The sequence below is a fragment of the Aythya fuligula genome, chromosome 3, assembly GCF_009819795.1.
Source record: "Aythya fuligula isolate bAytFul2 chromosome 3, bAytFul2.pri, whole genome shotgun sequence".
In the NCBI taxonomy this organism is placed as follows: domain Eukaryota; kingdom Metazoa; phylum Chordata; class Aves; order Anseriformes; family Anatidae; genus Aythya; species Aythya fuligula.
Genome location: NC_045561.1, coordinates 60,679,411 through 60,822,345, shown reverse-complemented (window position 1 = coordinate 60,822,345; position 142,935 = coordinate 60,679,411). Strand labels below are relative to the sequence as shown.

Below are 142,935 nucleotides of genomic sequence, written 5' to 3'. Positions count from 1 at the left end.
AATACTCACCAGCTTGCTCCCTCCTTGCAGCCTCTGCAAAAGTGAGCCCATGATTCACCCACGCTGGCCAAGCATGGGAATAGGCAGCCCAGGGAAGTGGTGGAGTGCACGTCCCTATTTAAATGATGTGTGGATGTGGAACTAAAGGACAAGGTTCAGTGATGAAACTCTGTAGGTCAGGTTGATGGTTGGACCTGATGATCTTGAAGGTCTTTCCCAACCTAGGTGATTCTATGATTCTGTGATTCGTGTACTTGCAGCGTGGTGCCCTGTCTTCTGCTGCGTGACCCCAGACATCCCGGGTTGTCCAAGGAAGCAAATTCTGGAGGGCAAAGCGCCGGAAAGGCACAAAGGAGACAGGGAAGTGTAGGGGTTGTCTCACCCACCATAAGGTCAGCTGCAGGGTTAGTGGTACCCGAGCTTCATCATCTGCAGGGCTGAGTGCTGTGTTCCTCCCCATCCAACATGGAGAGAGAGCTGCCCAATGCGCCACTGCCAAAGAAACTTGGGGGACCTGCACTTAAATTTGGACAGAGCAACTTCTCAGTGCTGGCTGGGGGATTTAGACACAAGCACGAGTAATTATGCAAGGGACAGGAGTCATGAGACCTCTGGTGAAAGAAGGAAAAGGAAGGATAGTCTGAGAACATAACGCCCAGATCCCAATAAGAGGATTGGATTGTGTTAATGTAGTTATGTGAATAGTGTGAAAGATGATTCAGGCATTTCCATGAGCCCCATCCACGTAACCACACGCTGGATAGAGCTGACAGATCTGTGTGTGGCTCTGTTGTGCTTTAGGGCATTGTCCCACCCCTGATGCTGTGCTGGGGAGGAAGGTGACATCCCCCCCGGGGGACGCCTAGCTTGTCATGCAGCAGCACCTATATTTTCCCAACCAAAGCCAGCACCAGCCACTTTGCCAGGAATGGGAGAGCCACACCCCATCTCCAGAAGAAGAGGGGATTGCAACAAGCATCCCTGAAAAAATGTGCAGCTCATAATGGCTGCAGGCCACAGCAGGCCATTTGCTATCCTTCAATTAGCGATCTTCCACATGAGTCACCAGCGAGCACGGCAGCAAGGGACCTGCAATCTGCAAGGGCCATATCTAAGTATTCATTGACAGGACTGGTAGCACCACTTTTTTTTTTTTTTTTTTGCCAGCCCTTTATCAGTTCCAAATCACATGTTTCAAGCTTCGTGCTCGCCTACAGCTCATTGCTTGTTTGTTGGGTTTGGGGGTTCGGTTTGGTTGAGTTTGGGGAGGATATTTTACTTTCTGTTTAACCAGTTCAGCTGTTTCCAAGTGTGATCTTTGTTTAAAAATAAATAAATAAATAAATAATCAGATGGTTTTCTTCCTACAATTGTTCCCTGTGGCAGAGTACTGATATTTATCACGTGGATGGTCCTCAGGTTGTGAATTTGTTGTGAAAGACCATGCCAAATGATCTCCTGGTGGTAATGAGATCACAAACAAGCCGCTGTATGGGGTCACAGTAGGTGAGTAGGTGACGATGGCCCTTCCTTACCATGGCTACTCCCAACCGCACCAGCAGCATGGGAGCAGCCATCTGATTGCAACTCTGAAAGCCCAGCAGCGAGGCTGTCCCAAAAAAAATGAATGAGGGAAGGCTGAGGAGTCTGAGATGAGTGCTGGAGCAGGAGAGAAGGGCTCAGTGACTTGGGTCTTCATGCAGAAGCTGGGGACACACGAGTGTCTGCAAACCAGAGAGTGCACCCTGAAGGCATGATGTGATCCACTCCTTCCCTGCAAGGGTGAAGTCTACTTGGATTGAAAGAATGACCCGTGAGCCTGTCGTTGCTATCTGCCTCTGTCATCAGCTTTCTTTTAGTTCAGAGAGACGAGCCCTGCCAGCTCCTACAAACTAATTTAGAAGAGGCTCTAACTAATTTCGGGAGGTTAATACGTTCCATATGCTCCAGGCAGATACGTGAGAATGATAGGCATGTGGCTGCTTTTCGGACCTGGGAGATTGTTGTGCCAGAAAGCCACCATCAATCAATCAATTAGCATTGATTAATTAGAGGGGAGATGAAGGACAGGAGAGATACTGTAATCCTGTTTTCTGAACAATGGATCTGAGCACGTGTTAGGTCCGAGCATTCCTGAGCCAGGAGGTGTTTGGAGCAGGGTCAGAGACTGCCTGTGGTGGGAACAGCATCTGAGGGGAAGAGGAGGTGTGTCTTGGAGGAAGAAAAAGGGATGAGGCTTTCTGCAGTGAGATCAGGCAAATATAAAGAGGGAACGGGTGGTAGAAGAGGGGAAAGGAGCTAGAGAGCTAAAGATAGGGAAGGGGAGAGAGTAAAGCAAGGGGGAGATAGATGGGGGTAGAGGTGGGGGGCAAGCCTGTCCAGTTCTCACTTTTCCCCATCACTGACTGGAACAGGACTAGCTTTTCCTGCCTCCCAGTCCCAGTCCCACCTGCACCGTGTCATACTGGTGGGCCCCTACCACAGCCAGGCTGCAATGGGGAGAAAGCAGATAGCAGTTCACAAATCCCCCCTTGGGGTACCTGCTGGTCCCCACACCTGCACAAGGGTGTGATGGGATCAGCTTGGACAGGTCTTTGCAGCACCAGAGGGCACCAGATAGCAAGGAGCAGGTGTCAACTGGGCCCTTGGGGCTACAGGGCTGAGGGGGACGAGCTGGAAAAGCAGACATGAAGCGCAATGTGCCACAGGTGGCAACGTCAAGAAGCATACCTATTTTTTGCATTTGTTCTTTTGAACCAACTTGGAATAACTCTCAAGGTGCGTGGCTCCTGGAATTTCTCTCTCTGCCCTGTTAAACCAAGGAAATGAGGCTACAACATAAATTTAACTCGACCTCCTCTGAACTGGGCATGCCTATAACGCATGTACCCCAAACATGGCTTTGCAGAAAGTGTAAAACACTTTGAAGAAAAGGAAACCACCAGAGCTACTTCTCTTTGCAAGCATGGTGAAACTTGTGCTGCTGATCTGTATGGTCAGGACTCATTTACAGCCCCAGAAGCAATCAGACACCTGGGAAAACCTTTCAGCCTTTGCACTGTCTCTTGCAGCCCCCTCAGCCCTATGCAAAAGACACCATCTGCACTCTGGGGGTGTCTGTCACTGAAAACATCGGCCTCAGTCATTTTCCTTTCTTCTGTTAACAAGCAGGGTGGCCAGAGGGCCCAGAGGCACTCCAGGTGACACACATCCAATACCATCGCTTCAGCTCTGGAAAAATCAGGCTTCCTTTTTTTCCCTCTGCGTCCTTGTACTTCTGAAATTAGATCTCCTTAGATGTAGGGTAATTAATATGAGTCCTCTCCTCAGAAAAGGCACTTTAGTCAGTCTGCAGACCTAACTCTCCAGCTGCATGGCAGAGACAAGCATTACATCTTTCATACACAGCCTGCTCCAAACTGAGACTCGGGACTCTAATGGACTCTTGAAGAGAAGCAGCTGTGGACGAAGCAGGCTCCCAGCCTGCAAAACAGTCAGGGGAAGAGAAAATACCCTACCTGGCATGATGATTTATGGATGCGTTCAGAGCAAGACTTTCAGCTGTTCCCCAGCTACACAGCTATCTTCTCTATCTCCTCTACAAACCGTATCTTCTAAATCCCCCAGTTAGCCTCTCTCCCCCTAAGCTCTTTAGTCAGGTCAATTCATTTTTAGCCTTGGGTTTTGTCACAGTGACTGCTCAGAGCAAGGGAGGCCTCCTTTGCAGAGGTCACCTCGGTGTCTTTCAGCCAAATTATCTGCTGTGGCTCTGACAGCTCCTCATTTAAACTCAGTTTCCTATTGCTCTGCTTGAGCTTCACAGCAAGCGGGGCCACCAAGAGTGAGAGGATGTGGTTTACCAATCACATCAGCGATTAGAAACACCTTGTTTTGGAAGGAAAACTAAGAAAAACATGAGGATGCTGCTGAATAGCAATAAGCACTCAGAAAACCTTGATGTGTCATCTTAATCATCTTCCTATTCATGAAAGCACTTGAAACCTCTTGCAAGGTTATGATAAGGAGTCACTCACCAGCGTTACCAGAAGACAAAGCGTTCTGTTTTCTCAGAGCAGCAAGTTACAACACGCGAGCGAACGCTGTGTGCCGAACACTTTTCACCTCCCCGTTCCCATCCAGAACTGTATTTACCCCTGATAAACGATGAACTATGTCCTGCAGCTGCACTACATATTTCAGCCTCACAAGGGCAGGAGGAAGGTCACCGCGATTCTAGAGCGCTGTCTATCGAGACAAGGGGACTTGGGCTGGATCGTGTGCTCTGTGTTTTGTGCTGCCCAGCTTTCTGCTGTTTCCCCTGTCCCTCGTTTCCCTGGGGACATATCAACAGTTTACGGGCACTGCTCTGCTGCTAGGCTTGGCCAGCTCATGCGCTTCTCCCTTCTTCTGCCGAACACTGTCTTGTTCCTTTAAACCCTGCTTAACCTTGCTTTGGTTCCTGTTTCTGTGCAGGGCCCGCACGTCAACAGAGAAGTGAAAGCAGCTATTTCTGCTTCTTTTCACAGCGCTGAGCAGTGTCTCTGAATGGCTAAAAATGAGTAAGGGCCAGAGACATCGCTGAGAGGCTGAGTGGACTTCCAGATCCACTCAGTTCCAGCTCAAAACGAAGGGGACCCTCGTAGGGACACTCTGGTGCAAAGCTTCAAGCGTTCCTCTGGTAATGGGAGGTTGCTTCACTGTTAACAACACATGGGCAGGCCCCAAGGGAGCTGAGCACCCAGGTGGGCCTCACCTCGATGAACACAAGCTGTCTAATAAGTTCAGGTCGTCATCGAGGCCTCCTCTGCACACAAAGCATGAAGACAGAAAAAGAAAAGCTCATCACACCCATTTTGTGCTTATTCTGGGCTGGAACTAACTGTTCCTGGAAGGTGCCTCTTTGTCTCCACAGGGAGTGGAGACCAGCTGAGGCTAGATGGCGAGCTATCAGATGGCTGGGGTTAGGCGAAAGGAATCTAAACCATCCTGAATGGCTGTGTTTATCTGGGTCTTCTGCCAGTCCACGCATCTGTATTTAGGATCTCCTGGTACTGTTACTTGCAAGGCATCCAGAGGGGGGTTAGGTGGTGCCTCCAGTGACCTGATGTCTCTGTTGCTTTCTGGATGGTTTTGTTCTCTGGGACTTGAGTCCCTTCAACCAGGAACGTAATTCTAAGACCAAAGAGGATGGAGAAGAAAGAGAAGAGGTTGCATCTCCCCTGTTCTTAATGGTGTCTGTAGAACTAAGGCCCAAAAGTGCCTTAAACAAGTGAAAAGTGTATCTGGTGACTCCTGATTTCCTATGGATTTGTGTTTATGACATATTTCTGATGCCTAATAGTGTACAAATGCCAATTAGAGCTTCTCCCACACTTGGGGAGGTCATGATGTTCCACTCCCACATAAATTGTCTGATGTCAACCACGGGTTCTGCTTGAGCTTTTCTGCCAGAGGAGGCATGTGCAGGGTATGTCTCTTCTAGAGAGCCAGCTATTTTTCTGACTGGAATTGGCCTTTGAGTTCAAAGATCTGGGCAGGATGGCAGAAATATCTAGCTAGACTTCCAACAAGTACAGCAAGCCTCTCAAAAACACAAAAAGGGCCCGTTTGCCCATTCATACTGTGAAAAGTAAACAAAGAATGCAAATACTATTTCCCCCGCACAACTTCCAGAGAAAAGATTTCTTCACCTCTGCCTTTTTTCCCCGTTACCTCACACCTTCGAAGGCATGGGCTTGGCATGTGGTAGGAAGAGAACAGTTGTTTTTGTTATTTAGATGCAAGGGAACTTAAAGTATGCTAGTTACTGCTGAGTTGGGTGGAGAGGGCTTCCGGATGGAAAATAGTGCCTCCCTTTCCAAAGGGGAAAAAAAAAAAGGTAGGTACTTAGAAAGGTAAAGGGCAATTCAGTCCTTTGTGTGCTCATATCATAAAACTGAATAAGAAATAATTACCATAAGTGAGGCAACCAGTTCCTACACCCTCTGCAACCTGGATGACATCCTTCTGTGTCATCGAAATAAAAGTTACCTGCACAAAACACATTACTGACTACCTTATCTCAGTCACCTGATCTCGCGCACACAAAAGGAGAAGACCAAAGTCTTCTAAATCATGTCTCTATGCAAAGAAATGAATTACAAAGGTTTGAACTTCATTTCTTTCTCCCAAACTATTGGCACTAGGACAGGCATGTGATTTTATCCCTAAACAGGGTGTTCCTTAGGCTCTTTGCCAATTTAATTGGCTTATTCATATCCTTCCCTTCCAGATTACCTCAGGGTGATTTACATGTTGGAGGCCTATAAACACTGATGATTCAGTGCATGAAAACCGAAAACATTGTTCAGTGCCTGACAGGGTCCTCACCGCCTTTTGCCCCCAAATTAATTGTTCTTATTGGGACAACCTAACTAATAATCAACCTCTGACATCATCCTAATGTTATACAGAATAGTTTCTAAAAAACAATGGGACTATTGTCGTGTTTGTTGTTGTTGTTTTTTGTTTGTTTGTTTGTTTGTTTTTTTACTGGTGTTTCTAGGTACTCTGCAGGAGCAAACAACAGTCGAGGTTGTCAAATGAGGTGCTCCCAGCCCAGCTTCTTCAGTCTACTGGACATTTTGAAGATGGCCTTCTTTTGATTTTCCATGAATAACAGTTCGGATTGAGCTCTAAAGAGACGCAATCGCAAAGGTAATTTCATTTTCTCTCCCTACAGAACATAACTTTCCTTCCAGCAGTTCAACAGACACTTAATATGGTGTTATTTAGATTGAGCAGGTGGACATCTGTCAATTTGAAAACAAATTTCCTTCACATGTTGAACCTGAACTCTACATTTAGGAAATTTTTTGCAGGCCAGTTCATGCCAACTTTACCTTCAACGAATAACAAAACAAGCAGAGGTTTATATTCTTGCACAAAGAAAAGGCTGAGAGAGGTTTGTTTTGCCTTTGTGCTGATTAAAGTCTTGCACTGCCATGTACCTTCTTCTTCCTGCAACATGAACAACTTTGATAAAATGCAGCAGAAAACTTTACAGGACGCATCTCTCTACGTTTTTGGTAGCAATTTACTATTGTTTCAGTACTCTCACAAGAAACAGTTGCTCAGTCTCCCTTCAGGGGGAGATTACTACAGTCCATATTCTAACAACCCCATTCTCTTCTCATGCTGCATAGCCCTGCAGTGTCTTTCATAGGAAAGCTCTCTGCTTCTGATCTAACCCTACTACCAGATACATGGATACTGATGCAAATCCACCACCCCTCCTGTACATTTCCATTTTGGCACCTAAAAAACTCTCTGTGCTTAACACTCAGCTCCCTGGGACCATCAACCCTCTCTTTTTAATCCATTTCCCAGTAAGATTTACATGTCTTTAAACCCACAGCTCGCCTCATAAGGCAGTCTCACTGTTCAGATACCTGTTTTCCCAACGTCTCTGGTATATCATCTGCTAATAAAGTTTGTATTCTTTAATAACAGAGTTTATGCACTTAAATACCTGCCGGAGGACGAACACATCTGCACCATGCCAGCTGAAGTATTTCAAAGTCCAGCACTTTTAAATCAGCTCAAATGCCTTAAAACTAGTTTCCCTGTTTGCACTGACAGTTGTGGTTACAGGTGTTACGCACTTAAAAGCTCTGCCTAGATATTAAAACTTGCACACAGCTTCATTCATATTTGCAATCACTGACTGTGTTTATCTATGAAGAATCTGCAATACATTTGTCATGCCCACACTGCCTTTATATAACATGTTCATGCAGAAGTTCCAAGCAACATCACAGAATCATTACCGTCCACATATGTAAATGCAAGCGAACCAGTCCACGAGGCATTTAATATATAAAACACAGGGAGAACGAGCATGTAATGAAATGGTGGGAAGAACGAGGGGTGAACTCCCTGGAATTAAAGCATACATGTGTATAATTTTTGTAAATGCAGGAATGCTTCACTCCTACTGAATGCTTTTAAAATATTTATACCACATACAAGCCAGTAAATAAGATTCAGATCTCATAAGAAGTCCATTATAGGACCTGATCATCTAGAGTGTTTGAGAGATTGCCCAACAGAGAGAACTAAGCCCAACCTGCACCAGATTCACTGCAGGAAACTGGCGAGCTGGCAGCCCTGAGAATTCCACCTCTTTGATCCACAATGAGCAAGGATAATAAGGGTGTATGTACTCACCCTCCTCTACTTTTCACTTTCTTCAAGGAAAAGAGTTCTGCTGATTCAGGGCTCCGGCCATGGCCTGAGAGAATTTTGTTCTTACACTCCCCACACATCAAACCTCTACTTTTTAAAAAGTTCTCAAGATTTTCTGGCTCTTTACTTAATTCAAGCAATTATGGTAACAGGCATTTCTTTGTTGCCTGTCACCGAAGTATTTTAAGCGCTTTGAGCCCTGTCTCATTTTATACTTCTTTCTGAAGGAGTCAGTTCTGGCCTTCAGCTCTTTGTTTTCTTTCAAAACCTTATTGAACGAGCTGTGCTCCTCTGCGTTCACTTCAAGGACAGATTGTTTTCTTTTGTCAGGATAACTCCTATTCTGAAATGTCTCAAACTTACGATCGAATGCAAAAACAAAGTTCTCCCTTCCATTTATTCCCGCTAAGAGCATCCCGATGATGGCTGTGCCTTTCAGATAACCACTAGAAACTACATGCTGCGGGTAACAATGTAGGAAAGAACGCTGAATACTCGCTCAGGATAACTCAGGCAGGAAAAGTCATTAATGCACTTTACTTGGGTATGCCCAGGTTATGTTTTATGTTACGACAGGGCTGGAAGCTGCAGTAGGTTTGCCCCACTTATCCGCATTGGTGCTTTCCCCCAAACCATGAGGGTGAGCATGTGTCATGCCAGTGCAGGTTTTGCACAGAAAGCCGGCTTCCACCGAAGTCAACAGGAAAACAAAACAGCCTAGGAGTCAGAGCTTCCCTTTCTTTACTCTTATTTAAATGTCAACCAGCGTTTTATGTGGTTGTTTATTAAATAATAATAACACAATAATGCCCAGAGGCTCCAATTAGGACCGGGAAGTCGCTGCAGCCGGATTGTGCAAATACTAGGGAAGGGATAGAGGGCTGGGAATTGGACGCCTCCCCAGCAGCTCCTCTCGGCAGGCGGGGAGAGCTTCTCCCAGGGCTCCCCGGCACCGGAGCAGCTAATCCTGTTGTGTGCGTGGGAGTTTTATGCTACTTCAGTTTTTGGGGTTGTCTTTTTTTTTTTTTTTTTTAACGTCAAGATATAGAATAACCAGGAAGGCATGCCAACAAGGTTTTCTTCAAAGTGGCCGAGCCCACAAAGGGAAAAAAAAGAGTGCATGGAGATGTATATGCTAATTCTGATTAATTAAAACCAGAAAGCTGGAGTGAAGCTGGGCAGTCTTTATTAGCTAATGTTAAAACAAAGGGGTGATTCGCCTTCCTTTCAGACGAATGCCATCATGGCAAAGTTCAGCTCGCTGCAGTGACTTACTCCTCCTCGCTTTACACCAGTGCAAGCACGGGATCCGGTCAGGCCCCGTCAGGAAGGACTCGGAAACTGATAACAAAACAAAAGGACAAACACGAGGCACAAGGGGAGGACAATCCGAGGAGTGGGATAAGAGCGAGCATGTTGCTCTTGGCAGAAAGCAACTGGCAAAAATTAATCGTGTACTCAGCCTCTCGCTCGGTTCTTTTTGTTTTGTTATGAAACAGGCTTTGTTTTTCTTATAGAGGAATGGGATGTATTTCAGCAGAGCAATCTGAGCTGGGTAGGCTTTATGGCAGAAGTTTGTTTTATAGGGAGATTTGACTTTAGACAAAGCGGATTTGGTTCACCAGATGAGTGCAGTTGTTCCAGGCTGGAGTGAAAAGGGCGGCATGAATGAGAGCCGTCAGAGGAAAGCATGAGGAGGTAAGGAAGGAAGTGATCAGAGGAAAGCTGAGGTGGACCAGAAGCACAGACACAAACCCTGAATTAAAGCCGTGGCAGAACAATGCAGGACCACAAAGGCAAGGCCTGAAGCTGAAGAGAACATCACGGCCCAAGAAGGGGCACGAGGGTGGCGAGGTGCTGCTGCATGGCAACGAGAAACAGGGAGGAGGGTAGTGAAAGCTTTATCTGCTGTGATGGGGAAAAGAAGGACCCTGAACAGAGAGCAAAGAATTTAGGGTTGTGGAAATAGTGGAAGAAGAGCACAGCCCTAAAGCAGCTTTCACATGGGGAAGAAAAGGGAACAAGGAGCTGGGAGGATGTCACTTTTCTCTGCGGTGGTGGAGAAAGGACAAGGAAGGGATTTGCCAGCACAAGGGAACAAGTTTCTTGTTGTGAAACAAGAAGAAACTTTTGTGAACAGAAAATGTACATTCAGTGAGGGGTAATGCATGGGACTGGCAGGGCAGGTAGAGGTATGGAAGTTCAGGGGTGGATAGATGAGCAGAGGAGAAGAAGGTTAAGCATTAGATGTGGCTAGATGGTACAGCATGCATATCACCTGTAAAACCAGGGAGGATGCAGGGAGGATGAAGCTGTAGAGGAAGAGGAGGTTTTTGAGAACAAAATGTAGCCAGATACTAAGTGACAAAAAAAAAATTAAAAAAATAAAATAATGGTGAAGACTGAAAGATACTGAAAGAGAAGTTGAACACTTAGTAAATGATCTGGGAAAACAAGAGTTTGAATTGAAGACCTTGGTTTTTCATTGTTCTTTGTAGAAAACTTGAGTTTAAAAAAGTAAAATTTTCAGCTGGCTTCCACGCAAAATTTCCAAAGAAGCAACAAGTTTGCAACTACAAGTATGAGCCCATTTCTTCAATGTGCACACCAAAGTAGAGGACTAGGTGTCGTGAGTGAACAGGATGGAAGGTGTCTATACTGATGAAGGAGCCGTGTGGTTTCTTCCACCTGAGGAACATCCAAGCATCTGCCTACCAGCCTCAAGGTTAAACACACTTCTGAAAAATGAGAGTATCCCCAGAGTTTACAGCTTGGTTGATGCTCTAAGAGGTCCCACTCCTGTGCCTAGTCCAAGTAATTAGTAGGAAATGGTTAATAAGTCTCAGTTGAGACTGTATCTTACGCTAGTTTGTTCACTAACATATTTGCGTGGAAAAAAAGCCCGATCTTCACATCTCGGCCTTAAACAGCTGCATAAGGTCATGGAGGATCTGGGCTCCGCCCCACCCCAACAATTGAGACATTGACAACTCTAACCGTGTTTAACTTCAACAGCCCATAGTTCACACGTTCGGTATTACTCATCTGATTAACATTTGGCCTGTAATTTGTTTCAACATTCCAGTTCAACGTATTTTTAGTTGACTTGATTCTACTCTCCAGTTAATACGCAATCCCATACTGCTCCCTTACCAGTATAATCATTGATGAGCAATTGTCTTACAAAGATGTAATCAAGTCTTCTGGAAAATGCTTTGTAGGAAAAAAAATGTGGTTTTCATTTCTGCTGAACACCGTGGCAGCTGCTTTTGTTTGTTTGTTTGAAGATCAGGAGGAAAGCAGAATTCAGTTCGGTGCAGTATTTCTCCAAAAATGCAGTCAGGGAACCTTTTACATGAACTTTCAAAACACGAACTCTTTAGGAGGAGACGAAGGAGGGAAGATAAGAGATAGAGGTAATGCAAGCATTGATTTTTAATTATTATTTTGTTTAACTATTGACAGTGGAGTGTGAGGGTGTGCAGGACACGGGGATGTAATGCATTTGTTCTTCAGGTTGCAGTAACATTTCCAGCACCTCACAACACTGCCCTCCCGATACCACCTTACCCCGGTATTCAATGGTATGATTCACAGCAGATGGAAAATTGTTCCACCTCTTGCCAGTGGTGACACTTTCCTGAAACTGTAGAGGTAATTGCAGTAGTCAGAGCTGCAAAATTTTACTCACTGCTTCCTAATTATTCTATATCCAGGTCTGCTAGCACAAGTCACACTTATACACCAGTGAGTTCAGTAATTTTCTTTTTATAGCCTCAATGTATTGTCCTGAATATAGGTGAACTGACTCAAATGGGTTATTACTGTTTCCCCTCCTTGCAAGTAAAAAGTTCTGTTTCACTGTGACTTCATGGTTGCCACCTTGCATCACAAAACGACTGTGAGGGCTGCCTGGGTCGTTGAAAGCAACCACACCACAGAAACCCTTTTCTTAAAGCATGAACCCTCATCTAGAGATTTGAGTTTGATTTTACTTTCACCCATACCACTGTTACTGGAAGAGTGCTCTGGAATCTCATTCCTCTCTGACAACTAAAAGTCTTTTTCTTATTTCCAGTTTGGGTGAAATAACTGCCAGTTCCAATGTATTCCTTATCACTAAAACACATCTTAAAATTTACCAAAATATAGCTCCTTACACTTTTAGAGAAAAAAAAAAAAAAAAAAAAAAAAGATGTTAACAGTTATTTGGGCTAAACATGTCCTAATCTTTTAATTTCTCGCAATAACCACATTTTCTACTCCTATTTTCCCAAGCAGCCCACTCACCTTTTTCTGGTGAAGTTCTGGTTTTAATTAATCTTTCCTGAATACGTATGAGTGGAATTATACACAGTATTTCAGCTGAAATGTGTTTTCAATGCCTCTCATGCTGGCAAAGATACTTTCTGCTAGAAATACCTTAATACCCCAGATCTGAGAAACGCATTGTCCTATTGAAGGTTGTTCCATTTTGCAAGTTCAGGCCGTAATTTTTGGTACATTTTACCAGCGTAAGTCAGCGCTGAAATATGCACAGGTGACCTTCACTGACCTCTGGCTTTCATTCCTTTTCCTTTTTATCCTTTTCTCTTGCCAGCACTGTGCAACTGTGTAGCAAAGCAGATTGAGAAAATCATTTAATTTTTCTTTCAGCTGATTTTTTGCCTTGCATTTTCTGCACTAATTCCCAATTTTCTTAACTAATCTTTTTTATTATTTTTTTTTTTTTCATTCAGCGCTACATAAACACTCCACTGAAATCCTGACAGATAAGTTTTTCTGCATTTTACCTACACAATCTGCAAACATGGTGAGTGCTTGATACATCAGTAAAAAACCTTCAATATGTATGACCAAATTGGAGCGGAATGATAGAGACTGCTCAAGATGACTTTTCCTCACCCAGGGTGAGATGGAACAAGGCCTCGAAAAGAGCTCAGCCAACTGAAGGTCACTTGCTCGTGAGCACAACCTGTTAATGAGAAACGGGACACTGTGAAGTGGGAGGAATACAGTTAGACAGCACAAAAGAAAAGGACAGTGATGTGGACCCCGCATCAAATGAATAAAATGTCTCAAGGAAAAGGAAGAAGCAGAGTCAAGGTGAAGTTAAAGAGAATGAGAGGAAGACAGGGAAAAAAAAAGCAACCCCAAAACAATGGGGGAGTGGAACAATTGCAGGAGGAAGGGGAAGATAATACTCAGTAATACTCAGACAACTGAATTTTCACCACAGTGCCGAAGCAATATAGTGGAAGGGCTACTCCATTCCGAACTGCATGAAGGTCAAAATGTTGTCCTGCATTTGGACTTGTCCTTTCAGCAGGTGTCATGCTTGAAGTGCGGATCCAATAAAATTTAGTACAAGCACTGGCTGTAAATAAGCTCTTCCATTCCCAGTATTAATAAAATTTGTGGATGTTATTTAAAAACATGCCCATAACAGGGTTTAATTTTAAAGACACCCTACGTGGCACATAATGGGACACTGCAAATTGGTTATATAATAAGTAAGTAGAAGAAAGAACAATATAAACAGTGGTTTGCAGCCTTGACCCTATGGTGTTTCCTGCCACAATGAAAGTAAAAACACATGTTCTCTGACAACCATCAAACACTTTGTCACTGCTGTTGGACATTTTGCTGCCTTAGGGCCTGTCTACATGCAAAGCTACATTGGTTTAGCTGGGTTTAATTTGCTGCAAAGGGACGTGTGAATTCTTATTTTGACTTAAATCAGAATTATTTCAGTTTAGCTCAACAAATTAGAGGTCAGATAAAGCCCGAGTAGCTCTGTTGATTAGGACAATCATGGTTCTAATCAATTGCTTACAATTACAGTGCTGCCTGTGCTGGCAAAAGCTTGCTTTCTAGTAGCTTATCTTGATGAAGTTTTGCCCGATTCCTCAGACTCTTAATTGACTTAAATTGTGGCTGAATGGTCCTTAGGATCTGGCGTCACATGAGTTAGCAGAAACCAATCTTCTCTGCTGGGGAAGGCAGAATATCTACAGAGATATCTATACAGAGATAAAACAGCACCAATTCTAAGTGGGAAAGTGGTGGTTATTCTAAAATTGGGGTCAACTTTTTTGGTATTGCACCCAAATGCAGACAATCAGCAAACAGATGATGGCAGAAGTTGCTGTGTCAGCCTTGTGTGGGCTCAAAGCGCTCTTGGCCTCATTGACACAGCGGGAGACACGCAAGGTTTGCTTAATTCAGAGTTTGTAGGGAGAACTTCGCCTCAGCCTTCCTGGGAGAAACGCTTTGGTGAGAATACTTAAGACTGTTGCATGAACACAGGGAAACTTATCTGCTTAGGGAAATGTAAATGGGAATTAAGAACTAAATGAATGGAAAACCAGACATCATTATTCCTAAGAAGAGCATCCGCGGAAGGAGTTATACCGGTAGAGTAACAGGAGGGCAATTACAACATAACAACAGCCCTGCCTCTCCTCAGCCTCGCTATGGAGCGCCTCAGCTGTAGGAAAGCTCCTCAGCACCCTCCTTCCTGGGGAAATACTTCAAGCATTCCCTCCGCAGGGGCAAGGACAGCAGTCGAGGAACCATTTTTGCTATTTTTTTGCTATTTTTTTTTTTTCTATTTTTTTTTGCTAACTGTTTTTAGGCCAGGGCAAGCCGGGTAAACCTAAGGAGAGCGTCCCCTAATTGTCCCCATGCTGTTATGAACTCCTCCGTCACAGAGAACGCAAGCCATTAATTAGTATTTCTATTTTTATTGGATTTTTTGCTGCGGGAAGGCTCTGCCAGGTCACCCCAGCGCTGAAAACCTGGGTTACACCGGGCATCACCACACGGCCAGGTGCCACCACAGGCACGGCGCCGCGTGTGAGCGGTGATCAGGGGCTCATTGAGCTCGGGCTGCCCGCCCCAGGCCGCTGGGGGGCTGCTGCCCGCGCCCTGCCCTCATTTCGGGGCTCAGCCGGGGTTCGGGCTCCCCGGGGGCGCCGCCATCTCAGGGCCGGCACCGCCATCCCCCGCCGAGGGGGGATTTAAACCGGCACCCCGGAAACCCCGCGCGGGGCACGCCGGGATTGGTAGTCCTCACAGCAGCACCTCCTCCATTGCGTCAAACGGCGGAGAGGGGCGGGCGCGGACTACACCTCCCACCTCCCCCCCCTCCCCCCCCGGCGGCGCGTGCGCGGTGCGGCGGGCTTGCCGTTTGAATCCGCGGCGTTGTTATTGACGCCATCTTGCCGGCTGCGGGAGGCAGGCGGGCAGCGCAGCGCAGCGCCGCCGCCATCGCCCCTCATCGGCGGCCCCGGCCCGGCTGAGGGGGCCCGGCCCCGCACCCGGACACCCCCCCGGCACCCCGCTGCCCGCCGCGGCCGCTATCGGAGCCGGGGGAGCCCGCCCGGCCGAGCCGCAGCCCGAGGAGCCGCGGGGGGGGCCCGGGGAGAGGCCGAGCGGGAGGCGGCGGAGGGCGCTGAGGCGGCGGCCGCCCCCCCCCCGTCCCCGTCCCCTCACCGCCACCCCCACCGCCACCCCCTCCCCGGCGCCATGGCGTGCGGCGCCACGTTGAAAAGGACTCTGGATTTCGACCCGCTGCTCAGCCCGGCGTCGCCGAAGCGGAGGCGATGTGCGCCATTGTCAGCCCCGGCCTCGGCCGCCGCCTCCTCGGCCTCCTCCTCCTCCTTCGCCGCCGCCTCCTCCCCGCAGAAATACCTGCGCATGGAGCCCTCGCCCTTCGGGGAGGTGTCGTCGCGGCTCACCACAGGTGAGGGGCTCGGGGGAAACCCCCCCCTTCCTTCCTTCACGAGTTTAGACCTGTCTTTATTTTTTTAAGGGGAAAATGGGGAGGTTGGGGTGGGCGCGGCGCCCCCCCTCCGGCCATTTTGTGTCGCAGCCGGGGGTTGGGTTGGGTTTGGGGCTGGGTTTGGGGTTTGGGGGTTGGGGGGAGCCCTGCTCGGCTTGGCACGGCGGCGGCGGGGAGAGACACAATAGAAATGGCCGTTTGCAGCAGCGCAGGGGGAGGAGGGACGGCGAGGAAGGAAAGGAGGGGGGCGGCGCGGGCGGCTGGGGAAAGGGGAAAGGGGATTGGGATGTGTGGGGGGGGCGCTGGGGAAAGGGGGACCCGAAAAGGGGAAAGGGGGGGGGGAGGGGTATGGGGTTAGGGGGTGGGGGGAGACTTGAGCCGGTGCCGAGGCAAAGGAGGGGGGGGGGGGGCTCGGCAGGGAGGGTTGTGCTTCATTTATTTATTTATCTTCCTATTTATTTATTTATTTATTATAATTACGGCTCGTTTTATCTTACTATTATTTTTTTTATTTTTTCTCCTGGCCGGCAGAGCCGCAGGGGCGAGGACTGCGGAAATGCCTTGGGGGGGGGGCTGGGGGAGGGGGCGGCGGGGCCGGGGCTGCCGTGGGGGGAGGTTTGGGGGTTGTGGGGGGGCTGTGCCCGTTCCCTGGGGGATCCCGATGGGTCTGGGATCCCCCCCACACATCGTGTCCCCCACCCCCGGGGCCGTTGTGGCCGTTCCCGGGGGCCCGAGGCGAGGTGCGGCACCTCCTCCCCGTGCCCAGACGGGGGGAGGGAGGGAGGGAGGGGAGGAAAAGAGGGAGGGAGGGAGGGCGGCCTGTCATCAATCACCCGCAAAACGCCAGTGGGAAAAGGCAAAAGGCAGATAAAACAAAGGGGGGATTCCGCTCCCAGCCCCGCCATCCCGGGGGAGCCGTCCTGCGGCATCCTTCGAGTTCCCTGCGAAAAGCGAGCGATGGGAGCCATCGGGTGCTGGTGTGAGAGTTGCCTTTAGGGCAGAGAAAATGGGATCGAGCAGGCTGCTTGGCTTTCCCAGATGCTGGGCGAGAGCGAAACCCTTCCCCGAGCTTAACGTGCGAGAGGGATGATGATGATGATTCAACTGGTGGCCTTGAAAGCTTCGGGTCGGCTTGTGTAATTGTGTCAATTAAAAATCAACCGAGTTCGTTTTACCAATGAGTAGGAAGAGAAGAAAGGACTGGATCTTGGCTGGGCACGCAGGGCTGATTGGCCCTTCCTCTGGTTAGGCTAGTGGGTGGCTTCCAGTAACGCACTTGAGAACGTTTCTGCTTGCAGCCATGAGTGGTTGCAGCGATGAGGTGTGGGTCTGTGTCCTTTGTGTGCAGGAAAAAGCCCTCTGTAATTGGTACAATGGAATTCCTTCTGCTCTCGCATTCATTACGCCCTTCTGTACAGAAGTTTTGCCCCAGATAGCTGCCAGTGTTGACCAGGCAGTAAGTCTGAATGCGTTTTCAGACTGTCATCTCCTCCGTGTGCCTTGTTTCTGAAAGCTGTACAGGAGAACGCTGCTTTTTCTTTATGGGTTCACAAAAATGAAAAAAAAAATGCTCTGAGGGAAGTGTATAGAGGGCATACAAAGTACTTACACTTGGCATCAGCGCGTTGATATTTTTTGAACCTCTAGGAAAAGATCTTGAATGAGTCAGCGGTCTGGGATGAGAGCTGTGATGGATTGCACTCCCCGGTACAGTGAGGCATTATACGTGCTTTGAGATAGACCTTTCACATCAGAAACCGTTGGATTCTTTCTAGAAGATAAGCGTCGCTTCATTGCGATGATTTATTTTGGCTTGTTTCTTCGGGATTTGGAAAGCTCAGGCGATGAATATTTAATATAAATATTGTCTGGCCAGTGCATGTGCGTTGCTGAAAGGAGACAAATCAATAAAATTTCCAGCAGAGATTATACCTACAGCAGTATTTGGGGTAATGCCTCCGCTCTTAATGATTGAAGCCCTTAAAAACGAAATCGTTACTGCGCTTGAGCAGATACAGGCCTCTCTTGAAAAAATCGGAGGTGGAGGTTGTAATCCATGCGAAAAGGTGGTTCTGCACCGGCGAGGATGGTTTATGGAAGGCAGCATGGAAAGTAATGAGAAGTGAAGGGCACTGAAGCAAAATGTCTCACAGGGCACCGATTGCTCCTGAGCGAGGCTGGATGTGTGTGCAGGTTGGGCGCATTTACGTGGCTTTTGTGTAAAAGCTCCCTCTGGTTTCTGTGACAAGGGAAAAAAAAAAAAAAAAAAACCTTTATACAGTGCTAGTGCAAATGTCACCGTAAAGGAGGTAGCTTGCTTTTGCCTTTCGGTTGAATTCAGGGCTGTAATGACATTGGGTGTATTTAATGTCAGCCATCAGCGGACAAAATAAAGCTTATCATTTGAAAGGGGCCGCAAAGATTCTGCGGGATTGGTCCAATCTAATTTTGTAAACGTCCATCTGACCTAATAATTTGTGGTCTTCTTGATAGGCAGTTGGAAGACATAGATGGTTTGTTCCAGGGCTCTGCCTGGGGTTGAGGCAAAGCCTGCTTTAGAAATATGTATGGCTTCCCATTGACTGTAAAATGAATTTATGTGGCCACTTCTGATGCAAATGTCTCCATTTGGGTCGGATAAATCTTGCCCTCTGTCTGAAAAGAATTCCAGGCTGATTTTCAAAGTGTTCCGGGCTGAGTCACTGTTTTGTTCGGTTTTATATTGAGAAATTCAGCAACAATAGCCAGAATTCAGTTGACTTCACTTAGGGTTTTCTCGGGGTGCAGCTGTAATGCTAAGATCACCGACACTTAGCAGGTATCTGTCTGAATTTTATGCAAGGAAAATCACTTCGGTATGAAAACAGAGGTGTGGACATAAGGCCAGATGCCAGTACTTCATTTTAAGTTAATGTTGAAGTGTTTTTTTCACCCTAATACCGTGCCGTGGTACTGTTTAACTTGTCAGCACCAGAACTGCTTAGCACACGGTTAATCATTTCAGGAGCGAATTATCTGGAAGCAGAATAGGGATTGATCGGGGGGGGGGTGCTGAGAGCCACGAGCGGTGCGGGCAGTCAGATGAGAAAACAGCTGTCTTTGTGGAGTGCTCGCAGACAAATAAACGACAAGGCTGCCTGAGACAGGGAAGGCTTATTCAAGATGAAATTCATCTCTCACAAGAGTGCTTTAATATTTTGTGGTTATTTGAACAGCTGTTAGGTCACTTCCAGTTTCTCAACGAAGCTGGCAGCCAAGCTGTAATTGTGGCTTCGCCATCCATGTTTTCTGTGGGGTTGACCTTACGCCTACAGGAGCATGCTCCGTGAGGACGTCTGCTAATTTTTGGATGGCACTGTTAGCATCTGGAGTTATCTCCTGCAAAGTACGCTCGCCATGGGGAGGGCCTGATCCCGAAGCAGTGTGTCCTCTGAGGAGTTTCCTCCTGGTCGGATCCCACAGATGAGTTTGACTTTGGTGTAAATCCTGGCTGTGGGTTTACCCTGAAGAAAGATTGCAGTCTGGGCAAGAAAACTTTATAAACATATGAATAAAATATTTAATTTGAAATAAGATCCATATCAATACATGAAGAAATGACATTCGAGGCCTTTCTTGAATTGAAAGGCACAGGAAGCCTGCATGCCTGGGTATTTCTGAGACAGAAGCTGCAGTGGGAAACGCAGTCCAGATAAAACCATGCGGCCAAGGGTGAGAGGGGATAATGTTGGCAGGAGCTGAAATCCCCTTGTCCGTGGTACACAGTAGCTGAGAAGGCAAACCCAGCCCAGCAGCTTTCTTGCCTACTGCTATTTCAAAATCTGAGGTGAAGTTGCAGCCAGAACCTTGTAGAGTCCAGAAGAATGCTGCATTTAAAAACAAGTTTGTGAAATCTCTTAAAAATCCCCAAGCAAGCTCTTGCATCTGCGCGTGCGACGCTCCTCTCCATCTGAAACATCCGTCTGCTTGAACGTTTCCCCAGTAACTCCCCAGGGTTGCAAACCCAAAACTGCACGGCTGGGGTTACGGAGAGAAGTCTTCACCTCGGGTCACCGGCCGAAAGCCAGGCGGAGGTCATGTCAGGAAGGTGGCAGGGGATAGGAATGGGGGAATTGGTGCTTCATGGCAGCCCCCTGGCAAACCTCTGGTGGGAGATGGCACAGAGAGGGAGGTGGAAGAGCCCGCCCTCTGGGAGAGGACCCAAGATTTACAAACAGAAAATAGAGAAACATCTTCCATACAAGGCCTTTGACAGAAGAATCAGAAAAAGTGGCCTAATTAGCACTAATTTTCAAAGGTAGGCAAGAAGATAGATGACTTTGACCTTTTGGAGTAGGAAGAGCAGTTGGCCTGCCCCATGGGCTGTCCTCCCGTGACCTTTCTGTCGCCCTCTTGAGCAAACTCAGAGGGACTTCTCTCTGAAACTTGTGCTTGGGTAGCGGCCACGTCCAGGTTTGCATTTTAAATGGACAAACGTAGCAGCCTCGCAACGAGGAGTGTAGGTCCTGCCGCATCGCTTTCTGCCTCATTTCTGTTTTGTTAACATCTATTGGCATGTGTATTTATTGCTAAGTTGCCATGGCAAGGTGCCAGGCTTCTCATTGTGCTCCAGTTTTTGCAGAAACCATCAGGATTTTAAAAACAAAACATTCCCACCCCTTTAAAAAAAAAAAAAAAAAGGCAGGGGGAAGGATCCTAATGGCTGCATCTGGTCTTGATCATTTAATTTATATGAGAAATTTCTGTATAGATGCCTGTGGTGTCTATAAATGTTAAGTACCCTTGGACTTAGATGTTGTAAAATGTCGAAGCAGTTTTTTCATTCCAGTGGCAAGTCTGATAAACGCAACGTGACATTTTCTGGTGCACGAAGAGGAAGACCTAATTGCTGTATCTAATACATTTTGCGTTGCTTGATTTATTTTTCGCTGCTCAAGCCCTCGATTGGGAGAGCTGGGATTTCCTGAAATAGCGTGCTGGCAGGATAAGCTCACGGCTGCCGTGGCAGAACCAGAACCTTCATCGGGCTGGGAAGGAGAGTAATTGGATCTCGCAGGACCCGGCACGAGCTGCTTCTGGAGCTGGAAATGCCGGCTGTGAAGTGTCAGCACGGACCCGTTACAGGGTTTTCTGTCTTGGAGCGTGTTCCTCTGAGACGAACGTGATTTCCAAAAGTATTCGTTCGATTACCGGAGCCTACCGCACCATGCCTAATTAAGAAACGTAGCTGGAGTGATGGATGGCTGTGACCAGAGCGAGAAGAGGAGTAGAATAGCTGGATCATTTTAATTTCTCCGCCGTGTCTGCGGACACTCTGTATGAGATAAAACAGTGAGGAACGCTGTGAACCCACCGCTCTGCGGCAGCGCTGTCCTTAGGGGCAGCGAGCTGCTTCAGATCGATTTGGTGTGTCAGGAATGCGGTGGGGAGATCACAATGAGGAACGTGGTAGCTGCAACGAAATGCTGAGTAAGGGAGAGGAGGCTGAAGTAGGGCACTGGTTATACTTCAGGACCCAACACCCTTAAGATGCGCGCTGCTGCCGTGGGGGTAGCGCTCGATGGATTCGCTTGGAAGAAAGCTCAGGCACGGTTCAGGTCCGAACGCGTACGTTGAACGGGGACACTGCAAGCGGAAACCCGAGCTGCAGGTCCCATTTCAGGGCAGGAAAACTGCTGCTCTGATTGCAGCCCACTGAGTCACCTCCCTCCCTGTGCTGCCAACGTTTCCCTCAGCTAAACGAGAGAAGCTGGGAGCTGCGATGCGAGACTGCCGGTTTGAAAAGCAAGCCAAGAAGAAAAATCCTTCAGGGGAAACAATCAGCACCTTTGTAGTTGATAAGAGGTTATTAAAATGGAGAAAATAATTGTTTGCCTTGTTACCTTTTCAGATTGAACTGCTGCTTCCCTTGTACATAATTTCTGGGTAATTACAGGTCAGGATGAAGTAATTAGATGACAGAACTTGGGGGAAAAAATAATTTCTCATCTTTTTGTCATGAATTAGAGGAAGTGAGAAGTAGACATCACTCCCAGGAAGTAAATATTTGGCTTGGTAATGCATCAGTGTGACAGATCATATTTCAGTTGTCAAACGTGAATTCTGAATTGCCCCTTCAGCTTTTCACCTCTCGTCGTTGCGTGCGAAAGCAACTGCAATGTGTAATTCTGTTTCCCTGAATCATAGCTGGGATTTGGAAAGGAGGCTTGGGCAAGTGCCATCCGTCACCCGAACGCGAGATTCCATGAAGAAAGATTTCACATGATGCTCCTAGCAGGCAGCACTCCGGATGAGAGAGAGTATCTCTGCATTTCATTGTGTTCCAGGTGTTTGTGGCCAAATCCCCGTGCTGTGCACAGTCACGGTGACCACAGCAGTCTTATCCTTTGTCCTGGCATTGAACCCGGCCTTCTAGATGAGGGTGAGAAGGGAGGGCACAGCATGGTCTTGCCTAACTGCTGGCTTCCACAGTCCTCTTGAATTGGGAGCGTCACTTAGGAGTGCTGCTTCATTTCAGCGTGGACTTGCCTTGCTGCTGCCCTGCCTTCAGCAGGCCCGGCTTTCACTTTCAGCCCCTCTGCCTGGGGTTTCCTGGAGCTCTCTTTGTGCTTCCGGAGCTACCCCTAGCCTGTGGGAAACACCGAGCATGGGAGAGATGGTGAAGTTAAAATGAAACCGAAGGTGGGCCACCATGCTGTAGGTCTGATTCTGTTAAGTACATTCCATTTGTTACCTCATACATAACATTGCTGCCTCAAACACAATGAACTTGTGTCCAACTTGAACTTCAGCACCAATAAGATGGATGCAAGCGTTGTTTAAAACACCTACCCAATTCCAATACACATGATTCAAGTTCTCAATTCTGTTTTACAGTCTTGGAGAAGCTCTAGAGAAGTCTTAGAGAACCTTAAGCTTAGGTTTTCTCTAATTAGTGCACTTTCAGGTTCTAGATTTCTACGTATAAAGAAACTTGTTAATTAAAATGCATGCCATTGTTGAAAAAGACAGTTTGGGCCTCCATATTTAAGGAGCAAACCTGTCGGGTCTTTGACACCAGTTAAATGAGTGCTTTAATTTAGTTGTCAGTGCAGAGAGAATAGCTAGAGCTAACTGGAAGTGAAGAAACTGGATGTGAAAAGGCAGGAAGGTTTTCTGGAATCCAAAGTAGGTTGGAGAATGAGATCTGCTAATTTTTAAACTTTAACTGGGCCAGAGTTTTAAAGGGCTTGACACTCAGATGTCTGCTTTGTAGGTACTGTTCAGAAGTTACTTGCTTCTCGCTGCCTTAGGATTTCCTGGCTGCTTTCGTGTGCTGATGCTCTATAAAAACTGCTCTAAAGAAAATGTTTATTCCTCAGACATATTTGTCTGGATTTTTCTAAGCAAAGCTGTAAATGCTGGAAGTGGCTTGATGCATTTCAACAGCTACTTTTACTTTGCTAGGTTCAGTTAAAATAAATACATTTTAAGGTCAGAATCATGCTTTACACTTTATGTAGTGCTTGTGTAAATGCACTCTGGCAAATCCAGAATGCTTCATTCACTTTCATAAACATAAATGCAAATTAAGAATGTGAATAAATGTGTGTTGCCTGCATTACCTCTGTGAATTTGGACATACTCTTAAGTCTTCTATGCTTTTCTAAAAATAATGCATTAGCCCATTAGTTGCATCCTTCAGTAGTTACTTCAAATGTTTGTTCTTTTTACAAACAAGTGTAATCTAGGCCAGTTTTAATCCAATGGTTTAGCGACTTCAATTTGTTAAGATTTTCGTTTAAGATCAGTTGTGAATGTTTGCAGGTTTACACCTCACAGTGAAGTCCTTTAGCTTGAAGTCATGGATTTTATGCCTCTGTATGCTAGTAAGGAATGTGCCAATGTGGTCCTGGGTGCTGCAAGAATGTATTACTAGTATTGAAGTATTACTAGTCCAGATTGAGCGGCTTGACGGTGTGTTAAAGGAGCCTCTTGGTCTCCATGTCACAAATGGTGGAAATGGGGAAGCCTGAGGCATTCTCAGTCGCTTTCCTGTGCCCTACGCACTGACCAGCAGGGCTTTAAATCCCCCGTTAGACCAAATAGAGGAGTGCTGGTAACCCAGGGAGCTCAACTGTGTGCTCACGTGTGCAGCCAGGACTTCAACTTCCAGCCTTTTTTTCCTGCTGGCTGTTTGCAGTGCAGACAGTGCATTGTCATTTCTTCTTAGTGCTCTTCTCCCTCCCGTATTTGTTTAGTTTTAGCCCTTTCCCTGAAGTTAACAGCTGTGCAAGCCATCAAAGCAGCTTTTTATTGAAGGGGGGAGAGCCGTCCCACTGTGCCTGTCAGTAGCTTTTCTTAAGGCTTTTGGTTGTCAGAGCAAGATTAGAAGAAAGTGAGTTTAAAAAAAAATAAAAAAAGTATTGCCAAATTAGAAGTAGGTGAAAGCAGTCAATCAGTCTAATATCATTGAGATTTCTGTGCACACTATTCAAAAGAATTTTGAATAGAATCGTGTGTCCTTGGTGCACAGCCCTTCATTTCCTGGCCCAGTTGAAACTTTTCCCAAAATCAGCACATATTTTTTTTATTTTTTTTTTCCCCTGCTTGTATATCTTGCTTTTGATCCTTCTTTTCTGCCTTTTTAACGTTTTCTCTGAATTATTTTCTCTTGAATTTGTAGAGGTTTTTAGGGCTTGAAAAAAACCTAGCTGATGATTGTTGCTTTAACTCTTGTGATCTTGCTAAACAGACTCTGGTCAATGGAGTTTTCTTAACAAATTTGGAGGTCAATTTGGTTTGAAAATACATCTGTGTAAATATAATATTAAGAAGAGTTAGATTTCTATCTTTACACCCCAAATTCGGCTTACATTTTTGCAGTTCATACAGAATTTGGAAAGCCTGCCTGAGACCACACAGTCGTAGTGAAGGCAGCACGTGGCGCGTTGCGTTGGTCTGTTGGTGTAGATGCAGCGTGCGGCCTTGCGGTGTGGACATGCTTTAGGACAGATGTTATCTCAGGAGCTAACTCACTTCCCGCTCACAACTAAGCAATATCTCCTTGGCTAGAGCAGCACAGGATTACGAGGAAAAGTATTGTTTGGTGGCCATAATGCTGTTGAGTAAAACGTTGCAGCGCCTCCTCCAAATGTCTGATGCGGTGTGTATGCACGGGACAAACCCTACATGGGATTCTGCCTCGTTTTGGAAGCCGAACTTTGTCGTGGTTTAACCTGATTTATCAATTTCTGTACCACAGTGGAGGTGTGTATATATAAATCCGTCCTACAAGAAGTATAAATCCTCCAGCCAGCCTTGAGTACATTTCTTCCCCCCTTCCTCGCTTTCCTTCACTTCCTGATTGTATTTCTTTATTATGCCTTCTGCAGCTGCTGCTGCTTTCAGCAGAGTTACTGTTCTCCCTGTAGGAGGCTGGAAATTGGGCAGGCTCTGTAGGCACAGGACTGACAAGGCAGAAGTTGCAGGGCTCTTCACCAACGAACAAAATCCAAACAAGCTTCTGTGCTGAGAAGGCGCTGATGTTCCCGGTGACTGCAGAAGGTTTCCTCTCTAATAAACTGGGAGCTCCTGGATTGATTTATGGAACTGGAGACCCACCACAATCGTTAAACCTCGGATCTAGGAGTTGGCAAACATTTGCTTCTGCTTGTGCTAGCGCAGGCTTCTGCCACCAGCTGAAAAAGCTGTGTGCTGAAGTTAACCTGCTTCGGCTGGTTGCTTACTGGGAAATGTGCAAACGTGGAACCTCAAGGACAGTCTGTTCTCAAACGCTGAAATTTGGTAGAGAAATTTCAACAGTATTGGTGAAATGAACAGAGGCAGGAAGGAACCAAGTGGAGTCCTTTGTAGCACTGACACAACGATGCTGATTCGTGTGGCTGTGAGCTTTGGAAAGCTGTCTGCCAGAGGCCTGGATGCTCAGTCCCGTGGAAGCAGATTGCTTAGGGAAATGATTTTTCAAAATGTATTTGAGTGGTTAAGAGCTGTCACAAGGAAGAAGTCTCTTTCTGTGAAGGTCCCCTGGAAGGTGAGGGGGGGTAGAAGGCATTTTAGAAATATTTGATGTAGCCAGGGGATATCCGTTCAGGGCACTGATGTTCCCGGGAGCTTTTTGTCACGTGGAATTGGAGAGAGAAAGCACGCAGGGCTGATGGTTTTATTGCAAGGGTTGTTTTTACCTTGACATTTCTCATTTCGACAGAAATGAGGTTACTGAAAGCACCTGCTGCATTTTTCACAGTGTGATCAAATGCTGACCTACAAATGGCCATGCTTCATTTAAAAGAGGCTATTGATCCATCCACAGGGTTTATTTGAGTAGATCTGGGGCTATGAAGAAACATTGAGGAATATATTCCTATTTTGCCCGTTGGTTTCCAGTTCTTGGAGGTTTTAAGCAGTAGTTGCTTTAGATATACTTTGTCTAAATGGTTTCCCTCTCTCCTTTGCTGCCTATGTGGCAGTAACTGCACAGAGAGGAGTGGGATTTCTTGGAGATGTGTTACTCTGGAGTCTTCTGTTCCCCGTAGCTCTGTGAGTGATACCTGTGGTGTGTGGAGGAGAAAGGTGATTGCAGATGAAACGTTTGGAGGGCAGGTGATGAATGCCAGTGGAAGATCCACAGCTTGCTTTTTACCCACGTGTGCCGTACGGTTGATGGTTCCTAAATCTCAAAGTTCTGCTGTTAATTTTTGTTAGCAGTACTCTGGCACAGATGTTTGCCCCTAACTAACAACACACTTTGCTAGTGTTTTCCTTGTGAAAACAGTCTGGAGTTACCTTCCTTTCGGTTAAGTTCCATTATTTGGCTTGCGTCTTAGGTAAAATGGTGTCGTTTTTTCGGACATGTTTTTAAGAGTCTAGCTCTTATCATCTGTTGGTCATCTACAGTATTGGGCGTTTGAGTGGAAATAAACTGAAGTAAAATCCTGAAGTGTAATTATTTTAGCCTTGTAATTCTTTTATTGTTTTTCTTCTAGAACAAATTCTGTACAACATAAAACAGGAGTATAAACGCATGCAGAAGAGGAGACACTTAGAAAATAGCTTCCAGCAGACAGATCCTTGTTGTTCTACTGATGCACAGCCACATGCATTTCTCCTTACTGGACCAGCTTTGCCAGGTACCCAGAAAATTCTGTGTAATTTTCTATATGTTTTCGGATTCTGAGTCAATAATTTTCCCTGGTTGTCTCATGTTCTGTGGCACCTTCTCATCGCTTCTTGTTTCTTTTTTGGGCAATACTCGCATTGATCTGGAAGATTGTACCCTCTTATTTTAGCAGTCAGTGGGATGCAAAGCTTTTAAGGTTTTCAAGAGACCATCCTGCTTACCCTGCAGCTGATCTTATAATAGGCTTTTGTGGAGCAGCTGTCTTTGCAAAAATATGCCACAATTTTAATACAAAGCAGGAGCTTGAATGTAAGGGGCGGTGGCCATTTGTGTAGCATTGTGGAACAACACTCCTGGTGTTTCGATACCAATGCCTATTATCAATCAGAGAGGTCTTCCTTGTGAGTGTTCAGTCAAATTTTACTTTAGTGTGTGCAAATGACACAAACTTTTCTCCAAATGTTTTGTAAAGTTTCTTTAATATAAAAGATGTGATGAAAACTGATTATAATGGTGGTTCTGAACTGCTTACAAGTGGTAAATTGGTATACCCAAATATTTTCTTAGGTACTTCATCTGCAGCATCATCACCATTGAAAAAAGAACAGCCTCTGTTTACTCTCAGACAAGTTGGAATGATCTGTGAACGTTTGCTGAAAGAGCGTGAAGAGAAAATCCGTGAAGAGTATGAAGAAATTTTGACCACAAAACTTGCAGGTATTTCATAGTTGAAAATAATGTGCTAGGATGGGTTCAAAAGTGTCTTTTTTTTCTCATTTTTGTGATACGCTGTGTTTTTTTCTGACCTAATCTGATTAAGGAATGAGATTGTATATGGGACAGACAAAAAAAAGTGTAGTCTCTCTGATAGGATTTTCTCTTCTATGCTTCCTTGGATAGAAACTGACTCCTGGGTATTACCAATCAATGGAAACAGAGGTTTTATTTTGGATAGAATTTTCTCTTGCTATTGTGTTTGAATTGATCATTTCCTCTTCATGTTTTTTTGCCAGAAAGACTTTCTATTTTACTGACTTAAGAGCTCTTTGTGAAGGACTTTTTTTTTTTCCCTGCTTGGGAACTGACTTCCTTTTTCTGGAATTTGGCAAGAGACAGTACCTAAGATTTCCCTTTCTCTTCCCAGTTACTCACATTTTGCTGCTGTCAGTGGAGTAGTTTGGTTGCTGCTCGAGCATCAGTAGTTGAGATGCATTTCTGATCCTGTGTTGAATTCTTGTACTTCCTACCACTCAGCTGATATTTTTGGTGCCTGATGCCAGCTTACCTTTTGTTAAGGATCATGTTCATGTCAGCACTGAAAAAAGGACCTTGCTTTAGTTGTCATTTTCCTCTACTTCTGAGCATTTTTGGTAATGTCTGAGCACCTAAATTCTGGTGCATTCAGAGGTAGGTGCCTTCACAATATGATTTGGTGTCTAATTTAATACTTAGTGGTTAGTGTGAATACAGCAAGTATCTTCTGAGTGCACTCTTTGGCAGCAAACCTGCTTTAAAAAACCCACCCACCACCATTGCGCATCCCACCTGAAAACACCTCAGGATTAAAGATTGCAAATCTATCCAGGCATGGGAGCAAAACCTTCTGTGGGTATGGCCACGCAGAAGGTCACCAGGTTTGTGGGTTGCCCATGACAGTATTGTCTCTGCACCCGAGCCTGTGTAAAAACTGGCATAGTTCGAAGCCCCTCTTAAATCCACATCTCTTTAATACATAACTAGCCTTAAATACTTAATTTTCTTTGGGCCTAATGTTCCATTTCCACATTTTTCTTTTTAACCTGCTTCAGACTGGTGAACTAGGATTCTGTAGAGTTTTCTTCTAGTCCGTGTGTTAGGAATTGGATAGCTTCTTCTGTTCTCTTAAAACATCTTTCTGTTAACAGTGATCATCATGATCTTTTGAAGTCTCTTCCAACCCCTTCAGTTCTGTGATTCTGTGATTATAACCAGTTGAAGAGCAGATACGTTTGTAGATTTGCCCCAGACACTTTCTGACGCTTTCTGTATTTCTTTGCAGCAGGAACCCTTCTGGCAAGTTCCTTGCATGTGCTCTTTGTGTCAGAGTCACTTAGGAAGGAGGGGTGGCTTCTGCTGGGGGGCATGGGGCAGTTTACAGTGAGATGAGATGAGGTGTATTTGTTTTTACAGTCACTGCTGACAGAGGTCAAGTTGCTGCATCCCGTATATCAAGCTGTTAGTAAATTTTGAGCATTGTATAGGAATTTAAAGAGAGACTGCCAAAAGAATTTAGACTAATTCCTTCCTTAGGCAGCCAGTAACGTTTTTCTGCTGACAGGGTGATTATATGCTTTTCTAAACTTTGTGCAGTAAGGTGATCCTCGTTCTTACAGACTAGTGAAATCAATGGAAATGTAACTGGAAATTCAGTAAGGGATCTTAATTGAATAGCTTCTTTCAAGTGACTTAACCAAATGCTTGGATCTCAGGTATTTTCCTTGTTTCCTGTCTGAATCACAGTTTTCTTGTAAGTAGTTAGCCAGATACTGCCTTTTTTCCCTCTCTGCCCTGTTCTTTTTGAGCAGGGCCTTTCTTACAGTTAGCGTTTGATGAATGGAAAACTCAGATCGCTGTAACGCCCTGACTTCCCCTTCTGTCTCTGTTACTCAAAACCTCTGTGTTAGCATAAAGTTGGGTTTGCAAAATCCTTTGCAGGTTGGAAAGCCAGAGGAGGGAGTGCAAGGGGCTCTGTGAAACTTTAGCTTGAAAGCTGTTCTAGAATCTGCTTGTGAAAAATGGCTCTTCAGTACTGTGGTTCAAGTTCTAGAGTAGTTAGTCTAGCAATAACATTTGTATTAATTGTCTTTTTATGGCCATCTTTTGTCTTAAATTGTTAGAACGTGTGCTATGGGATTCCAGCTGCACAAGCATCTTTCCAGTTGTTCACTTTGGTTTTCAAACACTTCAGTTTAGTTCGCTCTTGCCTTTGGGTTGCTTAACTTCCTCAAGCTGAATGCCACAGGAACGGGGATTTTTAGTGACCGTGGACTCTTCACATTGCCAAAGCCATGCTTTGACAAAGATGATGCTACAGGAGTGGCAGTATGTCTTGACTTAAACCATTCAGGAAGAAAGGTTGCGAGATGGTTTCTGGCCTTTAATACATAACTTTTAGGAGAAGTTCTGGTTGCTGTTGTTTTTGGAAATGGTTTCTGGGCAACAACTCCTTCAATCTGCTCTTTGTGTTTTTCTGTTGTTTGGCCAAGATCCTCACATGGCTGCAGCAAAGCCATCAGTCAGAACTGCACTAAAGCAGAGCTTCTGCTTGTGGGCAGAGGGGAAGTGGCTGCCGTGACACTGGGCCCGCTCAGGCAAGGGTGAATGTGCTTAGCTCCCTGAGTCAGGTCCGTAATGGGGCTGCTGCTGCTGCACTACTTGCTGATTACTGACACGCTGTTTACTTCAAAGGTGAAGCTCATCCCTGCAAGAGGATGGGGACTTTAATGGGGCAAACCTGTGGGACTAGGAACCACTACCAATGTAACTGCATTTTTGGTTGAAGATTGCCTTCTTTGACCTTGCCCTTTTCTCAGAACACCCCACATTGCTGCACATGTATTTTTCCACAAGGGAGGAAGGGGAATGGAGAGGAGCGGCATCTGGTAGATATTACTCTCCTTGTTCAATTTCCTAATTCTGAAAGGTGATATCCTGCTGATGAGTGCAGTATTAAAGCTGAATAAAGTATTGCGAGTGTATGTATGCGTGTATAGAAATAACCTGTCTGGGAAAGAGCAGTGCTTAGTCCAAAGCTAAACGAATGTTTGATACCCGAATTTCATTTTGGATCACGCAGTAGCTGTTTTCATGAAGTCCACAGTCAGCTGTGTGTCTCCCAGCGTGGCTACTTCTGTGGCTGGGATTAGCCAAGTGCTAGTCACTTAGCAGCTCATCCTTTTAGTTTGCCTTTTGCTTTTCATTTTTGGGTAGTGACCATAAAGACTTTCTAACTTTGTAGCAAGTCCCTTTCCTGTACTACTTTGTTTCCATACCATTAAATTAATTTGGGTCTACATCTGGACAGGGCAGGAGCAGAGAGAAGTTATGTTTCCAACCCTAGCACTGACCGTAAGGCTGTGTGTAACTGCTCCACCCCTGTTAGTGTCTGTGAAATGGGCGTTCTCAGTTACTTCAAAATAAGATTCTGACACTTAGCATGTACTGGGTGTATCAAGGTCTTTGTGTCTGTGCAGCACAGTTATCCTTGGTAATATTAACTGTTTTTCTAAGGGAAATTCTATTAATTAAGGGGACGTGCTGCATTGTTGTTCGTGGGGGATGGAAAAGAAACGGCAGCTATGAACTGTGCAGAGTCGCTTAAAACTGCTGTTAGTGGATGTGTGTTTAATTGATCTGATTTGTACGGTGTAAAAAGTAGCCTTGACTATTTTTCAGCCTGGGTTAAACTTAGTAGACTCACACTTCCTATGCTTCATGCTTGCAGAACAATACGACGCGTTTGTGAAGTTCACGCATGATCAAATCATGCGACGATATGGAGAACAGCCTGCCAGTTGTGAGTATCTCTTCCTTCCGCTTCCTACAGCAGCATTGGGTTACCAAATGCTCAATGGTTTAACTGGCCTTTGTTCATTGTTGAGCTTCGACAAGGCCCCAGGGCAAAAATACTTCATGTTGGTAGTATGGAGGTTGAAAAGATGTGCGGTAAAATGCAGCTTTGGTTTTAAAACACGCAGAGCTGTCACCCGTTACATGCTGGTTTTTGATTTTGAGCAAGGTTTTGGTGTTGCTGTACCAGGTTTGTGATAGCCCTGCCTTTTGTTACCTTCACCACTAACTCTCGTTTTTTTCTTTTTTCAGACGTTTCATGAATCATACTTTCTGCATACGTGGGCTGCCCTATACACCCCGTTTTATTGTTGCAAGCTGTCCCAGTAATGACTTGCAGCAATGCCATATTTTTTCCCCCTGTGAACACAGGTTATTTCAAGCTTTTGTCAGTGGCAACCACTCTTATGCAGCAACTGGTTTTGGAGTGCTCCCTGATGTCAGTACCACCTGGATGTGGACCTTTGCTACCTGTAATAATACCAGTGGCCTCATTTGCTGTATCATTACAATTTGGCTTCTTATGTTAATAAGTTTGAAAAAGTAAAGGATTAAAGCTGGTGTTCTAGAAGTTGCCCTTCACTGGTTGTGTAAATAAAAATGTAGAATGACACTTCTGACTGAAGTTAGTGTGGTTTTCATAACTGTGCACTACAACAGAGCTGTAATCACAGTTAAATTAGAATGTAATCCCAGGACAATTTTAAGCAAATAGCCCACAGTACTGCCTGTGAAATAGTGAAGGAGGGCATTTCTGTATTCCATGACTTTTTTTGGGGGTTAAGAATGGGTTTATATGATTTCTCATTTTTGTAGTTTTTATTTATTCTATCAGTCTTTAACAAATGTTTATTGCTGCAATTTTTCAGTGTATCATTGTTTTACTGCCCTTGTAGTACTGGAATTTAGTTGGAAGAATAAAACATTTACTTCTAATCTGTTTGTTTTTAATATGCAGGTGGAACTTTTGCTGTGTATGAATAAACTTAAATCTGAGTGTTTAAATGAAAGCTGTATTTACTAGCAGTAGTGGGTGGGTCAGAATTTCAGGAAAGGAAGTGGATGGAAACCTCACATAATTCTTCAGAGGCCAAGAAACGCTTCTTAGATTGGCTGTGTTGTTTCAGTTAGGGCAGCGTGTTTGAGACACAACTGACACAATCCTGATTTAACTGCAGCTGACTCGAAGCAGCTGTGCTCGTCTTCCTTCAGCCTGAAGTGACACCAAAGGAAGTCTGGTCCTCAGATAGAGCAGGCGCTTGCACCACAAGCTGCAGCTCCCTAGGTGTTGGAGGAGCCGAAGGCGTGCAACCTCTGTGTGTTCTGGGCCTAGGAGTTTGTTGTTAGATACGCTCAGCTGTTCTCAAACTGCTGTGTAAGCGGTGGCTGCTGCCGCCTGTGTCATTCTGAGTCACAGCACGAGTGACTGAAACGTTACTGCATGGTAATTCCAGAGCTCTGTGCCACGGGTAGGAGTATTGCTCATCACCTGACTCGGATTATCTGCTTTGGGGACTTACAAGCAGTTTTAAAGCAATCCTTCCATTAAACTGCTCTCTAAATTAACTTACCTAATGTCAACTTCTGCTTAAGTGGAAGTCTGTGTGTACTGGATCTTCGTACCACTTCAAATGAGTGGGGAAGTTCTACTTGAAATGTCATGGAGCCTGGTAGATCTGTGCATTAATTGGCTCATGCTGTTGGTTATGATTTCAGAGGAGCCCAGCACGTTCTAGCTCTTAGTGAACTTCCATTCCGTTGGCAGTGATGGAGTCCAAAATTACGCATGTAGCTGTGCTCTCTGAGGATTTTCTGCACGCTTCCCTGAAGCCTGCCTGACCTTAATATTTGGATTCCTCTTAACCTGTATTTCAGACTGTCAGAGCTCTCTGCCAGACTGCTCTTGTGGCTCTTCCAGTACTGAGTACTGAACGATCACGGTTCTGCTAACCTCAAACCTAACTTCTGTCTGCCTCGGGGTTCTCAGCCCCACTCCTTCCTGCTCGTTTTGGGGCCTCCTCCTGGTGTTAACTTGCTGAGGGCAGGAAAGCCCTTGCTTCTGGGTGGACCACTACCCAGATTCCAGCCTCCTGATGCATCTCCTGTATCTCCAGTGCTCCAGGAGATCTTTGTTCTGGCTTGATAGGGAAGAGTATGTGCCTAACTGATAATTGGAGGTAGAATTAAAATACCAGCCATTGTGATTGCCTCTCTGTCTCGGCTTATCTTATCCTTCGGGATATTAAAAGTTATTATAAATAAGAAGTGATGTCATGCTAGCACCCAGTCATTCCTGTGCTGCTCCAAATTAACGCATAGCAAACAGGCTTCTGGCTGACTAATGCCACCATGGGTGCTCATGGCTCACAGCCGTGGTATGCCTAATTTGTGCCTGTTTTGAAAATGAGGTCGCATTCTTTGAAAAGTTTCTTTTTTTTTTTTTTTAACCTGCTGCTTGTTGTTTGATTTCAGACTGGCTCTTTCTCTAATCTCAGTGATTAATGTCTGATGCGATGGCTGTCGCGTGAAAGGCTTGTTCTAACAGGTAGCTTGTTCTTCAGTGGGGAAATGGTTGGCTGCTCCATTACTGTTGGGGGAAAAAAACAACATAGGAAATCTCAGGTTCTGTGAGGAAGTAGGGTGGTGCTTAAAAAAAGCAACACCTTCTTTGGAGAACCTTTTCAGAGGTGTTTTGGAGGGCTTAGGGTAAAGCAGAAGTGGGTAAGACTCAACAATTAGTGTATTCTTGGCACTGGGTTTTGTGGTTTCCAGAGCTTTTGTTGATGATTTTGCAATTTGTGTGTAACTGCAGTCCAAAAGCAAAGCAAATTGAGGACAATTGACTGCAACTTTACAGATGGAAACCAAAGATCTTGGTTAACCTGTTTTTAAGATAGTGACGCTTAAATTCTTTTCAAGCAGATCTTGGTTACTGTAAACTGAAAAAGCAGCACATACTGTGTGTGTGGATTTTTGTCTAGATAGGAAAGATACAGCCAGGAGGTTCTTCAGCATTTTTCAAGGATGAAAAGGAAGGAGATTGGTGCAATCTGGTGTGCTGATGCTTGAGATCTGCTCAAGCACTCCAGCACAGCAAGACCATTACCAGATTCTGGGTAGAGGCTGTGTTTTTGGAAGGATTCTCTCCAGTCCTCAGTTGGGAATTGGGAAGGATTTATCTGAGCGATTCTGCAGCGGGGAAGAAAAGCATTTAAATTGGAAAAAATATTAAGAGCTTATGCTCTTGTGACCTTTGCATGGATGTAATGCGATGAAAAATGTGAGGGTGAATGTTTGCCTTTAACACCAGGTTTTACTTGCTGTTGTAGTAGGCACCGTGGATCTTCTAGTTTCTCTTAAAAACTCTCACATTCTTGTTGTTTGAAACCAGTAGAGGTATCAGGAACAAAAAACTTGATATAGAAGAACAGAGAAAATAGGAAATGCTTCAAACAGCAGTTAAGTGACTTCCAGGTTTAACTTTGGGCCACGCTTTTGTTGACAGCTGAGGGTGCTGAAGAACACCGTACGGTTACTGGTTCAGAGGTGAGCGAGGTTTGCGCTTAGTTTCAGATCTGGTATCGCAGTGCCAGCTTTGGCCTCGCTTTTCACGAGCACTGCGCACAGGGAAGGGCTCCTGGGGTGGCTGCAGAATGTGCTACTATGCAGGCAACTGTAGAAACTAAATTTTTTAATTACATACATACAGTCGATTCCACTCTTCCTGTATGTATTTCAGCTAGGGTACGCGAGGGTGAATTTGGAATATTTACAGCAAACAGTAGTAAAATAAATTGAGAGAAGCCCTAGACCCCTAGCACCAGGGTTTTGTTCAGGGTGACAGTTTCACAGCTGTACCATCCCTCTCTTCCTGATGTTGGTGCAAGATTCAGCAATGTTAATTTCTGTGTAGGCAGCTGGGATCCTGACTGTGAAACCAGCCTCTGAACAGAGACAAACTGGATAAGGCTCACAAATTTGGTCTATTTTTTTAAATGTCCAACCCTCCTTGCGGAAGGAAATGAAATATTACTCCTTACATAATTTTAGTCATCTTTTTCCCTTTTATGCATCTTTCAGTGTATGAAGTGCCACGTACTGAAGGATCTGATCCCAAGCAACCATAAATAGCATGGGTGACTTCAAGGTTCTGAATTCCTCTTGTCATTACAGGGAAGAAATGGCCATGAACTATTAATTTTGCTATTTATTTTTGATGTCATGTTGCCAGCTCATTTAGTGGTTAAACATCACATACTGTGAAAGCTTGCTTCGCTTTGTTTCCAAATATCCCAATCCCTAAAAGCTCTGAGAGATTGTGTGGTTGGATTTTGAAGGATCAGGTCACATTAGGGGATGGGAGGCTGCAGGAGGTGGCTGAGGACAGGTGTGGGGGGTGTTTGGCTGCTCATCCTGCTGACCAGTGAGACATTTGGCTGTTCTGCTGCTCATGTTGGTATTTCAAGCCTATTTGCAAAATAAACAGGTCAGGTTCAGAGCAGAGGAAGCCTACGCCGCATTCTCCTCCTGAAATTAGTCTTTCCTCTCTGCTTCTTGGAAATGAAAAGACTGTGGAGCACATGTAGGTGCCCCTGGCTTGTCTCTGGAATGAAGCACAGTTGAGTTAGTTTACCCCCATGTCCTGGCGGAAGGGAGGAATGTCAGCACTGCTCCAGTGAGCTCTTAAAACTTACTGTTCAGAGTTCCTGTCCTTGCCTTTCCCAAGTTGTGTGTTTAAGCAGTAAAGGCTGATAAGCTCATCTTCCTCAACCTTTAATTTGCTTGACACCCTTTAGAGCATACACACAGCAGGAAGCATTTCTTTTGTCTCCGCAGTCAGAATGACTGGAAAATACACTCCTACTCTCCAAGGGTATTTAACACAAACTCCTGTGTAAATAGCTCGTGAAGTTCCAGCTTTTTGTAAGAGGACTTATCCTGCCCTTGTAGGGCTCTGTTTTACTTACGTGGTACAAACTTCAGAGCTCCAGGCTATCGTTATCAGCTGCTTTGGGTAGGAAGGCTGAAGTGCCACTGCAGCTAAGTGGGAGCATCTGGCTTCTGTTTGCGCTCAGCTGCCTCCAACCAAAGGAGAGTGACGGCACTCAGCTGAGGACGGCTGGGAGGTTTTCTTTGGTGGTAAACACAGTCTTTCACAATAAACCCAGTCATTCCCACCCAGCGCAAAGTCTAAACACTTCTGGAGCAGTGCAGCCGGTCGCGAGGTGATAAGACCGACCTGAGGCCTCCACCCCGTGGCTGCAGAGCACGAGCCACAGCCCGGGGCGGGGGGGGGGCAGATTATCAGCGTGGAGCAGAGGCACTGTGCTGCAGGGGAAGGCTGCTTCCATGGTTGGAAAACACATTTGCTGCCCAAACAGGGTGAAGGCAAAGCCTAATGCATAAGATGGGCAGGGCAGCTCTTGAAGGGCAAAGAAAAGTCTCCTTTCTTACTGGTAGTGCTGCCTCTACTGCTGTGCTCGTTGATGCGGTGTCACGGACTGGAGAGCTGTCACACAAGCAGTGCTTCCATGCTCTCAGCTCTTTCTTTTGCTTGTGTAGAATACAAATCATCAGCAAAGAGAAAAAGAGATGGTGTGTGGATTTTACTGCCTTCCTGTAAGGTGTGTGAGCGCCGTATTCTTATTTGGCCTTTGTTGACACAAATTCCCCACAGCTAAGCTCCTACTTACCCTCAGTACAACAAGGGAATGAGTCAAAGTTTGCATTTGCTCTTCTCAGAGAACATAACGCTGTATCGTCAGACGTATTGTCACTTTCTCTGCTTCAAGATCAAGTTTTTCAGGGTGCTAGGACTGGTTCTGCTTTGAAGGACACGCAGCAGATGCCAAGCACAGGAGCTTATTGTCTTCCTTAGCATACTGAAATCTGTACTTCAGGGAGGGGGAAGGCATTTTATACTGATGATTCAAATGCTATCAGATCGTGAGCAAGTTAATAATGCTGCTTCATCACTTCTGCAGCTGACACATCCCCTGTTCTCATTTTGGCTTGGCATCCTGAATTATATCAGCACAGCGTTAAGTATTGCACATCAAAGCTGATGAACACTGGCACACCACTACAGTATCTGGAACACGAGCAGCAATAGAGCAGCGCATTACGATATGGAGGCAGGGTGTTAAAAAACAACATTGTGACTGCAGTTCCTCCAGGCACTGGGAATGCAGCTCAGCGTTCAGTCAGCCTTGACTCGGACTCAGCTTGCTAAGTCAGTTAAGACTAGTTTAGTGGGAACACAGCCATCGCCCAGCGTTACAAAGAACAGCTTTATTAAGGTTCTGGTGGCACATTAACAGCCTCCCCATGTCAACCTCGCCACGTGATCGGTTTTCTGCTTGCTGGGCTTGATGAAACCCAGGAGTTCCAGTTCCGAAACCGCTCGAATAAAACGAGCGCTGGATGTGTCAGTCAAGGAAACTGAAGACACTTTTAACGACGATAACCAACAGGGACACCATCATCTCCCAGAGGGGAAGATTGTTAAGTTATGGTAAGCATTGATTACACAAAATGTGTTGCACACTAAAATTGTTGGAAAGAGCATGCCTGGCCTCCGGAAGCACAAATAATCTAAACAGTGTTTCTTTTTGCTACCTGAAAACAACGTGGCAACAAAGGAACATTCCTTTTCACTTGAAAAGAAGCTTTAAACCTATGAAAATACTAATTTTATGTCTCTCTGAAGAATTTCCACTTATGCTCATTGAAAGAAAATGGGGAGCAAGATCCTTGCAGAGAGATTTTTGGGGGGGTTCATAGAACAGCAGAGGTGCAGTGGCACAGCATCACCACATACACAAACTCATCCTCATACCGCTGTTCAACCCTGCGGCAGCACTACTGCTGTAGCCATGAGTTGTGGTCCCAGTGCCCGTCCTTCAGATCCTCTGAAGCGAGAATCAGGACCGAGCGAGAAGCAGGATGGATGTTTAGTGCAAGCCAGGAGCCTCAGCTCTGAGGCAGCAGAGCTCATGGTTTCTGCAGAGACTGCTTCATAAGCATTTCCTCTGCTAATGCTTTAATTGTCCCCATAAGAGTAAACTACCAACTCTTTCCATCTCCTCTCTAGGTCACAACTGTCCTGCCTCTTCCTCAGTAACGCTCTCCCCCTGCATAAGCAGATGTACCAACTCTCAGATGATTTAACTCAGAACAGCTGCTTCATCTTGTTTCAAGCTCCGTTGCTTCTATTTCAGATCCAAAACGCTCCTCTGGACAAAAGCTGCTCCCTTACCTCACCACTCCCAGCCCAACTATTTCACATGATCCAGTTCTGTGACTCTGCGCATAAAGACTGCTTGAGCCACTTAACTAATCCAGGAAAAATAAGACATCAGTGCACAAAAAGCTGCATTTTAAAAATCCTGGTTCACTAATCCCATAAGCATTTGAACGTCAAATAAATTTAAGACCGAAGTGAGAAAGGATACTGGATAACATCATCCACCTGGTCTGAGGAAGGTGCATCTGCATTTGGTCCCTCGACTGCTGTCACCACAGTTGAGAAAGCCTAGAAAGGGAGAAGCAGCACAGATTTAACACATTTCATGAACAGGCAGAGCTGCGTGTAAAATAACGAGCTCTGAGCTAATCACCGTCACTCAGGGGGAATGAGATCTCAGAACGGTAACTCTGACAATGTCAGTTTCACAGCAATCCAGAGAGCAAGCAAGGTCACACATTACCAGGGAAGGCACACAGAATGAAAGAAGGTGACTCCCTGAACTCACGACTACATACAAATACACTTCTGGTTCCTGACCCGTTCTCAGAAAAAAAAATTCAGAAAGCGAGAGTCTGTAAACCATCTGGAAAAATTAAGCTGGCTGCAGAGAGATCTATAAAACTGAGTGACATCAGGAGGCTGGATAGGGATCTGAGGTGCACTTTCTCTTCCAGTACACAAGCAAGGCAGCAGCAAATGAAGCACATTCAGAGAAGAGGGGTGTTCTGTGCACGGCATGTAGTGAAGCTCAACAATTCTTTCCCACAAGCTGCTGTGGTTCCTGAAAACTTGCACTGCTCAAGTAATCCAGTTAGACTTCATAAAATACAGAGAAAACATTCCAGATTAGGAAATAGTGGAACTAAAACATGGCTGTTGGGAAGTACTCAGAGAAATGTATCATCTTGATGCACATTCTCTTCTTATACTGCCCTTTGGCCATGGTATGAGACAGGGTATCGGGCTTGACGCTTTGCTCTTCCCTAGCATAAGCATTCTGCCCCAATGCCCCATGCTTCAGTGGTCTGTTCAGGCTTCCCTGTCTCCCTGAAAGCGTCATAAAATATTGAAAGGGGGAACAAGGTAGCTTTGCGAAGCGTAACGTCTGATCTGCAAATGTGAAACAGAAGAATTTCATCACGGAGTAACAATGCTGGAAATAAATGATTCACAGCAGGCGGGAGGGAGGACTCTGTGGGCTGGGGCTCTGGAGACACCGTGTTCTTGTGCAGGAGGGACTGGGGCCGGCAACGAGTTGGTTGTTGAGGGGCACACCAGAAAAGCAGGCACACAGCAAAGAGGTAAATCAGGAAAATACTGGGAGCAGCTGGAGGCACTGTTTGCATCCTTACGTACCTCCAACCAATCAACGAGATTGATTAATCTGCCGCACTCCAAATGGAGCTTGTAGACTATGCATATGTCAGGGGCTTTATTAGAAATGCTTCCTCCATCGCTTCTCAAAGCTTGACTCTGATGAAAGACAAAGGCAGTAACCCCAATCAGTTCTTAATCCTCAACAATCTATAAGGCTAGATTAAACACTGCACCAGGAAATTCACACGGTAAGTATTTTAACCAAATATTTACTGCTTGTGTGTTTAGTGCTAAGTTGGTGGTGCAAAGAAATAAATAGAACAAACAAACAAACAAAAAAACACACTATTAAAAAAAAAACAAAACCAAACCACAGCTCTCCTAGGTACTTCGCTCCTTGTGGTCCTTCTACCATCTTTTCTACTTACTCAAATGATTCTCTGCTTGAGCTTTTTCCTGTTTCTCTAGAGAGAAATATTCTGTTCTGTGGATTCAGGAAAAGAAACCTCTCATGATTAATCTCAGGCCTTACAAAGTAAGGCCCTCATCCCCCCTCAGAAAGGAAAGTCTTAGCAAAAATCTGTCACATGGGCTAAAAACCAGAATTGTTTCTTTCATCTCAGAGTTTTATCTTTGAAATGCAACAATCATTTCTCTGGCTTGAAACTCAACACCTACAAAGGCAGAAGTCTGATTTCTCATAAACTGTACTGTGTCAGGAAATCCAGGTCATCAGCACCAAACCATTTACTGTGTAAGTAAACCAAAAACCAAAAACCAAAAACCACTGGAGCTAGAAGAAAGTCTCCGCACGGCTGCAGAAAGTTATGATATTTCACCTCAGTTCATAATTTTATTCAGTTTTCAGTCTCACATACTCTTAAGAAGCCAGCTCCTCTAATAAAACAACTTTGGATCATTCCTTTCAGTTCCTAGAAATTTTTACTAAAATGCTCTTATATGGCAGTAAAAATACACCAGCAAACATGCCAGACTTGGGAAGTCTATAAAGCCCTAGCGCCTAGTCCTACCTTCATAAATAAAAGCTTTTCAAGATAGGAAAGAAGGTTGGGCAAAACACACAACTTTGATCAGGAATCTTTAGCTTATGTTTTATCTATCTCAGTTCCTGCAATTTGTGAGGCTCATGTTCAATAAAAAAAGACCTCTCAGATGATCAAGTCCAACCTCATTACTATGCTACCAACTAGCAGAGGCGAAGTTACACCTTCTGGGGGATCTAGTGGCTCACCACTACCCACGGGGGTTGCCCTACACTTCTGTCCTCTCTGCTACCGCTCCTAACCCCACGGCTTCCAACCACTCACCTTGGTGCTAACTCTGGTGCTGCTGGACACTTGGCATTGAATCCTAATCTTTCAGATTTTGTTTTTAATGCCAGCCTAAAGCTTGTCCGTTCACAACCTGAATCGGTTTAGGAGAGCATCCAGCAAGCACCAGAGCAACCTCAGTTGTCCCTGGAAGGAAACTAGACCAAGAGGCAGGATGCAGCAGGGCTCACTCCTTGAGATCAATGTTACCCCACGGTCAAGAACAAAATTTGCATGACCACCTAAACCCTGGGAAGACCCAAAAATGACATTTCCTTGAGCTGATACAACCCTAAGCAGTGACTTGCTGATATTCCAGGTTATAACTTGTTGTGTTTTCATGAGATCAGCGAAAACAGAATTGTACTTCTTTTTGTGTGCATTGTTTTTTCAGGATAAGTATGCTCTTCGGTTTGGATTTAGCTAAATAAATAACCAGACTAGACTCTTGTAAGAAATGCATCACATTATTAATCATTTGCTAGTACTCCACCGAAGCAGATCCTCTTCGGTCCTATTCTTGTGGTAGGAACAGCTCTAAAAAACCTTGCTCTGGTCACATCCCAGGAAAATACAAGCCATACAGAAGTCACAGGTACAAGCAAGAAAAAGATTTGACTCACACGGGTTAAAATGCTAAGCAAGGTACTCAGCCAATACTGCTGCTACTAGAAACTATGTCAAAACCTTCACAATTTACTCAAACATCAAAAACATGTTGAAGTACGTCACAGAACAAAGTGCAGGATGGCAGAGGACTTTAAGTCCTGTCAGCTCATCAAAGAGAATACTCATTCAACACGTTAGCACCTGGATTTTGCTAACTTTCCTGATCTTTACATTTTTTTCTACAGCATAAGTTAGTGATGTTCACATTAGGTTTCCTCAGTGGTAGTCCATTTGCTGCTAACTGCGATTTTCACAAATCAGACCAAGCAATTTTAGACAAAGTCCTGCACACAGCAAAACCCTCATTCAAACAGGGGCACGGTGCCAACAAACCCAACACAAACTGGGCTGTGGATTTCAAAGACCGATCTTTATTAAGCTTGGTTTCTGGTAATTAACTGTTGGCTCCGATTCAAGTACCACAGAAACACACAGATACAGCTATAACCAATGTCTTCTTCAAAACTGCAATCACACTTTTTAAGAGAAATGTCAAGGCACAAGGATAACTCCAAGTAGCATACATATTCCATATGCTACAAGCTATATTCTATATGCTACAATCAAGGATAAACCAGAGAAATGTATGTTCACTCCTGCTCCAAATCGTGTGCTTCTCCTTTCTTCCCTTTCACGGGTCATCCCAGGAATTTGATACATGAACGAACCAGGGAAGGGGCTGTTTTTCTTCTCTAGAAAAAGGTCAGGCTCGCTAACAGAATCAATGACAATCCTTTTCTTGGGCTCAGGAAAGACAGGATGTCAATACACAATGGATACTGAAATTAATGTAAAAAGAAAAGGACTCCTTTAAATATGCTTGTATTTAAGCTATTGTAAATTTCCTCACTATGCCTTCACCTCACAGCGAGCCTACACAGTGAGGCCTCAGCACCAGCACTGCAAAGAAAGTCTCTGGAAAAAGCCCCTGACACAATTTTTTTCCCTTGGACACAGTCCTCCCATTCATAATGGAGGACAAAATGACTTTTCTGCTACATCTATAGAAGATCACAACTAGAACAGGCTCTGGAAAACAGCTTTCCCATATAAAACTCTTTCCATAATCAGCCTCTTTATTTCAGCCAGCCAGATTCCCTAGCTCTTAGCAAAGTCCCCAGTTGCTTATCAACACGGCCGTGCTGGTTCTCTGCAAAACATCTGAGCACGTGCCAAGCTTCATGAAACAGCAAAACTAAGACTTGAACATCATCCTCGTGTACAGCCTTCCGAAACTACTCCAGCTCTGCAAACAGCTCACTGGTTTCTTACCTTCAGGTAGGAGTATGGGTTATTCAGAGCCGTGTGAAGTGCAACCCTGGGGGCAGCGTTCAAGTGCTCGCGAAGAACACTGGCTGTGTTGAAATACACTATCTCATGCAGCGTCTTGTGGTCTGCAGGAACAAGGTAATTTCTGAAAAAGCAACATGAGGTACGGGGCGAGGAAGGGAGATACAAGCTTTACCTTAAGGGAAAACAACAGAACTTCACTGCAGTCAGAGACTGCGATAATGTATTTCAACCAGTACTGACAAATCTCCCCCCCCAAAAAAGATGAACAGGACCAGAATCAATTTTTAAGCAGGGAAGTCAATAGTTAGCAACTCTGCATCTGAGGGATTTAACTTGGAATTCTAGGTGGGCCAGACAAACTAAAAAATAAGGGCATAAATGCTAACACCAGCTAGGTACTCTACTCCACAAGTCCTACTGATCCATCTTGAGGCCATCCCTATCTTCATATTTGAAGCTTTTTTTGGGCACTTCTGTTAGCTTCTCTTCCCCCACCCATGCCAACACAGGCTTTCAACCTGCCACCTCCCTTCACTAAGGCTGCACAGTTAACAAGTGCCTTCATCTCTTACCCCACACACCCCAAGCCTTGCAAATTTTCATCCACAAAGCTGCCTCCAATACCTTATTCGCTATGCCTTACTTGCCAAAAATGGCTAGGATATCACACTTGGCATCTAGAGTTTCATAAATAGAACAGACCAGCAAAGATTAGAGTAAAAACTCTTGACTTTATTTCATAACATACACCCAGCCCTCCCCTCAACTTCACTCTGCAGACAAAGTAAGTTTGTCAGTTTATGTGCCAATTACTTCTAACCTATGGAAAACAGGTTGTGTTTTTTTTTTCAGAGTGCTCAACCAAAGGAAGAATAAGAAAGGGGAAAGAAAATAGTGTACTTCATACCACAAGGACTAAGACATAATTTTGACAAGATTATTCCCATGTTAACTTGTTAGCAAACTTTCTGTTTTAACTTACGATGCAAATTAACACAGGAATATAAAATAGAGAAGCTCACCTTACAATGCTGTCTATATAGTCAACAACTTCAAAACGAAGCATTTCAAACTTTGTCAGTTTCTTAGACCGCCTTGATTCCTTCAACTCCAACAGAGTCTTTAAAAAAAAAAAAAAAAGTGGTGCATGAAACTACCTGGGAAGTAATTATTCTCCAGAGAACACAACGTGTATGTTGAACATGTAGAATTATTTTTTGCTGGCATGTCTTCACTAATGATGATCCCAACTGTGATCGTGCAGCTATTTTTATTGAAGCCAGTGTATTCAGTTCTCATACTTGTAGGAGTTAGGTTAAATCTTCAAGCCTCAAGCTTGAAGAAATGTGGGTTAGGCAGAGTGGAATTTACAAGTTCAACCCAAAAATACAAACTAATTTGCACTTTAAAATCCTAGTTGCTATTATTTTCTATTCATCAGGTAGGACTGACATACATGATTGTTACTATTCTTTCATTTTGAAGCAAAGTTAATATCCGTAACTGTTAGGCAGAGCTCCAGCTAGCAGGGAAGAGCTAACCATGGACAAATACACCTTAAAGATTCAGTGAAGGAACTAGTCAGTAAAGCCTATGTAGGCCTGACCTTCTGAAGATGATAAAGGTCTGTCTTCTTCTGGAGCTCCTTTTGTGACGATACGGACTCATCTCGTTCTTGGCAAGCTTCTGCTACTAGAACAAAAGGGAGATTTCATCTACAGATCACAGGTAAAGCTCTGACCAGCAGTAACAATCATGATCCATAAAAGCTTTCTGGTGACCTACATAGAATGAGCTGATATTTTACTGCTTTCTGAAGAGGTGTCAACATCATTAAAAATCATCACCGTAACTCCCTTAGTAGGAACCGAAAAGATCTAACAGAAAACGGCAACAAAATTATCTTTTGTAGTTGGTGTTTCAAAACACATCAGTGAATAGGGCAGGACTGCAGACTGGTGCCAAGTTTCAGCGTTACAGAATCTTGATTTGATCAGTATCTTGCAGGGCTGATCCATTTCTCCAGTTCTGGAGAAAGAAAGCTGACTAGCTAGAACTAGTAACTTCAATTTTTATTGAAAGTTATGAAAATGCTCAGGCCCATGGTATCAAGTAACTCTCCCCTAAAAGCTCAGAAACAGTACTAAGAACTGAAGAGATCGTTAAAATGTACGTTTAAAAACAACCTCATCTTTTTCTCAAACACTCAACGTCAACAGTACCCATATACAAGCACACACTGCACAAGTCCTGGAAGACCTTTTCCTAACACATTCACTAATACATTTGCCAATTCATTCTTTCTTCTTCTGAAAAATAAAAATAAAAATAAAAATAAAAATAAAAATAAAAATAAAAATAAAAATAAAAATAAAAATAAAAATAAAAATAAAATGATGCTATCAGAGTAACGTCAAAACAGAAAGGCTTTTAAAAGACCTCCAGGTGAATGAGCAGCAGAGACTTACTATCTAGCTCACTGGAATTTTATCTACTGTTTGCATTTAGTTAAAGATTTCAAAACAGAGAACTTCCTCTCTTCACTGCTATAACTTGAGGTATTTTAAAAATCAAATCCTTCTGCTCAAAATAGATTGAACATATTTTCTTTCCTCAAGCCTCATGTTTTGCTATTTTCCAATTCATCAGAAAGTCTTGAGAAGATGGACTGTTTTTAGAAAACACACCACCACTAACACAATATTTTAGACTATCCATTCACCAGAAGGGAGCTTTGGGTACCTAGTATTGTTGGCAGACGTCTGAAAACTTCTGCTAAAGATCAACACAACCAGAAACATACAGGAAGAAGTCACCTAACTCGGCAATCTATTCATTTCAGGCTTATTTTAATTGCCCCACTCTTGCTTTTTGATAGTACCTTAAATCCTTTTTGAAAACGAAGATCACTCTGTTTTAAAAACTTCTTCAAATCAATATTTGAAATCAATACCGCCCTTCTTTTTGTTTTAAAGTTCTGCACATCTCTGAATTCCTTGATTATTTTTTTTTCCATTTTGATTTGATTTTATTTATTCCTTCAAGGTAGGAGTCCTAATATTTTATCCAATACTTCTTTTATCCAATACTTCTGCATTTTAAAGTGTTTCTTTTCTAAATTAGATGAACCTTCCTGTTTTCCAATGCAGTTCAGATTCTTCAGTGCCAGCACCTTCAGTGACAAATACAGCCTCTTCGAAAGGATCACCACATTGCCATACCACAGCCCCGATATGTCCTCGTACCGTGGATAACCACATACAGGGGCTCGACAGGTTACAGCACGGCAGCAGAGCCAGGACAACTGACAGTGGGTGTCCTTGCTTTCATATGAATCTAACTGAGGGCGCGGGTAAAATAACATCTATACAAAACATAGAAATAGCTAAATCTGGATTAAATACTTTCCATAAGCAAGCCTGCTTCTACTTATCTTTCAAAATCTGTTTTTACTTGTTAAATGTTTTTAATGATTGCAACATCTGGTAAAATGCTCAGAATACACATATGACAGATTTAGTGAGTAATGTTTGCTGATCTGTCCAATTTCTTATCTTACATCACTCTTCTGTATTAGAAGAGCAGGAACCACAAACCAATAAAACAGAAGTGGCATATTTGTGCCTGTGTATTTAAAAACAATCCTGAAATGTTTGACAACTTGGTACAGTACGAGAATATACCACAGAAAATGATACCCATTTGTCCCATTATAGAACAGCTTCAATTTAATCTGCAAAGGAACGTATGATAATGCACACCCACCTTCTAGTTTCTGAAACTGGGTCAAGAACTCCTTCAACTTCTCTACTGTCTTATCAAACTCCTTTCCAGGAGATGACACAAGAATTTCCACACATTTTTGAAGCATGGTTACCAAATCACACTTATTCAACATCCTAAAAGACACAATTGTTGACACAGAACGATGAAGTGTCTTTCAATGTCCTTAGCTGGAAAAAAAGATGGTAATTTGAAAAAAAAATCCTTTAAAAAGAGAAAGCCTCCAAAATTTCAAGCATTCAGTCTTGCTGTAATTTTTCTTGATGTCATTATGATTAACAAACAAATAAATCCACAACAATTCAACTTGGATAGATGTCAGAATGCGTTCTCAAACTAAATTTAAATTACTGCCTTCTGCATTTAATTGGTATGAATTTAGCCACTCTTAAAATCACAGATTCACTTAGGTTGGAAGGGACCTCTTGAGATCATCTAGTCCAGCCTAGCCTTTACTTAGTCCTAAGGGCATTTTATAAATGTCACCATTTCAATGCTCAGTTTCATTCACAAGTTATCAAAGCAAGTTCTTAAGTGAACTACAGAATCAGTCACTGCCCCAAGCCAGTATCTTTCCACATGCACTCCCATCACTTTTCATGCAGTGCAAGAGATTCCAATCAACACACCCAGTGGTTCTGAACTATCTCACATTCCTAACAGCTGCAGTTACTCACAGCCCTACTCAGCTTATTCTTGTGCTTTTGCTTTGTCTTTAAGAAGCACAAAACAAAGATGCTAACAGTTTAAGGATTGCAGAAGACTGCAAAAACATGGATACACAAAGAAGGGACTGTAACACAGCAATGAAACGATGGGAGTAGGTCTCATGTCAGCTACCTAAACATTGTCTCAGAGTTTCAAGGATGCATCAGTAAGAGTCTAAGGTGGCTTTGTCGATGTCTGGAAGGACAACTGCAATTCAGGCTGTAGCGTCTGATTGGCAGTTGATTTTTATCTGATTTATGGTTATGGATTTTCACAAGTCAACAGTTGCTTTCAGATACATTAATTTTGTACAGAAAAGGAGCAAGAGCTAACAAAATGAAAAGGTGACCTTGAACACAGAAGAGTGGTCGTTTATTTTAGTAACATTTTCCATTATTTATCTTAGTAGTATTATTCAGAAAGAACCTGCAAATTCTAGAAGAGTCTTGTCCTGGATACAAGAGCCTAGAGAAGAACTTACCTGGGCTATGAGGCCCAAACAACTTGCAAAAGGATGTTATATATTGAGAAACAGAAAAGGCTCCCTTTCAGCTTTTTTTTGTGCCTGAGATTACTGCAAGGTATTCCAGGTATCAGAGAAAGTTATTAAGCAAGGAAGATCATCCAGAGACATCCAATAAATGTCTCTTATTACTCAGCGATGAGTTATGAAAGAGAAGAAAGGAAGCCAGGACAAAGTCCACAGAAACTCCCTCAGAATGCTGAAGCAAGGATCATTTGAAGAAGGGATAACAAGTGAACAGCAAAAGGACATGGAAGGGCAGGACCGTGACAAGCAGCAGTACGTGCCCAATGACATCAACGATTCGAAGGCAGGAGCAGAGTATCAAGACAGAAGATAGGTCAGATCATCCTCAAAAGTTTTATCACTTAAAATCTTGGCCAGATGTCCAAACCAGTTAGACCCCTAGAAATTAATTGTTTGGCGTGTCATCTCACAACAAACAGGACTACACTTTTAATATGCACTGAGAAATTATATAGCTAAGTGAGACACACCAACATTTCTCAATTATCTTTCTTCTGATTGGACTGATTACCTGCTACACCTCACGCACTCTCCCTCTCCCTGTGATATTTTCAGGGCTCTAGAAAACTGGCTTAACGTAGAGTAACTACTTTCCAGATTGCTGAAGATAGATCACCTGAAAAATTAGTTTTGAGGACAGCACTTCTGGATGAATTGAAGGGATAAAAGCAGTCTAAGAAAAGGCTGAAGTAGAGAAAACTAACTAACCAAAAGCAAGAAAAAGGAACTCAGGGTTCCTTTTTGAAGAGCAAAAGTGAGATCACGTTGCAAATTGAGAAATAAGCTGATCAAAATGTTCTCAATTTTTACTTCCTAAATGAAAAGAGATGTGTTCCGGAAAAAATCAAAAAGAATAATGGAAGGGTGAACATATGGAATACCAATAGGTGGCAAGGCCCCCGGGAAAGCAGAGATATTAAGGAACAGTCAATAATTTCCATAGGCGAGCATAGGAAGGTGAGGGGGAGACTGTGAGTAGAAGTACAAAGATCACATTTTATCATTTTCTTCTAAGAGACAGCAGCATGATACTACGCAAAAAAAAAAAAGATCAGAGATGAGAAAATGAGTGTAAAACAGAGAAAGGAGTTAAAGAAAAAGCTGAAAAAATACAGTCACAGCTAGAATTCTAAGTATTTTAAGGAATTTTGTTGAAGGAGTTAAGAAAATGACAGAATACCTGAATTAGAAAAAACAAAATGAATTTATGAAAGCAATAACCCTGATCACTGCTATTTCTTTTCTACCTTTTATTTTCTACCTGGTATTATCTATTCTACCCTGAGCAGTGCTATTTCTATCAGAACCTCCATAAAGTGGGTACCAGGATGAGAGAAAAAACAGGAGAAAGATATACTGGTAAGAACAAAGAGGGAGCAAGCCAGAATCTGATGATAGTATCAACTAGGAGGCAGGTGAATTCAGAGTGGAGGAAAACAAATGAAACATAGGAGGAGAAAAGGGAGAGGCAAAAATGACCACGAGTTACTAGAGATTACAGAACAGACAGTACAGGAAAGCACAATGACACATTTGTAGACATGGGCTGATAAGTGATTGAGCCCTGTCAAGATTCAAGAGAGTCAGAAAAAAATTAAGAAGGAATGACTGCAGAGATGGCAACTCAAGCAAATAATCCTTTCAAAGCAATGAGGGTAAAAATAGAGCAAAGTGATGGTGTGGGAGAGAAACTCAGTACGGCGAAGGTACAGGATGGAGAGAATGCTTCTTATGAGTATGAGCCCAGAGAGCGATCCTCCACCCAACACTGACACGGTTTTTCTAAGCAGTTTTCCTGTCAGACATCAAACCTCACAAGGCCAGAGGCTCTTGCGGAGGCAGTTATGGTAACAACTGTTGTATCAGCTCCCTGTGTGACAGAAACAATGCATTATTTGAATGAATGCAGCCATCAGGAAACAGTCATTTGCCATGAGAAAGCATGTTCAGAAGTCGGAAGCTGCAACACTGCAACTGAAAGGTTTTCTATTACGAAAATTGCCTTAGGTGACTTTTCTATTGTAAACACAGATGGACAATGCAAACGTAAGCTCTCCTAAAATCCTAAGCTCACAACAGCACAAAAAATTAGCCCAACCCCTGTACAAACTGGTAGACATGCTTATGAAAAGGAAAAAAGCAGTAAATAAGAAAGGCCTCAACTACTCATTTGGAACAGATTCTCATTTTTAAGAATGGGTCAAAATTTAGGCAAGCTAAAACAACTTTGTTGGTCAACTGTTAATAAGAAGGCCTTAAAAAACACAGCACAATAATGTACTGAAAGAATTTCTAACACAATCATACTTTAAAAGACAAAGTCCAACCGATGTTCTCATTCACACAAAGGCACCTTGATGCCTTTGGCACAATTACACAGGGCATAAGAGATTTTAGAATCTGGCTGAGTTTCACAGAAAACAGTAGGAACAGAAAATGAAAAAAGCCATTATACTTGCAAACAACCCGACAACTAGCTGCAAAGCTTCCAAACAGGTAGCATCCTCAGCTTCAAGTTCTAGGATAACAGATGACTGATATTCTATACATGTACAGTGGTATTAAAACAAAATGGAAAGGAAAAAATCACCTTGCTAGCTGAAGAAATGACTCATACTCCTCTGTCTCCCACACACGGTTTTCCAAACATGCACAGTGCAGCTCCCTGATCTGTTATGTGGAAGGTAAAGAAAGAATAACATGTTTTTTTTGTGTGTTTTTTTTTTTTTAAACAAGCAAAGCAATGGGGAACTCCTACAACAACCTTTTCAAAGTAACATGTAAATCCTTTGGAGTTTGTTTCCCAGAGATGCAAAATGACCACAGCAGAAATTGAAATTATTTAGTACCTTACACAACTAACTTGATGGAGTCTATATATAGATCACTCCGCACCAGGTAACTGCAGAGACCAGAGAGGAACTTGAATCAAATGCTCTGGCTAAAACATCTCGCAAATCTCAAATACAGGGACAGTTCAATCCAATGTTGTAATTAGGGCCAGACTCTAATAACAGTGTGTAATAGATTGAGAACTAACAGACAAATACACGTGCACAGAATAAATTAATTTTTTTTAGTGGAAGAAATTGCTTTGCATGAGAAGGTAGATTTAATGACATTAGAGCAATATGGCTATTAAGAACCATTATCACTGTTCCCTTGCTATCATTTTTTGTACAGGTTGTTGAAACTCAGTCTCATCCTCTGAATTTGACTCTTTTAGGTGGTAGAAGAGTACACATCGTCTGCAATACATACAGAGTGTTCCAGATGCGGGAAAGTCAACCTGCCAATTCTCTTGCTGATCTGTCCATCTGCCTCCTCCTACAAACTCCTTCCTGCTGACTGATGAAGTACCATCCCCTCCACTAAAGATAAGACGTGCTGTTTCTCTCTGCCCATAGCAAGAAAGAATCTGCCTCCGTTTGGGAAGCAGAGGGCAAACCAGCAGAAGAGAACATATAGAGAAAAGAGTAAATACTTGTTCAGATGCCATACCATGAAACAACAAAACATGCTTCACTAAAATGGAGTAACAGTACCTCACCTGCTTGCCTAAAGGATACTTTGGAAGCGAAGATGTGAAAACATGAAGACATCTCAGAACTGGAAAATAATTTTCATGGTAAACATTCAGGTCCTCCAGCAACTGCTGTACTGTTTCCTACAGTGACAGAATAATTGCTTTGTAAGTCATTCTGACAATCATTTGTTTAAAACTCTCATGAAGTACTTAAAATGACTCTGGGGTTTTGACATTCTGATGTGCTGTGACTTAAATCCCCGGTGTGAAATTACGACCACCATGTAGAAAAGTTCTATTTCAACAGTTCGCTGCAATCACGCTGCATATTTTAAACTTTACTTTCCTCTTCCATCTCACTGAAGAGTTGTTATTGATTAGCATTATTATCTTATCATTTGCAACTATATTTAGCTGTTGTTTGCCGTGTCATCTCACAACAAACAGGACTACACTTTTAATACGCATTGAGAAATTATATAGCTAAATTTATTCAAATCCTTGCTATTTGCATTTTTATATTACAAATACATTTTAAAATATATTTGTTACATTATGGGTGCTTCCTGCTTTTACTAGGAGGTATACATAAAAAGAAAATTTCATAGGAAAACATTCTAGAGTTGCTGCTTCTATGTGCTCTTCAGTTGGCTTGCTTATTCATAGATTGAGATCTTCAGAAAAAAATAAATAAATCATGTATTAGGAAAAAGAAATTATGAACTGCTGCTATTGAATTTACCAGATCGCACTTCATTATCACTGACTTCCCTTGGAAGGATATGCAAGACTTCTGGAAAATCCTACTAGCAATTTCTGGTAGCTGCATTTAAGTATTTTAGGCTTATTACATTTAAGTTCATGAATCAAAAAATCTTCTCCCATCTGATTTCAAAGATCAAAAGAGAAAAACAGGGCTGTCTACATTTTCAGTACCATTTCCATCAACTCAGAACATGTTATTCCAAATGGAGAGAAAAAAAAAACACGGAACAACAAAACAAAGAAAAAAAACACACCCAAGCCACTGAAATCCACTAAAATTAAGCTGAAAATACCGATACCAAACGTAAAACATATCAAAAAACCACAACAATAACAACAAACCAACCAAAAAACAAACAAACAAACAAAGTTACGTGCTGCTGGCAACACAAGGCAGACTGAAGTGGAAATATGTAAGTATCATCCTGCAGGCTGAAAGTAACACAGATACTTGGTGCTGCAGAGAGCTTTCCAATGTTAACAAAGGTTTGAGATGATAAAAAGCGTGAAAATGTTGCTCTCTGTAGACTTTTTATCTATTAAAAAGTAAGGGTCATTGGTTTAACAATTTAAACGCCTTCCAAGTCCCTAAGACAGACATTTGTAAGTTTATAGTTAGATTCTAAGTAGGATCATTAAAAGAAAAAAAAAAAAATCTTCACCATAAGAAAGCCGAGAGAAGGTAACAAGTTCTGTTTTATGCTGCTAAATCAATCTTATTCCCTCAAACTGCGAGCATTATAGCATCTATACTTCCCTCATCTGGTTTCTCAGATCAAAACTGATGAGGTTACATAAATTAAAACACAGTAAGACTACATATTTTGCCAAATAACAGAGTGGAAAGACAGTCTGTTTCCCTCCTTATTTCTGTTCTAGATGAGGTTGAAAACATTATCAGAAGGCCACACAACATACTTTCCATATAGATTGACATATTTACATAATTTTAAATGAAATTTGCCATGAAAACTTTCAGACAACATTGTAATTAATTAGGATGTAAAACTGCCGAGAGAAAATTCATTTAAACCCAGATTGTTTTAAGTATGTTGAACTCCTCCCTAAATTACTAAAAAAAAAAAAAATGTGGTAACGACATGGGAAGGAAATGCAGCTGTTGGGTTGCTAAGCCTGAACGGCAAGTTTACCTAGTCCTGAACGTGAACGGTAAATTTATAAGAAGTACAATTAAATTTATAAGCAGGTAACACTATCAGCTTGGCAATGCAGTAACAGTTCTATTGCTATAGCAGAGACTACAACTAGTGCCTTAAGGTACAATTGGTTGGGAGCATCATGTGCACATAAACACAAGAATTCCCACTGTTTTTTTCCCAAACTTCCATGGTGGGAATGGACTTACAAAATAAGGGATATATTATACTTTTTGAACATACTGATGGGTATTAAAATTTAAAGTAGCAGCCCATTAAATGGTATTTGTTTAAAGAAACAGCCATTGCTGCTCATTCCCACTCCTTCCTTCTTCCGTTCCTGTTATTTCAGCGGAAGCATTTATGCACCTGCAGAGGGAACAGGCTGGGGAAATTATTCTGCAGAAACAAAACAGCAGAAAAAATCCACATTTTGGGTTTTTTTTTTTTTTTTTTTTTTTTTTGGTCAGGTTACTTTAAGTTGGATTATTTCTCTGATTATATTCATGGTGCAGCCATGCAAGCTGTTGTCCTGGCACATCTGCTGAGGTGTGAATAAACAGCATGGAAACAGCAATAGCTTAAGCTATTTTTGACACTGAAGACTGCAGATCATAAAATCCCATATAAATCATCTTTAGCCTTGACTACTAGAATCGCATTGCACTCACAAATTTGTCTGCTCTCTTCCAACCATTAACAACGTTTTTCACATCTGAAAAAGTTCTTACAGACCAGGAAGACCTGCTAGGATACATTAACACAATCACAGAACAGTTTGGGTTGGAAGGAACCTTAGAGATCATCCAGTTCCAACCCCCCTGCCATGGGCAGGGACACCTCCCACTAGACCAGGTTGCTCTAATAATAATAGCCTTATCTCTGGTCGTACCATTTGCCTGACAGGTTAGCTGTACTTGAGGTGAAGTTAAGAGAAATGCATCTACAGGGAGTGGTTCAGCTAATGATAATTACAAACGCTTTTACTGTATGATGAATTCCTGAAGTGCTCACAACAATAGCAGTAGCCTGACTTTAATCACTTGACAAACCTCCAGATAAACATGCAACAAAGTTTTAATCCTGTACAACATCGAGTGTGAATGTGCACCATGGGACCCGGTCTGCCCTACTGAATTCAATCAGAGACTACGGAAGGGTAAGAGCTCATGAAGTAACCTCGAAGATTACTTACTCATTCTTCAACCACTGCACTCTCAGTCTGAGTAAGCATTAAAAGACCAGGCCATAAATAAACCTTGTAACCTTCTTTTTAAGCACTTTTATTTCTACACATAGCTAAAAGCTGACGTCAGAAAAGCTGTGCAGCTTCATATAAAGGTATACCCAGCAAGCCTAGAGATTTCAAATTCTGACTTGTGGATTCTCATTCTCCATTACTGGATATGAAGCACAGTATGCACTGTACAAAAAATGTTTTACAGATCTGTACATCTTAATCATATAATTTGTTATCTTTCACATAAGCCAATACATTTGGAAAGTTACTTTTGCTCTCCAAAGGCATTCTTAACATTTTACCTTTAAGAAACCGTCTGTTGTCAGCAGTGCAATCTGCTTCTCTGATGTTTGATTTTCTACGTACCTGGATGGCAAGGAAAAACAGGAGCATAAAAATTATGATGTAAACTGTGCTTAAAAGGTCATAAGGTTAAAAATTTCAAAACGTTTCTGCTAATATAAGGATTTACTTGAAAAGATTCAAAAAGGGACAGCCAGATCCCAGCAAGTTGAAAAGCTACAACTAAACCCAAGAGATTATGCTCCGTATCAGCTTAACAAGTTGAGAAGTGATTTATGGTTATTTGTCATAATAGCCTGTTTCTGTATTAAGTACAAGAGGAAAAAAAAAAAAGTCCAAACGATGCAACAGATTGCAAACCACATAAGCTGTACTCTCTATACCAGATGACAAAGGGTGCCCGAAAATATTTGGAACTGCCCTCCTTTTGATGAATTTACCCTTGTTATACAAACATATGCTCAAGTAGCCTACAGTTATCAGTTAAGTTTATAGGTTCCCTTTACCTTTTCCAATGCTGACTAAATATGGGAGTGTGCCAAAATTTATTTCCCCCTCTTACCTTCTAAAAGAGGGCAGCCTTCGAATGTTTTCACACTGATTATGTGATAAAGAATTTATTCTCTTCTTTACTTCTTCTTGATGGCAACACAGTACACTAAGAGGCTGGGTATAGAAATGCTCCACAATGCAGAGCTGAAAAAAGCAAGAACCAGTGACGTTAATAAAATTCATCCTCCCTGCTATGTCTACCTTTTAAGGCTTTCTTAATCCCTACAGTGCATGTTCTATAATGGTAGTAATGCCATTCCTTTAAAAAAATTCATTACAGTTCATATATATTCCGCAACTCACGTCACTACACCACACTGATTATTCAGTTTTAAATACAGTCATGTAACCACCTTTTTGCTCTGTGTGCTATTCATGTGCAGTACCTCATTGTTTCCCCTCCTGCAAAACCATAACTACAGCTTGTCAAATATTTCCTATTCATTTATGGAAATTGCTGCATTCTTTAGGTTACATATTCAGCTCTAATGTTCACAAATAACAGAGTACATTTCAAGATATGAAAAGCAACTGCAATATATAAGCAAACTTATCGCTTGTTCTCACTTCATCTTCTGTTTCATGTAGACAAAAAGACACTGCTAAATTCCTCCTATGCACAAATACAAATATGCTCTATCATTGATTTCATCTGTGCTGAATATTCCTAGTACCAGGGCCTTGCAAAACAGCAGCATATTTCAATCACATCCAGTCTTAAAAATCCAGCAAAACAGACAAACGAACCACCACACCAAAACCATTTAAAATTAAAACCAAAGGGGAAAGACATTTCCTGTCAGAAATGTTAACGTCACTCCTAGACATAACTGAGGTGGTCATCCCTTGTAAAATCACTTAGGAAATCTGACCTGAAATTGCTTTTTTGCACTTTACTTGAGTATTTTAAAGCACAAAGACACAGCCACACCCTGTGAGGGCTAGGACTTGTACTTCCGCATCAGGCCAGCGGGGAATCATTAAATTATGGCAACTCTTTCAAATAAGAGGAATTGAAATACACAGAAACCCCCACAGGTCTGTCTGAAAGAATGGGTACTACTGCAAGGATATTTCTCCAAGCCACGTGCAATCACTGAATCTTAAAAATGAAGAAACCCGAGACACTCTGAATGAGTAGGGCTGTAAAATGGCAAGTTTTACTAACAGGTTCCTTTGTGGCACCAATCAAAAAAAAAAAAAAAAAAACACAATTTCACCATCCTGCATTAAAAGATTCCTCACAAAACTCTTGTCCGCAACCCAGAAAAGCTACATAGAGACTCAGACATGGAAATACATCTAGATACAAACATAAGCCAATAAAAATATACTCTGCATGGACTTTTTATTATAAAGTTTATTAAAAATTAATAAAGTCTTCCACTTTGTCTTCCAAGAGGGTAAATGTAACCCTTCAATTGCTGCACAGCTGCTTGGAGCACAAGAACCATCTACTCTGAGGCACAAAGCAAGAGGCCCTAGAGCACCTATTTCTCTGAAAAGGTAAGCAGTGTGCATCCAGAAATTATCTCAGAAGAGTTCCAGCAGGAAGCGAGGAAGAGATACTGGTGTAGCCTACTCACATCAGGACAAATTCTGTTCACAGCCCAAGAACCTGGTACAGAGGAACAAATACAGGAACTTGCTACACAACCAACTGGAGAGTTCTGCCAGAGGTGTTGGAAGCCACAATTTAATCCATAGCAATAAAGAGGCCTTTCCTACCCATTAAGGCAGGTCACCTTTTTAAGTTCAACTTTTAAAAACACCTTTCTTTTGTGGCAAAATAAGCTAATAAACTGATTTTTAAATGCCTCCTTATACCTGGCCCTGTAAGTTTTTCTTTAAACCTTTAGCAGAGAAACACCCACCTGCTCACAGAACCAAGATGTTTTCAAAGGGCATTTTTTTCATCCACGTCAATCACAGCAAGAATGGGATCCAAAAAAAAATCTTTCAATGTCTAGTAATAACACTTCATTTTCAGCACCCATTACTTGAGATTTTGTTACCATCACCTACCTGAAAGCCTTTGATAAAATTCTGGACAGAAAAATCATGGTACAAGAATATGTTGATGAGAACCTGAAGAACTTTCTCACTCAGTTTAAGTGGAAACTGGGTTGTTAGAAGTACCTAAGGGAGACAAAAAGGAAAACATAGCCATAGGAGAAATTCTTTCCTTAATTCAATTTAGTAAAATTTCTAAGTACAATTTAATACAATTCTCAGCGTATGTTAACATGCAACTAAGTGAGTTACTAAATACACTGCCAACTTGTAAAAACTGTATTTCTACTAGAACAAATACCTGTGCAAAGACTTTCAGTTTATTTCAATACATTTTTCTAAGTTCTTTTTACTAATAAGCAATGTTTGAAGTTAGTTTTAGCTTAACGTTGTTTTTGTATTATTTTTTAAGTTACAAATAATAGAAAATAGATCTCTGTAACAACCAAGGATGTCACCGCTTTCAGCATGTTCATAAATCCTGCACAAAGTGGTATACCAAAAACCACAACGGCAAAGTGTCCGTATGAATTAACCATTTGGATAACTCTGCTAATTTTTGACAAGCAGCAGAATTAAAGCTGAGCTCATTTATTTTAAAGACTATCCTTTTCTGAACAAAGCCAAACTTGGATCAAAGCACTTGTCTAATGAAGATGTGGGAATGTCGAAATGTAATTGTCCCAGTATGTACGTACAGATGTGAATGCAAATCAAAGATGAAAGCAGGTGTCTATTAACGTAGAGAGGAAGCTCTTGGCATTAATAAGCTGCTCTGCAGTTATGAGTAAAATTTCCCAAATTCACAGCTCTCAGGAACAGATTCCATTCCAAAAGCTTCAGAAAAAACTTGTTTGTAGAGGCCACACATGTACACTGTCCTTGAATACACACACTCCTATTTAGAAAGGGAATTACCTTGTCAATTATAGTAGACAGGTGCTCCTTACAGGAAAGGGACTGGAAAAGCTCTATGCACAGCAGAGAGGAAACAGAGTGAGGAAGTAAGCCATGGATAATCATTGGAGATGTAGCGATTCCAAAAACCAGTACTAGAGGTAATTCATGGATATGCTGACTAGATCATGGGGTGGGGAGGGGAGAAAAAACGTTAATAGTTACATTATAGAAAATCATAAATAAAACACATTCTATTAATACTACAGCACTGAGCTCAAATGATTTACATGGAAGCAATGGACCAATTAAAAAATTTGTTGCCAGTAGTTTTGACGAGGAGTAAAAGGGGAAAAAGAAGAAAAAAAAAAAAAAGAAAAAAAAAAAAAAAAAGGAAGCTACTTAAATCCTTAAAGCCCTAAAGCAGAAAACCAAATTAAATTATATTTTAGGATTCAAATTTCAGGAAGCAGCAGAAAAAGCATTTTCAGTTATAGTATTGCACTGACCCTATCTTCCAAAAAAGTTATATTCAAAGCACTGAATCTTAGCATATGACTTTCTTTTCCAAAGAAATAAAGAAAAACGAGAGGAGACTTTGACAGCTAACAGTCACAAGAACATTTACAAATTTTACACAACTTAGTAGCAGCAAAATAAATATGAAACCTCTCTGAAGTTCTATCTTCCCGTTGTACTTTAAAAAAAAAAATCAGCTTCTCCAGATTCCATCTTCTACAGATAATTTGTTTTTAGTATATGCTTTGAGAACTGATGGCCAGGACTGAATGTTGATTTATTCATGTTCTCTTTGTTTTTATGACAGCCACACTTTTTGACCTTTCAGTTGTCATCCTACAATTATTTCATTTCTCTAACTCCTAAAAAGTCCTTTCTATGGAGTTAAATATGGGGGGGAGGCTTTAGCAAAATACAGTCTACTTTAAAAATGTATTTGCAAATAGTAGACCGTGACAGACCTGAACTAGACTATACTGCATTCCACATGCTCACGATGAGGTATCTATCCCTGCTACAAAATAAATAAATAAATAAATAAAAAATAAAGCACAATGCTTAAAAAACAATTAAAACCTCATCTTCCCCTGCCCTACAGCATAATTATTTTGAGATGATTATGATTTCTGTTTTTACATCTTGAAATGTTCCCCGGAGAACCCATCTGCCAGATTTAAAGTAGCAAAAAATTTTATTGCAGGCCTCACAGCAAGTGAAACTGCTCAGCCATTTTTAGAGGTGATGTCAGATGTGCATGCTGCAACTGAATTAACTCTACAGCTGCAGCTCTGATCCTACTGTAACTGAACAGAAGATGCTCTTTTTGGAGAGTAGCAGGGGTTATTGACTGAAATGCTGGAGATGATATTAAGGAGAACAGTATTAAGGAAGGACAGAAGCACCAGAGGTAGTCAGCTACTCATTACACATCCTGGTCAACACAAACTATATAAAAATCAGAGAATTTCTAGCACTTCCATTAGTAAGCTAGAAACCTTTAAACAGTTTACATCAGTTATCACAGATCACAGAATGGCTGAGGTTGGAAGGGACCTCTAAAGATCATCTAGTCCAACCCTCCTGCAGTTCTAAACAGTTGCAAATAGAAAATGGGTAACAGAGTGGAAGAACAAAACTTAAAGTCACATTACCTGCTGATAACTATGAAATCTTGAAGTACTTTTGTGGTGAAACTTTCCATATCTTTGAAGATAACCACAACTGGAGGAGACTGCCAGTGTCTGGAGGAAGTTCTTTTTTTGCTTGGAGTCTCAAAATCCGTTTTCTTTAAAGCCAATGGTTACACATTAATAAACAGAAGACAGTAAAATAAAAAGATTGAATCACGCGTACAATGTTATAATGCTCCAAAGTGATGTGGCTGACTTTTTTTCTTCATATTTTGTACGTATTTTGCTACAACTGTATGTATTACAAGCATCTAGAACGCAAATGTTCTTCTTTCTATATTGCATAGCAGGAAGTGCAAAGAATAAATACATTTTTAAAAGCTAAACAAACAACACCACATTCAACAAAGACAAGGATAGCTCTGTGGGACAGAATAAGTAAAAGTGTGTTGCGATCGAGGATAAAGATTTTAGTTGGGTACCTGGAAGTTGCCCATTTTCTATACATTTACACTGTAATAAAAACTGCAGGTACTCATTAAACTTTTATTTAACACACTGCTCGCAAAATCAGTTCTAGCTTTTATTCATGACAGAAGAAAATACTCGAATAAAACATCATTAGCTTTATTAAATAAAAGGATAAAAACCATTTACAGTTATTTTGTCACAGCTTTTCAACGTAGTAAGGGTTGCAGATGACACACTGCCACTAATAACATGATGATAACATGATAACAAACATGATGACATACAGCACTAAAATGGTGCCCCCTCCCCAGATGGCTGTTCTTTCTTGAAGTTTTGTTTTAACAAGCAAAACATCTCAGCGCTCCAGGGAGAACAGCATCTGGCATGAAGTTGATACTGCATTTTAAGCTTCTGGTTCCCATGTAAACATATCATAAAACAGTACTTTACCCAATTTCCAGAATGCTGACATTCATACCTCATCAGAAACTAACTCCACATCTGTTACAGATTTACTTTCAAATCACCTCAGTCTCGGTCGTTTCTTAGTATTAAATGAAAAGCTAACCTTTGGCGTTCCTTCACTACTGCATATAAATCTGAGGTATTCAATTTCCCTTTTAAAAGAATCTAAAGGTCAGACATTTTTGTAAACTGGTGATACAAAAACCAAAATCATACCTTTGTTACACTTTCATACCAGGTGATTAGAGAAGTCATTGAACAACGTATTCTATTCTGGGAAGTCTGCACGTAGTCGTCTTCCTCTGAGTCCACATCTACATAGCAGTTCATCAGCTGCCCCAAGAGCTTCTGCATCAGATTTTTTATACCTTCACAACACGTTTTTAGACAGACAATAAAGATGTGTTCAGTTAGTTGCCTAGAATCTTAGCACTTCCCCAACTCATGCTCTAAGAAATTTCCCCAAGTTATTATTTTTCACTTTTCTTATTATTCTCCTCCTCTCTCCAGGACGCACATCTCACGCTACATAATGCTTCAAAGTATTCATGGCATGAATGTTGTTAATGCAGTAAAATGTATCCTATTAAGTTGCTGAGATAGCAACAACTCAAGTTAAGATGGTGGCCCTGCACCTTTCCTGAACTCCCGAAATGCTATCAGAGTGGCCTAAAAATAAATGAAAAGGCCGATCAATAGCTTGGGGAATGCTGCTGAGTGATTCAAACCTTTTTATTTAAACAACCTTCTATATTTAAATAAAGAGCAGGGGAGAAATAATTTTTTACCCATTTCTTCGGTGTAATTAAGCAGATAAAAATGAAATGCATACATACATGATCTGATCAAAAAAGGGGAAAGCCAACCTTCAATATCAACATGCAGTACACAAAACAGCACGCTCTTGATATTCATAGTACAAATTATTTCAATCTTCGCTGTCTTAAACAGAACCAGACAACAGAACTGGACACCTCTTAAAACATAGTAAGCATTACTGTGATGTTAATGTAGGATTGAACAAATCTTTAGGAGGCGTTCAATATCCCTCCATCCTATTATTCTTACCTTTGGGGCAAAAACTAGTTAACTGACAACTTATTCAGACGAAGAAGCAAAGATACTGCAGTATTTACCTGGGCAATCTTTGGCTTGCAGCAAGGCTACATAAGGAGTAACTCTATTCTGAAGGACTTCCGAGAGACTTCTGAAAGTCAAGTCATGATCTGTAACATTTACACCTAGAAGAAAGACAAACTAAGTGCATTTTGCTGTGACTTGTGACCACAGTGACGGAACAATAAAATGGACAGAAGACAAAAAAACAGAAGATACCACAAATATTCAGGGAAGGAATGAAAAGCATCATATCATCTATGAGGTAAGATGAAAAACTAGCATAAGATTAAACATGCATATTCATACTGGCCAACTGAAAGGAACCGGGAATCACTTTAAGGATGGCTCATGTAGTACTTTGCCTTATTTTTTTTTATGAAAGATTTCTCAAGGGTGAAAACCTGCAGGGACTGGGATTGGTTTTCTAGCTTCCCTGCCTCTCATAACTGCCGAAGACATCCACAGTCATCTAAGCACCGCAGACAAAAAGATGAAATTTGCTTTCTCTAGAAAAGCAGCAGTGCAGACACCTGAGACCTGGATCCTCACGAGGCTTATGTAAGGGGAGGAATTACTGAGTTTCAGTGAAACACATTCTGAATTTATTATGAACTACTCAACTTTTACTGCCTTTGTGAACATTCTTAGTCAAACAAAGAAAGAAAAAGTCTCTCCAGAGGGCAATTCACAGCTTCTTCCACAGAAATATTCAAAGCAGGAACTTTCTGCTACCTACAAAAGCAGACTAACCTTCCAGGCTCTGTTAGTGTTCACATGGTAATTCTGCAGCGCAGGCCTAATTTTAGGTTACCTAACATGATCCAGTAAAAATATAATCAGGTTGTCTTGCACCCGGTTCAGGTTTAGTTATAAAAATTTGAAGCAAAAAAAAAAAAAAAAAAAAAAAAAAAGACTTCTGACCTCTGCTACTTTCAGTACTAAAACCTTCAGCTATTTTTCTCACCTTCTGCTCCTTTTCCAAGATAATGCTTTTCATGTAGAAGACTACATGAAAAGATGCACTGCAAGAATCAACTCTTTAACAGTTATCAGAAAAACAGGCTGTATAATCCCATCGTTAGTCACAGAAACCACCAAAGAAATTAGTGCCAAAAAAGAGGACAGAATCAAAGCATCTCTGTGGTATCGGCAGGGGAGGAGGGAGGGAGGGATCATGAATGGCCAGTTGTCTAAGACACACCTTAAAGGAAGGTGTTCCTTACTGCGTGACTGTGTACACAGACAAAAGGCAAGCAGGTCAAATCTTGCTTCCTTCTCCCAGCCCAATCTCTTCTGTTAACATTTCTGAAAGCTGATGTTGCTCACACTAATTGCTGGAAATCAGCAATACAATTTCTTTGATCTCTGTATCAATTTTAAGCCTCTGTATGAGAACAAATGGATATAACAGAATGCATCTTTAAAAAGTTACCTAAGACAAGAGCCGCAGTAGGGATTTCTCTGGACTTCATCCGACAATTCCATTCTGTTGTCTTCTCCTGGAACTCGGAATGAGACCGCCTCAAAAAACTCACGAGGTTATCAAATAACTGCTTATTCAAATCTTCCTCTATTTGCTGTAAAGAAGCAGAGAGTTTTTATTTATAGAAATGTGGAAACACCAGTATATCTTAATTTTCCTACCCTTTCCCTGCATTGGATTGAATCCTCAAAACTCCAGTGCAAAATCTGATGTAACACTAGTGGGTTTTTTGTTTGTTTGTTTTTAATTAAAAACATGCCAGTGTATTCACTATGTGAAAAACACAGACATTTCCCATCTTGGAACTTCTGGTCTAATGTCTCAACAATAACCTGTACAGCAAATGAGCTTAACTGTTACAACACCACAGGCTTTAAAGGAGACAAAAATACACAGGCAAAGCAGAAGTGACACAGAAGGAATAAATATAATGAATATAACGAATGTTTATAAAAACTTCTATTATTCCCTCCTAGGTTAAAAAAACTCCCATAAGTTCTCTTCTGAGAGATCCGTATGAGAACTAACAATCAGGTCCTTCAAATTTAATTCAAATTGAAGGGAAAAAAAAGAAATGATGAAACAAAGCATTACATAAAAAAATAAATAAATACTAAACCATGCAACTGCCTCATTTGCTTCACTGTCTTTTGCCCTTCAGGATGATCTTCATACCAGAATATACTGCAAGGTGAGAGATGGGCAGTGGGAAAAAAAAAAAACAACTTTTAAATGCAGATATATACTAGAAACATTTTGTGTTTCTTTTATTATGTATGTGCCTTTGAAAATCTGTCTCTAATCCACAATATCCCTTCTGCTAGAAGAGCCAAAAACATGCTCTGAAGTTTAGAATTATCAGGACATACTCTAGAAGGCTGATGAAAATTAAGCCCCTATTCCCAATAAAATCATGATTGAGATTTCTTAGGAACAAGAAGTGACACACCCCGCTGTGAACTTGATTTTAAAAGGAGCCACAAAGGTTGTCTCTGGCAGTATTGCTGAGGCAGCTACCAAAAGAGTTACGAACACATCTCCAGGATGTGGAATATGATGCCTCCTCAAAAACCTGAGCTCCGTTTCTATGACAGAGAAGAGTTCCTACTGCACACTTCATAAAGGACTGATAAACTGACAAAACACATGCAAAATAGTCTTCATCTTCTCACCCTCTACTTATTCAAAACTATTCTTCTGTCTTTTTGACGTTGATTGTCTGTCTCTGAGCTCACACCAGGTAAATTCTATGGCAACTGAGAAAAAACTGTAACATTTCAAAAAGTACAGTTTATGCCATCAGTTTATAACAGTATCATAAGAGCTTCTCCATTACCATTCATCCCATAACAATCATCAGAGCTTCTGCTTCAAAATCCATCAGGCCTTGAGCTTCTGATTATTACCATACAAGTTTTCACTAAGCCCATCTAATAAGATTCCGAGTCCTCACATTGCATAGTTCCACTTTCTACTATTCTTTTCACTGTGCGTTCGTGAAGATCGAATTCAGTTTGCCGTACCACTACACATTTGCTTAGCTTTCTTAAATCCATCAGTCTTTTGTGAAAATAACTTCATTATTTGCACTATTCTGGTAGTTTTCCACCAAGTATTTTAGGCTGCTCTGCATCTCAAGTGACCAACTCATTTACTTGCATGACACTACTCTGGAAACATTGAAAAAAAAGTTGAAAAATTGATCTGGCAATTCAATCCCTGTTACAACACTAACACCCAGCGAGGTTTTGCCACGTGTGCTCTGAAAACTATTATTTGCACCTTAGAGCTAAAATTACCATGTTACAGCCCTGCACTTGGGATTTGTGTTTCTAACCTGGATTCTGGTGTAACACCTAAAATTTGTGACCTTACAAGAAGAGAATGTTTCTGAAAGCCCTCAATGAGATATATCATAACAAGAATATTTGCATGACCACTGCTGAAAGCAGGGGTCAAGCCCGGGATATCCTGCAACAGCGGAACAAAGGAGGTCAAAAATTCACATTCAAAAAAAAAAAACAAAAAAACAAGGACAAGAGCATAATTCCTGTCGTATTTTTGCTAGCTTTTCATGTTGTGAGAAGCCTGAGAGGATGTCATCACCAAATGCCACCACTGCAGCACAGTTTGTGATAGACATACAAAGGCCGAGAGTGTTCCACAACAAAGTACTTAGAGGTCAAATCTACGTCAGCATTCAACACCTCAGACAGGTTTCAGAGAACTGAAAAAAGACCAACACAAGCACATAGCATGACACAAAAATGTCGGGTATCCTGGCAAACACTTCAGTGAACATCCTACCCTTAGTGCAGTACTACTTAGTGCCCTAGAATAAAAGTCCAAATCAGCAAGCCATACACTTCTCAGGTATTCTACCACAGATTGGGTTTGCTACACCAGGGCTTCCAAGTGCAAAATAAAATCCTGACTGGATAAAGCTCTCACCTACCTGGCCTGACCTCACAAAGTGATGCTGCTTTGAGAAGCACTTCAGAGACTTTGAAGGACTAGAAACTTTCTAAGATCCCTTCTAAGCTGAATTGTCACATCTAAGTAAAAACAATTATCACCTCCAAGTTTTCCAACAGCAGGACAAAAGGACAGAAATTCAAAATTCTGTAAGAAAACATAACAGATACCCCAGAAGCTTAGTGAAGAAAATTTGATGTATGGCATCAAAAATAACTACAGATAATCTGTTGTTGGGTAAAGCAAACTAAGGCAAGGCCGATGCCAATTTGTCAATGTAGAGATGAACTGTCTTCCACCCAGAGGAGAAAAAAAGAGACAAAAGTATTTGGTGAACTCCTAGCAGCATTCAAAAAAAGAAAAAAAAAAAAAAAAAAAAGCCACCAACAGCGAAATATTTAGGACAGGAAAGAATGATGATTTTCCAGATGGCAATGATTCTGTGCTTCTAAGTAGTTAAGGGAGGCTTTTACCATGATGGGTTGTGCTGGCTGCTCTTGGACAAATATTTGCAGAGCACTAGGAAAAAAAACACTTCATCAAGTTGAAAATCCTGCAGCCACTGTTGGCTATCTAGAAGCATAATTTCAAAAGCCTTGACAACACTGTGCCAAATTAAGAAGACAAGAAAAGGTTTTCCAGAAGTGACTACAGATGTCATTGCCCCTCTAGCCTCACTGTGTAACTGACAAGGCAGTTTCTGCCAGTGCTGGTGGCTAACCTGTCGGGCTGAAGCAGCTAGCAGGATGATACCAACTACACCTCCCAAAGCTTCTGTTCTCTGGGATCAGCACTGCGGTGTTGCACGCTGCTTTGCGCACCCTGGTTGTTGCGGTTTGAGAAGTGTGCTGACAAGTCCAAGAGAGCTGGATCATGGAACAGTAGAAACAGAATTAGAGGAATTTACGAGTTCAGCCCAAGGGTCCAGATCGTAAGCTCCATCCAGCTGGCTCCTACTGTATATCCCAAAACAAACTCGGGGAAAAAAAAATCTCATAATGTTTAATGCCCAATAGCAGGCAGAGGAATACGGAATACTTGCCCAGAATCCTTGACACCAAATAGAGGAGGAAATCCCTGCTGTACGGAAGCAATTATTCATGCTATAATACAAGCCAGCTGGCTACTCAGACACAACAACAGCATGCCATCCACCACACAACAATTAGGAGGCCACAGTTCAGTACGAAATTAACTCCTATCCCCACCAGACAAACCCACTGACACTGTGGGTACTAACTCAACAGACTGAGCTTGCAGCCTTATGTTTCACTATTTGACATCCATGCACTTGTATTCACATAAATCCAGTGAATCTTGGGCTGCTGTGAGTTCCGTAACACTGAGGTCAAAAGCAGCCTGAAGTCCTCAGAGGGCTGGCAGACACAGAATAGAATTGGAAATAGAGAAAATAAAAAGTATGCCAGGAATTAATAAGAAGGTCAATTAGCTAAAACAGCTTAGAAGAAGCAGCTTGACGCATCAAAAGCATGTCGTTCTGTGGTAAGAAGTAATGTGTAACTGATGGATTTTTTTATTTTTACTTTTTTACTTTTGTACACTAGAAAAGGATTTCAGTCTTGGTCAGTATTTCTGGCCCTTTTATTGCTTTAACAAATTGTTCTTTAAGTGTGTAAAAAGAGACCTCCAAAAACAAAGAAGCAAGCAGTGGTGTTGTAAATGCTTTAGTATAAGGTGCAAGACTCACCTCTGCTTCCAATTTCACGTGTTTCCATAATGACTGACAAGTAGCAAACCGTAACTCGCTATCCTCTGCATCACTGTTTCCTTCCCTGAAGTAGTCAGCTAGAAAGCAAAGGGAAACACAAATATTATTAGAACAAATCATTTTTTCTTGAGAAGAAAGCAAAGTACCCAACTGAATCAAGAAGATCTATAGATAAAGATATCTAGATAGATGTATCTGTTATATCTATCTATACAGGTATAAGGAGGATGACTTTTCTCTTAGCCAGTTAATTAACTGCTGGTATCTGGTAGAGTAAGTGACAGAATAAGCAGAATCTACTGCCCAACTATACAGGCTTCAGTCAAAGAGCTGGCTTCTACCTCAAGTCCCAGATGAGCTAAAGGCAAAATCAGGGGAAAAAAACAAACAAACAAACAAACAAACATTAGGTATATACATATATATAATATAATATATATTTTTCTTGCTTCAGAAAGTTTTGTGGGTCCTTCACTATTACGGTCTGATACAAATCACAAAGGCTTGCAAGAACACACGCATAAGAAATCCTTTCTGTCTTCCTGGAAAGATGCAGCAATACCAGCTTCCCAAACAAACAAAAAGGTATTCTGGGAAAGGACTGTTAGGTTACTTGAAACACAGATTTTTTTTAAAAAAAATACATAATCTTAACTACCATAACTATCACAGCAGAACTTTTATGCACAAACCAAACCTGTATTTCTGAATTATCTCTAAGCTGCCTCTCACTTCTACGTGAGCTGTTTACAAAGAAGAAAATGAAAAAAAAAAAAATCTGAGCCATAAAAGCCACAAATCCTTCAAAAATCAGCACCTTTTCAGTACCACAATGTCTTGGCACATTTTTGAATGCATCTGGCTTCGCAGGTGCTCCTCTAGCTGACAGATACGAGTACAGAAACTCTCTACCAGCTTCCCAACAAGGACAGCGATGAAAGTAAAGTAGCAGCCTGAACAGAACCTCTGAGTTACTTTTTTCTTGTTTTCCCTCCCACCTTCACACAGTCTACATTTCATAAAATAAAATGGCACAGCTTTGGAACTGTCCTGCTCCCAGCATACCCACACCTAACTCCCAGCTGGTGTAATGTTAGAGAAGCCTTAAAAGCTATCTGGAAGAACACAAAGGCTGAAGGTGAAGCAAACAGCCTATTGTTACCTGTTGCTTGCTACAAGGCAACATTAAATATTACATCTAAATTTTTCTAAAGACACCTCATTTGTATCCCTAAGAAAAATCACTTAAAGACATAACACACTTTGATGACACAGGCTTTGAGTTAAAGACCATCCAGCCACCACACTGTTATTATAATCAAAGAATAAAATTCTTTCTATACTACCAAACCTCAAAATGCATGTGCAAATGTGCACAGAAGGCCTTTGTGAGGTGCAAGAGTATATCAACCACACCTGAAACTTCACATTTGTCAGGTTTGGCCTTCCAAACTCAACATATGCACATCAAAGTCATGTTTATTTAGAACGCCATTTGAATCAACTGCTGTTAGCAGTCAGACTAGCTCCCTTCTGCTTCTCTTTTCAGAACAGCCCAGTCAAATTCATTTTTCTGTGACAAAGTACGTGCTAAGTGGAGCAACACATTTTTCCGACCATGATTTATAAATCCTGCAAAAACATACTGTTCAGTACAGGGTAAAATTCCAGTGTGGCTTAAGTGCACAGGTCTTGGTTGTTAGTTTATTTATCTTGCAATGACTTGAAATGACAGACTGGATTATATCTGCCTACCTCTCGTTCCCTGAGCCACAGATGTGCCAACTCTCACAGAAAAAAAAAATAATTTGAGATTAATTTTAAAGCAGGTGCTGTTTTAAGTCCCTCTGGTAATGAAGGAGCCTGTGATGATTTCCAAAGCTTTATTACTTTCCCCTCCACTTTTTTTATAATATATATTTTCAAACTGTCACACTTCTTGACAGCTCTGTCCCTGCCGAAAAAGTTTAACTTGGGAATACGAACAATTAGTTCCCTGACCAACTCTCACACAGCAACTATTTGAGCGGCCTTATTTATGGCTCCAATAAGAGCCTGTCCCATTTGGTCTTCCTCAAATGCCCCGAGACTTGTATACATGCCTTTCGGATTGGAGAAAAGAACGTAAATATAACAACAAAAGTTAGTGAACACAAGCCAAGAGGTGTTCACAAATGGCTTCTGCCAAAGTTGTTTGAGGAAAAGAAGAAAAACTACCCACACAGGGTAAGAATTATGAATGGGATATCATTTCTGACTCCCATAGCTTAGAAGTGGCTCATTCGGACTCTTCAGATAGATGGTTTGTCAGTTAACAATTTATGGCAGTATAGGAAAAAAAAAAAAAAAAAAAAAAAAAGCAAAGACAAATGCCAGCTATACATGCTTGATCGTTGGAGATGAAAAAACATTTATGCTAACCTACTACTTCTGAAGAAATGAGTTTTCGGAAATACTGACATCAAGGAGCAACTGAAATCCTCACACAGCTATGACAGAATTCAATCAGAACCAAAGCTTCCAGGATTAACCCTCCCAAAGCACAGCAACATACATCAAAATGCACTAACCTGTTTTTTGAGACACCTTTCTCTTCTTGGGACTTGGTTTAAAAACAAAGCAGCCCTGGAGAATAACAAGAAAAATATAAACTTCAAAACGAGCATCTATCTGACTGTGACTCCTAAGGCCATTTTATTCTCTTTAATCGCAGTGCTCCATCACCAATTTAACCAAATTGCCAGCGTCTTAAGGATACCATTAGTTGTGCTTTTATTGTCCTGTTTCATTCTAGAAAAGCAACGGAACCAGTATTCCAGCACAACTTCTATTACCCTTCCATTATGTTCTTCAATTCATCTATCAGCTAGAACAGCAGCGAGAGAGGAATCGTTGAACTCCTCATGTACCTTCATTCAATAGATTTAAAATTAAGAGGAAATGATTCCCTGGGGACACATCAATAGTTTCCTCAATACAGATTTAGTTAAAAGCAAAACAAAGCGAGAGACTAGGATGCACAGAAGAGGTGATCCAAAAGCCAGTGACACCCTGCAACTGCAGAGGACAAGAAGTCCATCCCAACTCAGAAAAGTAAAGATGGATAAAAGCAGAATGACAAATGCTTGGGAAAGGTTCAGATAAATAAAAACCCTGCCTACAGAAGTCCTCCAAATATAAGTCATCTCACAATTAGATCTGATCCATCACCAAGAAGGATGAAATCAACTGCAAGCATTAAGCTTTGAGTTCTGGGAGGCTTTTCATTTTTCTGTAGAAAACCTGAAGTTTCTCCCATCATCTTCCCAAATCAATACTCATCTTCTTTTTGTGATTTCCTTTATACCAGCAATCGTACACTGTCCCCAGCTCTCGCTGTAAGGTTCTCATGCCACAGCAAGAGTGAAGCAAAAACACAAATGTTCAAGGTATTTAAACAGACTGATTCAATCCAGTATTTCCCACAGAGATGCTCGCATAAACAAAGATTATTGAACTTAAACTGAGACAGTTCAGCCACCAGCGTAAGAATGATCTAATAAAAGTAAAACTCTAGAAAGATGTTCAATTTTGATTACAGACACTAGTTTTTTGGGTATCTTCGGACACATTATTTCCCTTCTGATTCAAATAAGGATCTAAAGTCAAACACTGATACCTATATTGTCCCCTTCTGAAAAACTGCCTTAGGAATTGGAGAAGTTCTTGGATACTTTTCATTTTAATAAGTATATTAAAAACCATTTAAAAATAGCTGGACAAAAGTTGTCCAGCTGTGTCGTCCATACCCTAAATGCTGTGGAACAATTCCACTACAAAAATATTTGATACAGGCTTATTTACGCTGCATTACACACAGTAAGTCAGCACAGTCATTCCTGAGAGGACAGCTGGAATTGGCCCAAATTACTCAGGGGATGATGAGGCCCTGGCACAGGCTGCCCAGAGGAGCTGTGGATGCCCCATCCCTGGAGGTGCTCAAGGCCAGGCTGGATGGGGCTTTGGGCAACCTGGGCTGGTGGGAGGTGTCCCTGCCCATGGCAGGGGGTGGGACTGGGTGGGCTTTGGGGTCCCTTCCAACCCAAAGCATTCTGTGATTCTATGAAAAGAATTGTATAAAGCGCATAGATATAAGAAGAAACGATGTTTAAGTCTAATGAAATATAAATATTATTTAATGGTTTTCATTCAATGTAGTAGAGATGAGCATGTAAAATGACCAAGTATTACATTTAAGACACAAGACACAACAGAAGTACCCTTCACTGCCCAAATCCTTAAAAGCAACATTTTTAAAAGGGAAACCCACCCGATCTGAATTCAATTTTAACTTTGTTTGGAAGCAGCTCCCTGCCCCCCTGAAAGCACGGCCACTTCCACACCGAAGGACGCAGACACACGCCTGGGTCCCGTGGAAAACAACACGAGGGGAAGGATTTTTCCTGAGGTAAAAAAAAAAAACTTCCCTGCGCGCTGCAGCCCGCGACACAGCCGAGCGCCACACCACACAGCGCGGTGCCCTCACACATTTCAACCGAGGCGCCCTGCCTCCTCGCTATCGCCCCTGGCCGTGAACCAAACGTTAAGCTTTCAAAAAATAATAAAAAAAATAATAATAAAAATCACATAAATTTAACGCTTAAACGACGGCAAACGCCACCCCCCCCCCCCGCCGCCTCACCTTGGAGACGGAGCCCGCGCTCATGTCGCCCCCACCCCCCCCGCTAACGGCTCCGTGAGGTAACGGCCGCGCGGCCCTGAGGGGACGGGGCCACGGCGCATGCGCAGTGCGGGGCCGCGCGGCGCTGACAGGGCGGGCCGAAAGACGGCGGGCGGGGGCAAGGGGCGGCGCTGACCTCCCGCCCCGCCGCCCGGTCATGGCAGCCTGCGCCTTCCGGAGGAGCATCGCCAGCCAGGTAACCCTCCACAACCCGCCCTCCGGTCACCGGGAGCGGGGCTGCCCCGAAAACGGAGCCGCCCGGTTTGAGCCCTCTAGCCGGACCCCCCCCCCCTCCGGCAGTTGGTAGGGCCGGTTGCCAAGGGGACCGGCGCGGGCTTCGTTGGCCCGCCCACCCCTAATGGCCGGGGGGGGGTGGGAGGGAGTCCGGTCATGGCGTGCAGGGGCTCGAGGATAAAAATAAATAACTAAATAAATAAAATAAACGTTATCCTGTGAAATAAAGGACCTGTACGCGATGTTTTGTCTTGTCTTTTATTTTTTTTCCTCTTCCTTTTATAAGGTTTCTTTACTATTCCCTGCGTTTGCGTTGCAAATTGGAAAAAAGCAAGCTTTTTTCAAGTACTAAATAATTATTTATTTCCTTCCCCTGAGAGGAAATTTACTTGAAAATCCCTCAAATCCCTCACAAGTATATAAGCAGGGAGCAGTACTTCTCCTGGGTCTTTTTCACTTAAGCCACTTTGTTCTTTATTTCGAATTTAGCTTTCCAAAGTTTTGGATCTGCCGCCAGAAAAACTAATAAAGTCCATATCTGCAGTTCCTGTCTCCAAAAAACGGTAGAGTTTGCACTTTATCTTACAATATCTTGTCATGTTATATTATTTTTGGTTGTGTTTGTTAGTGCAATGGCTTAACAGGGCTTCAGGGAAATAGAAATACAGAAAAGCAAACCGAAGCTAATATACCAGTCCAATTATAAGAAGATACCTAAATCTAATTAAACCACTCTGTTTTTTGAAGCAAGCTCAATACAAATATAATTGCTTCAAACATATAAATAATATGCACCACTTGAATGGTAAATGTTTCAGTATTAATAAATTAACTAAATATGAAACTGCTTAGAACTAATGTGAAGTTACAGATTTTTTCCCTGTCATGCTTAAGAGGTGTAGTATTTTTGTCAGATAAACTACTTTTATTCATAAGTATAACATTTTTTTTACTGTGAAATGGTTATTTTACCATATGTATTTTACAGTTGTATTAGAGCAAAGGTAATATTTAGCTTTCTACTGCGGCTTTCTAAATGTAGCTTACTTTTGGGTACCAGTGACTGGGTTATGCTTGCCAATTAGACTTGCCATATGCAGAGTGCAGAGTCAGCTTGGATTTGTCAAATCTCCACATCATTTCAACACTTTTTTCCCTGATTTTCATCTGTTCCTTTTTTTTTTTTTTTTTTTTTTTTTCCAGGCATGTTGCTGATTTCCAGCTTTCTGTTGCTTCTGTTCTAGAAAACCATTCTGGTGATTGCTTAGCACAAGATCTTCAGCTTCAAGCTCAGAAGCTAGCTGAGAAGGTATGCTAACATGTTAATTTCATGTATTTGACACAGTAATGAACTTACAGACTAGGGATGTAACAGGCATCGTAAAGTAAATGGTATTCTTTCTTCATATATCTCTTTGGATCAGAGGAGTGTAATGACTGCACCCATTGTCATTGTACACAGTCTTCACAGGTAATCAGAGGAGCAGTTTTAGTTAAGTTTCTTGTGAAATTGTGGTTTTAAAATAGTTTGAGAGTAAGTCATGTTTGTGAGTTAGGAAGCACTGCCTAAAAGCTCTGCTTTGGTCCGTAGTGTTGACCAAAACTAGAGGAAAAAATTGAGTACGTAGTGGCCTGAGAAATCAAAGATGGCAAACTCCAACACTAGAATCACAATGAAGAAACTTAACCTGTTGGTCAAACAGGCCAGTCTTCTCACTAACTGTTTGAAATTGAGGTTTCTTAGAACAGCAATGTTTTCATGGCCATTTCAGGCCATGGGAAATTGCAGTGGCTGAGTCATTAAGGCTAACTACTGTAATAAAAAAGAAGCAACAGGCAAAACAAGATATACATAAGTGACATGAATCTTGAAGAAACAAAAGGTACACGGAAGAGAAGAAAACTTCAGAGAAGTTGGTATGTATAAAGTTGAAAGAGGGACCAGAAAGGTGATGCTAGGTTTTGAGGGATCATTAGAGATGAAAAAAATCCTTCAAAATCTAAGAAGTTGCTACTGGTGCTGATGAAGAGGAGTATAAACTAAGAAGTAGTGACAATGTTAGCTGCAAAGAGGCAGTAGATCAAATAATAAAAGTGTAAAAAAGATGCTTCATCTGCCTCAGAAATAATAAGTTTGAGAGGGAATCAGTAGGGTTGCTATATGATCAGGAGTTTAAAAGGACAAATAAAAGAATTTGTTACTGAGAAGCTAAGCTATTTCCTCATTTCATACTTCACTGCTGAGATGTTGAAGAGAACCATACTTTGGACCCATTTTTGTAACACATGAATACATGTATTCTGTCTCAGGCAAAGGAAGAGCTGATGGTGCACAGATGTACAACCAAAAGTTCTGAAACTACTTTAAGATGATCTAGCATCATAGAATAATGTAAGTTGGAAAGGGCCTCAGGAAGTGATTTGTTCCAGTCTCCTTCTCAAAGCGGGTTATTGAGGGGTTTTGGATGAGTTTGCTCAAGACTTTTGAAATCCACTGTGGTTTTATAGGCCTCCAAGGATTTAACAGCCTCTGTGGGCATTCTGTTCCCATGACTGTAACATCATGGTAGCGATTCTTTTCCTGGTGTCTGGTCTGTCACTTTAAAAACAACTGCTGTTACCAGTGATGTGAAAGCTACAAATGTGTCTTTCTCTTTTATTGGTTCTGGCTCATTAAATAAATCTTGGCCACCGAGCCTCACATCTTTACACGGCAAAGCGGATGTAACAGTAGAAAAGAGCAAACCATCAATATAAGCTCAGAAATTGAATACACCACGCTGGTTAACCAAAGGAGGGGAAAAAAAAAAAAAGAAAAAAAAAACTTCTAATCTCTTAGAATCATTTTTGTTGGATATTGGATAAAGGCAATGCATTTATTATGATTTGTTTAGACTGATCATGTCATCCACAAAGGTAAGCAGTATAGAAATACAAATATGCAGAATATAACCATAATATCAAAAATTAGCAGTGAGACAGAAATGTAGGCAGTGATCAGTGTTTGTCATGATAAAAAAAAAAAAAAAAAAAGTTGATAGAGTACCTCGAGTTTCAATAGCATGCTCTTAGTCACTGAAGAGGAAATGGGTCACAATGTTTGAAATACAGATATTTAGGTTAGGCAGAAGAGACTGAAATAGTTCCCACTGACTAAAGTAGCCAAAATAATCAGGCAACATGATGCCAAATGGAACATAATATGCTAAGATACGCTGAGATTTGTCTGTCATTAAGATTCTAATTGTCTTGTTTCTGTTGGCTTTTGATTTTATTTGGGTGGCTGCTTCTTGCTTCATCTTTCAACTGTTAGTTCTTGGCTGAGAGGGAACTTTTTTTCTTTTTATGCCTTTATAGGATATTCTGATACAGCATTCTGATCCAAGCCGTAGGCATGGGGCGATCTGGTTACTAAAGAATGGTTAAGTACTTGGAAGAATTGATACAGCTATGGAGAGGACAAATAAGCTCTCATATTAAAGAGTTGAAAAAAACACTGAGATGGTAGTGACAGATGATGTAGAAAACACTTAGCAGAACAAACAGTATGGAGAAAGTGCAGTGGGAATTTCTGTTTTATATCTGCCCCATAACATGGGTGAAATGGGCCTTCAGTAAAACAAAGAGGAAGGAAATTCAGAGTCAATAAAAGAGATATTTCTTTCACATAGCTTATGAATAAACAATGGAATTTGTTGTTATTGGAGATTGTTAAGGTTAAAGAACTTACAGGCTAACAGTAATTACTCCTGTTTGAGGTAGGGTCTAACTACAAGACCTAGAATGGGGATAGAATTTCTTCTTCGTGCTGGTGTGCTTCAGTAGGAATGTGTAGCTTGCCTCTTTCAAAGACCAAGTTATAAGACAAACAAAAAGCAACAGAAGATAACTTGTTTGTTTTTGTTGTTTGAGAAAATGTCCTGCCTATGAAAGGAAGCTACTTTAGTGAAAACGAAGCCAAAACTCTCAACCTGTAAAGAGACTACAATCTGTGTAAAGAGGAGGTTGACATTAGAGGAGCTTATACATTCCTTACAGCTTCAGAATTTTCAAAACATGAGCCTTCTGAAAATTGTAAATGGAATCTTTAATATATAAACCTTTAACATCTTTAGTTTATATCACTGGCTGCTGCAAGGCATTGTAGTTCAAGTCAGGAACTTTGAGAAACAGCAGTCCAAAGCTTGTCTCAGATTTTCTTTAAGACATGGATCTTTTGTTTGTTGTTGTTGTTGTCACACACACTGTGTGAAGCCGTCAAATGCATCTCAGCCTTTGTGTGTACAAAGAGATCATCTGCTGCTTGTAGCCAAAATAAATTAACACAGCCTGGACACAAGCAAGGACTGAAGCAAAACAAGTGTGTGACATTTCAGTGAGTTGTGTTCAGAGCTAGTAAGCATGGATTAGAAATAATAAAATCATCCTTTTTTCAAATGGATGGATTAAATGATCTGTGATTGCTTCCAATCAGATAAAAATCATTTAATATTTATAGTGGATTAAATTAATATTTTGAGTGGATTGAATTAAAATTTTCTAATTTACCTGTTTTCATGGAGAGTTGCTGTTCTGTTTTGTTCTTATAGCTAAAATGTGATGCTGTAGTGAGTGAAATCAGCACCGGTCCAGGAACAGTGAACTTTACGATAAACAGGGAATTACTGGCAAAGGTGAGTACAATATTTCAGATGTGTTAAAGTTCCTCAATAAATTCCGCAATGTAAAACTCTAAAATACTTAACCATAGTCTTTGATACTTTCTATGCATATCTGCTTGTTTTTCATCAATTCTACTCAAGGATTCCTGATGCTGCTTTGTTAGGTAGGTCTAGAATTGGGAATGAGGCTCACAGAAGTCTATCCTCTTGAGGAAACAATGCATCTATCCTTCAGTTACAATCCCTCTCGTTTTCTTTCATGTTTCTGCTCTGAAAGGCAGACTTCACGTGTTCTTTGTGTTTCTGAAGTACACAACTCAAAATTTTGGTCTTGCATATAAATTCTTGTGTAAAATAAAGAAGAATGGTAGAAAGATACCTGAAATAAAAGTACCTGACTTCAAATCTACCATTATGTACTTTGTTGCCAAAAATTCTGCAACGTCCAATCTGACTGGAATGGAAAATCCTAATTTTGTTAAACCAGTAACTTAGTGAAAGGAAGATACCACTCGGTCCGTAGAAGTAGTGTTTTGATTGCACTCGGTCTGGATTATTTTCAAGAACTTGCATTAGGATGGGTGGCTGGCTGGTGCTGTTCGACTGGGGAGTGAATGAAAGCCCTGCTAAGCCAGCTGAACTAACCTGGGTTGCAAGCTACGTTGTGGTGGTGTTCAAGGCATTAATCTAAGCAGCTTTTGTGGAAATAACATTGTGGTCTTAGAAAATGAGCCACGTGTGATTTGGGCAGGAAATCAGATCTTACCTCATGCTGGTGAAGCTCTCTTCCTATCAGGGCTTCCAGTGAGCGAGTCACTTAGGCTTGTTATCATCTTCTCTTGAATGATAGGTCGCCTTGTGAGTTGCTAATGCCTAGGCATTCCTATCTGCTTTATGTATTGCCTGGAAACATCTCCTTAAATTCTCATTAACTAGCTGTAATCCATCATGATAGGAACATAACACCTGACTATTCACTGAAAGAACAGTGTTGGTGTTAAGTTGTATTCACGGGCAGGATTTGACAAGGTGCTTTGTCTGTAGGGATTTTACTCAGTATAATGAGTCAAGCAAAACCATGTGTCTGGCCTAGTAGAATTTTGCTGGAAGAAATGTGGGATTAGAACACAGAATTTTGCATTATATCACTGAGGAGAGAGGAGGAGATAAGACCTAGCTGTGACTTTCACTAATAAGGAGAATAAGGCTGTGATAAATTTGAGGATTTGTTTGTGTGCCTGGCTTACCTTCTAAGGTGCCATAATGAAAACAGCATTAAAGGTTTCTCTACAGGCATAGTTCCTTTTTTTCTACATCTGTTATTTCTGCTGCATAAGTGTTTTAAGGTGACTTTTGGAAAAACAGAATCAAACAAACAACTTTCCACTGAATGGAATGAGATTTCCACTTCAGCTCACATTGCTAGAGGCCTGTACTATCTTCAGGAAGTTTGTCCGATACTTACAGCTTTGTGTATTAGTTTTCAAAGTGTATTGGCATCACTGTGACAAACTGAAGAATGCAAGGTGTATTTTGCTGTATGATTGCAGTACTGATAATCTAAGCATAGGATTCCTCTTTCCACAAACTACATTCATGTTGTTGAGGAAATGTTTGAATTTTAGATCATCTCCGTGCTTTCAAAGTAGACGTGCTTTTGTACAAGCCATTCTCACAGACTCGCAGGTAGCAGAAGGGGTGTTTAGACACATGAAGACTGAATAGTTGGCTTTCTTTGGTGCTAGAGGTGTACAAAGCAGGCTGGCTTTTGATGCCTAGGAAAATCTAGCAGTCTTAGTAGAATGTGAGTGTTGGGGGTTGTTGTTTTTCTTCCTGTTTCAGAGTTAAGTGACTTGGTGATTCTGAGGAGGCTTAAATTCTTGCAAAAGTCTCCTGTTTTTCTGTTTCCACTTTGTATGTGCATACTCTCATCCAACAGGAAAGGAAAAGAACATTAGGCAGATTCTATTCCTAAAAAAAGATTAATGAAGACATACAGTGGGCAGTGATGTTAAGCAACTGGAAAAAGCTAGAGATGTTAGTCTGCCTCATGTTCTAGAAAGAACAACGAAAGCATTTGTATTACTGAAATCAGAAAAAGCTAAGCCTCTTTTGTCTGGTTTTTCTTCACTTAAACCACTGGTTGACGTGTATGTATCCTGTTATTATTAAGAATGATCAGACCATGAGGTATCTTCCATAAGCTGTTGTTTCAGTCTACTTGCAGTGAACTGATGGAGAGCATTCTGCAGTTTCGTGCCTTAGGCTGGCTTTAGTGGTGGTCACAAAGGCTAGAAATCCTGAACTTTTGTGTTGGATTTCCTGAAAATAAAAACACGTCCATGTGCTGTTGAGGTGACCTGGATAAGCACAGTAATGCTCGTGCAATTATAGCACGTTGGATTTCTTGCAGGCCCTCAGTGACAAGGAGTGTGTGGGAGATCTGATGTGTCCCTAAGGGCTGGACCTCTGTGACTGGGTTGTGCTGTGTGCAGTGGATGTCCTTTATATGCACACGTTGACAAAAACTTTGGATCTAGGACAGGACTCATAGGAATTTCATTCCAAAGTCCTCAAAGTGTGCCTTGATAAGATTTATTCATGGGAAGAATGCACTTTTGAAGAAGCTCAGAGGTATGCTATGTAGCTTTTCTTTTTAAATCAAGGAGAAAAAAAAGCCTGCTGAGAACATCTGGCTGCACAATGAAATAAATTCTCTCATCAAGTCTACTGCTTATAAGCTCTCCCAGTCTTTGATCAAAATCTATGGTCTAGTTCTACAAGGTAGCTTTTATTTTAAAATGTGTTACCTGAATTAGGCATGGCAAGGGTCCTGGTCAGACAGAGTAAGGTAAGAGTCGTATTTACATGAGAATGCCTTTATTTTATAGGAGGTTACTATTTTACCCACATTCTTGGGCTGACTTTCCTTTCCTGCTTACTGATTACCTATGGGTGACCCTCCAGCACTTTGATGTTGTGTAACTAAACAGTTTTAATGAGATCTATGCTTTCTCCTTTTAAGTTTTTACCAAAATCAGCTTAGATTTTCACCAAAATCTCTGCTTACAATTTGTCTAACTTATTTAATTGATCCGGTGCAGCTTTCAAAAGTTAATGGCATTTCCATCTGCATGTGATACCTTGTTTTCTTGGCAGACCAGCCATCGAACTGGTAATGTGAAAACCAGCTGTGGGATCAGACTCCTGTGTGGTTGGTGGATGGTTTTCCTGATCACATTTTCTGTTGTTGATACTTATTTTCCTTCATTTTATCTTCCCTGTGCTTCAGACTGTGCTGCAGCAGGTGTTGAAAGATGGCTCAGAATATGGAATTAAAAGTGAACTTTTCTCGATGGTGCCTAGACAAAAGGCAGTGATTGAGTTCAGGTAAGCACTCGCGATGAGTCCTTTGAGAATACAGCCTTGTCTGCTGATTGATATTCATTGCTGTAATGCGCGGTGCCTGTGAAGTTAAACCACATTTATGGGATTACATTCATCTGTATTTAATACTCTGATAGATTTGCCAAGTAGAATATAAGTTTTATTTAGGGAATTGAGGCTTTTCCCAGAATGTATTTTTGGTGTTTGAAGAGTTCATGCCTCGTTCTCCTTTAGTGCATAATAGCATTCAGTTTCTATGTAGGCCTCTTTTATCTTGTTATCAAGAGGCATCATCTGAATTTTCAGCCAGTAATGCACTTCTTCTTCCACCTGGGCTTCAGTTTCCAAAGCTGTTACTTAGCTGTCCTCACTACCTTCATCCTTGACTTGCTAGAGCAGCCAAGCATTTATCTTGCTAAATCTTCTCAGTTGCTGGCCCCAGAACTTCTGGCCAGTATCTATTTTATTTGTGGTCACCTGTACAGGGAAAGAAAAGTGGTTGACTTGGATCACTTTTTGTATTGAAAAAAAAGTAATAAAATTGTTCACCTATTCTCCTTGTGTAGGCTTCCTTAGTCAGAAAGTCAGCACATGCCTTTAATTTGGAGGGTGGATGTTCATAGCTGAAATTTAATTTTGTTTTTGAGGGCAAACAGTTGTGGTGATTAATAATATGCCACTATTGTAAGCTTGAAGTGAACTAAAATACAAACAACAAACTAAACAAAACATCTGTTCATATTATAAAACAGCGTTGGAGGTGTGGTTTTTGTTTGTTTGTTTGTTTGTTTGTTTTGCATAATGATATGCCATTTACAAGTTTTGAAAAGGACATTGTTGAAAGAAAATGTGATTTTAGTTACTGATTCTTGTACACCAAGTCACCTGATCTGGTACCAGATTTATGTCTAATAAAAGTCTGAAGAACATGATTCTTAAGTCCAATAAATGTGAAAGTGGGACATTAGTGTAAGTCCTTTGTCACTTGTATATTTGGATATTGGGAGGTTCTTTGGTGTGTTTTTTTTTCTTTTTTTCTTTAACACTGGCTGCTTGCTGATACGAGAGGAAAAGTTGGTTTGATATCGAGATCTACTTGGAACAGAAACTAATCAGAGAATTACAAGGGCAAGGTGAAAGTTGTGGTTTAATTACAGTTCTTCTGCTGTTACTAATGAGTTGAATACTTCTGAGTTGGAGATGTGGTAGCCTTGTACATTGAACAAATGCTATTTGTGGAAATTTGTTGCAGCTCCCCTAATATTGCCAAAAAGTTTCACATAGGACACTTGCGTTCCACAATAATAGGTGAGTATGCATTTCAGTGTGTGTCCTAAAAGGACTTCTTTGTCTCCATGATTCACTTGACAGGGGAATTCGGCTAACCTTTCACTCCTGGTGGAGTGGCTGTGTCAGGCTTGACTTGCTAATTAAAAGCCTTTTCCTCATTATACAGTGAAGAAAAGAGCATGGTGTGTTGCTGGCAGATTTATTAAGTCACACGTAATATAGTTTTATGACTGTGAACATTAAATGAAGTACTTTAAAATTGTTCCACGAAGACACCCATGGCAGTTTTCATTGAGGTGTTATGAAAGTCCTTTGAATTTTAAATTTCTGATTTGTGCTGGACTGCAGAGCAGATAGTTATGTCTTGGTGGCTGTCTTGCAAGACATTTGCTTTTATGTGTTAATTCCTCTATGCTACTATTACTGACACAGTTGCTGTCATTTGTCATGGAATAATTAAGTAGTTTATTGTGCAGTATTCTAATAGCATATGGAAAACATCACTTCTCCCTGCCTTTGCCCTGTCTCATTAAAATTTGTAGGTTATTAGCTGAAGACCCTACAGCATCTGTTGAGCTAATAATGCATTATTTTTAATTATACTAATGTATCATATGTAATTATCAGTTACATAAAATTAATAAATCTGCCTCTTCGTGGACTGAAGGTTGAATGGCATTACGTATTTTTGGCTTGCATTTCCAGGTCCTTTGTTACCAAAAAAAAAAAAAAAAAAAAAAAAGGAAAATAGTTCTGTAGGTGGATGTTCATCCAATAGAAACAGAATGAATTGATGTCAGGGAATAGGAATGGAAAATGATTGCAGACTATAGTATGGCGTTACAATAAAGGAAAAGATAAAGCTTTTTGCAACCTTTTATATCAGTATTGTAATTAAAAGGTACCCTTGAAGCACAGAAGAATAGGGGAAGGGCTGCACTTATTTCTTGGTTGCATGTGTTACTTCTTTGTAATTCTATGATACAGCCAAACTCAGGAGAAAGATGAAGGGTTTTTGTTGTAATAACAATTAGAAACAAGATGTTCCTATGTGATGTGGTAAGTTTGGACCATATCAGACACACAGTGTGTGAAGAGTTCGGTACTGTTCAAGTACGTGGAGTTGTTCTCTGTTTAACTGCACAGTTAAGAGCAGTTTGTGAATTTCAGTCCTTGCTTAACCTCCTGGTATGAGGTTTCCTGGCTTTGAGAAGGGAATTATGGATACTACCACGTATTTGTGAATATACGAGAAGTCGTACATGGCTCCTTATGAACATAAGGGTTTTTTATAGTCATGTACTTTCCAGAATGTGCATGCACAGACAACAGAGACATAAACATATGGATCTGCGTGAGACGCTTTATGGCACCTCTCAAATGCAAAGCTGCTTTTTTTTCCTGCTCAAAATATTATTGCTTTAAGTTTGGAAGTATTTTAGCGCATTGTGTAGAGTAGTTCACCTGACTGATTTGCTTTTCCTTTTCCTTTTGAATATGACAAAACCATAAAATTGATCGGTTGAGGTTGACCTACAACTTTGCATAATAACACCAATTTTGATTCCTTACCAGGGAATTTTATAGCAAATCTCAAAGCTGCACTGGGACATGAAGTAATAAGAATAAATTACCTTGGTGACTGGGGCATGCAGTTTGGTATGTTCTGATATTTGTTTCTCCTGTTCACTTTTCAACTGTATAATGTGGTCTGGGTTTCCAACTTCAGTTTTTGCAGGCACATTGGATTCACCCTGAGCTCATAAAGAACAGTATTGTGTTGTTAGTCTCCTTAAGACAAAAACAAAGCAATCCAGAGTGATTCATCAGTGGTATGACGTACACTGCCATGCAAGAAATACAAGAGGAAATTTGCCCAATGGTTCCTCAGTAGCTCTCAGATTACCTGTGTGTTGCTTGAGGTTTATTTTTAAAGCACAGGAGAAATATTTTGAGTGTGGTGGTTGTACTTGTGGTGCTCTAGTAGCTGAACAGGCTACTGTTGCTGCCTCCATACATCACAAATACATGATACCGTATCTGTTGCATGTCAGTGGTGATACTACTGTCCTCCTTATTCAGATTTTGCATGGGTAATAGGAATAGTGGGAGAGTAAGTTTGTTAACTTAGCTATGCCACACCTGTATGCATAAGAATAGAATGATTGTTTGGGGAAAAAAAAAAAAAAAAAAAAAAGGAAGTTATATACTTGTATTTAGTTGTCTTTGTGTGTGTCTTTATATTTTTTTTATTGGTTTTTTTTTTTTTTTTTTTTTTCCCTGTGGAAACAAGTTTGTTATTCACAGAGTATAACTAACTTGTTTAGCAACAGCATTTTGGTAGGTCAATGTGTTTGAGTGTTTGTATTATTAAAGGTATCCCAATACTTCCCCCAAAATATTCAGTTTGCCATTAAAATGGAGCAAAAGTAGAGGTGTGTAGGTAGAGAATGTGCAAGTGAGTTCTTAGAAGACCGTCAATCTTGCCTGCATGTGCATTTGCTTGCATGCATATACACACTGCTACCTCCACCAAAATGTCCATCAGGTAAGCGAGAACTGAGAAATCCTCTCATGCAGTCCTGCCTGGCTGGTATTTATTCCCTGACTAGAATTCATTTGTGTCTGCTTGCTAGGTCTGTAAATACTGTTCACATATGGCAGTTGACCCATCCATAGGATTCCCAATTTTGTTATTTTTTTATGTTAATCTTGCATTTTAAATTTATCTAAATTCTCCCCTTCTTTTCTAATCCCCCACCTGAAAGCTGATTTTGACCTATTTTTAGGAAGAAAAAAGAAACACAGCCATGCCCATTTTCTCATTCTTGAAAACTGATATGTTCATGGAAACTATAGAACTGCCACACAGTTTTTGCAGTGGGGTCTGGAAACAGCATTTATATTTATTTTTAATTGCCAAACACCAAGTGAAATGTCTATCAAGCAGTCATTTTAGCTCTTTCCAGCCCGTATACTGCCCCCTTCAGTTGAGCTGGTTCAATGCTTCGGGGGATTTTAATTAATCAACTTTGTGAGTAAAACTGGGTTAAAAATTTAGCAGAAATATCCTACTCTGTTTATGTATTCATGTTCATCAGTAATGATGATACGCCTAAAAGGTATTTAGTTCTATCAGCTCTCCTTCTAGAGTAAATTCCTGGGTTGTAGACAGTTGGGTAAAATATTCTTATGACTGTGAGAGCAGTAATATAATTTATTTTATTATTTTTTTTCTTTCCTTTGTCAAATTATTTCCTCCACAGCTTGTCTGTTCTGATCGTGTTTCTAGTCAAACCATAGTTTATAGCAGTTTCACTTTACTTAGGATTTCTTGTAAGAATTGAATACAAAATGAGTTTACATAAAATTAAATAAATTTCATCATTACGTATTTCATTCATTTTTACCCCATAGACATTATTTTTTATCACCAGCGCTTGCATAATGAATGTGGCAATGGCTATTAAGCAATAAAATGCAAAAGGCAAAGGGCTTCTCAGCTGACCTCATTCACTCTTTGGAGATAAATGGTACTCGTAAGTCTGAATATCAGGAAATTTAACACAAAGTTTCTAGAAAGAATAAAGATGACTGTGTGTTATTTACCTATATTCCTGTTGTCCAGAGCGCAGCTGTTAAAAATGGTACCACTGACAGAGCAGTCCCAACTGTAGCTTTCCAGATGGGTGCTCCCTTCTCTATTTGGGCTGGCTCAGCTCAAATATGTGACAGGCTTTATAACAAATAACACAGTCATGCTTCACAGAATTATAGCATAGGAATATTAGTATATTAGTCCTTTCCCAGAAGCAGTGCTATAATTAACAATCTGTCGGCATTTCCATTACAACTCCCATTGTTGAAGGCTCTAAAAAATAATAATTGAAAATGTGTTTTGCTGAAAAATGGCGGAGCAGTCCTCAAGCTTGAAGCAGTTTTGGGGCAGGTTTCTTCAGGTAACAAATCTCAGGCAGTTGTTCTGTCTGTCAGTCCATCCATCTTCCTGACGCTCTGCTCTTAATAAATTCTGAATGCATTGGGCAACCTCAGCCAGATCTGACAAAAAATATCCCGGAGAACAAAGTTCTCCTAGTTTTGTGACAGCTGGCGGACGTGTAGGGGTAGGAATACAATGTAGTGCCTTCAGGGAGAGAAAGTTAACTTCTGAGCTCAGCCTGTCAGCTCACCAGTCAGCACATCTCAGTCAAATTGAGTCCCAGTTCGTGCTACATCTTGCCAGTAATTGGGGAGTGTAACAAATATTTAGGAGAAGACAGAGACACGTTGAAGGAAGCGTTTGGGGTGAATGAAAGGTGGAAGCCTTGCTGGGGGTTGGACTGTGAAACCAGCATGGAAAAGTGGGGTGTGTATGTACACTAAGAGAGATCATTAAGAAGCCAAGCCCACAGAACCGGCTATCATTAAAGAAACACCCTCTCAGTAGGATCAGACGCATTTTGTTTCCTAAACTCTAACTTATTTTTCCTATCTAAATCTGCTACAGCTTCTATCGCAGTCGTTGTTTTCAGGAGGGAAGTTCTGGAGATAGCGCTGTTTGCTTAGCTGCTGAGGGCTTTTCAAAGGGGTGCCCGCATTCCTCAGATGCTGTCTTTATATCAGTCCAGGTCCTTGTTGGCTCAGAATGAAGAGATGACCTTAAAAGCAGCCTCAGATAATCCAAGAGGCTATGGGGTTAATATCGCTAGATTACGGAATGAATTAATGGGCTCTTTTGACTTAGACAATCAGTTGGGGAGTTGAATTTCTTGCCCTTTCAGATGGCTTTCAGAAAGTGCTGAAGCCAGATCAGATAACGTGAAGAAAAGCTGCACATTCTCAGCATTTAGCAAAAAGCTCCCTTCAAAGTACTGCATGAGTGGTATGTGAAATAACTGCATTGTGTCCCAGTTTCTACTGTCCTTGAAGTGATAATGCTGCTAAGGGAGGAAGCCAAACAAGGGGGTTGATTATTCTGTTTGCTGGACAGTTTCCCCCGTATGGCTTCGTGTTTTCAGCTGGTCACTGTGTAAAATACAACTTTATCTGCAAGTCTAGAAAGAAATTCCATTTATGAGGAACTGTAAAATTGACATTATATTTTATACTAATTTCTAGCTGTTAAAGCTTTTTTCATACAGCAGAATAAAAGGCTATGCTTTTGATCTCTTTATAGCCTGCACTTATTACATTGTTTAGATATGTAGGCAATTTGTCTTGTTACATAGAGAGCTAAGACAGGGCTTGCTTATTAAAACAACTTAATCAGCAAAACAATACACTCTGGGCTGGGCTGTTGTCTAACTCTGTATTTAATTGTTTTTCAAGGTTTACTGGGTGTTGGTTTCCAACAGTTTGGCGATAAAGAGAAGCTAAAATCCAGTCCTTTACAGCACCTTTTCGAGGTAAGTTCAGAGAAGACCATTTGGGTACTTCAGAGGATAATCCATTTAATGTCACTGTCAGTTTTGTACAGGATGGTGCCTCTGCAGGGTCACGAGGGACTTCTGCAATCATGTTGTATTTAAACAACTTCATTGAAAGACAGCTGCCCGTGACAACAGGGACAGGTTTCATTAGACTGAAAAATACACCTCCTAAGGGAGGGAATTGAATGGGTCCTCGGGTTGCATGGGGTGCTGCTACTGCCACAGCTTGACCAGTATCAGCTGTCCTAACTCGACAGCAATGACCTCTGAGCTCAGCTTTGGTGACTGTTGTGTGCTGGTTACCAAAGCTGTGTTCAGTTACACTGAAAGAAGTGGCATTAGTGGTATAAAAATGTTCTTGTTGCCAGTATTTTAGAACAAGTAATGTTTCATTTGCATTGCTCAGTACACAATTCACTATGGTTGGGGGCAGGTTATCTCTGAGGTGTTTTGGAGCTACTGTGGAGCCTTAACATACATACAGGTAGCGAGAAGAGACTGTCACTTTTCAGACTGCTGTTCCAGCCCTGCAGATTGTTCTTTCTTTCAGCTGTGTGTAAGAGCCAGGACCATTAGAAGGTGCAATTTCTGTTGGCAGGCGTTAATGAAAAGCCTTCCAACAGCAGGGAAAGCTGTTTAATTGCAGGAGGGTGCTCTCTTGGTTGCCCACCATGCCTGCCTCGGCACAGTGCAGGTGTCACAGTTTGCATTTCTATGCATCAGGGACAAACGAATTCCCTGGAGTCTCCACACAGACTGTCATAGTTTAACAAGTCTTCTTTTTACAGAACTGATAGGATTTTGAATGTTCTTTTGCTCCATCCAAATATGTGTAATATCATGCAAGTTGGTATTTATTTCTTCCTTTTTACCAGTTCCTACATTACTTCTTGTTTCAAACAGTGCAATAGGCAAAAAAAAAAAAGGCTTTTATGAATCTTTTGATACTTTTAAGTTATCTTTGGTTGACCGTGTGTGTTGTACCCATCCAACAGCCACAAGGATGCTGAGTTAAGCTTTACTTTCCAAGCTGGATGTGGGAACTATTGCTAATGCAGGTGTTCAGGCAGTACGTCGGGCTAACCCTTTCACATAAACCTGCTTACTGGCAAAGGAACAAAGTGTGGTTGAAAGCTTGGGCACTGTACAACTGAATACATATTAGGCAGGTTGTTTATGTGGCAGAATAGCTTCTTCTGAGTTTGCCAGCCTCTCTGACATAGGAGTGTTTTGTTTTCTCGTTCCCTCCCCCATGAAGCCTGCTCAAGAAAATTGATAGATTATTAGCGTGGATGTGTTTTAGAGCCTTAGGACTGATTTCCAGAGGGAGAAAGTAGTAGTCGCATTCTTGTGGTTATGCATTGATGTATGTTATATAATTCTTATTTATAATTTCATTCCATTCTTAGGATTTAAAATTTGCCTACTTGAATTTTACATTAAAGCTTTAGCTTAATGCAGCTTTACATGCTGCTGCAATAGATTGCAGCAGCACGTAGGCCTTAGGACCTTAAAAATTGTCTTTAGATTTAGTGAATAGTGTTCAGTTGAGCTGTAAGATTCTAAAGCAGTAATTGTTTGAAACCAAATTACAGTTCTCAAATATCCCCTATTTTTAACTGTTTGTTCAGCTGTGTTCCTGGACTGTATCAAATACAGAAGCACGTTTTAAAGGGGTGTTTTTCTGCTGTTGTATGAAACCAATCTTTCCTATAGCTACATGAACTTTAAAAATTTCCGTGGCACCGTCTCTGTATAAATAAATATGTGGATGAACGTATCTTTCCAAATAGCTTTGCACCTTATATTTTGGCCAAGCGTCAGATTCAAATATGTCTTTTGCATTATATTTGCACTACAGCATCAGAGATGGGGAAGGGGTTAGAGTGTGTGAAGCCATTGTTCGTGGGAGGGGGAGCATTGTTCTTGGACACAGTAGAATTTTTCCTCTACTTTAAGTTCCTTTTTTGTGGCAGAACTAAGCAAACATTAATCTTTGAGGCTTGTCAGCAATACTCTAAAAATCTTGGGGCATGAAAGGAAGGGGAAAAGTTCAAGAGTTTTGCTGTGAAAGCTTTTTTTTATAGGCAGACCCATTCAAGCAAGGTATTCTTGGCAAACTCATCTGAACATTGCAAGAGTGAAGTTTATATTATTAAGATTGCAGTGATTCGGGGATCAAAACTCTCTTACAAAGACTTGAAAGTTAATCCACTTTGAACTCTTTGGGTCTAAATACACAGTGTAACCACTGGTCAATGTTATTATTTTTACGTAATACTATATCTTTTTAAAAACTTTTCAATCAGCTTTCAAATTCTTACACATGGAGACAAGAGAATCACTGTCTGGTGAAGTATTTGGCCTCTGTATAGAAAGGAATTTGTTTATGAACAGGAGAGCCAATTTTGGTGTACCTTGGTAAGATCAGCTAACGAGTTAGTAACACTTCTAGCTAACTATTAGTGCATGTGCCTTTCTAGTCAGGTGTTGACATTCGTATACTTGACTCCAGCCACAGAGAGGCAGCAAGTGTTAGTGTAGATACGTAGTACTATAAGTATGTGGCTTTTGACTCAGAACTCTTGGTGGTGGTGGTGGTTTGGTTTCAATTTGTTTTTTTGTCATTTATTTTTGATACAACAATGGCACCACCTAGGGTGCTGCTTCAACTGCCAGCTAATTTCTAGGCAGTGCAAAGTATCAACTTTGTGGTCCTCTGAAGAAAGGTCTCTGGTTTAAAAGTGTGTGATGATTTCCCCTTCATGCAAATTATTTCTTCCATATTCTGTTGCTGTGGTTGTTTCAAGGTTATGAAGACACTGGTAGGAACAGCAGTAAAAAATTATGACATTAGTCTTGTTTCAAGATAAGCTAGCTGCACATTTTCCTGTTGGAGTTTAGGCTAGTCGTTCATCCTTTAAATAGGAAATGTGTTCCTTTAACACAGCTTTAACATTTTTGACATTAAAAACGTCACCTTTAGTCTGTTTGTTTGTCTTATTCTTGTAGAACTTTATTTTTGTTTGAGGAGAGCATTATATTTCTTCAACAATTTCAGTGCCGTTATATTTTAGGTGTATGTGCAGATTAACAAAGCAGCAGAAGATGAAAACATTAAAAAGCTGGCTGCAGATTTCTTTAGAAAACTGGAGGAACATGATGAGCAGACGTTGTCGCTTTGGAAACAATTTAGAGGCTTCAGCATTGAAGAATACATCCGAATTTATAAGGTACAAATAATCCACTGCTTTTTATGTGTTGCTGGTAAAATGGTCTCCTTTTATCTGTTGGTCCATCAATATAATTGACAGCACCTTCTCATCCAAGAGACTTCGACTTAAGACTAGAGGCTGATGTAATGTTGTGAATTCATTGCCTTTCTGGTAAACTTCACACTGTCGAGGGGAAGATGTTTCTAAATATGCCAGGTTATGCTCTGTTCTGTTTGGAAAAAGCACAGTAGTTGATTAAACATCAAAGTGGAGAGTCATTTAGTTTCTGGCAACCTAGACAGGTTTTGTTTAACGGGGTCCGTCTAATTGGACTGTTGACTAATCCTCCATTCTCAGGAGCCCTGAAGCCAGGAGTATGGCACTCAGCAACAGTGCAAACCAGCGTTAGCTAAATATCGTTCAGTTCTGCTTCACGTTTGAAGTCAGCAACAATCCACTAAATTTAAGTTTCCACGTTATAAATTTTATTGGGAGGTAACTCTGTTTTCACATTTCTGATGTGATAATGTAGAGTTGTGTATGTCACACATTAAATTGAGTGAGAGAAATCATAGCAGCAGGAGATTACAATAGTAATCAGTGCGTAAGTACTCTGTAGGTCGAGTTGAACTAACATACAGCCATCTGTTGTATACTGTAACCTCAAGAGTGGAGCTGGTGTCCACCATTTTGTGGGAGAAGTTTGCACTATTGACCACAAAATCGGTGCTATGAAATTGTGAAACGGGAGTGGAAATAAACCTCCTGTCACTGAACCCAGTCTCTTGGTATTAATAGGACATAGTCTTGCTCCAGAACCACCTGAAGCCATCTGAAAACAAGCTAGTGTTTTTCTTTCCTACATTCTTGCAATAAGATTCTGGAGTGGGTGCCTGATTTTGAACTGTTTGGTTGTTTATTTTTTTTTTCTAACTTCCAGTTCTGAGGAGTTTGTAATTAGTTATGCAACTGCCCTCTGCTAGCATGATTCTTCACTTCAAATAGCACTTTTCATCCCCCTCCTCATGACGTATTTATAGACGTGTCTTCTTTCATCTTTGTTTTGCGAAGTTAAAAGAGAAGTGGCCTGCCCTACCCTCAATAATCCAGATAACCTCGCTGTTTCTTTAATTTCTTCCCTGGAAGGTATCACTGGATTCATGCCTAGCACCCTAAGTTAAGTCTCCTACGTGAGGCACAGCTTTGATAATTCTAGTGGGAACCTGACCTGTTAGGGTGAATGGAGTGTTGGGCTGTGTCTGCAACTGCATCGTGATGGTTACTCATCATCCATCACATGATGGTAGATACAGCTAGATCTCGCTCTCCCAATTCCTTTTCAAACCAATAAATATCAGTTTTTCTTATCCTCAGTTAAAAACCTCATCCCTTGTACTATTATATTATATTTCACCCTGTTTTGGCAGTTAGTCATCCAGGTTCTCCTAGGTGTACTTTCAGCCTTCCTAGCAATGGTGATTTCTGTGTGCTCAGCAAAGTTTGTGAGCAGCTCCTGCTTTTTTTTTTTTTTTTTTTTCCTCCTTTAAATCCTTTAAAATAGGATTGGCTTCAAGGCCAGGTAACTGTAGTCCACTGGTTTTGCCTTTAGCACAGCAAGTTAATTACATACCCCAGAACTTCCATAGTAATCACTCTCTCCAGTTTATTCTTAATTTCTCTAACGTTATATCCAACATTGCATTCAGCTCGGGGAGATTAATTCTCATGCAGAAATTGATTATATCAAAATCCAAATGTATTTTCCTTTTAACAATGAAGTGACATTTCTTGGAATAAAATCCATTTTTGCTCTCTGACCCATGGCACAGATCTGTGATCTAACTTAATTGGAAGAAATGATTTGCCTTAATCTAACAATGTTTCTTTTCTTTCATATTCTTGGAACCTTTCAGCGCCTAGGAGTCCACTTTGATGAGTATTCTGGCGAATCATTTTATCAAGAGAAATCCCAGGAAGTTCTGAGGATGTTGGAGGATAAAGGACTCCTTCAGAAAACAATGTATGACCTGGTTTTCAGTCTACTGGTGTGGTTTATTCAACATTTCAGTTAAAAGATAAGATGACTGCGGTGTGTATGTAACCTACAGGAAAGTGTTTTCTTTATATGGTTTCAATAGCTGTTCTAATAGAAAACCAACAGGGCTTGTGCAATCATAGAGAAAAAATGTTTGCCTTTTTTGTCACTAACCCTGAAGCCTGACCATGACAAATTAGGTGCAATGACAGCAGTCAGCTCCTAATGGCCTTTTCAGCTGTTGATTAGTTTGGTAGCTGCGTGTGTCAATTAACAAGGAGAGTCAGAGGAGATCTTTGCTTCCGCGTGCTTCCTGCCTGAATGGGGAAGAAAACTATATTCACAGAATGTACCAGAATATGAGGAGGTGGTTCTCTGACATCACCAGTGGTGACAACAGGCTTGGAGGAATGGTCTTTGACAAGGCTTCTGGGAGGCAGTCATTCAAGGAAAGATCAAGATTGTTCAGAGTGGATGGGGTCATATGGCAAGAGGCCTTCTGGTTTGTTTCTGTCTTACCTGAAGTTTACCTGTATTTTGAATCTGGACTGCATTTACTTCAGCCTTTTCTCTCATCTTACAGAAAAGGGACAGGAGTTGTGGATCTTTCAGAAAAGAAAGACCTCTCGTTGTATTCCACAGTCATGCGTAGTGATGGGACATCTCTTTATATAACAAGGCAAGTAAGTTCATCTGTGTTTATTAGGTTTTATTTGGCCAGTAAACTTTTGTGCATGAGCACATTTGTAACAGTACAGACTTTGAAGCTTTTTATTTTTGTGATGGAACATATTGGCTAATGAGTAATTGTAACTGGAACTAGCAATGTAACTATGATGGGATGAAAATGACTGGGGAAAAACAACTGTTTTTAAATACTTTTAATTCCCTTAGCCAGTCTGTTAGTAAATCTCCCCTTTCCATAAGTCATAATACTTTCTCCAGCTACTAGCTTTGAAAACAAAGCCAAGATCTCTTCATCTCATAAACACTTGACAAATGAAGGTTTTAGAAAAACCATTGCTTAAAACGTTTATTTACAGTGTGCTGCTGAAGAAAATGGCTTGTTCAACCCTGTCTTCATTGACTCAGTGGACCACCAGCACTGCACCATCAATTTTATCACTGTTTTTCTCCCTTCTCATCAGTAAAATTCCTCTTGGATATTTTGATAGGGAAGTCTTAAAAGCTTATTTGGGCCAGTAATGTAAATCAGATCATCAGATGTCTAGCCCTTGGGATAAACCATACATTTTTTCAGGAGAAGAGTATTAGGGGCTGCAATCAATCCTGCACATCAGGTAGCTGCTGAATCTCAGAGCCTGACAGAGACGAGGCTGCCACAGTTCCATGCCCATAGGCCCAACCAACCAACCAATACCTGGGTACGTGAGCCTCCAAGGCCATAGGGCAGCTCCAGTTGCTTGTACAGACACAGCCACGTTGGATTCCTCCAGTAACTGGGCTTAGATATGGGGTCCATCCATCAGCTGGCCCTGGATCCTCACTTTCTTCTGTTGCCTCCTACACAGAGGCCCACACATATACAGATGGGTCTCTCAGTCAACCCTGCCGGCCCCACAGTCTGGTAGTTGGCGTGGACCTCCTGTTATCTCCAGTAGCCATCTCCTTTGGTACCCCAACCTTGAAGACACACACCTACCTGGCTCTGAGGGTGCTTCAACTACCTGCTGTATGACCTGTAGCCCTTAGTTCCAGTGACTGACACGTAGACCTGCAAATGCTTGCATATACACAAAAGAGAGTCCCTCACCCAGAAAAGTTAGTAATGGAGTTTAAGGAGAAGGCAGGACAGATTGGACTGACCAGGTGCAAAGCACGGCCAAGCCCAGACAGACTTCTTCTGTCCATAAAAACTGGTTCCTCGGTAATTTTCATAGGCAGTGGTTTAAGAAAACAATTCAAAGTGCATGTTGTGAACAAAGCACAGATGTCCTCTTTTTCGCTCCAATATGGCACTCCTCTCTCCTTCATAAGAGTAGGTAATTTTCTGAAGTGGCAAATAATGAGGCTTGTTTAGTTTGAGTAAAAGTCCAAATAGTTTCTTACTATCTCTTTCAGAGATCTTGCTGCTGCTATAGACCGAATGAACAAGCATAGCTGCGATACTATGATTTACGTGGTAAGTAATTCTAGATACATGAACACTTTGAGCCTCTCTCCAATAATCTGGGGGGATCTCTTGCTCCCAAATACAACTTAGGCACGTGGTGGTTTTGGCAGTAACACAGATTGTCTTCGTTTCCCAGAAGCTATGCCTCAGTCTGGCAGTATTTCTTGGTTCTGTTTCAGTTCATGACCCACAGAATGGTTGAAAAATTATTCTCTGTTTTAGAACAGCAATTCTCTGTTTTTAAATTTCATTTTAATTTGTTTTAAAGAAACCTTTATTCCATTGGCATTATATTTTCTATATTAATGTAGTAATTAATATTTAAACGAGTCAGAAAAAGCTTTTAGTGTTATAAGGGGTTGTAATATTATAAATTAATGTTCTAAAATGAATCTAGATTTATTCTAAAGTCCTGATATGTTATCTGTGATGTAAATTCTTCTAGTGTTGAACAGTGCCTCTATTTCATTATGTTAGAATTTATACATGAAATACTGTTTAATCAATCTGAACAAAGCAGTTGTAGGCAGGGAGCCTTTTTATATTTCTGTGCTTGATTGTTTTGCTTTTTAACAATTCCAGCAGTGTCAGTAATAAGCTGTAGGGTTATCTTCTCAATTATGTGGAACTTTTTTTTTTTTTTTTTTTTTAGCTTCATAACCACCAAGGATGGATCACATGATGCTTTTAAATGTTCTTTTTTTCCCAGATTTAGAAAAAAATGTTTTGAAAATCATGTTCTATTATGACCAATGAACAGTCAATTAATGACCTGTGGAAAAAAACGTACACATTCTGGCATGTTCTTTGTGATGTGATAATGCCTGTGTATTTTCTCTGGTACAGTTTTTTCAAAAGCCAATATAATGTTACAAATACCACAATTTGAGGGAGAAATCAATAAACATAAAAGTAAATACCAACGTAGTTTAAGTGGAACTTTTCATTAAGTCACATTCCTCCTTTTATTTTCAGTCTTCAGGAAATTTCTGCTAGCTTGTCATTCCAACATGTGATCACAGAACAGGTTTTTGTTGTTGTTTTATTTTTCTTGGTTTGTTTAGTGGTGCTGTGTTTTGTTTTTTGTTTTTTTTTTGCCTCTGCTGGCTGCGACACGCTAGAGTCACTGGCATCAAAGAGCAGTGTGGCTGTGAAAGTGCAATTCATTAGGAGTTAAGGAAGCTTCCTGCTAGTTCATGTAGCTAGGTAATTATCTCTATTTGTACTTGTTATACCATGAGCTAGTGGGGACCAAGGGAGAAAGAACAATTAGAAAGAAAATTACTGGGTATTCTGCACAAATCAGGATGTGCGCTGAATGTTAAGCTAATGGAGTGAGCACATTAGCTCACTCCATTAGCTTAACGTGTGTGGAAACAATAGTCTCATATTAACAGGTTGCTCACAGCTGAATTGGAATAACTGAATTTTTGTTTTCATTAGGTCAACTTGCTTAAAAGAACATTAAATTGGTTTAGTAGCTGTAAAGCTGTAAATCAGTGGTTTGTAGTAAAATAATCCTACTTATTTCATAGAAATGCAGTGATTTGAGCAAAATAGCCAAAACGTTATAAAATGCATGACACTTATTAAAAATGTGAGGAAATTTCAGCTGAATGTTGCACGCAAAACAGGAGATGAAAACTCTTATGTATGAAAAATAAATCATAATCCCTACTGTCAGACAGCAAACTTCTCCCATAAAGCTAACCACTTGGATTACATTTGGACGTGTATAGTTAGGGGCTTGTACAGGTTAAAAAAAAAATAATAAAAATTCTTCATAATACAAATCTTCTTAAGCATTTGTGTTACTTTTGCCATGCTGTGAAGCTGTGCAAAAAATGTGGTGTTTATGAAGTGGTAGTGTCTGTGGGTTCGTCTTTTTTCCTGCTTACACATCCGTGTTTTGATTATTAGTGTTAGGCAGAGATAAAGCTGTGTGGTACTCCTAGTACTTATTTCCATCTTTCTCAACAAATTTGGTTTTTGTGAAATTTTAATTAGGTGATTTGTTTAAGCATAACAGTCACTGTTATGCTTCTTGCAGTATCACACAGCTTCCAAACCACAGGAGTCGATGCTTCATTTTCAGGTGACCGGCTGAAACCTGGCACTTAGCTTCTACTGCCTAATAAGTAGTCTTAGCTTGGCCTCTCTTTTCATCTTCTTATTTCCTTGGTGGCTTACAGGACTACAGAAATAATCTTTTAGATTATTTTCTTTTAATGATTTTAAACATTGCTCTGTACATTGTTTTTACATACGTAGGTCCTACAGGTAATTACAAACTTAAGTTCTGCACTGTGAACAGTCATGAAGGAAGTAAGTGGTAGAAGGACTGGCATCTTTTGATTGCTTACAGAAGACTGCAGCCCTTCAAAGAGGCTTTTAAATGCTGGCCCAAGTGGTAAGGGACATGCTCTTGTACACAGAAAACAAAGCTAGTTGCTGTCACAGAATGTATAATGTCTCATAAAACAGGAGTAGAATTGAATTCAGACCTAATGTGGAGCAGAGGAAACAGCAAGGCAGCGTTGGCCAGTACAGTGAGCAGCCCTTAATCTAAGCTTCATAAAGTTTATTGAAAGACCTTTTAACAAGAGAGATCTTGCTTTATTTCATGTACTGAGAGCTTTTCCTGTATGTGAGGTGCATGGAAAAGAGCTCGGAAGGCCTTGTTTGAAATGCGAACCACCACTGTCCATTTATTTATTAGCCTTGCTCCTCTGCGGGAGAGAGGTGATGAGGAGCTGAACAAGTTATGAGGAACTGTGAAAGAGGAAGCAGGTGCTTTAGGCTCAATGCAGTGGTAGAGCTGAGAAAAAAACACAGATAAGCACCTCACCCACTGCTCACTCCCTGTCTTGGAATGCCAAACAAATAAGGAAATACTGGTTATTGAATTATCTCAGCACTCTTGTCAGCTGTGTGTTTTAGGGAGGGATAAAGAAGACTCTTAGTGGTGTAGACAAAGCAACTAGGTAGAAAAATGAACTTTATAGCAACAGTTGTGGCTAGAATACTTGTGAAGATCCTTGCTAGACATAAAGAAACTTCATCAGAAACTGCCTTAAGTCCCAGGAGAGAAGAACTGGAAATAGAAGAGAGCACAGATGCATCATTAATATAAAAATGTTATTGTTTATGCTTTATTTTTTTTGAAAGCTCCACAAGCCACACTGCAGACAATAGAAACTAGTGGATTCTGGAGACGGTTTTGTCTGTGGAAAGCAAGCTGCCTTTTGGCTTTCACTAGTAGCTGTGTTAGTCTATGCAGGTACATCACTGATATTGTATCGTTATGTAGTTGTATCACTGACAGGCTTCAGGAAGACTTCTCTTCCCGTGTTAAAGGATCCTTGAGGTCTGGTGATGTAAAACATGGGAACATATCAAGAGCAGCAAGGCTCTGCATTGAAAATAGAGGCATTTAATCTGATGGGCAGGTAACATAACATGAAACTAGAGAACAACAAGGTTTCATTCTAATTCATGGCTTTGCATCCAAGACCTAGGAATAATCATTTTTTAAAGAGGTTATTTCTTTTGTAACAATGCAAAATCTTGTTGCCACGTGTTTCAGCTGTTAGAGTTTTCAAGTCCTGTCTCTCTTTGCAGGCCTTAATTCTGTTTGTAGTGATTTATTGGCACAGCATCAGTGGTGCTGTGTGCGTTAATGGCTAATTCTCACCTAACCTGAAGTGTTTTCTATTATGCACCAATTCTATTTTTTAGACAGATAAAAGTCAAAGTAGTCACTTCCAACATTTGTTCCAAATACTGAAGCTCATGGGCTACGACTGGGCTGAAAGGTACGTATTTACGAGTTTTGGTTATGTACTTTTTTGGGTGGTGGAGAGCGGGGAGAGTGGAAGAATTAGTATATGTACAGTGGAATTTCAGTGGGGGGCACTTTTGAAGAGTATCTCCTGATTGTGCTCACCTACCACCATGCTGTAGCACCTCATGTATACATTCTGGATGAAACTTAAGCTGTAAGATCTGTGACAGGTGAGCAACTATTGAACTGCAGAGTGCAAGCAGACATTTGGCCTGTAAGACCCAACTAATACTAGTTCAACAAGGAGGAAAAATAAGAAAACAAGACCCCCAGAGTTGTGTGCAGTGCAGGCTCAGGTCCTCAGCACCAACCGTTTCATTCTCTAACTCTGCTCCTGCTTTCCTTGCAAGCGGAGATACCACCACGTGTTCAGGATGCAAAACCCAGTAGCCTTGTCCACCACTTTTTGGGGTCTTCCATAACTGCTTGATATAAAAATGAGAGAAAGGAAAATAGTCTTTCAGAGACTTTACGGCATAGCTTCTGGGATATTGTATGATCCCTTGTTAAATTATTGCTTCGTGAAGTATGATATTTTAGGACTGATCCGAATCTGAGTTTGAATCATGCTCCAGGCCTGAAATATCTATTGCAGGGAAATGTATCCCCACTGTTACTCATTTTGATTAGCGACCTTGTTAGCAAGTTGAGCAAAGGTCAATAACGGATCTGCAGACTAAATCATATTCCTCTCTGATAGACCGCATGCCTTTTGTAGTTAAATATAGGATTTTAGCCTTCAGGAATATTAGCCTGCCTCCTTCCACACTCCTTACAGTTGCACTAAAATTACCTTAGGTTGTGGATCCAGGATAATGTTTGGGATTAGTGTGAGCAGAAGCAGAGAATGTTTTATTATTAGTGATGATTAATTACACGTTTAGTTTAATGTGGCCACAATAGAGTTATTATGACTCCCTCTCTAATCTTATTAACAGGTTTGTGTTGCCACAGTAATTTGATCTGTCGACATCCTGCCTCTCATCAATTTATTGCGTTGAGCCCTCTGTACTAAAGCTAGTAGCAGGAGAGGTTCCCAGGAGCGCACAAATGAGCAGGTTATCATAGTTCTGCTCGTAATTTTCTCATTATATAATATGTATGGAGTTTTGGTTGCCAAAATGAGAGTTACTGATAATATCACCCAGCTTCCCACATTGGAGCGCTATTTATTCAGCTGTTACTGCTGTTTCCTGGTCAGAACCCAGCTCTAAACAAACACTGCAAACATTTCTGCTGATTAAAATGTAATTTTAGGTCCTGCTGCTTGTTCACACAGGTGCCAGCATGTGTCCTTTGGGCTAGTTCAAGGGATGAAGACGCGGAGAGGAGAAGTTGTTTTCCTGGAAGATGTTTTAGATGAAGTTCGTTCGAGGATGTTACAAAACATGGCTTCTGCAAAAAGTTAGCTATTTCAGGTCTTATTCATTTCTTCTGATGTTCTGTGTGATCAGAAACCTGTTGTCTTTTCTGCCTTTTACATTCCCCTGAATCAGACTAATCATAGCAATGTGCTCTGACCTGTGTGCTTTTCCTATCTACCATAACTCAAACAACACGATAATAATCCTTTGCAACTCTGTGAACCTCCCTAAATTACAGACTTGCAAATCTTAGCATTCAGAGGAATTATTTCATCATGCTCTTGCACTGGAAAGGATGTACTTGCCCTTGGGGGACAGCCATTGATTGCTTTTTCTGGAGGGGCAGACCAGTCAATAGTAGAGCTGGGGCTGGAGTTCAGGGAACAATAGATTTCATCCAAAGGATTTGTAGCTCTGACAGTTTTCTCTGGCACAATTGACCGTACCTTGTCTGCAGCTACTGCCTCGCCATCCTCCCAGCCTCAGGACTGTTTCCAGAGTCCCCAGGAGGTCACAGGTCTGCAGCAGCCTGCTGAAGGGCACGTTTGCCTGTACCTGAGGCTGCAGAGTTGTTTTCTCTGGAAGCAAATAATGATGCAAGCAGTTCCCAGGGAAATGCTGCCCCCTCCTGTGCTTTCTAGAGTTGCATGCTAAATTGAATCAGTGATCAACTTGGTGTGCATCCAATTTTGCTTGAAGAGCAGACAGAGAGGAGGGAGGCGGGCAGAATGACAGGAGGGTGACCATCTATTGCAGTCAGTTTTACTGCAGAGAGGAACGGATCTCAGAGCTCCAGTTTAAAGGTCAGTATTACAGCTGAGTGCAAAGCCAGTTTGTTTTTGTGCTGGACTGAACTGGCATGGCAGGGGTACAAGCAGTGAGCAGAACAGCCAAAGGAAGTGATGTGTTCAGATGGCACCGCAGCATTCCCCAGAGTTTATCCATTAGATCAGTTAGATCCTAAATCCTACCGGTGCTTGTAAAACTTTTTCCCCTTGTGTTTGAATTCCTGCCTTGCTTCCCTTCCCTAAATTAGAAATCATAAATCCCTTGCTCATAGCGATACCTTCGGTGTTTGAAGAGTGTCTGGATGCACAGTGGAAGGTATTACACATTTGCTTGTGGTACTGAGATGCCAGGCTGTCACTGAAAGATTGCTGGAGCTGGGCATCTAACAGCCAGTGCTGGCTTTAAAAATCATGCCTATACGGGATTGAAGCTGGTTAGCTAAATACCCTTGTATAAACTGTCTTTGCTGTTAGCTTCACACAGGTCTTCTGCTACTGAAGTTTCCATTTTTGGCATCCTTTTTCTTTCTACTCATCTCAGTAACCCTGCTGTCCACAAAAATCCTCTCTAATGCCTACTTCCTTTGCTGCATAACTTTTGTCTTAGATGGATTTGTCTGACATTTCTTTGCCCCCACACTTTTAAAATTCAGTACTTTCTAAATTTTGCAAATAACAATGAGTAGTATGACCTTGCTAAAGTTCTCTCTGTTGGCTTTGCTGACCTGGCATGAAGAAATAACAAAGTAAAAGACAGAAATCTAAGTGTACTAAAACTGTACTGCAAAACTGATTCCACTTAAGTGGTGCTTTAAGGTAACAGATCAGTTCTGCATCTTCAGCTGTTGGTGGGAGATCATCTGGGACAGCAAATCATAAGCTGAACTTGGCAAATTTAATAGACCACATATGCCACTATCAAAAAATGTACTTGCTCCTTGCTAAAGGGGAGCAAATTTGGATTGCAAAGACATAAAAATCCTCCTCTCAGTTCAGCAGAGACAAACTGGAAGAGGGGAGGAGGAGACCCTGACAGAGAGCACTGTGCTCTGAGTTTAAAATTAGTTTTAGAAGGGTGATGTGTATCAGAAGGATCGCTTTTTCCCTAGGCGAGGTTGTGAGTCCAAGCACAAGTCTGATTTCCCTGAAGATCCAGCATTTAAAGTGCTGTTAATGCAGGCAAGGGCACTGTGCTTCTGATGAACCGGAGCACCAGCTTGGCCCTGTGACCTTCCCTGTGTGAAGGGAAATGAAACTGCCCCTTCGGTGAATTTCTGTACGCAGCAGCATACTGCTGAAGTATATTAAGGAGCTGCAAAAAAGCTGGGCACAGCTCTTAGACTCTTCCAGATGAATTAGGTTTTGCAGTGATAGACATAAGGTCAGAGTATTTAATCAGAAGAGCTTTAGAGAGGCTCTTGTCATGTCTGCTCAGGAAGAAGATTCCTTGTAGGAAAGTGGTTTTAATCAAAGAACTAATAATGTCCAGTGAAAGAACATGAATTTAGATGAACTGCAACGGAAGTATTATTCACACACCAATTTTAGGCTTGTAACTTGGATGTTCCACATTGCCTTCACCCATCTGAGGCACTTGGTATCTTCTTCACCTTGCTTTTTTCTGGTGAGATGTGCTCTCAGGAAACCCAGGTCCTGAGGCCAGAAGCAAAGTCTGAAAGAAGAAATACTTGCCCTTGGAGGAGGAGGATCGGGTTAAGGAGCATTTGAACAGACTGAACTGTGCACCATAAGTGAACAGGGCTGCACCTATGAGTGCTGAGGGAGCTGGCTGATGCTGCCTGAGGCCACTCTTGGTCATCTCTGAAAGGTCTTTGTGATCAGAAGAGGTTTCTGAGGACTAGAAGAAAGCAAGCGTCCATCCTGTCTTCAAGAAGGAGGATCCAGTTAGCTACAGGCTGGTCAGCTTTATGTCAGTCCCTGAGGACAACGAATCCTGGAGTCCATTTTCAGAAGTAAAGTGGCAGCCCAGTGACAGAGAAAGAGCCAGTGGGCACAAACTGAAACACGGGAGGCTCCGTCTGAACATCGGGAAACACCTCCCTGCTGTGAGGGGGACTGGGTGCCGGAGCAGGTTGTCGAGAGGTTGTGCAGTCTGCATCTGGGAAGATGCTTCAAATCTGTCTGGGCACAGCCCTGGCAGGCCGCTGTAGCTGCCCCTGCCTGAGCAGGAGAGTTTATAGACAGCTTCTGGAGGTGCCTCTTAATCTAAGTGATTCTGTGACTGCGTGTGCAGACAGCACTGGTTTCCTCCTGCGGCTTAAAAGTGAAATTGGAGCACCCAGCTCAGGTTGTCTGAGTACAGCCAGTTTAGGTGTCTGCAGTGGAAGGCATGAATACTCTGTAAATGTGCAGCCGAGTGCTCTATTAGTCACTGGAACAATTTGTCTTTGACTGTTTAAGCCTTCCTATCACTTCGAGTTTTTAAACAAAACCCGAACGCCTCTGTCATTCTCTCCCTAGTTTTACAGATTGGCTGTTTGCATTACAAAGAGGAACGCAGTGTAGTCTAGATTGGTGTAATGAGCCAGCCTTAAAATCTGTATTAAACAGAGGAAGTGGGAAAAAGCCTGTCTGAAACAGCTGTATCTCCCATTTGAAGAAAGATTTCTGTCTTGGACTTGCTGTATGCATCCTGACAGTTTCTGTTTCGCTAGCTCACAGTTCTGAAAGATCTCATGTTTTACTGACATCTCGAAGTCTGAGCAAGTCTTTATACTGTTACGGACTTGAAATTTCTTTTTCTCTGTTCCTTTTCAGCAACCAAAGAGGTAGAAGACCCTATGGAGACAGCAGAGAAAGTTGGTCTTGCGGCACTAATAATTCAGGTGAGCCTGAATGTGCAAAGCTATAAATGGAGATGGAGATCCATACCTAGGTAACATCAAGTTCCTGTTGCAGGATTTCCGAGGCCTTCTGTCATCTGATTATCAGTTCAGCTGGGATCGAGCTCTTCAAAGTCGTGGAGATACAGGCGTATTCTTGCAGTACACCCATGCCAGACTCCACAGGTAAGAGGAACATTGGTATGCAGAAATACACTTTGACACTTACTTTAATTTTATTAACTTACCGCTTTGTCAATAGTAGCGTTAAATAGTAGTGTTAACTCCTTCCCTAAATAAGGCACATGTTCACTCTTTCAGCAGGGGTGTGAGTTTACAATAGGAATTGCCAGGACTTCCCAGAAGAGCAAGACAATTAAAATGAAATTTCCATCTCATTTCTATAGGGCTGAGCTAAACAGTCCCTGTACTTTCACAGTTCTAGCTACAGCCTTTGTGTGTGGTTGGTGTCAGTGATGAGGAATGATGGCATGAGGATTAAGGAAACTCATGTGCAAACTGAATTGCCAGTACTTATAAAATACACCAAGTTACAGAACTTAAACTTTTTTTTTTTTTTTTTTGGCCAGTCCCTTTTTAAGCTTGTTGGTACCAAATGTCTAGCAAATCATGGATTAATTTCATTCAGCTCAAATAAAAAATCCCTGTCCTTTCTTCTCAAAATACAAATTACTGTTTTTCTTGTTCATCTTTGCTAACAAGTGTTTTCATTCAGCACCTGTTTTTGATTCTTGCATTTTAGTTTAGAACAGATGCATGGGAATGAGCAGCTAACTGATGTTAATGCATCGTGCTTGCAAGAGCCAGATGCCATCTCTGTTCTTCAGCATCTTCTCAGGTTTGTCCGGTTTTCTTGGCAAATACCAGTTCCCTTAAAATAAACGTTTTGATTTGCTGCCAGCCTGTTGAGGACACACAGATTGCACAGTCATAAGAGAAAAGTGGCTATTCTGGGCAGCAGCTTGTCTGTTGGATCATAATGACTGCAACAGTAGCCTTCTAGGTAAGGCCAATGGTATATTACTTCCCCAGTGAAACTATTTCACAGAAAAAACGTGTTTTTTTCTTGGGCTTTATCAGATTTGTGCATAGCTGCCCATCTTGTGTGTGAAAACTGACAGGGTGAGTGTATTTCAGGGTACTTTGCAGGGACTGCCGCATCCCAGGTGTGCATCCATTTTCAAATAGAGGTTGTCGCTCCACTGCGGGGCTCTTATTTTTAGAGAGCTTCAGGTCTGCTTGTTGTAAATGCCTTTGAGTCCATCCAAATAGCATGTGGAACCTGGGTGAAACATCTGGGACCTTTACTTCCAGCAGGAAGCTGTATTTAGGCTATCCGTGAGGCCAGGCAGTCGGTGGCTAACAAACTCATAGTTGAACATGTCATGATTTCAGGAATAACAATTATGATTGTCCTCCCTGTGAGTTGCCAAGAATAGATTCTTCTGGAGAAGTTTCCATAATAAACACTTCTGAGCTGTCAGAAGCCTGCTTCCCATGGCTCTGGTTCTGCTGCTTGAAACATTGGCCCTCAAAATTAGCTGGCCAGTTCTGAGTATCAGTAAGAGATGTTTGTCTAACTTCCTTTCTGGTAACTTCGTTACCAGAGCTCACTCCACAGTTCCCCTACAGCCAGCTGTTAAAGGAAGAAGATCCCAGGAAGTTCGGCGTGGCCGTGATGGTGGGGATGGGCTTGGAAGCTAAGCAGAGATCCGGAGGCCCACTCCCCACTTGGAAATCTGCTTAGCCTGAGAGGTCTGGGTAACTTGCTAGGGGCTGTGAAAAAAAAGAGGCACGAGCAGACAGCAGAACCCATGAAGTAAAACTATGGATTTCCATGAATCTGCTTGCATTTTCCAGTTGAATACTGTCTTACATAAGTGTGTTTTATTCCGGGGTTATGTAAACCCACTTTGTTTTTGTCTTTTCTAATGTTACAAAATTCCCTTTAGCAACTTAAAATTCTAAGCTGCATTTATTAAAGGCAGCATCTAAGGGACTATTTTGTCTGCCTTGGTTATTTAATACATGTTTTTTTGCTCCTAGGAACTTACAATTAGTGTTGAAATGTAAAACCAGACATAATGTTCCAGGAGCAAATATAGCTTTTGTGTTCTGTTCGCTATCGTGTGCCCCTCCGAGCTCTGCAGCCTACAGTGTTTGCATGACGAGGAGCAGAAGCAATCTCTTTCCAACAAGACGTGAATGAGGAAGAAATAAGCAATTGTGTGCTAATTACATGGCTTAGGTCCGGCTCAGACGGCTATTTTGGTTAATTCTGCAGTTGTGTTTGTTCTGGTTTCAGCAAGTCTGAGCCTTTTATCTGAGGACACCTTACCATTTTTACACCAAGCTGTTGTTTTCTGTCTTCACAGGTACGATGAGGTCCTGTATAGATCTTCTCAGGATCTGCAACCCAAGCACATAGTCAGCTACCTCCTCACACTTTGGTAAGGCGATCGCTGATACCGGCATCCTCCTCCGGGGAGGACAGGCAGTGCCTGTCTTCCCAAGCTGGCTTTGCAGCCCTAAATCTGCACTGCTTTGAAGAGAAAAATAGTGGGAAGATGTAAATTTGTGGGACCTCTCTGGAGCAGAAAAGATATCAAGTAGGGTAGCAAATGATAGCATAAGTAGTTGAGATGAAGGTTGGAACCAGGAAAAAAGGAGTCAGGAGCCTCCCAAGAAGCTGGCTGCTTTCAAGAAGAATCCTTTGACTGTAACCTGGTGCCTGAAACCAAAATCATAACAGACTAACCACGTCTCTAAGAGGAGATTTGAGCTGATAACATGCTCTCAAATCTCAAAATTTTAGCTAGGTTGTCCAAAAACCTTGTAGCCACTGATCTCAGCCTGTGTGTTGAGACGGAAAAAGCATGTTATGGCTCAAAGTCAAACTGGGCACGCAGCCGCCGTAGGGAGGGTCCCCCGAGGGACCTGTGTCAGGACAGTGAAGCTCTCGGGTAGGCTTGCTGGAGGAAGCTGTACAGTCTGTGTACGGGGAAGGCTTTAACAAGTCAGAAAAAACTGTGTAAGGCTTTATGCACCTTGGCAATGACAGGCTGTGTGGCTCTCGGGGATCTTTCCAGATCTGCTTGGTTGGGGACTGGGGGAGAGGCTGCTATTTGTACAAGCACCAAGCTGTTGGTGGCATGCCCAGACAACACGCAGGCTCCAGAAAGCCATGACCACCCTCAGCCAGGTGAGACAGGCTGTAGAAAATACAACTGTGGCACGCTGCAGTGGTGGCTCTTCCAGTTCTGCTGCTTTCTGTAGCCTGCAGACTGCTCTTGCAGAGCGATTTGCTCGATTTGCTCCTTCTCACCACCTTTTCTGTTTCAGCCATCTTGCAGCCGTGGCGCATAAAACCCTTCCCGTGAAAGGCAGCGCACCTGAACTCGCCCAGGTATGGCACGGTGGAGGGGCGATCTCTTGGGGCTTTGCCAAAATTAGCAGAATGTGCCCCCGCAGGCTAAGGAGCCAGCAGGCAGGCGGTCCCACAGGGTGACACCACGCCAGGAGCTGCTGCTCGTGGCTCTGCCTCATCTTCCTGGAACACAACACCATAAGGAAAACTGCTCCCGACCAAAACAACTCCCCCCTACTTTTCCTCTCATCACCTTTCCTTCTGAACTTTTAAAGGAAATACTGAAGTCTGTAACTCGCTGGTTAATTCCTGACAGTTTTCCTTCAGTGGTTATGTGGGAAGGCAGAGGATTAGGAGAGAAGTGAATTTCTCTCCTCCCTCTCGCCACCTACACATCCCAAGTTGTCTAAATTGCCGTTCTGGCTAAAGCAGCGAGGCTGACAGCTGTTGATGTGCAGTTCCAAATCGACGCAAACTATTTTCTACTAATCTCCCAGGCAATGTTTGACCCTGTAACTGCTCTATAAATGCTATAAGAATTGCACTGCCTTTATGTTCTTCAAGCTATTTCAAAAGCAGTTCCCTGTCTGGTTTGGGCAAGAAGTCCTATTTAAACATGGAGCTGTGCTGTGGGGGGAGACAGCGCTGTGGACTTGATAAAGCTCCATGCTATAGCTTAGTTGCTGTAGGTTTTCTGCCTTTGAAGATGGTTCCACGCATTCTTCTAGAGAACTAAGACAATTCGAGCTACAAGGAGCATTGCAGTTCCTTATCCTGTAAAAACAAAATAAAAAACAAACAAAAACCCCCTGCCTATCTTAGAGTAATAGCTTTCAAAAGCTACTTTTTATTGGAGTAAGCCCTTCCCAGCCAGCCAGTCAGTCATGGAACTGACAAGTGAAATTTTCAGAGCAACCTCGAGTTAAGTTCCCTGACAGCCTCCAGTCTGTGCCCAGTGAGAGGAGGGATTTCAGCAGCGTTCTTGGCCTCTAACAGCCTGTGCTGCCACTGTGGTGCACAAATGGTTTTTACTTTTCCGTAGTTGCTGGCTCTTCTGTGAGCATCCCCTCTGGTCGCTGCCATGAGGTTGTGGATTTGTCCTCCCCTCTCCCAGGCAGCTCCTCGCTGCTCTGCAGCAGCACCTGCTCTGGTTTTGCTGAGCCCTGCTCTTGTTTTCCAGGCCAGGCTGTGTCTCTTCCGAGCGGCGCGCTCCGTTCTAGGCGGCGGGATGCAACTCCTCGGCATCACCCCCGTCACGCGGATGTAACAGCTGCGCGATGTCAGCTCCTAGTAAAAAGGTATTTTTCAAGAGAACATAAACGCTCTCCTGCCAGTCATTGTGAATGCAGGCTGCAAACTTGGCTCTTGAAGGTTTTGTTGCAGAAGAGCATGATGGCACCGCCATTTGGGGGTGCCACTGCTGCCGTAATCACTTTCTCCCAGACAGTAGCAGTGTCCTTGGTAGGCCCCATAAAAGGCAATTTTATGGATTTACCTTTTGTAAACATCACGCTTCCTTTTGAAGAGGGAGGGGAATTACAGCGCCCTGCCCTAAGCAATGAAAATCCCTTCCTGCGTCGCCCTCATGCCTGGTGGCAGGACAGGTGCTCCGTGTGGGGACACACTCAGTCAGACCCTGCCCTTCTCTTGCGTGTGTCCTATCGCGTTCCCACCTTCACGCACCGAGCCCCACTGCCAAACCTGTCCCGTCCTGCTCCTCTGACCCGCTGAGGAAGGAGAAGGGAGGTGTGCTGCCCAGCTGGTGCAGCAGGAACCACGGCACTCCCTCAGCAGCCCCGTGTGGCAGGCGCTGCCCAGCAATTTCACAGCCACAACGCTGCTGAAGAGAGGTGGAGCACCAGGCGGCAGCGCCGGTGGCAGTGCCAGCCTCTGAAATAGCTGACAGGGCCCCCGGACCCTAAAGCCTTGGCACTTCGGTGACGTGCTCCATCCTACGTGCACAGAACGCTTGGCAAAAGGCAGATAGGAGCACCTTCTCCCACTGGAACCAAATTTAAGCATTTTGTTATTGCTGTGCTTAACATGCCCCAAGCTGAAGTAAAATCCAGCTGGGTAGCTCAGGTCTGAAGGAATTTAAACGAGATATAAATCGAAGTCTGATTTTTGACTCCACTGTGGATTTAAACAAATGCCCCAAAGGCAGTTTTCCCTAAATGCAGTTGCATTTTCCTTGAAGGGTTGAACTGAGCAATGCCCGGAGGCAGGGAGAGAATTTTAGTTGGCACTCTAATTAAATCGAAGCCTAACATGCATCACAGGAACTGTTCTCCAGCATCACTTTGCTGTGCATAAAAAGGTTTAGGGAAAAAGTGTAAAGATGAAATTCCTCTGGTCCAACGCTTGTTCATACCAAGCTGGAGATACAACGTGCCTGTCTCTCCCTGCACAAGTTTTAAGAAAATCTGTAAAAGAAGAGGCCAGCTCTCCACCAGCTACAGCAAGTGGAAAATAAAACTGAAAAGCAAAAGAATCTACAACTTAACAGAAACGCTAGATTTTCATCATGAACTTTTAACCCAACAGCAAGCGTTATTTCTAATTGCTTCTGGGTAAACGATGTTTGAAGTTTGAAGTGTGCTTATTACTGGGGGAGACGTGGCTGACAAGTGATACAAGTGCACAGAGGAAAAAATACTGCTACACCATCACAAAAACTCTAGCAAAGTTCTCTGTTTATCTGATATGTATTATTTAAAAGAGAAACTCCCTGTGGAGAATCAAACTGCAATTGCCAAGTGGTTTTAGAGAAAATGCTGGCAGTAGTTGCCCTTTTTAATAGATTTGTTTGAAGCTTTGGGGCATTTTTGCCCTCAAAGGGCACAACAGTTTATCAAATACGCAATATTTCCCATTTCCCACTTTCCCTCCGTTATGTACATTATATACAGGTGAGTGTTCAGTTCCTTCATTCTCTTTTCCTTGTAACTGGGACTCTTCATTTTCCATCACGACTGAGTAATGCCTTCCATGAAATACCCATCCAGCTCCTGGCCATAACGGAGCCTCAGCAGCAACCTTGGGTAACTTCTCGTGTAAAAAAGAAAGAACTTCTGGTTTCAGCCTATCCCACTTAAACCATTTCACAACTAGCTAAGGCTAGGTTTTTAAAAAACGTAGTTTAAGTTTTGAAAGTCCATTTTTTCCTCCTGTCTGTCCATTTTTAAAGACAATGTCACACACTGTCAAGTCTCTCTTTTGGGCTCTTCGTCTCCGCTGGCTGGATTCTTGTGGTGTCTTGCCGAGGGAATCCATAGAAGTAAATAGAAATACACACCAGGGTAGCACCCACCAGAAAGGTAGTAGCTGCAAGGGAACAAAGAGTTCAAAATAAGCACCTTTGTAAAAGAAGAAACCACCTTCAGAAGACTGAGCTACATAAATTATGATGATGTCTGACAGACAGTCTTAACGTTACTCAAAAGTAAGCAGGACAACAAGCTGTTAATTCACAGAACCTAAAATCATACCCTGTCACTGAAAACTCCTGAGCATTTACAATCCGAAAAGCATTTCAGTTAGTTTCCTGTCACAAAAACGTGGTGATGGTCAGAAAATCAAGTGTGAAACACCCTCTACAGTTCCAGAAGTGCTCTGACAGCCTTTTGTTACAATAGCACTAAGGTAAAGACACAGTGGATGTGATAGCATAGCCTGTGATGACACATTTCGTTTGCCTTTTCAAATTTAGACACACCTGAGAAATACTGTTAGTGAGGCTTTCACAGAAAGCTCAGCAGTCCAGGTTTGATTTGTGTCAAACAGCAGGAAAGCATTCAGCCCAGGTGAGTTTTTAAAAGCAGTTGTTTTTCATCACTTGATTTAAGGCCCTCTTTTTCAGCTTGTGATGGTTTTCTTAGACAAACCTTTGTTAAGTTTCGCCTCACTACACCAAATCAGAACCATTACACCATCCCAACTCTAAATTCTGGTTACGGTGGGAAAGTCAAAAACCATACCAAAGTACTGAGCAGGAGTTACTTGATACTTTATCAGATACTTTATCAGGGAGAGAATCCTTTGTGGCTGCAGGCAGCCCCCAGCACTTTGCTATTTCCCCTCAGAAGCATTCACCCTGGTGGCTGCGGGATGCGTTCTGGTGCATGGCTGGGCACAGCAAGCGGGAAGGCAGCAGCAGGTATAACCTAACAGGATGTGGTGAAGCCCTCACAGAAATAGATGAGGAATTAATTTGGCACTGGCTCTATTAAAACCAGCAAGAAAGGGTACCTTACCGACAGCTCTCTCAGATAAACAGCTCCAACAATTTGCATACTGAACTGCATTAGGAAGCGATTGGTGAGCAGAGCTGTATAAATCAGTAAGCTGTTTAAACTGGAAAGACCCTTTCCCTGTGAAGTTATAGGGTGCCTCTACAAGACCAAATCATGAATGCCTGTGAAAGCAGAGGATGGTCGGGTACCTTACGGAACACAACACAGATTATACACTGATGCACAGCACTCCTGGAGAAGGCTAAGTTAAAAACAGAAACATTCAAAGGAGGCACAAGCGATTGCCTTGGTGTACAGTCTGCTACCGAGGATGGAAACCTGTCCTACAGTCAGATCAGGTGGCAAAAAGGCACTTACTTAACTGGAGGCCAAAGAGGATGACCGATGCCACGGTAGAAAGAACGATGGCTGCTGCTGCAGAAAATCCTTTCATGATGTTGTCCGTGTACTTCACGACCACAGATGTGTAGAGGCCGCCTACGCTGGCGAGAACTGGAAAGCAGACAGCACCTGTCTGTTAGCAAAGGTGCAGCAGGTTCCTCTTTAGAGCCATGCATTTTACCCCACTCCTTGTTTGGGCGACATCATCCTACTTGGTGATCTAACACAACGTGTATCAAAGTGGCACATCTACAATGGCATCTACTAGATCAGATGTGACTCATTTGAAGATGCTCTACCCGCTGCTCAGTTATTTGGAATATTCTTTAAGCACAATTTTAAGTTGAATAAACTAATAATTTTCAAGAAAACAGTATTAGAAAAAACACAGTAAGAAACAGTGGGTCAAACTGTATTTGTAGGTTCACACAACCAGTTACACCAAAAGTTAAAAAAAGCAAAACAACATAACCTGACCATAAAACCATGAGATACTTACGGATGACAAACCAGACGTAGTGTGTATAGCCGTAGAAAAACCCCTTCTCGAGAACCTGGGCTCCATCTGACACATACACACCAAATAAAGTCACTGCAATCCCCGATAAGTACATCTGGATGTTCCTCACCCACAGGGATATATCTGAACTCTTTAATACCTTCTCAAAATAAACTCCTAAAAAAAGAAAAAAAAAAAGTTTTTTATAAGATGAACAAAGCATCAACCTTGGTGATTCCCAGCTCATGGTGCTTTAAAGCTAGACACGACTACTGGAATCCTCTTGTCTTCCAGAATTGTACATTTCACAGAAATTCCCAAAGCAGAAGTCCCATCAACACATCCTGCTAATGTACGTCTTCTGGAGCAGGTGTACATAACATCAAAAATAGATTCTGTTTCTCTTTACAGTCATTTTGGTTGTTGATGAGCTTCATTGTTAAACTATTCCTCGTTTATGTTTAGTTTTCCCAGACTTCTGATACCAACACAGTTTCTCCTCTGCAATTTACACCAGAAGAAAAAGCATTTCACCTTGGCACCTGGTATTTTATCCCCAGGACACTATTTATGCATTTCAGTACAGTGTCAACCAATTTGTTCCTCCATCAGGATATTTAGCAGTGAAAAAAAAATAAAAATGAAGAAAATTGGGCGATCACCAACCGCATGAAGTTCAATAAGAGCAAGTGCCGGGTCCTGCACCTGGGATGGGGAAACCCTGGCTGCATGTACAGACTGGGCGATGAGACACTGGAGAGCAGCCTAGAAGAGAGGGATCTGGGGGTCGTGGTAGACAGCAAGTTGAATATGAGCCAGCAGTGTGCCCTGGCAGCCAGGAGGGCCAACCGTATCCTGGGGTGCATCAAGCACGGCATCGCTAGTAGGTCAAGGGAGGTGATTGTCCCGCTCTACTCTGCGCTGGTGCGGCCTCACCTCGAGTACTGTGTGCAGTTCTGGGCACCACAGTATAAAAAGGACATGAAACTGTTGGAGAGCGTCCAGAGGAGGGCTACAAAGATGGTGAAAGGCCTGGAGGGGAAGACGTATGAGGAACGGCTGAGGTCACTGGGCCTGTTCAGCCTGGAGAAGAGGAGGCTGAGGGGAGACCTCATCACAGTCTACAACTTCCTCGTAAGGGGGTGTCGAGAGGCAGGAGACCTTTTCTCCATTAACACCAGTGACAGGACCCGCGGGAACGGGGTTAAGCTGAGGCAGGGGAAATTTAGGCTGGACGTCAGGAGGGGGTTCTTCACAGAGAGGGTGGTTGCACACTGGAACAGGCTCCCCAGGGAAGTGGTCACTGCACCGAGCCTGTCTGAATTTAAGAAGAGATTGGACTGTGCACTTAGGCACATGGTCTGAACTTTTGGGTAGACCTGTGCGGTGTCAAGAGTTGGACTTGATGATCCTCAAGGGTCCCTTCCAACTCAGGATATTCTATGATTCTATGATTCTATGAAAATAAAACAAAATCAAATAACAGCAACACAATATCCAGCCTGCTACAAAAGGGGAACTTTGTTACCTCAGTACAGAGACTGAGAATTCCTTTGGAAACCTTGAGTTCAGAGCGCAGACATGTTCTGAAATCACAACTTCAAAGATTATAAGAGCGAACCAAAACCTCTGCTTTCCGCTAATTGAAACTACAGGCTGTTTTTGAGGAAAAAGGAATTCATGCTAATCTAAAGCTCTGTTTCATGGTGCCACACTGACCAGCATGTTTGACTTTTTATCCTGCATTACTGAAATTCCACATCTACTTTTCCATGACTCAGGAGGTGTGTGTCAGACTCAACAGCCTCCGTTTGACAAGGCCATCGCTAGCTGCCTCTAACTACTGCTCCCAGGGCTCTGCTCGTATCTGGAATTTCCTCTGCAGTCCAAAACAGAGACGTTTCACAGCATTCAGACATCTCAGCCATTTGTGTGAGAAGAGTTGTGTGACCACACTTCCTGGCATGAGTCCTACTGATTAAGTGTTTGTTGCTCATTAACATCGCCCAAGATCCTTGAAAAGATAAGGGAGAAGTACACCAAGTGACAAAGCACAGCGAAAAGACCTATGGGTCAGACACCCTAGACATCCGTTCTTCCTCCTGAAATGACTGAGTTCGCTCTTTTGCTCATGAAAAATGCAATTTATAATTTATAATACAGTACAGTGAGGACGTACGGTGAATCAATTACCTAGAGAACACATGTATATTTCAGGTGTTTAAATTATAAAAGCAAACAAGGGAATACTGTTTTACATGAAAACTATTTTAAAAGTCTAATCAACAATATAAACAAAAAACTAGTCTTGTTAATGACTGTAGTGCTTCGAAGAACCCACAGCAGTCTATCAAGCTTTGTGCCCACTGAGAAGACCCAGGGAGCACAAGCAGATAGAATCAATTTACCAGAAACTTGGCTGAGCATGACCCATGTTTATAAACTATTAATAAGCTAAGAAAACAGTAAGTAGGGCAATGACATGATGCTGTCAGTTCTGAAAATGCATAAAAATCACTGTGCTAGGAAAGAAAATGTACTGTTTAGGAGAAATTCTTTAGTAATGTTTCAAGTCACAAGGGCTCTGCCATTAGGTATTTGTTTAAAACGCTTTTATAAGCATTGTTGTGCCCCCAAACCTTTGCAAATTACCACAGGAAAAGGGGTTTGAAGAAAGCTTTTTTCCATCTCTGAGGGACAAAACCACCTAACTTTTTGGACTTTGCTGAATAACATAAAACAGTTAATATGGTCAGTCCAGAAATTGAAGGTTTAATGCCAAGAATAACTAATTCATTTTGTGGGCGGGGGAAGGAAGTAGAAAGAGGAAAGGAGTCTGGATAGGACTTATGTTTTCAACATGTAAAGCCTCAAGGGCACAAGAGGCTGCGTGGATGAAATCTCCTGTCTTCCCAGCTGCCTCAAAGCTACGGCTGTCAGCAAGGAATCACTGGGAGGAAACACCCCAGCTGCAACCCTTCGGCTGGAGAAGAGAGCCGCCTGGGTCTCTAATCCTCTAGAGCAGCCCTCTCCAGCCCTTTAAAAGGTCAGGATTTGCAGGGGCAGAGCTATCCACCCACATCGTGAGGGCGTTACAAGGCTCTGAAGGCTTCGCTGTGAATGCTGTACATTGTCTCATGGCTTGGGAGCGTCTGTGGAAATGAGTAAGTTTTGAACCTTCCAGGAAAAGCTGCTTGAGATCTACAAAGCCTTATTTCCTGTTTCTAATTCAAAATGCCCGTTTCAGTGAAAAGACACCAAACAAAAACCTCACCCTTCTCCTTTTCCCACCTGCTAGCTAGAAGGATTTCCACAAGTACCAAGCAGGTATGCACAGCACAAGATGATTCCTGCATGATTTTACGGCACCAGAGGTCAGTGATTACTCCTTTCCTTACAGAGGGAGAGGGGAGAATCCAATCTGCAGCCAGGAAAACATGCCCCTGTGAGCCAAATTTCAAATAAAGTAGTAATTGCATTTCCTTATTTCTTAGCACCAGCTCATTTGTCCTCCAATTCTGATCTCCTCCTACAGGAGCCAGAGAAAAATGACTGTTGCGAGGAAAAGCTGCTTGAAACTGAAGTAACATAACAAAAGCATCACATAGCTTATCCAGGCTTCCTGCTACTCAGCTTCCTCTCTCCCACATTGAGATGCAGGGGGAGATTTACCACCTATGACCATGGCAATGTGGATTTTGGGGCTGAGCTGCCACAAGAAGTAAGTGAGAAGCTCAGCTCCCCTTCTTAAAAAAAAAAAAAAAAAAAAAAAAAAAAAAAAAAAAAAAAAAAAAGGCAAATTTTTCATTGGATCACCATAACAGAGCCATTCACTGTAAAATTAACTTATAAAATTGAGGGACATGAATGAGTTGTGCTGACTGGGTCATCCTGGAGGTTCCCTTCACATTATTCTAAGCATTCGAAAGGCGCTTCCTTCCACTTGCAAAACAGCCTTCCATGTTGCATCATGTCAAACCAACAGTACGTGCTCCCAGCCATTTGTTTTTACAACTGGAGCAATCACGTCGCGAATCTGGTTTGTAATTACTGCGAGCATAAGATAATTACAGGCAGAGGGGATAAAGTCCTCATTTATCTTCTAATCAACAAAGATAGCTAACGAGTAGCACAGAATTGAACAGTTCTGTTGGCGGGGACCTACACAGACTATTAAATCCAGCTGCCTGACCGCTCCAGGCTAACCAGGAGTTACAGCACGTTAACGAGGGCGTTGTCCAAGTGCCTCTTGAGCACTGACAGGCCTGGGGCACCAACCACCTCGCCGGGAAGCCTGTTCCTGTGCCTGACCACCCTCGTGCTAACAAAATGTTTCCTAATGTCTGGTCCGAACCTCCCCTGGTGCAGCTTTGTGCTGCCCATCAATGTGAAGTGCGGGTCATGCAGATGATGCCATGCCCAGACCCTATCAGCACAGAAGGTACGAAACAGAGAACTTTCTGTTTGAAATGTCACAAAATATCAGTCATTTTGGCATGAACTGCATGTGGAAGCAATACTGTACCTGCAAATCCTGAACACAGCACAGCGACAGCAATCGCTCCAAACCCCAGCCACGGATTCTGCTCCACCTGCAACATGGAGCGTTGTGTTAAACGGATACAACACCGCAGCCGTTTACAAAAACCCCATGCCAGGGCTATTTCATTAAGCGCATCACATTCGGTGGCATTTCATTACGGTACAGATTTGATTTGCTAGAGCTGCCCCGCAGATTAGCTCGGCGTAGTCGTGACAAGCTGACCGTGGCGTGGAGCAATGCTGCAAGCCTGTCTGCACGGGTATACAACAAATCCGAACACAAACGATGGAGCCAGTGTTTGCGGTGCAGGTGAGGTGGCTGGAGAGAGGAAATGGGTACTGCTGGGTGGAAGGTACGAAACATTACCTGAAGTCCAAGGTGCTGTGAAGTGAAATGCACAGTGCAAGGCGGTTTACTCTTCGAGAAATGGCAAAATGGAAACTCTCACCTGTACTTTGGTAGCCTGAGCAGGCTCCCACTGCACGAGGGTAACACCGCCACACAGCATGAAGACCGAGAACCACTGCAGTTTGCTGAGGGAACGCTTCAGCATGAGGACTGTGCACAGAGCTGTGCAGGGGATCTTCAGCTGGTACGTCACCTAGAGGCACGAACACGGGGCTGTACAAATTCCTCCCAAACAAGCACACAGGAAATTCAACTACAGAACGACGAGTAACATATTTGTCGATTCCCTACAGAACTTGGTGGTGTTGTACCATTTCCAGTGCCTGGGCGAACAGGTAGCTAACAAGCACGCCTCACAAAACTATGAAGAGAAATATATTTATGGATCAGTTGCTCACAAAAATGTGCCTTACCTGGTAGACTGCCGCATCTAAGTTGCTAAGAGCCACGAAAGCCATGTTGTTTTGGAGAGCGTACACCAAAGATGGAACACTTAATTTGAGCAATTCCTTGGGACTTCCAAATACATTTTCTTTCAGAGATGCTATTAGCCTTGACAGGCTTCCAGATTCTCTGCAAAATAAAGTAATAATGTAGCTGGGAGCCATCCTGAGCTGATATTTGAAAACGGAAAACAAATCAACAAATCTGTTGGGATGGCTGAAAATGTGTTCTTAGTAATCATCTTACCTTCTGCTCATCAGAGGAGAGAATTAGTGGGAAAAATCAGTGATGTTATCAGTTACCACGTGCACGAGAGCCGGCGATGGAAATGTGTCACTGCTCTTAAATTTAACACTCCTTTTTGCTTCCCTTGCACACCCATACAAACGGCTCACATCCTCTTCAGCGCCCCAGAAAATCAACTTCCCACATTTCCACCCACATCCCAAATTCTTTCTTCCTACAAACATACACCAGCTACCTACCCCAAACTCCTCCTGTGCAAAATCAGCAACCTCTGTCCCAGGCTCCTTCATCAACCACCTCACTCCTGCATATTCCCCAATTCTTGATGCCCCCCTCTTTCCAAACTTTCGGGGAAACTTTGCGTGGGACAGACTTGCTGACACTGAGCACGTCACAGAGCAAGACACGTCTGGCCACGGGCCAAGCACTGATACAACAACGTTTGTAGAACAAGGAGGAGGAAGAGTTCATGCCAGTGCACTACGGCTAATTGCACAAAGCACTATGAGTCACTGACATTATAGGCAGAGTTGTCAGTTTATTTATTCTCCAGAGAACTTATTTCCCAAAGAACTTTTATTGCCTGGCATTGGGAGATAAGATGCAGAAGAAAACACTGAGCACCTGGTAATCGCCCAGGTACAGCTGGGCTGAAGTGCTGCTCTTCCAGATGTCCAGTTGTAAATAAAGTATAATTAGCACATTGAGAGAGCTCTGCTCGGTGATAGTAAGAAGTCAGAAGATATCACATGGTCATGGCTTCTATCTGTCAGTACTAAGGTAGGCTGATGAACACAAAATTAATACTTAGCCTGTACCTTATTCTGTCCCAAAACATGCTCGGTGACTTAGCTGATCGCATGCCCGAAGTGAGATGAGAGCAGCAACTCTCAGTGGGCTGGTGCCCACGGATTCAGGCATGGGGTCCTGCAGTGAAGAGTAACAGCTGCCCAGCAGGCAGCTCTTCCACTTCAGCTGTTGAGGAGATGTACTGCGTGGTAGCTCATCTCTGGGTGGGTTCTCTTTCTGAAGCACGTGCTACCAAGAATCTCGAACCGAAAGCTGAGGTCAGTACAAAGGGCACATCTATGCAGAAAAGAATTTCAGAAAAAGCCTCTGTGTATAGCTTGTACTGCAAAATAAGCTGCCCAAAGATGTACACAGCAAAATAAATAAGAAAATCAATAAAAACCATTTAGCTTGAATTCAGCATTCCTGATGTTTATCTACATTTGACTTAAACATGTATTCTGTTTCTGCATTGGTCTGAACAGTTGATGGATACCCGTAAGAATCAGTTCTGCAACGGAAATACTCAGCTGTTAAAAAAGCCAAAGCTAAAACTAGGGTTTGCAAATGAACTTTTCTTTATCCACTGCTAAGAAACTAAGTACCATCTAAGAATCTGGATGTTGTAATTGCCAAAGGGTGAGCTGGACTTCAAATAAATGTGAGAAGTTGAGTCCTTTCCTGTAACAGTACGGCTGAATAAATAATTACACAGCCTCAACCATTGTAAGCTTCCTTTTGGAAAGGAAATCTGTTGGCGTTCATTCACTCCTTCAATATGCTCTGCAGGAGAAACCCAAAAGGTAAACACAAGGAAGGCGTAACAGAAGAAATGTGCAAGAAAACAAATTCAGCAGCCGGAACAGCCCGGGTGTCATACTTCAGGATCCTGTATGTTGTAGCATGCAGTACTGGCTGCTTCAGAAGGACAAGGTAGTGAAACGTATCCAACCGTACCGAGCAAATAATTGTATTTTATCTTTTAACTGGCAATTAAGCTACAAAGGCACCTTGCCTTGGCAGGATGGAAGTCTAAAACTGGAGGAAGCCGTCAGGCAGACGCTGCAGGAAAGCCATGGTGGAACTCGCGCTGCTTGCCGTATTTGTAAGTGATCTAAAATGGAAGGTTACTGGGATATCGGCAAAACTTGCTGATTATACTAAACTGTATGTGGTGTCCAAGAGAAAACTTTCAGCCATTGCTGAAAGGGCCCCGCACTACACCCAACAGAACTCATCAGGTCTTCTGCCACCCGAGGAACAGCTCAGTTATCAGGGCAGCAAAGGCTCAGCTGTGCTCAGAGAAAGGAGCTGTCAGGGATCCTTAGGAGAGGATCTGACACCCAGCCGGGCGCTTTCTGCACCGTTCCCTCTCTGCGTAATGCCACAGCACGTTCACACCTTGAGTGCTGCATGCAGCTCGGGATCCTGATTCACACGGGATGCTGTCAAGAAGGGCACCAGGATGATCACAGAAAGAAATTAGATAAAACACCTGGCTTAGGAAAGAAATGAGCGGTGAAAAGAAAAAAAGGATCTGCAGAGATGTGAAAACAAGGGTGGTAAATATAAGGAAGGAAAGGTTATTCATGATGTTTTTCAATACATGATGACAGAATACAGTGAAAGTGTTCATAAAAGAAGCACTTTTTCCATATATACTGTGTAATTATATTGCAGAACCCATTTCACAGGCACAACAGGGACTGGCAGTTCAGAAGGAACCCAGACAGTCATGCGGAGGGCAGGATCATCACAGGCTGCAGCCACAGCACACCTGCAGCCTCCAGGCTGGGAATCCACGAGCATCTGCCAGCAAGCAAGGGAAGCGCAGCCTGTGCTTGCCCTCTTGCTCCTAAGTGTCCACTGCTGGCTACTGGCAAGGGCCAGGTGGCAGGCTACACGGATTTTTGGCCCTGCAGGGCTGTCCTAAAAAACTCCTGAGACAAAAGTAATTGCCTTTTTAATTATTTGAGTCAGAAACGACCATTCGCACCGCTTACCCTGCTGGAAGGCTGCGAGGGGTCTGGGTCCCACAGATCTGAGAAGTTACCAACCCACAGACCCTTCCCTGCTCACAAACATGGGCTGCTGACATCGCCAGAAAGCAGCCTGGGTCAAGGTGTGCTCTGGCCACAACCCGGTGAGAACCACAGTGCCGTTTTTAATGAAAAGTTAAACAGAAGGCCTACAAATCCGAATACTGGCTCATTTCTAAAGCAACTAAAACCACCTTTTTGATGTTAAGAAGAAAAGATCTGATAAAGAAGAAAAAGAGGCACCCCATGTGACTTCGCAATCCTCTAGCACAAAACAGACGGCTCTCTGATGTATGAAAAGCCACAAAGACACACAGAGACCCTGAAAGAACAAATTCTGCCAAAACAGCAAGAGCTGGGCTTTGGAAGAACCCGGAGAATACAAGCCCTTCCAAAGACGGATGCAGCACGGGGAAACCAAGGTAAGACAGCACATGAATACAGAAAATATGCAGAAAAGACACACCTGAATATTGAGCTGTTTACAAAGCAGTCTCAGCTGAGCTAACCAGCCAGACATTCACACAGATCTGCGCTTCAGTAACTGAGAGCATGGGGTTAGAAGTGGCGATTCGTTCCCAAAACGCCAATTAGCATCCCCATACTTACTGAGCCAAGATGCCCACGCTCAAGAACAACTTGATAACTTCGGTGATGCACACGGCTGTGGTAGAAAAGTAGAGCTCTGTCTGCACTGTCCTCGTGTACCTCAGCGCTACCGTGTACGTTGCCACAACCAGGGTCATCACAGTGAGGCAGTACAACTTGAAGGGTAAGCTGACATTTTCTGAAAGAAAACAAAGATACCAACTTAGCACGACCTTCGCTTTTATTTAAGAACTGAAGCAGGGTGTCCTACAGCCCCAGAACTGTGCCGAAGACTATACAGTGTTGTGAAATGTTTTGTACGAAAAGTCTAAGATAAACCTTAAAGTCTCTTCTCAACAAAGACAGTACAGAAGCTCCAGGTGTTTGACAAAAAGCCATCTTCTTGCCCTAACAGCGATCCTTTGTTGTAGAAAAACTAACCATGGACTAATATTTGTCTTTCTGTGCCTCCCTACCCTTAAGGTGACAGTACGTGCTTGCTCTGGAGCGGCAGCCTGTCCTCGCCTCGTTCATTGGAGAAAACACTAAAGTTACGTCTATTTGAGTAACCTGAACCACACAAGGACTGCCTATCATCGGTGTAGCCCCTGCATCTTCCCTACCCCGACCACTGCTGCAATTCTGGGAACAGCTGTGGCCCAGACCGATGCTATTTTGCAGTTTGGGAGCTGGCCTGTCCCAGGCCTGGTGGCAGTAAAATATCCTCGTTCCCTGTGGCACCCCATGGGCACCCGCTGGTGCTTCTGCAGCATCTTTTGAAGCATCGTCTGCCGTCTTCCAAGTGTGTCAATTAAGCTGTGTCTCGTTAGGAGAAGTTTATGTTCCTTTGCTGATAAGGAGATGAGCTAACAGATAAGCTCCAGGCAGTTTTGTAGTAACTTTGTTCATTTAATATGGGAATTAATTGCCGAATCCAGCGCAAGCGAGGCTTTGGTTCATTTTTCTTCGCAGCCAGCGCTGCCTTCCCTTGCATGACCTCCTGCTCCTCCTCTCACCACCGAAATTAGCGCTCCCTTACAGGTAACATCTCCCCGCCTCAGCAGCCACTTTTCAGAGGTAGAGCCAATTAGTTTTTGGAGTAATGACGCTCAGAAGTGACCTACAGCTATCAGATGGTTTGAAATTTAGACTTGTGTTGGGGAAGGGGGAGTTTGAGGGCACCGCTGGGAGGTGAGGTGAGCCCAGCCCATCTGTATTTAGCTCAGGTGAACCAAGGGCACAGACACAGGTAAATAGCGGGTGTGCTCCCTGACGGAGGGTGTGAGCACCGCGGTGGCACCAGCGCAACTGCGGGGATTTCATTATTTTTTTAAATCTGTAAGATATTACGTCAAAGCAGGGGCACGCAAAATCAAATTTAGCATTTGCCTACAATAACTACTCATAAAAAGGGGGACGAGCTGCGTGCCCCCACTCAGCAAAAGGTCCCCCAAGGGGCAGCCCCCGCCCCAAAATGGCCCCCGGGGGTCCCCAAGATGGCGGCCGCCTCCTCCCGCCGCGGGCGCCCTCACAGCTCCCCCTCCCCACAGACCTCCCCCCCCCCCCCCCCCCGGCGCCCGCGGTGGTCGCGCCCGCCGCCGCTCCCCCCCCGCCAGCCGGGCGCGCCCACCGCAGCCGCGCGGGGGGGGCGAGCTGGGGTTGCCCCCCCCCCCCCCCCCCACACACACACCCCCGGTGCCGTCCCGTCCCGTCCCGTCCCGTCCCGTCCCGTCCCCCCCGAGGCGCGCTCACCCCTCGCAGCCGACATGGTGCCGGGCCCATCGCACCATAGAGAGCGCGGAGCCGGCCTAGAGCGCCCCGCTTCCGCGTTGCACCGTGGAGGCGGAGGAGCGCCGCGCCCAGAGCGTCCTCCCGCAGAGGGCGGGAGGAGCGGGGGGGGGGGGGGGTTGTGGGGGGGGTGTTGCCGGCTGTGTGGCCGCCCTGGTGCCTTAAATCATGGAATAAATACACGGAAAGAGCCGCAGAGTGCGAAGTGTGTCGGGGAGGTGGTGCTAGGCTGAGGGAAGCCCCGGGTGGAGGGGTGGGAGGCAGGAGAATCGCCTCACGGCGCGGGGCTGCCCCGCGGGGCTCCCCTCAGTGCCCCCCTCAGCTCCCCTCAGCCCCGGTTCCTTCCTCACAACTCCGGTTTTCTCGGCCCTTTGTCAAAAGTGGTGTTCAAGCAACTCGCTGTGCTCCTTGCGGTGAGCTGCGGTCCCACTGGTGCCAAGTGCGGACAGGCAAATCACAGAATTTCTAGGTTGGAAGAGACCTCAAGATCATCGAGTCCAACCTCTGACCTAACGCTAGCAGTCCCCACTAAACCATATCCCTAAGCTCTACATCTAAACGTCTTTTGAAGACTTCCAGGGATGGTGACTCCACCACTTCCCTGGGCAGCCTGTTCCAGTGTCCAACAACCCTTTCGGTAAAGAAGTTCTTCCTAACATCCAGCCTAAAACTCCCCTGGCACAAAATGGAGCGCCCATGCCCACTGGACTCCATCCCTTCACGCCAGCACGTCCCTTCGTCCCGATACAAAATGAAAGCACCAAAAGGAGAGCTGGATGCTGCAAGGTGTGTGGCAGGGCCCTCTCCACAAAGGTTATGGCAAGAGGGAAGCCCACAGCAGCACAAAACAGTGGTTTTACTAACGGTGCTATTACAACGTGAATGTTGTTTTCTACTTTGTATTTACTGCACGTATACACTGTTACTTGCACAGTCTCTTCCTACAAGGCTAGGTCTTGCCTCATCTTTCCATCACAAGCACACTCACCACTGCACCAGGAAGAGCTCCTGAAAAGAAGTGGAGATTCATATAAAGACAAGCTCACGTTCAAATGGGCATGGACTGAAAATTGTCTCCCCTTCCACATGAATAAAGACATTCTGAAAAATAATCTCTCCTTTTTTTTCCCCTGTACTATTTTAATGGCAGTAACACCCAGGAAGCAACAATCTCACACACCTCTGTCGCTGCCAGTAGTAAACTTTTCCATGCTGACATGTTTCTGCTTTGTCAAATCTGAAATTGCACATATTCCCCACTATTTCACAACACTGCCATAGCTTCCACAAATGTAAAAGAATAAAAAGGATTTTCACTCATCAATTTTCTTTTATATAAGTGTATTTATATATTCTTAAAATACCAGCTTATTGGTCCGAGGTAAGAACTTCAACATAAAAGGTTCAAAGCAAATGATGATAAAAATGTACAGAACAAAAAGTACTGCGTTAACCATCAATGGGCTATCTTCTCTGAATTAAAAAAGCTGCAAGTAATAGCACTCATGTATTTATTAATAAATCTGAAAATCAGTGCCAGCTCATCATTGAAAAACCTGGAGAAGCAGCATATCTGGCTGCTACTGATCCTTTCCTTTCCTTTCCTTTCCTTTCCTTTCCTTTCCTTTCCTTTCCTTTCCCAGATGTTTAACTTTTAAAAAGTGAAGCCAAATACACCTTGGACAGTTACACAAAAAGAGAAAGTTACCCTGCACCGTACCACAGGAAAGCCACATAGCAGCTCATATCTGCACACTTCATTATCACAAGCTGGTGTGCCAGTGGCCCAGGAAAATACGATGCACCATGGCGCACCTGACCAAAAGGAGAGTTACAAACCTGAGCCAATCCCACATGGTCCCACAGGTGCATCAGGATAATTTGCAGAAAATAACTGGTGGAGCTTTTTGTTGTTGTGAAAAGCATCTCTGCTTTAATGTATTCCCTGCTTCGTCTGAGAAGATTTTAAAGCTCAACTGATTCAGCTTTTCACAAAGAGAAATAATAGCTGCTGTTGAGCTTAACAGACCTGGCACATATTTCAGCACCACAGTGAAACAGAGATAAAAACCTTTTCCTGTTGTGTTTTAGTTTTTCTAAACATAAGTGAAACGATGCCTCGAGTTCCTATTGTTTGCTGTGTGCTGGGAAGCACACGTTTTAGCCAACAAACACAGAAATTATTGGAGACCTCACATGGCTGCCAGAGTCATCCCAGACAGATTCAGCCCCCTGCCCCAGCCTCTGCTCATCAGGCCCGTTACTTGCAAAGCCCTTAACAGCAGCACGAACGGCCAGGCCCAAGAACCCAACCCGATTTCATCTCACTGCTTTTACCTTCTGGGCAATTACGCTCTGCGGGTAGAGCTGTGACATCTGGGTGACTTACGCTCTGCGGGTAGAGCTGTGACATCTGGGTGACTCCCTCGGGATCAGTTTTACTTCACACCACTGAGCATTATGCCTCTAGGAGCTGCGGGATTGGCCCCGCATCTCATAAAAGCAGTGAGTCTAACATTTTGGTTTTCATGTACCAAAGCCACGTCTCTTAATTATAGTGTTTCAACAAGCAGTCGTATTAGAACACCAAGAAAATCTCAGACCCACTCTACACATTTAAATGTTAGTTTAAGTTAAAGTTTTCAGGCACATGTCCACTCTAAATTGCTTTTTAAACTCTGTGTGTTTCAGAGTTTAAAATGTGTTTCTTCATTTCTATCTCTTAATGCCATTCAGCAGCCCTAGCAGGTAAGACAAATAAAGTAAGTCAACTGCTCCTGGAATCAACAGACACAGAAAATTATTTGGTAACTTCATTCAGATCTATATTGGGACCTTTATATGTATTTAGTATATTTCTGTAGGTTTCTCATTTTCACTTAGGTTTCATCTATTGGTCTTGTTAAGTCCACTTTGACCATACGAGTAGCAGCAGATGATCCTCCTCGGAGACCTGCCAAGAAAATCTGTGGTCTGGGTACATTGCTGGAGTTCTCGCGCTTAGTCTGGGTGCTGACGTCTTTTGGCAAGTACACCTGGGTGGAGTTCTCCCTTCTCAGATGGCTGAGATCAGTCTGCATGGCATGAGTTAACTTGCGACGCAAATTGGCCTAAGGACACAAAAAGAATCACATTAAGCAAAATTTTATTTGAACATTTTAGCAGTGGGATTTGCTTAGATGTTACACGTTCTGCATTTGCATATTGTACCTCTATGGGCTTCACAAACCTGTAATGTTGCACGCTTCTTCCTACCTTAAATTCATTGAAATTAACCCCTGAAGCTAACAGAATGTGTGAACAAAACCGTATGCAGCCCCACAATTTTAAAATTTTAAGTTTTTGTTAAATGCTGAAGATTTTGTTTTGTTAGAATGAAATGTCATTTTCATGTTAAGCTCTGCCAGGGCTTCAAGTTTATTTCAATCAGTTGGAAAGTACACTGAATGCAGTGGAAGGCAGATTAACCTCCTGGTATCTACAAGCTAAAACAAATCTGAGGATCCCAAACCTTGTGGACAATTAAGCTACAGGATCTAGCCTTTGGTTTCTACCAAACGTGATGAGATTTGGTCATTGGTGTCACAGAGTATCAAATAAAAGGGCAAAAATGCCTTCTTTCGAGGCATTACTTGTTAGTCCCTTGGCAAACAGCACAAGATAGCACAAGATTTATGATGGTAATAATGAAGCCCTGTTTAATAATGAATTTACAGAAAAAATGTGATGGAAAGAAAGAATATTTTATTATTAGTTTTTCTTTTTCTTTTTTTTTTTTTTTTTTCCCAATAGAGGGTTCTGCTGACAATTGAAACGAGTGAATGCTGAGTGAGTGCTATTGCAAGGAATATTGCATGCTTGTACAGAGAAACAAACGTGAGCTGAAAATTTTACTGCTAACATCAAATAAGGCTTCTTAAAAAGTCCTATTTTAATACCTCAAGTTTTCTGTCTAAGCACAAACAACAGAAAAGAAACCCAAGGCCTCTGAGCTTATCCTGTATCAGAACCTGCAGATATGTCCATTGCTCCTCTAATAGTGTCAAATTTACAGAAGCATTGGTAAGCTGCATCTGTTATTTCAGCACTTTGGCTGTAAATGTTTTATCAGCTCCACATTACAAATTCAGCATAGGCAGTGCAAAAGCTTTTGCAGGTGCCTCGTATTTTTTGTTCCAACCCCACACCGCCAATCTCCCATACGGACAGCTGATGCTGAGACACCCCGAGTACTTTGCCACTAAACATTTCAAACGAACGAGCTTGTAAGCTCTCCAAGCTCAGCTCTTAGAAAACATACACCTTTGCTTATGCTAAAGATAAGCACAGCCACTGAACATGTCTTGGCACTTATTTATGTCCTTCTGTCCACTAGAGGCCTTAAGCTAGGCCACTTGTAAACCTCAATGGCTTATTTTTATATACTTCATTAACACCTATTGCTTAGAAGCCTTTGTAAACCAGCTCATATTGTCAAAAAAATCCCACTCTAAAATTTTTGTTTCCCTTTTATAATGTTCGAAAGCTGATGGCAAGAAGGATGACAGAAAAGAAACAAGCCTGACAGCAGACCACAGGCCTTCACAATGCATTTGTTCACAGAAACAAAACCCAAAACCCACCTCCCTGCAGCATTCTGTGTCCAGTTTTTGTTGGTAACTGCAGTGTGACCTACACAAACGAGTTCCTTTTGACTGAATTGTGAAAATCAGGTGCTACACCTTAACAACTGCATGGGCTGGGAAAAGAAAAGCTCCTAGTAAGCAGCTTTTTAAATATATGCTGTTACTTTAGAAGCTTTTATGTATGTCGCCAACCCTCTGTGGGGCTGTGATTTCCAATCCAACAGCAAATCATCATGATTTATATATAACAACCATTTCCTCTGGGTTACATACACAACAGAAAAGCTATTTGCTCTGTTTCTTACATATCTGGATTGGTCGTACATGAAAGAGGGGAATTTCACTTTCAAATAAAACCCAATGAGTTGGTTTTAGCAAACATGAGGATTCAAGATAAAATGAAAAATACCTCACTATGCAAAAAAAAAAAAAGAGAAAAGCCTTGTGCTTTGATTTCTTTCAAGGGTGGATAAGTCAGTTCAAAGAAAGCTTCTGCAGGGTGAACCACATCCAAAGGTATTCCTGACTGCTGTCTGCCAGCTGTTACATTTTTTCTCCTCTTACTTGACGGTGATACTAATATAAATTGTTCAACTTGAAATAAAGTTTTGCTTGACACAAACCCTTCTGCAACCCCGTTTAAAACCAAATAATAATAATAAAAAATATAAAAAACAATGTATATAGCAATATCTTAAAACTGTTAAATTTATTTGAGTGTAGGGAAACAACTTTAAAATTCAGTGCTAATCAATAAACTTACCACTTAAAGAAGGCAGATGAAAAATTAAGAATGAATCGACTTAGCAATGGAAGCACTGCTTAAAAAATGGTGAAAAAATGATTGAACCAGTTCTAATAAAGGCATGCATCTTTGGGTAAGTTTAGACTCATCCTGCAAAGTACAATACTTTGTAATAATTTAGTCTGAACTTTGTTATCCAACACATGAAAATCTGGTAGTAACAATACGAACCAGTTTTATAGCTTTTCTTCTCAGTTCCCACTCATTCCATTCATAGGACTTCACAATAGACGGAGGCAAGATGTGAGTGTCAGTTTGAGTGCTGCTGTCACGTTTTGTGGTTGGTTTCATCAAACTTTTTTCTGCACTTCTTGCCTGGATAGAGGAAAAAAAGCCAAAAAGCAAGGCATTAATGAGGAGAATACAGGCATCTAAGACAGAACACAGATATGCATGTTCTTAAAAGCAATAGAAATCTGGAAACCTGTAAATTGCAAGCAGGCCATGATTTTTACATTCAACAATATTTTTGTTCCCCCAAGCCTGCTGAAAAGAAAAGAAACCAATCAGAATTTGCTGGGTTTAATTTCTGACAGAAAACCCTTTAGGTAGACACCACAGCTGAATTTCAGACTCTCACATCCTGCATAAGTGCTTAATCATTGGACTTTGATAAAAGTCCATGGGCAGTATTTTATGAGGCAGGCATCTCAGTTACCTTCAGGAACAGACTAAAAATCATAAATAATAATCAGGAGAAATGCCTACATCTCTGCCAGAAGTAGGATATAAACCATATCTTTCTCACCAAGGGTCAATTCAAGACTACATACTCTGTATAGCTAGGGATTTAGAATTCACAATGTGTCACAGAGAAAATCTATACATCAAAATCAAGCCTTTGGATTTCACATTGTAGCAGCGTGACGTTCATTATTAATGAATCCCCTTTTGTTCTGCAATACGTTCCATAAATCCTGTCCCCAGATATCACTACATGCTCATCCAGCACACGCTGATGAACTCCTGAGCTAAAGCTCTAGTTAATGTGGTATCTGGCTCATCTTCTGCTGCATTTACTTCCTGTCCCTTTAAGCTAGTTTTGCAATAATGGGGAAAAGAAACATCAGACACGGGATCTGCCTAGGATAAGGATGAGCAGTTTTCATCACTGCCATAATCCTTTGGCACTACATACTCTCCTAGGAAGAGACCAGGTGAGAAGAAACATTTTCCCCTTCTGCTGTTAGCTACACCACGATGGTCTGGAAGAGAGGGACCATCAGACGTTCTGTACGATAGGCAGATTGTTATACTTCTGGGCATCATCTGTTCCCTTTATGTTCTGGAAAGGACAGATCAACCAGTGATCCGACAGCTCTTACACAGGAGGCAGGGGCGTTGTGTACCTGTGTGTATGGAGCAAGGTATTCAAAGTGATGGTGAAGCTCGAGCAGATGAATTAGCTCTGCGTGTTCTTTTGCTTTTTCTACGTTCAGCTGAATGAACTTATCTGGGTCTTGAGCAAAAATGTAAGCAGATTCTTTGGAACTGAAAACGTAGCATCTGTCCCTATGCTTCAAAATCCCAATAGCAGGATTTCCTAGGGAAAAAAAAAAAAAAAACAACAACAAAACAAAACAGAAACAAAACAAAATAGTAAACAGTATGATATCCAATACAAAAGACATGTGATCTTGATTAAAAATGTTTCTTTCAAGTCAGCTTCATTTCCTTTTTTTTTTCTTCCTGAAATCAGCATAAATCCCTGAAATACTTTTAAATACAGAAAAGTATATTCCTTTAGGCCAATACAACTGCTTTTGATCAGTTTACATCCAGCATGCTTTAATCAAGATCAGATTCCATGTTCGTGAGAAAAACTATGGATAAAACACCCACAGCAAAAGAATAAAAACAAATGTCCATCCTCAGAAATGTTCCCCTTATAATCTCCAGCAAATATCGGATTGTAGATCAGCAATCAATTTATACCAAGGGGCATTACACTGAAATTATGCAAAGGGGATGAAGCAGATGAGAAGCTGGACAATAAGTTAACAGAGAAAATTAAATGTCAATAATGGCCAAATAACTTATCGAGGAAAACATAAACTGAGCTACAACGAATGACCCTCTTTCAGCTGTCATTGTCTAGGAAAGACTCAGAATTATCACAGACAGTGTCTTGAAGATACTGAATGGCACTATTCAGTGGCAATCAAAAAAAGCTCAAAGAATGTCAGGAATTAGTAGCACATAAACAGAGAAGGAGAAAAAAAAATTATAAAATTATAAAAACCTATGTGCTATGTTTGCTATGCTACATTTTGTTCCAACCCCTTAAAATAAGAAAAATAAAATTAAGTGAGCTGGGAGTTATCAGAGGCTTGAGTTACTCTTCACAGAAGGAAGGGTTAAAGAAACACTCGTCTCCAGTATTAAAAAGAAGCAACCAAAGAGAAATAATATGATTCAGGATTAGAAAACCATGAATTGCATGCAGAAGTTCTGATATAAAATGACTATTTGCTGATTTTCCTAATAGAAAAACCATGAGCTGTGATGAAATTACCAAGCCAGAGCTTAAACCCAGCTCAGAAAGAGGTACTTTTTCATATTATACATATTTACAACTTGTGGGACTTTGACAATTAGAATATCCCATGGTGAACTCTGAATGGATTCAAAAAGCAATTAGATAAATGAAAAACCTCTGACAATGATTATTTAACAGAAAGGTGAAAACACAACATTTCTCTGAAGTAATCCCATAACCACTGGCTGCTAGAACAGGGAAGGATATTAACGAAGGAAGGACCACTCCTACGTGACTTCTCATGGTCAGATGCAAGGCTAGAGAGACCTTCAGTCTAACCCAGGACAGCTGTTCTCACGCACAATACTAAGTATATGTAAGATATTTACACTGCCATTAAGGCATACACTTTTTTAATAATGCCAAGAACTGGCCACATTTTCCTCCCAGCCTGCTGTAGGTTTAAAATAGTTCTACATGGACAGATTCCATAAAACACTGGAGGACAGGATACAGAAAAACTGGGGTAGCTGAAATACAATTTGCTTTCAAGACAAATGGCCCTGAATCAAACCAAATAAATCCTAGCATTAGCTGACCACAAAGTGCAATTTTGCACTATTCCATTCAGAGAAGACTTTTGATATTTTATATCCACTGCTTAAAGCTGTATGTAGGCATGTATGATGTAGGCACGTATGGGTGTGTTTCAAGATACACAACATAGAAGGAAGGACCACTTACAGGTGACTGTATGAAAACACATTAACAATAAGCAAACCTGCATTCAGTTGCAATGTAGGTTATAGAGATGCACAAATAGCAGGAGGAAACATTTGTCCATCCCATTTCATCTCTGCTTGGTCATGCCTACTTTCTCTTGAAGCCCCCCTACCTTCTATTTTGGGCAGTTTATCTGGGTATTTTTTTAAAGAAAAATACTTCAACAGGGGAAATAAGTTATCTGGGAGTGAAAATTACACGCGTGAAATTACAGTACTCCAGATTTGACAAAAAAAGAGGACGCATTCAGAACATCTTCACATCTTCTCTTGTACTTGTGTACACGTGAAGTAAGGAGACCTAACTACAGAGCATACCTGGAAGGGTGAGGCCTTTTACACCAATTGCGTATGCACAGAAACCATGGTACTGGATTAGCAACTGATCAAAATCAGCAGCAGTCTCTGGAAAAAGCCATTCTTGGTTCTCGAAATCAGAAATGTTTACTCTTGTTCCTAAGAAACGATTTAACAAAGGAAGGATTTCATTAACAAAACATCTGATGTTTAAAATATAATCATGTTACAGGATAACCTGATTACTATTATTTTCCCAAACTTCAGGCCTACCTTAGAAAAGATCCTAAGGAACAAGTCCTGAAGGACTGAAAAGTCAGTCCTGCAGGATCCTTTGTTAAAAGCGTTAGTTTTTTTTGGAAACAGGACAAAAAAGGAAGGTAATATCTTATGGTCCCACTTTGGTTTCACCCACTCACACATTCTAAATCTCCTTCAGTATAATGTGGTCATTAGGGATAGCATCTTGACCAAAAACACACTTCTAGCAAAAAGATAAAGCCCCATTATTTAGCTTTTTTATTCCTCCATTAACTTCAGAAGTTCTGAAAGGTGTAAGAAGTCATAAACTTACAAAACTTTAAAAAAACTCTTAGAAGTATTCTTTCTTCTGACAATTCTGAATTTTTATAAGGCAGTTTCTAGCTACTTTATAAGTAGCTAGTTTATAAGTAGTTTGTAGCTACTAGAAATATTTTAGTTTTATATATAAAAGCCCAAACTGTACATGAAAAATAAATCCACACACTACAAAGGCTGCGTTTTAATTTACTGTGGACATTTTAATTATTAAAAAATCAATGTGTAGTTCCTTCTGTATGTAAAATTTAAATTATAAAATCTTGAGATGTGAAAGGAAAAAAAAAAAAAAAACTTTCAGTACCCATGGTTTCTCTTATCCTTTCCTCATCGGTTTTCACAGTCACTCCTTCAAGAAGAGATGTTAGCACTTCCTCAGGAAAAAGCTGCGATTGTGCTTCCAAGAACTGCTGCAGATTGTTAGTCATATTGGAAAGAAAGCTCAGGAGTAGTATCTCATTCTGAAACCCAGTCCACACGCTACAAACTGCAACAAAGAGAGGCTGTAAAATAAAGAAAACCATCTGAAGTCTTGAGTTGTTTTATGTCTGCAACATAACCCCAGTGCTGTGCACAACAATCCCTAACATGAACAAAGCTGACCCACAAGGCCTCCAGCACCCCAAAATCCCAGGGCGGGGGGCTGTGGGGATTTGAAAGTGGACATCCCATCACTCCAGGCCCCTATATCCAGCCTCAGAGAGGTGCAGGGTTTTGGACAAAACTGGAAGCTGCAATTCCCAGCAGCAATGCTGACATAAATGTGCACTCACCTGTCAAAGAAGACCCTCAGCTTTGAGTATAAATGCTTAATTACAGTGATACTAAATGCGCCCTGTTGCCTTTAAGTACGTAACATTTATGGGAAGAGATTCAAGAGATCTGAAACTCATGCCAACAGCACTGTGTTTTATGCTTGTTCCTGACATTATTACATGAACGGTCAGAAGAGTTGGCTCTGGAATTCATCAGCATCTCTAATGCTGTGGATAAGTTATGGGTATAAAAATGGAAGAAATGAAAGGAAAGGAAGCAAGACCAAAACCATTCTTACTAGAAAAAAAAAAAAAAAAAAAAGGATTAAAAAAGTGTTAATGAAATCTACTATGTTCATTAAAACAAAGGCTTGGTACAAATATAGTCCAGGAAGCATCCAAGAGCAGACAGCTTCTAGGAAAAACGTGGATTCAGAAAGGCTAAATTCAGATCAGTGAACTGAATCTTCCTAGGCTCCTTCTACCACCCAGGGGAAGAAACAGGCTTTCCCAGAGAAGTCAAAGAACCTAAACTGGGCTTTCTTTTCTCACGTGCCTCTCAGAAAAGCCTACTCATCTCTTCCCTCTGTCTTTATCACTGTACTAAAGTGTGTATCAGGCACTTAAGCCCCACGAAGATACAGAAAAAGAGAGAAAAACTGCTTTAAGCAGCTCAGTGAGCAAGGTAAATGTCCTCCAAATGAGAACATCTGGCTTATAAAATCACAGCACACATAAGCTGAAATGTCAGATCACACCTGAGTTGCACCTCAAAGTGCCATTGCCATGAGTTTCCAGCACAGATACCCCCAAGGGAAGTGCAAAAATACTCTAAGTAGATGGGGAATGATCTGCCTTCCTCCCTCCTCCACATCAGGCTTTATTTTGCTTTTTAATTATTTGTTCTGAAGGATGAAATAAAACCTAACATATGTCTAAAGGGTATGCTAGTTCAGCAGCTACCTATGTGGAATTAAAATGGTAGGCACATCACACAAAATAATGAGCTCTTCCAAGAAAAGTATATTTATGGAAGCCTGCTTTCTGACGTCTTTCTCTCCCATATTCTTTTTACCACACCACCATACTAATCCCAGGTTTTCATAGCGTAAGCAGGCACCTTCTTTAAATATTTACAGTTCACATCACTCATTCTCTCTTCCCCCCATGTCCTGTAACCACCAACCAAGCACAGAACATGGATTGCACAGAGGTATGTGTCTGCTCACTGGCCAGATGGCTGGCTGGACTCATAACTGTGGCATTCCCGTTGCAGAGCCCTTAGAAGGGCTCTAATTGTGTCTGTCCAATTACTTATTTTTCAGAGAACTTGCAGAAAATGACATATTCCAAGAGCTTTGGGCTCTGACAAGTTCAACTGAAACTGGCCAACGGATTCAGCAATTATTAGGAAGGGCAAAAAGATTGAAATCCCTATCACAGTAACCCAATTTCTTTAGAAAATGTTACCAAGGAGCCATACTGTAATTGCAGAATTGCTATCTGAAAGGATTTCAAAGCAATCACATTCTGATGTGCTGTTATCAATATGTCCTAACAATTTCTGCAGGAACAGGAGAGAATATTTACACAAAACAGGAAAGTATCACTGTAATTCTACAAATACCAACAAACCACTCGAGACACTTACAGAAAAACAGTATTTAAATCCTTCCCTCTGTTTTGTACCTTGCTTTCCTTGTACCTTGAGATCAAGTCTGATAGCTTAGTCACCCCTTGAAAAACTACCAGGAGTGCTGTTATAAAAGAGAAAATAATGCAGCCTTTTTCTTAAAGCAAACTATGCAAAAACACACCTGTAAAGTATTTTGTAATCGTTTCCCTTCTTTTTCTTTTTTTTTTTTTTCTTTTAATAATTAAAAACAATTAAGTTTTCCATTCAAAATACTTACAAAAACTTCTTTGGTATCTACAGAAACCTTATTCTGGACGGTGTTTTTTAACTGCTCCATTGTTGTTGCAAACTGCACGTTCATCTTTTCAACTTCTTGAGCTACCGTAATTGCATCAGACTGGAAAGAGAATGTACTTCAGGTAAGAAGTATGAGAGTCAAAAAATGAAATATTTAGCAACAAATATTTATGTTGACCTCTTTGTTCAACTACTTTAAAGAACAAAATGAACTCTAACTTTCAACAAAATGATTTTTTTTCTTGAGTGTTTAGGTATAAGACCAGGCACTTCTCTCAAACCAATACTAGGAATTTTTACGTAAAACCTCAACTCCTTTGAAATGAAAAGAAATTGAAAAAAAAAAAAAGGGAGAGAGAGAGAGAGAAACAATTTCTCAAGCTTTATGATGTACAGGAGAGTAACATAATTGTTGTAACATAAACCCAGCAATTCTTAAAAGACAAATAAAGACAAATAAAAAGGTCTTCATATGCAAAACAAATTTCAGGAATTTAAGTTGTGTTCTTACGACTTCTGATGACTCCATGTGTGCTAGGGATGTCTACAGCCTAAATTTGTGATGATTTATGTATTGAACAAGAATTTTTCTTTCATGTTTCTTTTGGGGAAGAGCTTTTAATGGAAACAAATCTTCCTGTTACACTTCAATTTTATTCAGATACAGAGATCTGTTATTTCAGGTAATCTGGCTTTTCTTACTAGGTATTTTATTGCAGAATCCCATTTTATATTCTCCAATCATCTGCAAAGTGTCTAAGTATCAGCATACAAACAAGTAAAGCCCTACCTTTTTAATTCTTTGGTGATGAAATTAAAGCTCCCCAAAAAGTAAAGCTTCAGAAATGAAATGGAAGTACAGTCACAGTGAAGTGAACAATTAATTAATTTTGTCTTCTACCTGACAGTAGCAAACCCCAGCAAGTTAGGCACAAAGCTCAGCATAACAGGTTATGCAGTCTCTCATATTCTGAGAAAAATCTGATTTCAATGATTTCTGAATCTTTTTTTTTTTAAACCCAACAAGATGTTGTCTCACCATAAGGATGCAGAGGAAGGCCTCGTATTGTCTCACGTTGAACAGTGCTTCTTTTAGTTTGAAAGAACTGAGCTGCCTGTGTCTGTGCTGGTCTTCATGCATGGATTCCAACAGGGCTGTGTAACAGTGGGCTAGCTCGTGGCAAGTATTGAGGCTGTCTTCAATAGTCTGTGTAGCTGATGGAAGGACTTCATTCAGAATGGCTGGCACTGTTTATATAGAATGAGAGATACATACAAAAAGAGTGATTTAAATCGTTAGCAAATGGTTTCAGTACAGTATAAGGGCAAAGCAGTTTCCCAATAAAATCTTGATTTCTAACCTCTATCATTATACTCCCAACTGCTTCTGTATAGATTCAGCCACCTGACTTACTAGTCAAGTTGTTCCAAACAGTCAGAATTACAGGTGTGGAAATATAACAGTCAAGTCAAGGATTGTGAGAAAACTTGCTTTATAATAGATGCAGCTCAGCTGCTAACACTGACATGGGTTTCCTGTGAGGCTGTAGGCAATCTGTGTAATTTTCAGTTCTCACTTTCCCCATCTGTAAAATACAAGTAACAAAGGAAAGTCCTGCCCTACTCTGAATATAGCTTTGGAAAAAAAGTCCAGGATACCAACTGACATTTCTTACCATTAAACAAGCAGAAGGATTAAAAATCCAGAAGAACTTTGCAAACATGTTAAGAATCTGAAGGGGTTACTCTAAATTATCAGAACACAGATAACACCCCAGCAACTTTTAAGAATTCTCATTACACTTGCTCAACAGAAAATTGTAATTGGATTGACAGTGTTCCTTCAAGATCTTAATTAACTGCTTTTTAAGGCAAACGTTACACATTTAATTCACTTAATGGCCAAGGATCAGGGAACAAGTTATCACGAGGTAAATTAGTGCATCAAGTTAATGCATATAATCCTTCTACATAAACCACACCGGATTCTCTTTTAGCAAAATAGCAGCAGCCTACATGGAAACCTATAACCAAATACTGAATGTGTATATTTCCTCCAGGTTTACAGGCCCTGGGTCAAAGCTGTTTATCTAGAGAGATGGGACATTACTGGAGCCACTCCAACACAGAAGGCCAGGAACAATTAATTGGGAATTCACAACCCAAAGGCAGGTGTATACTTACAGTCATCAATACCCTTTCCTCCTTTCCCGCACTCCCTGTTGAACAATCGAATCCCCGTGACTAGCATGGCGAGATTTTTCAGCTGTTGCTCTTTTTCCTTCTTACTGAGCAAGATGAAGGCACCCAGCGCTGTCTGGGGGAATATACTCTGCAGGGCAGCTAGAACCATTGCAAAAGGTGAGAAAGCAGAAAATAAAATGATTAAACAAGCAAAAATAACCTCTCCTGAACAACAACTGCAGAAAGTAAAAATTATGGCAAATTTAGACTTCAAGGCTGAGCTGTGACAGTTCGGACAGCAAGCATTCATCAGGGTTTATCACATCGATATCTAAAGATCAGCAAACAGAAGGTAACATTTTATTTTTCAGTAAGAAAAGTCCCATCTCACAACTGGGAATTTACTGACCTGTTACCTCCCTGACAACCTCAATATCTGTCGGGGATCCCAGGCCAGAGCTCAGCAGCATGTAGCTAACAATCATTTGATACACTTTCATCATTTCATCTTGCACACGAGGACGGCTGTCTGTGATATCTCTGACCAGAGGAGCCAGCCTTCCCTCCAGAACACGATGCTGCTCTCTGAGTAATTCAGCTAAGAAAGAAGGGCAGTTAGAAAGAGAAGTCTAAATCCTTTGGAATTTGGCTTGTACAGAGGGTGCAATTCATTACCACAGTCAAAGAGCCACTTTGAAGGTTTCTGAAGCACAGCTATGTGGAAGAGATGTTCAGAGCACCATACCTTTATAATTAACAGCAGAGGAGTTAAACTTTAGTATGATTAGCATCAGTCAGTAGAGGCCAGAAAAATATCCAGGCCAACTTGAAGCAGCAACTCTGGCTTTCTGGGCTCCCCTGCTTGCAATAGGACACAGAATACCTAACTCTCACACACACACCCTATAGTTACACACCCAACTCTGAACACCACCCAAGATCTCAGTAGTCCTCTTACTGGAGTTATTGAGCTTGTTGAGTCCAGAAGGCTTTGGAGCCTAATTCTACTAATTTTTGGTTTTAGTATATGCTAACAAGAGAACGTTTTCATGATGCCCCCTGCCACCTCAAACATTTACTTTCCATCTATGCCTGATCTGTGTTTTCTGTGTCCCAGCCAGTGCTCACTGTCCCGCTGAGGTCTGAATTTACAGCCAGAGCAGAGACTGTAACCCCATATCACTTTGCTTCCGCTTCCACATTTCCACTTCGAGACCATATGAAGTCACCACTGATGAGACCAAAACAGACTTGGTTAAAACTGTGGCTGTTCAGAATTATTCATCTCTCTTAATTATCGATATTGATAGAACAACAGGTTCTCTTCCGGATACATGAGTGAAGTTCTGGGTAGTGTTTCTTTTTCAGATACGCAGGTGCAGCCCAAGCTTTTCTTGCTGAAGAAAGCTAGCCAGTGTGCCTGAGAACAGAATTGTTCTGAAGTGATCTAATAAGCTCAGTAAGTCTCTCAGACAGGAGGAGGCGAGCGTACTCTCAAATGTAGTGCATGTTTGTTCCCTAAAATATCCACACCAAAACACTGTACTCTTGTACAGTACATCTCTCCAGGGATTTTTATTTTGCTTTGCTGCCAGCAGTCATTTAACAAGAATCAGTATTAGTCCCACACAGAGACCGTAAAATCTAAACTCAGAATCAACTTATTCTACTAAAACGTTTATTTGTATTGAAATTACCTCGGTTTGCATAGTTCATATCAAAGTAAACTTGCATCTTAATTGTGCTCAGGGATGGGTTTGTTGTGTCAAGCAGTCTGGTAACACAAAGCTAAGAGGAGAGACAGAAAAGAGAATTCCTTCTAATTACTGGAGAAACTTCTGAACTGTTCAGGTCTATACGACAGGTTTCCTAACAGCAGCAGAGCCCTTCCCTTTCATTCTCTAGATATGCAATAAATACTATGAAGTATAAGGCATTTATTAACATGAGGGAACACATAGTCCAGTCTTTAATGATACTTGATTCTCACAGCTCTGTAGCTAGAGTTTTTTAAGTGTTGGTATCAAAATAAAATGGCAATATAGGTACAGGAACAGGTAGCAAATAACGGTATGGTCTTAGCTAAGTACTGACACTCACACTCATGTCAAAATTACCTGGATAAGATGTTGCACATCTCTTTTTGTAAGGATTTGGTCCACATTAAATTCATTTCTTGGATCTAGAACAACAGCTTTCACCTAGAAATTGTCAAAAGAAAGCTATTAATTTATATCTCAGCATACACTCTTTGCATTTAGCCTTTTAAGTTCTGAAAAATCTCTGGTGTAGACAGCGTTTCCTCAGCTTTAAAAGGAAATAATTAAAGCTTAAGTCTTTTAACATAACTTCACTTCCCCTTGTGATTTATCGACAGCTCGTGTTCCTGTAATCACCCTTCTTTGCAGCAAACCAGAACGCCACATACCTGTGAGACTTCCAGATGGAGTGAACAGCTTTGCAGGAGCAACTGTTCACAGTGACTGGGTCCAACGTTTAGGGAACGCAAGGCAGAAGAAAATCATTTATACATTTACTGCACAGAAGGAACTATGACAATTATAATTCAAAGTGGGAATCTGAAAATTTTGTTATCTGTAAGACCACTAAGATACTTCATATTATTCAATTGTGCAAAGAATTACTTGATACAATTTTAAAAACAAATATATTTTTTATTATTCTTTAGTTTCATTTCAATCTTTGATAATGAAACAATGTCAGTCTATTTCGCTTGTGTTGCCAGTTTCAATTTCAGTTCTCAGACATAATGGAATAAAAAATCTATTTGAAAAGAAATACTTTGAATAGAACATTTTAAATTACAGCTCCTTTAAAAATGTCCTGGAAATATATTTTTCTAAGCAAAAATTTATAACAATTCATTATGTTTGTTTACAGACTTCTATGTTGGTGTTGAATGCATCAGTATAAATGCTTGCCCTTTGGATAAAAAAAAATCATGTTCTGCATACAGGGAAATATTTGCATGCTTGCAAATGGTATTTATGCTGAGTGTCTTGCTAGCCACATAAGTTTTTATCTGATTAAAATTTTCATGTTTAATTGATTAACACTGCTTTTGAACTCAAACTTATTTTTAAAGACATGATGTTAACCTTTAGCTAGTTAAAAACAAGCAAACAAACGAAACAGCTTATTGCTGTGAACCAAGAAGAAATGCCATAGTCCATAATGGTTTTTAGGATATTAATAGTTGAAAAATTGTCCACCAATGACAACACAAAGATTGATTCTATTTCATTTCTAGTTTAAGCGTGATCCAATGTACAAAAGTGTGACCATATACAAAACCCAACCCTGCCTAAACTCAGGAAAATAAAAAATAAAAACACACATAAAAGAATCCATCAAAATAGATGGAAGAGGTAAATCACAAAGAATAAATATATCTGTTGCAATGAACCACCTATGGTATCATACCTTTTTGTTCATTTATGAAAGAGGTGGAAGAAATGTTATTAAAGCTCAGAAACAACCCTCATTTGCACTTTGGAAAGAAAAAAAAAAAAAAAGAGTGGTTTATCTGCCTACTGAAGAAAAATGAGGGAGAACTGCTCTGTGTTCACAGAAGTCCCACGGCTCAGGACCTACAGCCTTTTCAGGGCCTTAAGTTCACAGTCATGGCATTTCAGACAAATGAAATACTTTCCGAGGTTGCTAAGACCCCATACTGAAAATCACCAAACTTCTTAATGTGGACAATCAGAAACTGAGACATTTCAAAATTAAAGTCACTCCGGAAAGCCTCAGCTGCAGCCACTCCAGCTTTGGCACCCTTAGTTGAAGTTGGTATCTGACGTTTATTGATTTTTAACACCATAGAAAGATTTATTCCCTTGCAACTTTCTGCTCAGTCAGATAATGACAGGACAAGAAGAAATGGTTTTAAACTAAAAGAGGGGATATTTAGATTAGAGGTTAGGAAGAAATGCTTCACTGTGAGGGTGGTGAGGCCCTGGCACAGGCTGCCCAGAGGAGCTGTGGGTGCCCCATCCCTGGAGGTGCTCAAGGCCAGGCTGGATGGGGCTTTGGGCAACCTGGGCTGGTGGGAGGTGTCCCTGCCCATGGCAGGGGGTGGGACTGGGTGGGCTTTCAGCCATTTTATGATTCTTTGATCATTCATTCTGGGTAGCGTCAGCAACTTTGGGGGAACTACTTACATTATGTAAAGTTTAAGATCCTGCATCACGCAAGCCTTGACAGGAGGTTTGAACTGCCAAGCTACAAGCAGCCAGGTTTGGAAATGCCATATGCTCCTTTAGCCATATACAGGGAGCGGGATTTTACTGACCATAACAGAACCTGAACGTGGCTGGCGAAACGCCCAGCTGGATTCACGAAAACCCTACGACAACCCACTTGCTCTTACCATGAAAGCTACCAAGGTTTCGGAAACAGCCTGTCCCTTGGCAGCACACTCTTCTCCGACTTCGCGGATGATGAACTTTATGACTCCTTCGGTCAGCTCGCCAGACATCGCGGCCAGGCAGCGCCCTGACGGGCTTATATGGCTTCTCAGTGCCCTGCTCCCACTGCACCACGGCGGGCAGCGGGGACGCTTGTACCACGGCCTCCTGCGGCCTCTTATTTTTGGGCACCGGCGGGCTGCTAAGCGCTGAGGCATTTCCAAGCGGCATTTACCCGAAGCCGCTGCCCGTTCCCGTGGAGACGGAACCGCC

The 142,935-nt window shown here is 41.9% G+C and overlaps 5 protein-coding genes across 6 annotated transcripts; 2 read left to right on the top strand and 3 right to left on the bottom strand.

Moving 5' to 3' along the window:
* The first annotated feature begins 15,589 nt into the window (after positions 1–15,589).
* Positions 15,590–32,692, top strand: AKIRIN2 (akirin 2). Its single transcript, XM_032184606.1, has 5 exons — positions 15,590–15,973; positions 26,998–27,141; positions 27,699–27,848; positions 31,615–31,686; positions 31,992–32,692. Exons 1-5 carry the CDS (start codon positions 15,757–15,759, stop codon positions 32,000–32,002), a joined length of 594 nt encoding a protein of 197 aa, XP_032040497.1. The 5' UTR covers positions 15,590–15,756; the 3' UTR covers positions 32,003–32,692.
* A 5,323-nt stretch (positions 32,693–38,015) lies between these two features.
* ORC3 (origin recognition complex subunit 3) lies at positions 38,016–73,247 on the bottom strand. 2 transcript variants are annotated; one of them, XM_032185633.1, is made up of 20 exons: positions 73,165–73,247; positions 71,054–71,108; positions 68,463–68,560; positions 64,229–64,373; positions 62,814–62,918; positions 61,894–62,045; positions 60,763–60,896; positions 59,114–59,273; positions 58,208–58,321; positions 56,193–56,326; positions 55,630–55,693; positions 52,190–52,306; positions 51,230–51,309; positions 47,364–47,497; positions 45,205–45,290; positions 44,621–44,718; positions 43,578–43,719; positions 40,345–40,461; positions 39,194–39,273; positions 38,016–38,158 (listed from the first exon to the last, which is right to left on the bottom strand). In XM_032185633.1, the coding sequence occupies exons 1-20, from the start codon at positions 73,186–73,188 to the stop codon at positions 38,053–38,055; spliced, it is 2,145 nt and encodes a 714-aa protein (XP_032041524.1). In that variant the 5' UTR covers positions 73,189–73,247; the 3' UTR covers positions 38,016–38,052. The 2 variants fall into 2 exon arrangements, with proteins under 2 accessions (XP_032041524.1, XP_032041526.1); XM_032185635.1 differs by having other exon boundaries at positions 45,205–45,287.
* A 93-nt stretch (positions 73,248–73,340) lies between these two features.
* On the top strand, positions 73,341–113,593 carry RARS2 (arginyl-tRNA synthetase 2, mitochondrial). Its single transcript, XM_032184614.1, has 21 exons — positions 73,341–73,399; positions 73,927–74,000; positions 74,641–74,746; positions 78,027–78,110; positions 81,391–81,488; positions 82,738–82,793; positions 84,351–84,434; positions 88,104–88,180; positions 91,282–91,437; positions 93,333–93,439; positions 94,038–94,133; positions 95,537–95,597; positions 99,327–99,403; positions 100,712–100,836; positions 104,363–104,430; positions 104,504–104,613; positions 105,191–105,286; positions 106,824–106,898; positions 107,791–107,854; positions 108,996–109,113; positions 113,414–113,593. Exons 1-20 carry the CDS (start codon positions 73,361–73,363, stop codon positions 109,080–109,082), a joined length of 1,740 nt encoding a protein of 579 aa, XP_032040505.1. The 5' UTR covers positions 73,341–73,360; the 3' UTR covers positions 109,083–109,113; positions 113,414–113,593.
* On the bottom strand, positions 110,492–123,884 carry SLC35A1 (solute carrier family 35 member A1). The gene is made up of 8 exons (XM_032184615.1): positions 123,758–123,884; positions 122,027–122,204; positions 118,313–118,472; positions 117,940–118,092; positions 117,474–117,540; positions 112,949–113,125; positions 112,426–112,560; positions 110,492–111,139 (listed from the first exon to the last, which is right to left on the bottom strand). Exons 1-8 carry the CDS (start codon positions 123,771–123,773, stop codon positions 111,009–111,011), a joined length of 1,017 nt encoding a protein of 338 aa, XP_032040506.1. The 5' UTR covers positions 123,774–123,884; the 3' UTR covers positions 110,492–111,008.
* A 1,289-nt stretch (positions 123,885–125,173) lies between these two features.
* On the bottom strand, positions 125,174–142,733 carry CFAP206 (cilia and flagella associated protein 206). The gene is made up of 12 exons (XM_032185404.1): positions 142,626–142,733; positions 140,350–140,433; positions 139,930–140,020; positions 138,642–138,830; positions 138,233–138,391; positions 137,088–137,296; positions 136,029–136,148; positions 133,665–133,863; positions 132,803–132,940; positions 130,573–130,766; positions 129,395–129,538; positions 125,174–126,903 (listed from the first exon to the last, which is right to left on the bottom strand). Exons 1-12 carry the CDS (start codon positions 142,731–142,733, stop codon positions 126,673–126,675), a joined length of 1,866 nt encoding a protein of 621 aa, XP_032041295.1. The 3' UTR covers positions 125,174–126,672.
* Positions 142,734–142,935: the final 202 nt, after the last annotated feature.

Excerpts from the sequence above, each read along its gene's own strand:
- AKIRIN2 (XM_032184606.1), top strand. The coding sequence starts at position 15,757 with ATGGCGTGCGGCGCCACGTTGAAAAGGACTCTGGATTTCGACCCGCTG. Across the intron at positions 15,974-26,997 it reads GTCGTCGCGGCTCACCACAG|AACAAATTCTGTACAACATA; the intron begins GTGAGGGGCTCG and ends TTTTTCTTCTAG. Across the intron at positions 27,142-27,698 it reads TACTGGACCAGCTTTGCCAG|GTACTTCATCTGCAGCATCA; the intron begins GTACCCAGAAAA and ends ATATTTTCTTAG.
- ORC3 (XM_032185633.1), bottom strand. The coding sequence starts at position 73,188 with ATGAGCGCGGGCTCCGTCTCCAAG. Across the intron at positions 64,374-68,462 it reads ACGTGAAATTGGAAGCAGAG|CAAATAGAGGAAGATTTGAA; the intron begins GTGAGTCTTGCA and ends GCTTCTTTACAG. Across the intron at positions 56,327-58,207 it reads ATTTTATCAAAGGCTTTCAG|CTCTGCATTGTGGAGCATTT; the intron begins GTAGGTGATGGT and ends TGCTTTTTTCAG.
- RARS2 (XM_032184614.1), top strand. The coding sequence starts at position 73,361 with ATGGCAGCCTGCGCCTTCCGGAGGAGCATCGCCAGCCAG. Across the intron at positions 93,440-94,037 it reads GGACTCCTTCAGAAAACAAT|AAAAGGGACAGGAGTTGTGG; the intron begins GTATGACCTGGT and ends CTCATCTTACAG. Across the intron at positions 94,134-95,536 it reads ACATCTCTTTATATAACAAG|AGATCTTGCTGCTGCTATAG; the intron begins GCAAGTAAGTTC and ends TATCTCTTTCAG.
- SLC35A1 (XM_032184615.1), bottom strand. Across the intron at positions 118,473-122,026 it reads AGCGTGGGCATCTTGGCTCA|AGAATCTGGAAGCCTGTCAA; the intron begins GTAAGTATGGGG and ends TTTATTTTGCAG. Across the intron at positions 111,140-112,425 it reads CCTCTTTGGCCTCCAGTTAA|CTACTACCTTTCTGGTGGGT; the intron begins GTAAGTGCCTTT and ends GTTCCCTTGCAG.
- CFAP206 (XM_032185404.1), bottom strand. The coding sequence starts at position 142,733 with ATGTCTGGCGAGCTGACCGAAGGAGTCATAAAGTTCATCATCCGCGAA. Across the intron at positions 132,941-133,664 it reads AAGGATAAGAGAAACCATGG|GAACAAGAGTAAACATTTCT; the intron begins GTACTGAAAGTT and ends ATCGTTTCTTAG. Across the intron at positions 129,539-130,572 it reads ACCTTGCTCCATACACACAG|GCAAGAAGTGCAGAAAAAAG; the intron begins GTACACAACGCC and ends TCCTCTATCCAG.